At 40.9% G+C, this 104,175-nt stretch overlaps 5 protein-coding genes across 12 annotated transcripts; 1 reads left to right on the top strand and 4 right to left on the bottom strand.

Moving 5' to 3' along the window:
• Positions 1 to 9,697: 9,697 nt before the first annotated feature.
• On the top strand, positions 9,698 to 35,641 carry LOC119725278 (dolichyl-diphosphooligosaccharide--protein glycosyltransferase subunit STT3A). 2 transcript variants are annotated; one of them, XM_038196640.1, is made up of 15 exons: positions 9,698 to 9,825; positions 13,310 to 13,452; positions 13,996 to 14,178; positions 15,474 to 15,619; positions 16,878 to 17,075; positions 17,311 to 17,502; positions 18,167 to 18,323; positions 19,778 to 19,930; positions 21,695 to 21,777; positions 23,618 to 23,785; positions 24,721 to 24,909; positions 29,641 to 29,757; positions 30,626 to 30,728; positions 32,285 to 32,473; positions 34,117 to 35,641. In XM_038196640.1, the coding sequence occupies exons 2-15, from the start codon at positions 13,341 to 13,343 to the stop codon at positions 34,260 to 34,262; spliced, it is 2,136 nt and encodes a 711-aa protein (XP_038052568.1). In that variant the 5' UTR covers positions 9,698 to 9,825; positions 13,310 to 13,340; the 3' UTR covers positions 34,263 to 35,641. The 2 variants fall into 2 exon arrangements, with proteins under 2 accessions (XP_038052568.1, XP_038052569.1); XM_038196641.1 differs by having other exon boundaries at positions 9,743 to 9,825; positions 13,321 to 13,452.
• A 3,141-nt stretch (positions 35,642 to 38,782) lies between these two features.
• On the bottom strand, positions 38,783 to 47,565 carry LOC119725276 (nucleoside diphosphate-linked moiety X motif 19-like). 6 transcript variants are annotated; one of them, XM_038196634.1, is made up of 4 exons: positions 46,084 to 46,267; positions 42,979 to 43,779; positions 42,475 to 42,682; positions 38,783 to 41,738 (listed from the first exon to the last, which is right to left on the bottom strand). In XM_038196634.1, exons 1-4 carry the CDS (start codon positions 46,135 to 46,137, stop codon positions 41,497 to 41,499), a joined length of 1,305 nt encoding a protein of 434 aa, XP_038052562.1. In that variant the 5' UTR covers positions 46,138 to 46,267; the 3' UTR covers positions 38,783 to 41,496. The 6 variants fall into 6 exon arrangements, with proteins under 6 accessions (XP_038052562.1, XP_038052565.1, XP_038052564.1 ...); XM_038196637.1 differs by lacking the exon at positions 46,084 to 46,267 and adding an exon at positions 47,413 to 47,565 and having other exon boundaries at positions 41,497 to 41,738; XM_038196636.1 differs by having other exon boundaries at positions 41,497 to 41,738; positions 46,080 to 46,168.
• A 9,683-nt stretch (positions 47,566 to 57,248) lies between these two features.
• On the bottom strand, positions 57,249 to 58,457 carry LOC119725996 (P2Y purinoceptor 4-like). Its single transcript, XM_038197617.1, has one exon. It carries the CDS (start codon positions 58,455 to 58,457, stop codon positions 57,249 to 57,251), a length of 1,209 nt encoding a protein of 402 aa, XP_038053545.1.
• Positions 58,458 to 65,610: 7,153 nt separating this feature from the next.
• Positions 65,611 to 66,189, bottom strand: LOC119725995 (kiSS-1 receptor-like). Its single transcript, XM_038197616.1, has one exon. The coding sequence runs from the start codon at positions 66,187 to 66,189 to the stop codon at positions 65,611 to 65,613; it is 579 nt and encodes a 192-aa protein (XP_038053544.1).
• Positions 66,190 to 79,893: 13,704 nt separating this feature from the next.
• LOC119725275 (cytochrome P450 3A29-like) lies at positions 79,894 to 98,715 on the bottom strand. Of its 2 annotated transcripts, XM_038196632.1 has the most exons (15): positions 98,576 to 98,715; positions 96,384 to 96,617; positions 94,402 to 94,498; positions 93,730 to 93,782; positions 91,422 to 91,518; positions 90,725 to 90,841; positions 90,109 to 90,197; positions 88,842 to 88,990; positions 88,392 to 88,537; positions 87,668 to 87,820; positions 85,823 to 86,043; positions 84,061 to 84,198; positions 83,456 to 83,555; positions 83,142 to 83,204; positions 79,894 to 82,461 (listed from the first exon to the last, which is right to left on the bottom strand). In XM_038196632.1, the coding sequence occupies exons 2-15, from the start codon at positions 96,494 to 96,496 to the stop codon at positions 82,360 to 82,362; spliced, it is 1,638 nt and encodes a 545-aa protein (XP_038052560.1). In that variant the 5' UTR covers positions 96,497 to 96,617; positions 98,576 to 98,715; the 3' UTR covers positions 79,894 to 82,359. The 2 variants fall into 2 exon arrangements, with proteins under 2 accessions (XP_038052560.1, XP_038052561.1); XM_038196633.1 differs by lacking the exon at positions 98,576 to 98,715 and having other exon boundaries at positions 96,384 to 96,709.
• Between the last annotated feature and the right edge of the window lie 5,460 nt (positions 98,716 to 104,175).

Genomic DNA, 104,175 nt, shown 5'->3' with positions numbered 1-104,175 from the left:
ACAAAGAAAAACGTTTGTATGACGGCATTGTTGGAACGAAAGCACGATCACTAAGGGGGATCAACGCATTGCGGCATTGTTGGAAGGAAAGCACGATCATGGGGGATCAACACATCGCGGCATTGTTGGAATAAAAATACGGTCACAATGTCTGGAGAGTTGAGCCTCGGTTGACCGCATTATTGATTGCGGCATTGAAAGAATTCTTCACACAAAGACCGTCACTTTGAACTCAAGCGACACCAGATAAGGCGCACCTGTAGATAAGGCGCAGCGATGTTTTTGTGGTCTAGAAAGTCAGATAAGACGCGTCTTATCCGCAGGAAATTACGGTACATGTATGTTGATAGGCTGTTGGTTGACTGGTCCCATGTTATATATTTTTAGCTGTTTCGGTGTACACACCGAAACAGCTCTTGTTTCTGTTATTTCTTTTTTAGCTGTTTCGGTGTACACACCGAAACAGCTCTTGTTTCTGTTATTTTTTTTTTTCTCTTTTATTTTTCAGACTTTTTTCTCATAGGATAACACGTGTTTTCGTTCTACAAGTCACTTTTGCCTTTTTTTCAAATCCGATCGACTTCAAACCTGGCACACACCTAGACCACCATCTGAAGATGTGTGCTGAAACTTTTCGTCATGCTGACGTCATCACGTGATTTATTATAGATTTTTGAATATTTAATTTTTCCCATAGACTTTGTACACAAAATTTTTTAAAAAAATGTCAATTTTCAGAGGGCATTTTCGACACTTTGCCAGTAATTCATTTACACCAATCTTTGTCCAAGCAATGACCCTAATTCAAACAACATTGTGTAATGATGACGTCATGATGACGTCATCCGGTGTTTATTTATAGGCAATTAAATTGTGACACTTTTAATATTTAAAAATGCATAAGAAATCAACCGTACGCGTCCGCAGCATTCTGTTGCCGGCAAGTGGTAGAGTAGGTTGAGGTCTTTATTTCATTCAGTGTGCGTAAAATCACGTGACCCTTGCTTCCGGTCGAAAAAGGCCAAAACCGGAAGTGGCTTATTATTTAAAAGTGGTAATAGATATGAACTTGCTTTTAACGGTGTTAGTCTCTTGGCTGATAGTATTCTTCAAATCATCTACAGATGACGTCATGCAATCTTCGAGCGCCCTCTAGCGACAGGTTGAAAATTTTCAAAAATGTATTTTGAATAGATGTCTGTGGCGAAGTTTGTCGGAATCGCCTAAATATTGGTGTATATGATGACCTTGACCCACTTAATACGTGTGCGGAGTTTAAGGTGTATGACGTCATCAGACCGGAAGTTATAATAAAAAGACCCTTTTTCCATAGAAAATTCCTGAAAAATCAACCATGGCAGTTTTTATACTAGTTTTTACTTTAATTGTCTATTTAAGGGTAGGTCTAAAATATTTCAAAGCTTCGAGGCAATAAGCTAACTCGTACATGCCCTGCGCACGCTTAAAACTTCAGGTTGACAATAACTCTGCTTTAAAATATGCACAGTATCCAGGACGTCCACATTGTACATGTACATGCACGTACGTTTTACATATCTTATGTCAGTCAGCCCGCGCTCAGCGCACGTGTTGCTGAGGTCAAATCCTGTCCACAGTGACCATTTTAGCCGATTTCCGGGTAACTTTGACAGATTTTATGTTCATGCATAGTCAGGGACGTATTATTGATAAAAACAAATCATAATGTGGAAAAGCCCTATCTTCTGTTGCAAACAGAATTTTTGCAAAATTTCGTAGGATAGACACTTTTTGTATAGAAAACGCATGTACATGTTCATTCGACCTGGATGAAACTCCTTTACGGCAGTCGTTAATAAAACGGTCGAAACAGCTCAGTGTTTGTCCACAAACACATTTCTAGTTTCTCTTTTGTTTTTCAGACTTTTTTCTCATAGGATAACACGTGTTTTCGTTCTACAAGTCACTTTTGGCTTTTTTTCAAATCCGATCGACTTCAAACCTGGCACACACTTAGACCACCATCTGAAGATGTGCGCTGAAACTTTTCGTCATGCTGACGTCATCACGTGATTTATTATAGAATTTTGAATATTTAATTTTTCCCATAGACTTTGTACACAGAAATTTAAAAAAAAATGTCAATTTTCAGAGGGCATTTTCGACACTTTGCCAGTAATTCATTTACACCAATCTTTGTCCAAGCAATGACCCTAATTCAAACAACATTGTGTAATGATGACGTCATGATGACGTCATCCGGTGTTTATTTATAGGCAATTAAATTGTGACAATTTTAATATTTAAAAATGCATAAGAAATCAACCGTACGCGTCCGCAGCATTCTGTTGCCGGCAAGTGGTAGAGTAGGTTGAGGTCTTTATTTCATTCAGTGTGCGTAAAATCACGTGACCCTTGCTTCCGGTCGAAAAAGGCCAAAACCAGAAGTGGCTTATTATTTAAAAGTGGTAATAGATATGAACTTGCTTTTAACTGTGTTAGTCTCTTGGCTGATAGTATTCTTCAAATCATCTACCGATGACGTCATGCAATCTTCGAGCGCCCTCTAGCGACAGGTTGAAATTTTCAGAAATGTATTTTGAATAGATGTCTGTTGCGAAGTTTGTCGGAATCGCCTAAATATTGGTGTATATGATGACCTTGACCCACTTAAGACGTGTGCGAAGTTTAAGGTGTATGACGTCATCAGACCGGAAGTTATAATGAAAGACTCTTTTTCCTTAAAAAAATCCTGAAAAATCAACCATGGCAGTTTTTATATTAGTTTTTACTTTAATTGTCTATTTAAGGGTAGGTCTAAAATATTTCAAAGCTTCGAGGCAATAAGCAAACTCGGACATGCCCTGCGCACGCTTAAAACTTCAGGTTGACAATAACTCTGCTTTAAAACATGCACAGTCCACAATGTACATGTACATGCACGTACGTTGTACATATCGTATGTCAGTCAGCCCGCGCGCAGCGCACGTGTTGCTGAGGTCAAATCCTGTCCACAGTGACCGTTTTAGCCGATTTCCGGCTAACTTTGACAGATTTTATGTTCATGCATAGTCAGGGACGTAGGATAGACACTTTTTGTATAGAATACGCATGTACATGTTCATTCGACCTGGATGAAACTCCTTCTACGGCAGTCATTAATAAAACGGTCGAAACAGCTCAGTGTTTGTCCACAAACACATTTCTAGTTATTTAAGTGATGTCATCATTATTTACTCAGAAAGTTTTGTCTGGGGGTGAGTATTCAAACCTTTCTTTTTCATTGGCTGAAAAAAATACTAGGTAATATGTACATTATTACTAGGTAATACATTAATTACAGGTACTGGATTCCACAATCTGAAATCAGTTCCTGATATCGGTCGGGTACTTGGGTACCTGGTTCTGATGCACAGCCCTAGTCGTGTCATGACATGCAACGATATGTCAGTTCTTAATACAGTTGTTTAAAAGAAAAGCTGTCTTTGGTTTTTTTGGGAAAGGATGCAATTTGTGAAAGTTATTCACGAACTTGACCTTGCCATTATAGGTAACTACTAGTTTGGTGTATTATACAGGAAAATAGGTTTTTATACCAATTACAAAAATCTTAAGAAAAAAGATGGGAGACATTGTTGCACTGCCAAGTTATTCTGGCTTGAAAGTTGAAACACATTCAGTGTTTTTGTTCCACAGTACAGTCATCGAGGAAGGAATGGGGACCTCTTTTAGACACAGTAATTAGTAACAAATTAGGTAACACACTGAGTATACAAACAAAAAGTGTTTAAACGTCAGTGAAGGGCAAAACCTATAATTTGATTTATCACCCCGACGCAAAAATTCCATCTTATAATAGTTTATGCGGTACCTGCTGCTATGTACATCAGATTCAAACCAGCCAACCGATCCCGTTAGCTCGGTGGTCAAGTGGTAAGACATCTGCACTAGCAAGCAGGAGGTCGTGGGTTTGAGTCCCACCCAAGTGATATTTTCCAACTTTCACTCTGGAGGTAACACACTGAGTATACAGTGTTTAAACGTCGGTGAAGGGCAAAACCTATAATTTGATTAATCACCCCGACGCAAAAAAATTCCATATCTTATAACAGCAATTAGTAGTTGTTAATATTTAGATATTATGTAAACTGAATGTTCCTATGCACTGGAATATATTGGAGATTTGTTTTAACAATTTGGGGTTAAACAGTTGATTTGAATTTATAAAAGTGGTTGGGCACTTTTCACTTTCATTTTTAATTTGTTGCAACCAAATACCACAGAATCACACTATAAATAGCACAAAACTAAACCAAAGAAAAAAACAAGACAAGAGCAGAAGATAAGAAACTATGGAATGCTGCATCTGCCATTGCAGTCGTTTTGGGGTCTTTAAATCAGTTTGAGCATTTTGTCATTTTAAGTTATTTTTCCAGTTTGTCATTCATTAGAACAAATTTTGTCATTTTTATTGTATTGAGAGGGATATCATTTTAATGTTTTTCTGTCAATGAATGAAGTGTGTGTTACTCTTACCATTCCTTGGGTTCTCCGGTGGTGTTGCAGTCTTACCAAACAACGAAATGTGTCATTTTTCATTCTCTGGATAAGTCGTTATGACGGATCATATAATTGTGCTTTTTGTGCGTTACACATCGTCAACTTTACCACCCTTGAGATTTGGTATTTTTGTTGTTGGCAGAGTTCAAAAGGCTCCCCAGGATACTCATTAATATCCTTAGTGTATATGTTTCAATGAGATTTTCATTTTCACCCCAAAAAATAATCGTACCCAAATCAACACGAAATCTTGTGTATTGTTGAATCAACTCTTTTTGATCACGATTTAGTTATGTACTTTCTGCAGTTATACCCACAGTACTACTTTGTATGTTCCTTCAAGCTGATTTGTACTGTAGAGCGTAGAATGACATCAGTTTTGTTTGGCAGCTTGATCACATCAATATGATGTTGTATTTTTTAACTAGGGGGCCTAATGTATATTTTATTTGTACTATGTGCATGTGACAGTTTTTCTTATTATTTTGGGTGAATTTGCTTGACATTATAAAGCTTTGAAGTGAGTCAGTATATACATTGGATAAAAAAAACGTGAACAAAGCATATCGGATCGTTTGTGTCACTTTTTGTCCACCGACCGACCGGCTGACAGATCGACCGACCGAAGCTGACTGACTGAGGTAGCTTTTGACCATTTTTACCTCCACCGGAGTCGGCTCGTACATGTATTACTGTCATCCTCCCATGCAATACCTTGCCAATTAGTTAATCTACTCAATTAACGCAGTAGGAGGGTGCTAAAATTGTTAACAATTTTAATGTCAAACGCTCGGTGATTCTAGGCGCAGTGTATGTATTTGGTCTCGGTCAGAATGTTCAGAACAGACATTCATTTGGATGGTTCTGCGGTGTTATTAGCATCGATGATCACAGACAGACAACGTGGATATTTCTTTTGCTACTGTAGTCATTTGCTGATCTGGGGTCATGAGGTATTGCTGAGCCACTCCCATCCAGGCTCCGGCACCCCTAGATTAGGCGATATTAAAAAAAAAGGCCCATTTATGGCAAGAAGAGGGATTTCCGAGTAGAAGTTTGTAACGCCTATATTTTACCAAATTCGGAGGTGCTGAATCCGAAAATGATGGTTACCCTGCTGGAATTTTAGTGGAAATATGCCTACTTGCATAAATATTTAATACCTGTCGTGTTTCCCCATTGAGATGAGATCACGGGGTGTAGACGATATATTATAGAGGAATCCGAGCCAACTCCCATCGACAATGCGCGTTTACAGCAAACTTAAAAATAACACAACCGCCGAAGAGTTTTTTTGGAAGAACGGGAAAAAGACTGTCCTTTTTTTTGTTTTTACGTACGAAACCTCTAAAGGAACATTCAAAAATCACCAAAATTTCTCTCGTGTGCACGAGATAAGACTTTTAAATGTCCTTCTAGCGGCTTTGTGCTTTTTATTAGATTTTATATAATTTTGATGTTGGACATTCAACATCAAAATAATCGTCGGTGGTACAACGGTTGTGTTTCGTAAACTCTGTCACGAATCTTGAAACTCGCATTAGTTGATGAGGGCCTAAAATACATGTATACCGAAATATAACAGAAACGAAATACCGAAACGTGCCCACCAATTTTGTGGAGTGGAAACAAAGCGAACGAAAATGTAAAGCCTGTACAAAGACGTCATTCAAATACGGTAATTAAGGCTGCTGAATGGCTTCATTATGCCACAGGTAGAACTAGTAGTAGTAGCGAATTGCGAAGGAAGGTGTCCACAATGTTCATCAATGCCGCGGCAATGTCGGAGAAGTTGGTTTTCAATGCATACCCAGCATCGTCGCCAGCTAGCTACGGGCATGGGGGGCCGGGGGGGGGGGGGCGTTCGCTCGTACCCCCCGCCCTGCAAACAGGACGCTGGGATACTCTGATCAGCTTCACAGAATCTTGTGAAGGAAATGGCCTATGACCTATGTATAAAACATTTGACTGCAGCTGTACCAATGCGCTCAAATGCTATCCGAAACTTCCCATAGAATTACGCACATTCCATACCGGATGTGATTTCTGTTTCATTGCGGACCATGTGGACAAAATTTTAAGCGTCGCATAATGCAATCCGACCGCTCGTGACTAGAAACGGAGCCTGAGCGAGTGACGGGAATTGTAAATTTACAACACAGATAAGTTTTACAGAATTTCCTACATTATTACGCTTTTTTCAACGAGAAAAAAAACATCTCTATACTGGAATAAAAGAGTAATGAATCAGTCTTAACGGCCGTTTCAAACCATGCAGAATCATGACCTTGATGACGCGCAGGTCACTGGTCACGCAAAATCCAACCAACCAGAGCGTAAATTCATCAGAGTATCCCAGCGTCCTGTTTGCAGGGCGGGGGGTACGAGCGAAGGGGGGGGGGGGGCACAGTGCAATCTAGGGGGCGCGCCACAAGAAAAAACACATATATATAAATTTTCACTTATGGTTTTTGCCGATGGGGGGGGGGGGGGGGTGCAGGTGCTCGTCAGGGCCGGCCCGGTTCCCATTGCAACGCGCTTGTGCATACTCCTGGATCATATCCGGCAACGGTCTATACTAATTCCACGGATGCTTTGACACGGTCACCGCTTTTGCTTGAATAAAAATGACACAATCCAGTGAGGCAACCGACTTTAATTAATTTGTTTTTCACCGATTGCTATTTTCCTAACAAAAGTATAAAAGTTATTCACTTTTGAAAGAGATATAGGACGAAAAAATCCACCGACCTTTAGTTATGGTTATTTCTATACAAAATTGGACTTATTGGCTGCCAGATAAATTCATGTATACATTTATGCGTACTATTTACTCCCTTACGGAAGACGGATAGTGCCACTCAATAAGTCTGAATATTTTTTTTTTTTCGTGTGAAAATATTTTTTTGTACAGCGGCCGCCACTTATTATGTGGCGGCCGCCACATAATAAGTGGCGGCCGCTGTACAATTTTTTTTTTCACACGTACAAAAAAATATATTCAGACTTATTGAGTGGCACTATCCGTCTTCCGTACTCCCTCCCTGTTTTAATTCTTGTTTTACCTTGTTGACATCTAACATTCATGTACAATGTATATAATACTCGAAGTAGCGCTAGGAGAAATTTGTTTGTCCGATTTAACAGAACGTCAATGTCTTAAAATAGTGTTGTTCATCGATTCATCTGATACTGAAATAGTTTAGATGAATCTCTTAAATGATTACCCTCACTGTCTGTCTTTGTGAAAAAAATAAAAAAAAACTCAGTTCCTCGAATCATAATCATAAATTAAGGTGTTGTTTTGTGAACTGATAATTAGGCTTTGTCTCACGTTGTGTTTTGTTTGTCATATATGTCCATGTTACGGTATCTTGGTTGTTTTTCCGCCATAGGTGTAGGGCACAAAATCGTATTGCTTGCCTTATACCTAAATATGTTGTCATTTAATTTGCTACTTAAATATTAATCACTGTGTACATATAAAATATCATATTATTGTCCTCCTTATGTTATTGATATGTACATACTGTAATGGCATCATAAAAATAAATGTAACAAAAAAAAACTAACATTGAATTGAATTCGGCACATGTGAGCAAAAGTCATTTCCGAGGGTTGCAGACACCCCAAATCGGAAAAATGCAGTTTAACTTTTTTCGTTTAATGCAAATTGAAAATTCGTTAGAACCCCCAAACCCCCAGCCATGTTGAAGAACACGTACGGGGTATGCAACATTTAATTACGAGTTTTTAGGAATGTTGTGGATGAGAGGAGCATCACTCGATGCCGCATTCAGTGATTTGCTATACACTCTAAACACAATTTAGTCAAAATATTGACTGGTTTTCCTAGTTATTGAAAATTGACTATAGGTAGTTGAACATGCAATGTTTTATACTGTGACTAGAGAAAAAATAGTTGGATTTTACTCAAATTTTAGTTATTTGCATAACTGTTTTTCAATACTGACTGGAAAAATCTAGTCAGATTGACTGATTTTCAGTTGCACTAGCTGACCCATGGCTAATCAAATTTAACTGGTTTAATTCTAGTCAAATCTGACTAATGTGTTATTAGAGTGTGATATGCTGACCTTTTCGCTCAACGTACATGTATTAACATGCAGGGATCATAGAGAAGGGGATTAACCAAGGGCCGGATTATATTTTGACCATCTCTCAGCCGGGGGGGGGGGGGGGGGGGGCTCTAAGATCTCGGGACATGCATAGAGCAACTCATCATGAACATACCCAAGACATTTTATGACTATAGGTCAAAGGGTTGTGGAATTATGGTTAATTAATTATTCATATATGTGCGAATGGGAATTGTGCTCTGTGTACACAACGTATACATACATGTACAGTACTAGCGCCGAAAATTGTTTTTGAAAAGATTTTGTGTTTGGTATCAAAAAATGCGCAAGGCTCGAGGCTAAACAAAATATAACAGCTTTTTTTTCAAGGCTATCGCGGAAAACGTAGTTGGGGGGGGGGGGGGGCGGATTCCGCCCCGGCCCTTTTGGTTAAGGGGGTGTTGGTGTTTGTTGTTTCGCCGGGGCATGAAAATGTGACTTGGCCTTTCTTACTAACCTTCATTTTGTATTCCGTGCCGTATGGTTGCGTTTACTGTCAAAGTGCTTTTGAGGGGCAGTTTTCCATCGAGAAGTCATGATCATGAGTCGCGAGAAGTTTTGATGGCCAATTTTCCATCTCGAGACTGACACAATTTTATTAATGCGAGAGGGGAATTTGTACTTTCGAGGGGTAGTCTTCCATCTCGAGAAGGTGCACATTGCAATCTTGTTAATGCGAGAGGGCCGCGCCCGGGTACTTATAATTTTTGGCAGTTTTACATGGCAAGCCTTGCCGAGAGGAGATAATTTTATTTGTAGCGCATGTAGCGGGATCATACGTGTGCGCGTTTGAGGGGCAGTTTCTGTTTTCATCTCGAGGGGGCACATACATTCTATAACCGCGAAAGGAGCACTTGTTTGCCTGGGGACGGAATTCTGGGGGAAAGTGCCCCCTATTCCCCATGCAGTTCCGCCGCCCCTGTTTGTTTTTGAGTGTAAAAATCCAGGGTACCGTCACCCGCGCCGCTAGCACGATGTCAAATGTCACGTAGATAGATTAACGCCCTCTGTTGTTCCGCCGGTTTTCCGTTGGTGACCGTCGACGCGGCCGCTGAAATTAGCATCAACGCTGCGCCGTTAACGTTGTACAGGTACCAGTGACGGTTCTCTTTAGATTTGTCCACGTTTACAACTCTACATCCAACAGGTGAAATCAAAACTAAAACACAATTATCTTACTGAATTAGCGTATGATTAATCTTAAAGATCTAGATTTTACTTCTTTGTAGGATACTTATGCTATTTTTGGCCTTTGAGTCGTTATTGGAAGTATTCTTTAAGTTAAATCGGCGGCGGCTGTTCCGCTGTTGTGATATTGTCTGATTGTTGATAATGTCCTCGAATCCTCCAAGGCTCCATATAACAATAATCTGCGCAGGTAACACTTCCAACGCGCGTTGTCACACACAAATTGAGGTAATCCTTACTTTTAGGACACCTCTATTTTTTACGAGTTCTGTTCAAAACTGACTTTTGCAGATGACTGTCCAGTACCAAAGTGACTTTTGCAGGCTAAAGCAGTCTTTTTTCTTCATATAATTAAACTCATGTTAGTTGTAATTTTGAAAGCACTTTCAAAGAAAATGTGACTTTCCTACCTTTTTTGCAGTCAGGCGTGCATGTGTAGTTCTCACAACACGAGTGAAAGCGCTACATAATGAAAGCCCGATGCTGATTGGCTGCTGAAAAAAAATAAACAAGATGTTTATTTTTATCAGCCAATCAGCATCAAACTTTCATTTGCAATAAAATTACATCGAGCTCACGTTTGCCATCTTGGTTTTTGAGTTTGTTTTCTGGTTGTCATCGTCGTCTTTTTTACCCCGCAATTTCCCTCTAAAATCAAAGCCCTCTTTCCACAAAATTAAACCTACTGTACTGATATTTAAGAAGGTGTCATTGCCAATTGTTCAGATGTGTCAAGAAATATCAGAATGTCAATTTTGAGTGTCATTTACTAAAAATTTAGTCAACTGTTTTGGTGAGTCTTTCCCTTCCTATATAGGAACGGGGTCCTAAAAGTAAGGATTACTCAAATTGATGGCGAGTGCGTAGAAATAGGACCGCGTAGCTTTGGGGGGTCTGACAATACCCTAACGTGGCGGGGCCCCTTAACATGGCACACTTTGGAGCAACTATAGAATGCAGGGCCACGCCGGAGCAAGTTTTTTTTCTGCTTTTGGAGGCGTGGATTGAGGCCGGCGCTGTGAGGATAGGATTAGGAGTAATAGGCTGACAATATCATAATCTGCAAACCTGCAAAAACAACTGAAAAAAGTGCTAAGTACAGCGAATGCACTTGTCTTCTCATCAAGGATCGGAAGGGAGGGCATGCTTGTAAATGTGTAGGGGCCGGGCGCGGAGTCGCAGAGGCGTGGAGTCGCGGAGTCGCAGAGACGCGCGCTGATAGAGGGCGCAATTTTTTTGAGAACGAAGCATCCATATCCATTTTTAATTTCCTCGCAAAGGAAGGGAGGAGGGCGACGGGGCACTGGAGTCGTGGAGTCGCGGAGTCGCAGAGACGCGCGCCGATAGAGGGCGCAATTCTCGGAGGTAGGTCGACTGCGGCTCCACGCAGCCGTACGGAGGCGCGGATGTAGAGTGAAGTGGCCCTGCATTCTATAGTTGTACCCGCGTAAATGCGTAAACCTCCTTCTAAGTCTGGTGATTCCCTTTGATGTTACTGTCGCCAGATCATGTCTGAATATTAGAAAGGCGATAAGTAAGGTCAAACTTACTAAATACTTGAACTAGTACCCGCTACAAAGTTCCAGAGAAAGTCGTGATTTTCTGATTTTATTTTGAAGTGCACAATGACCCCTTTTAAAATTGCAAGTGTATATTCAGCCGGCTAGTTTAGCGGGCTTTCTTTCAGTAAACGATATTTTGCCTGCTAGATTGTACAGCGCATTATAAAAGCTATTAAAGAGGTTGTGGAATGCTCGATGACATTTCCGTCATTTTTCGGGTATATGTAGCCTAAGGTGTGATGAAATAAAAACGACTATTGTTTCTGTCATAAAATGAGTACAAAAGGTATTTTTGAGAGCTGTTTTTCAAGTCCTGTCATGCCTGTTTCGACCCGAACGTGCACTTTGTGTAAAAGTCGTCGTTGCGGGCAGCAAACAAAAAACAATAAATCGTGACGTAATAAACAGGACTCCCGATGCAGAGTAGCATACACGAGTCCTGTTTATTACGTCACGATTTACTGTGTTTTGTTTGCTGCCCCCAACGACGACTTTTACACAAATTGCACGTTCGGGTCGAAACAGGACCTGAAAAATAGCTCTCAAAAGTACCCTTTATACTCATTTCATGACAGAAACAATAGTCGTTTTTATTTCATCACACCTTAGGCTACATATACCCAAAAAATGACGGAAATGTCTTCGAGCATTCCACAACCTCTTTAAATTACCTCCACTGTTTGCATTGTGCAGCACCTGGTGGCCTAGTGGATAAGGGCATGAGAGATCCCTGGTTCAAATCCCGGCCCTGCTAGCGTCTTTTCAATTTGTTTTCTTCCCAAAAAATAAAGGATATTGTTCTTTTCTTATTTAAATTGACTCCAACATTCAATTACAGAGTAGTCCCCTATAACATTTACAGGGCGTCGTGATCCGTTCTGCTCTTGCATGCTCATGATGCTGTGCTTCACTCCCGTTGAATTTGCACAACGATCTTTTCAGTACTCAAAACATTGATCCGAAACTATACACATTGTCGTATTTCCTAAACTCATCATTGGAATATCATGAAAGTTTCTGAAATCAATCTCAAATGTCTATTTTTGCTTGCTATTGGCTTGGATGCACAACCTCGTTTGTCTGTATTTTCATCACAATTTGTATTTTGACATTGTGTAAATTGACAAACATGACAAAATGGCCAATAGATGTGGATCTCAAACACGAAGTTTATCAGAGAATGAAAAGAAGTTCATGCGGTAGGTTTTTCACCCATCAGAATGCACGGAAACAGGGAAAAAGGTTGTCGGTATAACTACTCTCCGCACGAGTTGGGCCGAAATCAGGCCGAAGTACGATGACCGGATGTACGATGGCATTGCGTCACATATTTAGTGACATCTTCAGAACTCGTCTGATTTCATTGATTTGTTAGTGGTACAAAATGTATAACCTGAAGATATCAGTGTTATGACAGGGAAATTTCATTTTTGTAACCTGTATAATTTTCAAGTAAAAAAATGATTTTATAAAGTTGGCCGTCATGTCTAGGTCCGTTGTTTTTGTCCACGGGGAAAAGTCACATGATGAAAGGGCCTCATTGTACAACATGCCTGCCTGAGGTTGTCATGCCTGTGGCTGTGTCACTGTCAGTGTGTGTGTTGCAAGCCAGGTCGAGGTCACGTAGGACTATTAAGAAAGAGTATAAAACTAAGCCGGTTTAGACAGTAATTCTGTCAATTCAAAGTGTTAAGAACAATAAAACACACAAAATAAATCACTGGCCGACTGGTCTAGATCGGTCATAGAAAGCAGTAGACCTCCATGTACATCATGAACTTCGATCAGTGGTCCAGTAGATATTTCAAGCCCTGTATTTAATAATAACACCTACATTAATTCTGAATCAATATTCATGTTGTACATTAATTCATTTTTCAGGTTGTACTAGTGTGTAGCCTGATAGCTCATCATGAAGTCTACTAGTAGTAACTACAAGATGCCTTCCTGGCTGGGACGTATGTCCATTGAGAAGCAGGAGACACTACTCAAGCTATGTATCCTGGCATTCTGCATGATCCTGTGTAAGGCCAATCTACCCCATTCAACTATATTTACAATCTTAGTTTAGTCCATATTTCAGGGCCCTTTGATTAGTGGTAATATGAATGTCCATATGCATGAGCAAAACCTTGATGTCATCTTAGGCAGAAGCTTAAGCATTACAGCTGCTGAAGCATTTACAAGTTACCAGAATTTGGGGGTTTTGCTGCATGACCATTGACCAACTTTTAGAACATAATGACAGCTAAAGATTCATACTTTGTACAGAAAAATTCCTTAACTGTACAATGTAGAGTGTGCAGCAGATGTGACATAATAGCAGCAGCACACTCAGTTGTCAAGAACAGAGTGGGACATTTTAAGTGGGAATTCAAACCAAAAAGGGGTAACTCTTTTTTCATTCAATTCAGAGGAATGGAGATTTGCACAAAATACGTTTCAGCATAAAGTTCATGCAATAGCTGCTTTTAATGCTTTGGTTTTCTGTCTGAAACCTTGACTGTTTACTGGCCTTTGTCAAGACTCAATTAAGCTTCATTGCATCTATTCCTTTATCCTTGCAGCGTTCTCCACTCGTCTCTTCTCTGTGTTACGTTTTGAGAGTGTTATCCACGAGTTTGATCCTTACTTCAACTACCGGACAACCAGGTATTTGGCCGAGGAAGGCTTCTATCGCTTCCATAACTGGTTTGATGATCGCGCCTGGTACCCTCTGGGTCGTATCATTGGAGGAACTATCTACCCAGGTCTGTATGCTGATATCAAATGTCATTTAGGGCTTAGAAATTGATAGGTTTCGCCTTCGGATTAGTCTTCGTCTGCAGCCCAAAGGAAATACACCGACCATTGTTTTCCTTGTGAGACAGAATTCAGTGTACATATGTACATGTATTATGAGCCGAAAATGGACCAATAGTGGAGTCTCTCAATTCATGGAAATACAAGCATGATGATGTTGCCGGAAGCTACAGATGGAGAAGAAGCTAAGAATTCCTCAACCCCTATTGTGCTCTGTTTTTAGGCTTTCCACACTTTTTTTTTTATCAATTTCTTTGCATTGAGCCCCCAAGTCTGTAATGGGTGGCACTGCCTGATTTTTGCAAAGAAAGATCCTTGTATCTTTTTATTCTACTTTAGCTCTCAGAATACTCATAAATTATTCCACTATTGGATCTTGAGGTTTTCCCACAATACAACGAGAGTGAAAATGTTAACAGAATATGTGAAATATGACGGAAATGTGGGAGTGTGGTCTTATGATTATCAGTGTTTTGACCAGCTATCCATGTTTATATTTAAAATAGTTATTGATCATGAAATCTGTAAAAAGTTCAAGAGAGATGAAGCTGTAATAACAATTTAGTGTTTGATAATGTGTTGATGATTCAAATTGTATTGATTAACCCTGACTCCACAGGCATTTTTTTTCTGGGATGCAACCTCAATCCTTCAAAATCTTCCAACTGTCTCAATTGCATACAGCTTCAATCCTGCAAAATCCCCTGTTATTTCTTGACTGTGGTCCTTAGAGGGGTGCCTCAAATCTGCAAACTCTTCTAGCTATCACTGTCAAATTGTGGAGGCAGAGCCAGTGACTTCCTGGAGTAGTGCGGAGGATTTCAAGTATAATCTAGGCCTAAATTTTTGCACAGCTGAGCATAAACGACACAAGGTCCGGCCAAAGACCTTGACACAGTGCATCCTCCAAAATCAGCCACACATTTTGCCACATAGCCTCAATCCTGCAAAATCCTCCATTTTGCAAAGAGGATTTTGGAGGATTTGGGAAGGTGAGGGTTAAAGAAGCCACCTAAGCTGGCATGTTCAGTGCTTGAGTTGCTCAGCTTGAGTAGCTAGTAAGAAGGTCATGGGTTGCAATTCCCACTGAGCAAGCTTGTGAATTTTCTCACAAGAACCACTAAGTTGACAGTACTTGCAGAGTGAAGTCGGTAGAAGGTGAACAATCTTATTTTCAATGTTTCTTTTTAGTCAAATCAGTTGAATTTATTTGTCTGTTGTGTTTTGCCTTTTTGCTGAGCAGGTCTGATGATAACCTCAGCCATCATCTATCATGTGATGAACTTCCTTCATCTTTCCATCGACGTCAGGAATGTCTGTGTCTTCTTGGCCCCTCTCTTCTCCTCCTTGACGACGCTGGTCACCTATCATCTGGCTAAGCAGCTTAAGGTAACCATGGGTTCATCCAATCAGCTTCCATACATATAACTACCCTCTGACAGTAACACAAAATGTGAAACTTATTGTAAATAGTTGCCGCTTCAGCTTTATGTTGGATTGCGTTTTATTCTCATACAAACTTGGGTTAATAGTGCACTATACAAATGAAGGCATTTGGGTTTGTAAATTACATGTATATTTGTATTGCATGCATCTTGTATGCTTTCCATACATAAGAGTGGACCTGAAATCCGGTCAATGCCAGCATCATAGACATTAAATATTCAGACCTTTTTAACCCTAAATGCGTAGTGCCAGACAATTTTTTCGCTCCCCGGCAACCCCCGTGGTCTGATTTTTATGTTTTTGGTCTCAAAAGATGGGCAAGGCTCGAGGCTAAAAAGTCATAACAGCTCGGGTCATGAAAATTTTTTTTTTTCAAGGCTATCGCGGAAAAAGTTGTGGTGGGGGGGGGCGGATTCCCCTCCCCGGGCCCTTTTAGGGTTAAAAGAAATGTTTCATGTTCATGACAGAGCCAATTAACCATGATATCTAATTAATGATTCAGAGAAATGATCCAAAACTCCTAGTCTGTAATCTCCTTGACCATGACTAGATGATGGTTTAAGATTTGAAAAGTACATATTCAGGTTTATTCACCAAGCTTCTCAGGTACAAAAAATTGTCTGATTTGTAATGTCCATGAAACTGAAATTACCCCACTCACATAAAACAGTGTAACCCTAACCCTGCCAGACACAGCACAGTGCGTCAGGTGGAAAAGTCCGGTGCACTTTGATGCATTTAATGATCAACACCAGTGCATAAACGGCCAGTTTTGAAACAATTAGAGCTAATTCAATTGAACAATGCCACAGTTGTATCCTGCTGCATTTGGTGACCACAGACTCTGAGGCAGTTTGGCCTTGAGACTTTTGACCTGATGGATCTTGCTACACTTGGCAGGCTTGTCATTTAGATAAGTGTTGCATGTTGCTGTGTTTGGCAGGGTTTCTAGCCAAAAAACTCTGGAGGGTTAGGGTTAAGTGCCTTTACATAAAGTAACCCCAAGAAATGTTTAACCCCAGCCGTTCTGCATCCACCGATATCCAACGGTGCACAATGTCTGATGAGGTTTGTTGATCCGAGCTGATGACTGAGAACCTTTGTAAGAAGGTACAACTTCCTTTGAACAACACAAATACAGCATGTTTTTGAGCTTTTAATGCACGTCGTCGGCTGATGTTATATGCCTTGTATTTTGTAGGACACCGGAGCAGGTCTAGTAGCCGCCGCTATGATCTCTATCGTACCTGGTTACATCTCCCGATCTGTAGCTGGTTCCTATGACAACGAGGGGATCGCTATCTTCTGCATGTTGCTGACCTATACGCTGTGGATCAAGTCAGTCAAGACTGGTTCCATGTTCTGGGCCGCGCTCTGTGCTCTGGCTTACTTCTACATGGTCAGTTGTTTATGTTTGCATTTCCCTGGTACACATGTTAGAATCACTGTTAAAAAATAGTAATAAGGTTATTTAAAGATAAATGTGTTTATGTGCTAACACTCATGGTATTCTACATGTATGTACCTTTGGAATGGTCACATGTACATGTAGAACATACATGCTCATTGATTACATGTGCATTAATATGATGTGATTGAAGCATACTTATTGTCAGTGTTGTCTTATGTTTCAGGTATCATCATGGGGTGGTTATGTCTTCTTGATCAACCTGATCCCAATGCATGTCCTAGCATTGATGGTAACCGGTCGATTCAGTCATCGCATCTATGTGGTCTATAACACCGTCTACTGCCTAGGCACAATCCTATCCATGCAGATCTCATTTGTTGGATTCCAACCAGTCCAGTCTAGTGAGCACATGGCTGTAAGTATGGCAGCACAAGTTTATTACGTATATTCAATATTGGTTTTGCCCTTCACTGCCATATTTTCATAAACGCTGCAGACTCAAAAATGCCCAATGGCTTGTGTAGAAAATCTCACAACACACTGAGGTGGGGCTCGAACCCATGACCTCCTGCTTACCAGTGCAGATTTCTTACCACTGGACCATTTAGTTTGTTTGGGTCAGCTGGTAAAGTGTCTGCACATGCAAGGAGGAGGACATAGCAATAATGCCACAAGATATATATGTATGAATGGAAATGTCCCTATCATTCATGCAAATTGATGTTCATTTATTGTAGTTCAGCCTGTATCCTTGCGTAGCTTGTCAGCGCAGATGTCCCTTTATTGGTAGTTCAAAACTTCCAACCCAGTTTGGTTCCCAGACTACTAGTCTTGCTGAGGCATCTGCCAAGTAATCATTGACCAGACTTATTACTTAAGTGTATTTATTATACCTAAGTGTTTCTTGTATGCACCACACATAAGGACAGCCAAGTACGTGTGCACCATCATTGTAGACACTTGTTTAAACTTGTTTCTTTGCGCTTTGATCAAAGGATGAAGTAAAGAGTTCCTTATAAGGAACACAATGTTTAGATTCTTTTGAGATATGAATGTACATTTGTACTTGTTTCTGTCAGGCTTTGGGTGTGTTTGGACTGTGTCAGATCTACACCTTTGTAGAGTACGTCCGATCTCGTCTCAGCCAGCATTACTTTGATGTCTTGTTCCGTAGCGTGGTCCTCATTGTAGGTGTGACTGTCGGAGCAGTAGGAGCTGTGCTCATGGCAACTGGAAGTATCCTTGAGTATATTGACTTAGCAGAAGAAACATTTTACATATATGTCCCACTTAGTTTTAAGGTATTCCTAAGAATTATAACTGACAGCATCTCTATCTTGTTTTTGGGGTAAAACCATTTTTGTAGACGGGGTGATAGTGAATGAACTTTTTTGATAATATAACATTAAAGTTGCCAGTGGTTGCTGAGTCCAACGGTGTTAAGTATAGAGTAATGAGTTCAACAGGAGCTATAATAAAAAGCTTCAAAGTTACTGCTCATACGTGTTACTGCTCATACTGTATGAACAAAATCCAGCAACAAGAAAAATGACTGCTGAATCTTGTTTTAATCCAGATAAGGGTTAATGCTCTTGTAATTCAGTGTATCGCTAGTGCAAAAATGCACATTGCAGCAGGCCTTTTTGCTATTTCTTCATTGACTCCATGCAATTACTGTAGATGTTTATTTGGGGCCTTCTAGTGAGAGCCAAGTAAGGATTAATCCTATGTGTGTTTTGGTTTGCGCGTGTGGATAGCATGAAGTGTGTATGTCCAGTTGTAAAATTAATGTTAGAGTCCATAGCAACCTCGTAATAAAGAAATATGCCTGAGCTTAAGCATGCAGCAGAAATTGTGCCAACATGTCACTGACATTTTGAAAACTGCAATAACTGAGGGCATTGGTATCGCGGTGTCTGCAATATGTTTATTTAGAAATAAGCGTGTAGGAAATGAAGTGCAAGAAATTGCTGTAATGTGGACTTTAGCAACTTGACCCCAACCCTGCTAAATGCAACAAAAAACAACACTGGTAAAAAGTTGTTGCATCTTGTTAAATCAAGCATGGTAACTGCTCATAGTGCCAAGGCGATACAAGAGTGTCCACTGTTGAAGTTTGTTGCATTTAGCAGGGTAACTGCTCATAGTGCCAAGGCGATACAAGAGTATCCACTGTTGCATCTTGTTGCATTTAGCAGGGTAACTGCTTGGTGCCAAGGCTGGTATGCACTAGCTTCACTGCACAATGCAACAGAATTCACTGTTGCAGTTTGTTGCATTTAGCAGGGTTCTCATTTGAGTTGAGTTGGATATTGTTGCATTTAGCAGGGTAACTGCTTGGTGCCAAGACTGGTATGCACTGGGTTCACTGCACAATGCAACAGAATTCACTGTTGCAGTTCGTTGCATTTAGCAGGGTTCTCATTTGAGTTGAGTTGGATATTGTTGCATTTAGCAGGGTAACTGCTTGGTGCCAAGACTGGTATGCACTGGGTTCACTGCACAATGCAACAGAATTCACTGTTGCAATTTGTTGCATTTAGCAGGGTTCTCATTTAAGTTGAGTTGGATATTGTTGCATTTAGCAGGGTACCTGAAGAATACCCGATGGGGGTTAGGGTCAATGTGAACTTAAGCAACTTTAGCGTTTAGATTGATCCTGGTCTTTTCCTGAGCCATTGATCCCACAGAGATCTCACCATGGACCGGTCGTTTCTACTCTCTGTTGGATCCTTCCTACGCTAAGAACAACATCCCTATCATTGCATCAGTCTCTGAGCACCAGCCCACTACGTGGAGCTCATTCTACTTTGATCTCCAGATGCATGTATTCATGTTCCCGGGTAGGTACCATATATATCCCACAATAACACCAATCTTCAGTGAAATATCATCATTGAAAGAAAGATTTGTCCATATAAAAAGTAAAGTAAAAAAAAGTAAAGTCTGTCGCGAGCCAATGTGGCTCATCAGGCCGGTGTTTATCTCCGGTTTCCTTGGCATGAAACGACTGAGAATATTTCTACTCCCCCTGAATGGGATGCCAGTCCATCGCAGGATTACTCCCCAGCTAATGCCGGTACCCATTTATACTCCTGGGTGGAGAGGGGCAAGTGGGGGTGAAGTGCCTTGCCCAAGGACACAATATATGGCCGGCGGCTGGATTCGAACCCCGGACCATATAAAAGTACATTGTTAATGGGTGCTGCGCATGTGTTCGCGTATGGAATCACCAGATTGGAACAAAAGCAAAGCTAAAGTTGCAAAACAGACTCTTTTTGTGTCATACAATGTTTGTTGCTAAGCTATAACATGCAAATGAATTCATTAAGTAAGAAGCAATTCAGGTGCAAGTGGACCTTAACCACTTGCCGTCAGGATTATTTTTGGCAAAGAAAACCCCACAGTTTTGAAGAAGGCAAGATATATTGGCCAAATTTTAAAATGAAGTCAAACACCACAAATACTCACTCTTGAGAGTCATTTGGACACTATTTGTACGATACTTCTCACCGTAACTTCATATTTTGCAACACTCTGAGGCCCCGCCACAGAGTGATACTTGCTACAATGACAGGCTGTACAACGGCCAAGTTCAAGTTCAAAACACAGTGTGTACAAAACCACGGTGTACCGTACATATGACATGTTTACATGTCCACCGCCAGAGACTCGTGGAAAGTTTGATAAATTTACCCGTCACCCACCCCTTCAGAATATACATTGCCAGATCCGTCGGTAATTGGTTAAGAATTCACTGGTTGAAAGCTATTTCTTCTGTGATGATCTTTAATCCTCTAGTGCCTGATATATTCTAAATTATATAACTGACATACAGATCCTAGTCATTTGATTGGTGGAACTCACATCACATGACATTCGTTATTGCTCCCATTCACGCCGCGGCTCAAAAAGTACTATCCGCCCATGGGGACTGGGAAATACTATTCAACAGTTAGGATCATGACGAGGTATTTGTGTGCAAATGAATGCTGGTGTGCGCGTTCAGCGTTGCGCGTAGCGCGTATTGTTCCAAGAGCCGGCGCTACAGCGTTAGGTTCAAACATTTTCGTGATGGGGTGGTTTTGAAGAGAGAAATAGCTTTTCCTTCAGTTTTGTATTGAAAAAAAAAATTCAAATATATCAATTGACAAGGATCTTTATGTCAGTTATATAAAACAAATATTGAGTGGCTTTAAATTGTGAAATGGGAGGAATATTATCGCTCGGTAAAATCTGGACTTTTCAAGTTCACTCGGCTTCGCCTCGTGAAATGGAAAAGTCCAGATTTTACCTCGCGATAATATTCCTCCCATTCCACGCTGAGCCACTCAATATTTGTATAATATTGACCTCCAGATCCTACTTGAGTACACAGTCCTCATTGCTTAGAATATTAGGACTGAAAGTGTATTCAGCTTTGACTGCAGTCAAATTTGGATAAGTCTATTAACGCCACAAATGACTCTTGGGTCTTTAGTTAGTCATGTTAGTGTTTGATTTTGTAATTAATTGCCAATATTTATCATGGGTGCTGCCATTTAGATGCTAAATATGTGATATACATGTAATAATTCCAATAATAAATGTTTATTTGTCCGATTTAGTTGGCATGTATTATTGCTTCTCCAAGCTGACTGATGCTAACATCTTCATCATCCTGTATGGAATCACCAGCCTCTACTTCTCGGTAAGAACCTCACCCCACCCTCAAAAAAGAGCCATTTGCAGTGTTGCATACATTTCTCTACATGCACTAATACCATACTGAATGCTCAGCCGCTGGATGTCGGGATCCTTTTGATTTCAATGATGTATCCATAGATATAGCTAACTTGGCATACCAGGGGTTCTAGATTCTAGGATGTCTTGTGTACGGGACTGATCTGGATGAAGAGTATAAGTGACAATGCAGTGACACAGTTAATACACTGAGAGCGATATTCACTAGTGGTTTTATTATTAGAAATAATTATGTGCTTGGGAGGTTTTAAACACTCTGTTTAAGACCGGTTGGAGTCTGGATGCTGATAATTACCCAAGCCGAAGGCGAGGGTAATTATCACCCATCCAGACTCCAACCTGTCTTAAAGGGAAAATACAACATTTGCAAACATCAAAAAATAAAACTACCAAATCATTTTGAAATACCTTGCTGGACTGTAAGTGAATGACAGTGTAAAGCATCCTGTAAAATCATGGCACCTGGTTTACTGTCATTTTCAAGAAAAGTGGTATTTTTGTATCAATTTCCAATGCTGATCGGCTGATCAGCGTTGGAAAAAACTGGCTTTTTTTCAAATACTGGCCCCAGTTGACCATCGCACTTGTTTGCAATCGATTACACACCTATGAACGGGTACAAGCCAGCTAGACTGGTTCCCTGACCTTACAATTCCCCAATGTATGTAAACTGCTCTGTTTCTTCTTTTATGGAGTCAGGGAACCAGACTACAGGAAAATGATTGTTTTTCTTGGTTTTTATAGCATTTTCGAACCCAAAACCTCAAAAAAGTCAGTGTAACTATATTTGCTAGATATTTCCAACCCCCCAATTCCATCCATTTCTGAAAATTACAGCAAAAGCAAATGATGTATATTCCCTTCAAACAGAGTGATTAATACTGACCAAGCACATATTTATTTTCATTCATAAATACCTTTTTGGGCAAAAAAACAAATTTTTCGGTCCAATGGGCAAAACAAGTGTAAAATAAAAAATTTCCAACGATTTGGTTCGACAATTTCACTTCATGTGTTTCGAAATACCCCTCTAGCTAAATAATAGAGTGTCCAGCTCGCGAGTAAGTCGTAAACAACTCCTTTTATGGAGATTGGTGCGCGCGTTGAACGTACTGTGCGATGTCGCGCAGAATGGAGCTGTGGCGGTGTGGTGTTAATTTAGGACTATGAAATACTGCCTCACTGGTAGTATTGCGCATGCGTACGTGAGGATTGTGAACGTTCAGCCAATAAAACCAATAAAACGTTAAAAGGCACTGGATTTCATAAGAGTCAAAATTTCATGTGACCCTGGAAAAGTGTTAAAATGAGCCAGCCGGTCTTTATCATCCTTTTTAGACTAAGAATGGGTAAACTGTCTTAGGTATTTATGAGTATGCATTTAAACCTGATTCTCGCAGACACAACAGGTTGCAATGGGTGTAAAGTCTGTGGGATCTTGTTGCATAAATGGCCAACTCTAAGATGATGAGAGCTAGTCCCATTGAACAATGTCATAGTTGTATCCTGCAGCAGTTGGTGACCATAGACTCTAAAGGCAGTTTTTTTACCCATTTGATTTGGTTACACTGAACAGGCTTGTCATTTAGACAGATCGTTTATCTGTTGTATTAAGCATGATTTTTAGCCAAAAAACCTTGGAGGATTGGGATTAGTTTCATGATCTGTCAGGATGACTGCAGTGATATAGGAATGAGAAGTATCCATTATTATTTACATTACATTGGTCAAGAGTAGAATGAGATGTATGAATCATTCATATACTTTGTCTTTTAATTGCATCACAGGGTGTGATGGTGCGTTTGATGCTGGTCTTAGCTCCAGTCATGTGCATCTTATCCGGTATTGGTGTCTCCTCTGTCTTGACTACTTACGTCCGTAACTTGGACATCAACAAACCAGAGAAGAAATCCAAGAAGGCCGAGTCATCCTCCAACTATCCCATCAAGAACGAGGTCAGTAGTTGGCAGTTTTGTAGTCAAGTCCATGACAAGGCTGGGAAGAAGTAAACCACAAGTCCTTACACAAGTCTGCTCTCAAGAAACATGACTTGTGATGGACTTGTGAGGAGATGTGAGGACTTGTGATGGACTTGACTACAGCATAGGTATAAGGGTGATTGGTGTGGCCTGACACCCTACTAGGACTTGCATGATGATGATGGGTCAAATCCTCCACTGTGATATTTGGTTGCATCACGGATGATCCTCTACACAAGGATAAACAACTTTTCCAAATTCTGGATATATGCGTGATACGGCCTTCTTCTTTCTTCTTCACAATGGAAGACTACGGCCCTTGTGCGTTGTGCGTAAGCGTGCTTGCGCTCGATGTGCACACACGACTGCAATGAGATTTCACGTAGGGATGTCGGGCGCTCTCGCGTGCGCATTGTTCTACATCTATGCGTTGTTCTATGCGCAAAAGTGGCATATGACGCATGTAGACAATCTGTTCCGTACATTTTTGTACACAAACTCAAAATGAGTTGTTTAATCCTGTGGTTGCATAGACAGAACAGGTTGAGTAGTATCATTTGCCTTCCAGAATACTGGGAATGCAACAATAAAAGTATTACTTAACTTTAAACTTAGCTATAGCACTAATGCTCTCATAGTAAACCACATGTATACAAGAGAAATCAAAGCTACCAGACAAGTTCTTTTTAATAACCAAACACAAATGAAGGTAATGTCATACCAAACCAATGCTCATTACTATTGGGCTTGTTTATACTTGTAAGTTTGTGCAGAGTTTGAGGAGTCAAGACTCATGTTTCAGGTTATTTTATCTTTCAAGTGTGGTGTGATGAAATTTTAACGCATCAGTTCGTATGAATCTATACATGGATAACGACTCACCACGTGTCACCTGATGTATCACATGACAGGTTGCCTCTGCGGTAGTCGTCCTCATGACCTTGTTCTTGATCACCTACACCTTCCATTGTACCTGGGTCACATCAGAAGCCTACTCCTCTCCTTCTATTGTCCTGTCTGCTCGCGCTGGAGACGGTAGCAGGATCATCTTTGATGATTTCCGTGAGGCATACTACTGGCTGCGACACAATACTGAAGAGGTAGGGTCAATAGTACTTGACAAAATGTTCAATGTTGCAACCAGACTTATTAAATGATTCTTAGTGAGCAGAAAGGACCATTTGGATATTAGGCAATTTTGGGCGCAGTGTTTCTCTGCTTCATTTTGCAGTGGATACTGAATGTGTCATACACTGAGAGTTAAGTTCAATGCAGGATTTAAGGCGGATTTACACATATGCCACTTTGTCGCACGTTTTTACGCACAAATCATTGAGTGTGTTTTACGCAATTAAGTCGTACGTCTTATCACTCATTCATTAGTGCGTATTTATAAAAATGTGCGACACGGTTGCGCGACGGTGTCACATATGTGTAAATTGGCCTTTAGTCGTGAATCGCAAAATTCAATTTCATTGATGGATTATAGAAATCTGAAGTACACTGTTTTTTTTTTTTCATTTGTCATGTGATTGTTGAATTCCACACTGCTGGTTGGGATACATGTACAGACCTACATGCTGCTTGTTCATTATTTCTGACCACTTAAGTTTCTTCAAGTATTCCAAGGCTCTCTCAATAAGTTGGCAGATTATTGGGAGTCATTGTGCAAGTGCTTTAAAACGCCGGTGACTGATACATACTGTACTCCCAATGTAATGACATTAATGGAAACATGCAGTGGAAATTCAGCTCATCTTGTTTTCATGCACATTACTATGTGTTGCAACAATATATACAAGATGTTAATATTTGTTTTCATTGGAAGTGACAAGAAAGTGGTAGTTTTTCAATTATAAGCAAATCCTTTCATCATTACATGTAAGAGGGCGCTATTTTGCTTTTGTCACACAAGGTACTCCTTGTCAAAAGTGTACTAAGTGTATATGAACAGTACAAAAGTTAGTCTTTCAAAATACCCACAAAAAAAACAGTTTTGAAGAAATATTGGCCACTACTATTGTCCAAACAAGCTGTTTAACATGATAAACAAGTAAAAAGTGATACTCCAAGAAAATGAAGAATAGTTTGATATGTATTTGTACACAAATATATATCAAACTATGGAGACACTACTGTTCTGCCTTGAATGACATCACGCTTTGGCTCATGAATATGGAAATTTCATTAGCATAAAAACTAAAATTGATATGTAAGTTTCATTGTGTTTTGTTTTGTTCCTTCTTTTGATCATTTTATACCATGTACTAATCAAACTGTTCTCTCCACTCTACAGGTACCCACAATTTTGTTTTGTTTTGCTCTGTCCCTTCAAAAGGCATGAGCAACTCCATTTGACTTGTACTTTTTGTCTTCGTGTTCCTCCACTGATTTATTGTATTAACCATTTATTCTCTCCCTTTCTACAGATATGAGTGACACCATTTGCACTTTCCAACAGCTCAGAAAGGCAAAGGAAAAGGCCTTACGCTTTTCCTACCATCAGGATAACTACAGTTTGTACTCCCTCTCTCGATTTATCCCCAAAGGTTTGCAACTGTCTCACACTCCCTGCTTAGGAAACCTCCCACCACACCTTCAAAGGAGATGGAATCAAGTTATGCATGGTGCCTCTATTAAACTCATCAATATTCTCTCTCAGCAGTGTCAATTTACACGTGAGGACCTCCGTCAGAACATTTCCCACCTTGACTCCCAACTCAAATCCAGTTGTTCTGATTCCACGTACAGGAATTTCCATGATGAGATTGAAAGGGGTTTGTCTAACCTTGACTCTGTCCTACTCAACAGGAGAAACAAGAAGATTGGTGGCTTGCTTGCCAAGCAACAACAACGCAGACACAGATGTTTCAGACGTCCTAGGTCCCCATCTACCACGCCACCACCAGAACCCCCTGTCAACACTGTAGTTAATCTTTCTTCCTCATCAATATCTGACGCAGAGCACAAACTTCTCTCCAAGGGTCTCAATTTTTGTCCCGCTCCCCGTTCTGTGAACCAGGTTCAGCTCAGCCAAGATCTCACGGAATACTACCGTAGAATCCGTCTGCGTGAGTTTTTCCTGGACAGTGAACCGTGTGAGCCAGAGCCTTTTCGAGTCAAGAGTTCATGGGTACCCCCCAAGAATCGTGTGCCAGCCATAGAGACATACGTTCAAGTTATAAATTCCCAAGTCACTAACCCGGACAACTTCCCCCACAGGACTCATGATAATCTCCCCAGAGAGGAGCGCCTGGCTCTCAACTCCTTGCGCTCTCGCACCGACATCATCATCAAGCCAGCAGATAAAGGTTCAGCTGTGGTCATCATGGATCGTCAGCAGTACATTGATGAGGCCACCCGTCAGTTGGATAATCGCACTAACTATACCCGCCTTGACTCTGACCCCACAGGCACTTTCTGTCGAGATATACAACAGGTACTTGACGATATGCGATCACGTGACCAGTTGTCCAAGAAAGCTCACAAATTTCTTTCTCCCTCTGATTGTAGGACTGCCAGATTTTACCTTCTACCCAAGATTCACAAGGCTGGCAACCCCGGTAGACCCATCATCTCCGGTAATGGCTCACCCACGGAACGCATCTCCCTGTTCATTGACAGTTTTCTCAAACCCCTTGTCCCACAGATTTCGTCATACATTCACGACACCCCAGACTTCCTACGCAAGCTTGAAGGAATCAAGGACCAGATTCCCAGCACGGCCATCATTGGGACTTTCGACGTCTCATCTCTGTACACCAACATCCCCCATGAGGAGGGTGTTCGTGCTTGCTCCTTGGCTCTGGCCAAGGCAGGACACACGACTCCTCCCATCAGTGATGTTGGCACCCTCATGAGACTTATACTAACGAAAAACAATTTTTCATTCCTTGGTGAACACTATCTACAGGTACACGGCACTGCAATGGGCACTCGCATGGCCCCATCCATGGCTTGCCTCTTCATGGGTGACCTCGAAGAACGCATTCTTGCCTCGGCCCCATGTCGCCCTTGGATCTGGTGGAGATATATTGATGATGTTTTTTTCATCTGGACCAGCGATGAGGACAGTCTCTTGACCTTCACTAACCACATCAATTCCTTCCACAGAACCATCAAATTCACATCGGAGTTCTCGGCTCACCAAACCCACTTTCTGGATGTCACCGTCCGCAAGCAAGGCAACTCACTAACCACTGACCTGTATTCCAAACCCACAGACACCCACCAGTACCTCCACTCCTCCAGCTGTCACCCCAGGCACTGCAAAACTGGCATAGCGTTTAGCCAGGCACTCAGACTCAGAAGAATCTGTTCTAATGATTCCGATTTCTCCCGCCATACACAGATACTGAGGAACAACTTGGTGGCCAGGGGTCACAGCTCTCGCCAAGTTCATCGTGCCATTGCCAGAGCTAAAGCTATCCCCAGAAATCTAGCTCTCACGGGAAAGGCCCCTGATGCCATGGCCAAACCCATGATTCCCTTGGTTACCACGTTTCACCCCAATCTCCCTCCCCTTCGCAAAATCACTAATGACAATCATCATATCCTCCATACTTCAGATCGCCTTGCCCGCGCCATCCCCAACGGCCCCACATTGGCTTACAGGCGTCCTCGAAATCTACGGGACTTGATTGTTCGAGCTGAAGTCCCATCCTTAGATGCATCCCCTCCCACCCAGCATGGTACTTTCAAGTGCAGTTCCAGATGTGTTGTCTGCCAGATTCATATCCAGGAGTCTGACTCCTTTTCTGGCCACTCTTCTGTCACTACCCACAGAACCATTGGTAACATCACTTGTAACACCCCTAATGTCATATATCTTATTTCTTGCAGGGTCTGTGGAGTGCAGTATGTAGGTGAGACTAAGAATACGCTCAAGAAGCGTTTCTATGCCCACCGGTCAACGGTCAACACCAAGAAACTAGACACCCCTGTTGGTCATCACTTCAACCTGCCTAACCACTCCATTTCTGATATGATTTTGCAGGGCATTGAATCTCTTGGCCATCGCAAGGACTCAGTTCGCCTCAGCAGAGAGAAAGTGTGGATGAATCGTCTTCGAACTATTCAACCACATGGTCTCAACATCCAACTTGGAAATGATTAATATTTTTCTTCCTCCATTGTCTTCTGTTACAGATAATCCACCTGGTCTTCATTGTTTGTGTTTCCCCATCTTTCCCCATCTTTCATCCCTTTCCACCTCCATACTGTTCCCCCCCCCCATAATCCCCCTTCTCTCCCACACTCTTTTGTCCGTTCCCACTCCCTGTGACCTTTGATCCTTCCCCTTTCTGGTCCCTCCCCTGTTCATACCAGACCCCTTGTGGTTTGCCATCTCCCTTTGTTTCTTTGTTCTCTCATCCACCCTCCCCTGCATCTTTCCACACCTTTCCCACCTAATCCTCCTTTTGTGTTTCTTCTTTCATCCCTGCATGTTTGTGTGCACCCCCATGTTAATGTATGTACCTCTGTCATTTCTGTTTTAGCCTCTGAAGAAGAACTTGCTAAGTTCGCAACGTCAGGCCACATTAATTTTTAGATTTATATATTTCAGGTCCACCCAGTCAGTAAGCAGTTTGCAGCAGTCTTACTTTTTTCATGTAAAAACTAAAATATTAAAATTTCTCCCTTTTACTGCTACAAAGGAGGTGGAAAGTCATAGTTACATGGCAAGAAAGCTGTTTTAAATGTATTTAAGTCATACAAATCCTTTTACATGTTCCCTTTAATTACCAAATATCTTAGGATCTTTTGTATTTGAGGTTATGCCTATCTTCTACACTGAAATTTATTGTTGGCTTTCTGTGTATTTTGAACAGGATGCCAAAGTGATGTCATGGTGGGATTACGGCTATCAGATAACGGCTATGGCTAACAGGACCATCCTAGTGGATAACAATACCTGGAATAACACTCACATATCACGTGTGGGACAGGTGAGTCATATCTCATGTGTTAGGTCTCTGGTGAGATTATGGCTATCAGATAAGGGCTATGGCTAACAGGACCATCCTAGTGGATAACAATACCTGGGGCCAATTTCATAGAGCTGCTTAAGCACAAAATTTGCTTAAGCAAAAAACGTCTTGCTTAATAAAATCAGGTTACCGGCCAAAACTCCATGCGATTGTAATGCTAAGTAAACAACAGCTAAATACCAGTCACAAGCAATGTACATCACATGGAGTTTTGGCCGGTAACCTAATTTTACTCAGCAATGTTTTTTCGTGCTTAAGCAAATTTTCTGCTTGAGCAGCTCTATGAAATTGGGCCCTGGAATAACACTCACATATCAAGTGTGAGACAGGTGAGTCATATCTCATGTGCCATGTCCGTCACTGGCTTACTCCATGTTATTCTTGTCTTGTGACGGTGGAGCAGTGTATAGCAGCTACCAGAATATTGGAGTAGTGGTTGCTTGGAGGTGTATTATTAATGAGTTCTACCAGTAAACTTTGTCAGTGTTAAATTTATTTCAAGATAATGATAATTTACTCTTTATACTTAATGAAAATCCTTTGAATGTGTGCAGCCTAACCCTGGTTTTAGATATATTTGTTGAATAAATGGAACATTGAAAAAAAATATTGGATTCAATTTTATTCACGCACAACATGCACCTTGTGTTTTTGAGTCGTCAAATCTATAATTTGTGGCTAGTAAGTAGCAGTTAAGTTGTACAGTTTTTCTTATTTTGTTAAACTGAAATACCTGAAGATATCAAACTGGGATGTTGGTCTGACAACCAGGAAATTCTTTGGACAAGTTCACTGACAAAATGTTCTCTTTATAATTGTGTTGAAGGCCATGGCATCTACAGAGGATAAAGCCTATGAGATCATGAGAGAACTGGACGTGAACTACGTGTTGGTTATATTTGGAGGGCTGACAGGCTACTCCTCTGACGGTAAGTTAGTAAATATTGGGAGTCGTCTCAAAAATAATCTCAGAAAAGTTGCTGAGGAATTGTCCCCAATGGAATAACTGTTTTGTGGTCAGTGATATGCGAGACATTTGTGCAATGACTTCTGCTCAGGCAAGTGATGTCCATTCTAAAGTTTGCCTCACCAGATGCCTTGGAGTTATGATGGGTTTTATCGGGCAAAATTAGGTCTGTAACAGAAATTAATTTTTGTAATATTTTTTGGATTATTATCAAGATGAGTTTTAACCCTTGCTCCCTAGGCACTTTCGCTAGGATACAACCTCAATCCTGGAAAATCCTCCAACTTCCTTCATGTAAAAATTGCATACAGCCTCAATCCTCCAAAAGTTTCTGTTATTTCTTGACTGTGGTCCTTGGAGGGGTGACCACTGCCTCAATCCTGCAAAATCCTCCGGCAATCATTGTCAATATGTTAAGGCAGAGCCAGTGACATCTGGAGCAGTGTGGAGGATTTCAAGTATAATCTAGGCCTAAATTTATGCACGGCTGAGCACAAACAATACAAGGTTCGGCCTAAGACTTTGACACAGTGCATCCTCCAAATCAGCCACACATTTTTGCCATATTGCCTCAATCCTGCAAAAGCCTCCATTTTGCAAAGAGTATTTTGGAGGATTTGGGAAGGTTAGGGTTAACTGACTATATTCCAACACTTGCCTCACATTGGTTTGTGTTAAGTCTTTTAAGATTAACTGAAGTGTAGTAGAAGTTGTTCTTTCACTTGATTGCAGTTTTCTCCACCAGTACTCATGAGAGTGAGAAACTTGCACTCTGCTGTTACTGTGGATTACATGGAATAAGCTGAACTGTACCCATGTTTAAGCAGCCTACTGAACAAAACCATGCCAAACAGATTAAACCTAAGATGTTTTGGTCTCTGAAGCGATATTCAGGATTCCATGAAATGCCAAATGTTACACGTAATCTTAACTCTTTCAGTGCCCGCGAAATTTGAAAAGTTTAACCCTAAAGTGCCCAACTTCGAGCGTTTTTGTTAATTGTTCGAAATTCTGTAAACAAAAAAAGTAAATAAGTTTTACTCACTAAATTTGTTGTTGTTGCTCTCTGGTATATCCTTGATATATTGGAAAGTCAAAAGTAGTCACAAACATAGTGATACACCCTGAAACACTGGCCTGAACACAGGGGAAATCCGCACTTTTTGCAGAAAATACGAGATTTAGTGCTGCGCCCTCTCGCAAGAACTCAAATGAAAAAAGAAATACAGGTCGTACATGCATGAAAATGGTACCATTAGAAAGAGCGAGAGCGCCCTCTTTTGATAACATATTTACTCTACCTCGTACATGTATGAGGTTTGGCAATTTTAAGTACGAACATTTACGAACATTACCTCGTACATGTACAAGGTTGGCGCTTTTGTACTAACAAATATACCTTGTACATGTACGAGTTTGGCACTGAAAGAGTTAATTTGGCCCAAGCAATGTCAGTAGGGATAAATACCTGCGTTAGTCTGCATTGTACTAACGTATTGACGGATGGGTTTCTTACAGATATTAACAAGTTCTTGTGGATGGTGAGGATTGGAGGTAGTACAGATACCGGGAGACACATCAAGGAGACTGACTATTACACACCGCAGGGAGAGTTCCGTGTGGATAGGGAAGGCTCACCAGTGCTACTCAACTGTCTCATGTACAAAATGTGCTACTATCGATTTGGCAAAGTCTACACAGAATCAGGTAGGATGAAGACAATAATGACTGAATGGAGTGTTGTAGTGCAGTAGTTCGGGTACCAAGTACACTGGAATATTGAGCTGGACTTGTGGGAACAAAGCGGGAAAATAGACGGTCTACATGAAATACTCCAGTTTTCTGTTACGCCATAAATGCACATTAACCCTAACCCTCCAGGGTATTTTAGCTAGAAACCCTGCCGCACTCAGCAACATTTGGCCATCAGGCCAAAGGTCTCAAGGCCAAACTGCCTCAGAGTCTGTGGTCCCTGAATGGGGCCAGAATGGGGCAGGATACAACTGTGGCGATGTTCAATGGGACTAGCTCTCATTGTCTCAGAGGCTGGCCGTTTATACACTGTGATAGCTGAATGCATCACAAGTGCACCAGACTTTTCCACCTGATGCACTGTCTTGGGTCTGGCAGGGTTAGGGTTAAGTATCACAAGTGTGCAAAATAAAAGCATTAGGACAAATGCCTTAGAAAAAGTACTAATCTGATTTGGACTCTTTTTTTGACTACTTTGTCTAATCACATTGTTGTAACTTGGTATAATACAAAAGCATGAGTGATAAAACATTAGCAGAGTCCAAAGACTTCTTTATACATGTAATTACAAAAGTTGGGGACATGTTAAATGTTATAGGCTTCAATGCCATTGCATGTACAAAATTGTACATCTGCATGACACCCTTGCTGGATTCAAACCTATACACTGATGACTAATGTGTAACTCGGTCAGTGTAACATGTAAACTACATGCCAGGGATATTATTAAGCTTCCATGAATGCGAGTAACACTCCAATCCAATAGTGCACAATCTGTGCAGCAGTGACCTGGGTTGATTTTACATCTCGCAACATTAAGCTTTTCAATCTGGTCATAGTCTGGTTCCATGTATTTGGTACCATTTGACAGGACTGATACACGGAGTTGTGCTACAATTACGAAGCATGCTTATACTATTATGTTAGGATTAGGAGGTCAACAGAGTAAGTTTAATAGGCTTAATGTTAGTTACTTGTTACTCATTGCAAGAACACACTTTGCATTTGACATGATCATGTGTGCAGGTACATTGCACTCTGTGCCAGCCAAATCATGTTGAAACGGACATACTTAAGTAACAATTGTAATTAATAACATTCAATGAAGAAACGGAAATGTTCTCAGAAGACTTTGATTTCTTTCTCTTCCAAGCTGCCAAGTGAATTACAAGGACAAATTTCATTTATGAAAACTATGACTTAAAAACCCCAACTTATTGTGTAGATGGTCAACAATCACAAATCGTTCTCGATTAAACTTGTATTACATGGCTGTTGCATCGACTTGGGCACTGGACAAAGTCTGCGTCAGGCTGCATGTCCAACTGCTGCAATTCCTAATCATTCCAAAAAACTACGTAGATCAACATAGCCTTGGTCCTTACACTTAATTCCAACAATACCATCTTACATTTCAGTGTGCACTGAGAAAACTTCGAAAAGTATTCCATCCCTGCTGAAGACATGTGTGGTCATGCGTGAATTTGTGCTGTTACGGTTTCACCTGTATTTAATTGAATAATATAATGTCATTGCGCTGTCCTTACAAATGTAGAAGATGTGGTGTCATTATTTCTGATTCTGGTTCTGTATTGCAGGTAAGCCAACCGGCTATGACCGTGTGCGCAACGCTGAGATTGGCAACAAAGACTTTGAGTTGGACGCACTAGAGGAAGCCTATACCACGGAGCACTGGCTGGTCCGAATCTATAAGGTCAAAGCACTACAGAACCGTGGTGCTTAGAGTAGTGCAAATGTTGCAGTAGCTTCAGAAAGTAGATCAAATTGAAAATCTGTTGCTTGCTACTTAAAGGTCTTTGGTTCATTGTTTTTTTTTGGGGGGGGGGGAAGGAAGATGAGTGGCTACCAAAATGTTGTCAACTTTTAGGTACCAAACACAACTATATGTGCTTCAGGAATTGTTACTGATAGATTTGATATATGTACTTTGCTGGTGGACTTACATGTGGCTACGATACTCCAAAGGATAAGCAGTGAAACGTTGCTATAACGAACATTGCAGGATCCACAGATATTGATTGTCATAGCGATCGTTCAGTATAACGATTTTAAGCTGCTGGTGCTCCGGTACTCACTTTCAACAAATAGCACCCTTAAGAACTTCATCCTACATGCGTGGTAGTTACTGAAAGACGACTGAATTATGTTATTACACAGTTTTTGAGCTTACTATCTTCAGCAAATGGTGGCTTTCCCCTTCTATTCCTTTAGGAAATAATAGCCACTTGTTACTTCTATGTTGACAATTTTCAACCGCAATGTTCGGTACATTTTGCACACAAAAATCGGGATCCAAGGACGATGTTCGGTATAGCCGAATGTTCGGTATAGCGACGTTCCACTGTATGTATGGTTAAGTCCAAATCTCCTGTCGAGCTACTGTCTAGGTCTTACTGAAGTGTTTGACAGTAGACATAGCCTTTGGAGGCCTATTTCAAACTGTGTGTAAACTTGGTCTATAATTGAATGGTATAGAACTGTGTACAGTACGATAGCCATGGAGTGTCATGCTCCTAGACCATTCCTGCACAGTGTGGTCTGTTGAAAGACACCATTCAAAAGTAAACTTGTTAAATGACAAACTGCAGCAAACTTACCTATTCAAAACAAAATGATTTGGAGAACAACATTGATGTAAAATGTTTTCAGAAACATTTCATGTGTTGAGAACTTGCAAAAGCATGTCAGTAAAAGGATGTTCCTGTCAGAAATTATACTGCTGGCTGTATATTTCATTGTTTATTACAACATTTTTCATCAGTGAGACTTTAAAATAACCATCATTAAAAAATATTCTTATTAAATTGCTTGATTTTGGGAGTCAAACTTTACAATGTGCATTTGTGTGTAATATAGGTTTGATATAAACATGATGCAACAGTAGCATAACCTCTGACATGGCTGCAGCAAATATGTTTACTGTGCATTTGTGAGGCCCAAAGCCCTTTAGATATTGATTACAGCAGTTTGTCCTATTTTAAAAGTTGAAGTAATCTTTATATCATAAAAAGGCTTTTATGCAAACACATACACAATTCTTGCGTGTCCAACTAGACCAGTGTGCATAAGGGCATCTTTGTGTCTGCTGGTAGTTGTAAAGGGGAAAAAAAAAAAAACAAGAAAAAGAAAATCTGATAAGAACAATTTGGTAGTACTGACCATGCTGCTTATCTGCCAGCAGTGTGCACCATGATTGTTGCTGTTAATAATTAAGCAGGCGACTTTATGATGTGCATAAGGGTTTCAAAAGAGTTATTTTGTAATTGTAGTTTGTATCTTTTGACAAAACTAAGATTGCAGGCTCGGAAGTTGAAAATACTGGTGGTCAGAAAAGAACGGCACGTCAGCAATGTAAATGTCACAGGCAAACATGGCACATATCTTATTGTCAGCACTTTGTTGCGATTATTTTTGGTTTGGATTTTGTTTGGATTTTAATTGGTGAAGGTACACAATTACGTGTAAGTTTAGTTTATGTAGCATTTCAACATTTATTTCTTTAAACTTCTAAAGTAATGAATATTCTTGAAAGGCATATGATTGTTATGGGATTTTCTAATCATGCCTTAAATAAAGGGAATATACAACATTTGCAAACATCGAAAAATAAAACTACCAAGTTTTTGCGAAATACCTTAATAGGACGTTGGTAAATGACAGTCTAAAGCATCCTGTAAAATTATGGCACCTGGTATACTGTCATTTTCAAGAAAAGTGGTATTTTTGTATCAATTTCCAACGCTGATCGGCCGATCAGCGTTGGAAACAACTGGCTTTTTTTCAAATACTGGCCCCAATTGACTATTGCACTTGTTTGCAATCGATTACAAACCTATGAACGGGTACAAGCCAGCTAGACTGGTTCCCTGACCTTACAATTCCCCAATGTATGTAAACTGCTCTGTTTCTTCTTATATGGAGTCAGGGAACCAGACTACAGGTAAATGATCGTTTTTCTTGGTTTTTATAGCATTTTCGAACCCAAAACCTCCAAAAAGTCAGTGTAACTATATTTGCTTTATATTTCCAATCCCCCAATTCCATCCATTTCTGAAAATTACAGCAAAAGCAAATGATGTATATTCCCTTTAAATAAATGTTCACATATAGTTTCAAATGTTTGGACCCACGGCCTATGTCGCATTTCCTTCAGTGCAGCTTGTCAACCTAAGTGCTACATTTACTAAGTTGAACCAAGTCTTCATTTTTTATTTAACCCTTGATGAAAGTATGTTTACTTAGTAAATTCTGTAGCTTTTGTACAGAATTTAGTCAGGCTTTTAACTTGCCAACATTTTAATCACAGTATAGACTTTCAAAAGCCTACTGATTTAAACCAGTAAACTTCCTTTCTCTGTGTTTGTTACAGATAGCACTATGTAAACATTCTATTTGTCTGCGTTGGGCATGCTTGGTATACGATAAGCCTGCTGTATCCTGCACTGTGCTGCAACCTGATGCATCATGACTTAGTAGTTTTTTTGCTGTTAATTTCTGTTTCTATATTTTCCCAATAAGCAATGTTTCATTGAAAGCTTGAATAAAAAAGTGGGCCAAAGTTATTTTGTGTGTGTAAATACTTTTTCTCATTGCTAAACATCATTTGTGAGTTTCTGTTCATTTCATAATGTGGAACTTTGCGTTAGTGTTGGTAATAATGTTAACCAAGCGATGTGTAAATGAAAGGGAGGATCAATAGTGCGGGACCATCACGCATCAAGTAGCATCTACATTTGTACATGTACTTCACTGAAGGATCGTCCATGCTATATTACAATGGATATTAACCTCGAAAAGCTCAGGATCCAATGTGTATGGTACCTTTTTCCTGTCTATGGCTTTTCCATCATGCAGTTTAGTGATACTTTCTAGGATTGTTCAACTTGTTATTTGGTACATGCCTTGGGATTATTTGTGTTAAATTGTGGTAAATTAACAATACTGTGGCATACATGTATTGTTTTAATGAGATTTATGTTACCTGTACAATCTGCTGGCCAAAATCTCCTCTTGATTGACCAAGTCATGATTGACCTGTTGGACACCGTCAATTGGATTTTATTTACACTCTTGACCCTCATATAAAGCTGATTTCTGGGCTGAAGCGTTCTTGCTAGGATTTGCATATTAGTAAATTTTGGCATTTGAAAGTAATCCACAACTTCTTGACTTGTCATTCCCCATTCCCAGTTTAAGTTGTCTGCAAGTAAGATGTTATGATGCAATGAAACGTCCTGGGAATAATTCTTACCATGGATGATGGAGTGGTGATTTCTCCTCAACATTGGGATTGGTGGGTAGGGTGGGGGGGGGGGGGGGGGACACCATAGTCTGAGCATTACCCGTTCTCCACGCAGCCCATCTCCGGTAGAACGTCTGATATATCTAAGCACGCGTGACGTCATTTCATTCTGAAATCGGGACTAAGATTGTGATTGGTTAATTTTGTAAGGCGCTTGCTGATTGGTCAGTTTCTGGAGGTCATACTTGGTGTAGTTGCATAATTAATTGCCAAATCTGTTTACGTATCATAGACCATGGTCGGCCTCATCAGGGCCAGGGCCTATTACATTGACTAGGGGAACCACTGAACTAACAGGGAATTTTGAAGGGGGGGGGGGGGGGGTCGCCGGAAGTTATCAGGCTGAAAGGGTGGCCTATGGTTTCTTGGAGCTCTGTGGTACACCATTTAAAGAAAATACAGTGCAAATTTGTGTACATTCTATTAATAAACTATATATGCACTGGGATAAATTATTAGAGGAACCTAATTCCCCCAACCCAAATTATTGTACAGATGCCCCCCCCCCCCCTCTCGGATTACCACGCGTGTTCTCACCCCAAGATAAATAAAATCCAATTCATCTTTCCGGCACACTGTGTGTTCAGGCCATAAATGAGATCACGGAATATTACTACTCCTCCAAGCTTGGCATCCAGAGTGGGCAGGATGTTGTCCAAATATGTGTAAGATCGGAATATTACTCATGAAATGAATTTTGTAACAATGTGCAAATATCGATTGCTCTTAACTGTATGAAAATATAAAGCCCCCCCCCCCTTTTTTAAAGTTCACATTTTACAAATTAACAATGTACTGTCCTGACAACTTGTGGCACAGTTGCTGTGAGGTCAGTATGAACAGACAATGAAGCATCCTGGACATAATTCTGCATAAGGTCAACTGGCTGCTATTTACTAAACCAACAAACATAAAAAAATGACAACAGCAAAAAACCCAAATTGTGGCATTTAATAATATCACTGTTTTACTTGGATCTTGTCATTGCATTAATTTGCGTAAAAAAGCTTTTAACGTTAAAATATCACAATACATGTAATCAAAGACTAAAAATTAATTTATATTTATTTATTAGGCATACAGCTGCATTTCAAGGATCCTATTTATAGTTGAACTTATATTACATAACGGCTGAAACACGGTGCAATATGCATTGTAGTTTAATTTTATAAAAGTTTCTGCTAAAAAGCACACATAGGAGGAGTTGATAGCTGAATCACAATGACTGTGTCCATCAGGGTGACCGTAACTTAAGGTAATGGCAAAATTCTGCTACATGTACAGATGTACATGTAGATGCACTTCAAAAATCTGCTAGATTGAACAGAAATCTGCCAAATACATTATAAACACTTATACTCACATGCCAAATGTTATAAAATTCCTTTAACAAAAAATAAAATCACAACATTTCCTTAAAAAAAAAAAATTTAATTTGTTTGCAGTGCACGTTCAAGCTTGCAATGGTCTACAGTACTTTACTGTGTTACGACAGGGAACCTCAAATTGAAGCTTTTTCAAAACTAATCAGCTATATTTTTCAATTCTGCCATATTTTTCTGTCAAACCACATATATTACAGAATTCTGCAAGAAATCTGCTAAAAAATTCATTTTGCTAAGTTTTCTGTCAAACTCGTCTTTTTTTTTTCAAAAAAATCTGTCAAATTCGGCTAAAACGGTCACCGTGGTGTCCATATTAGGAAAGGTGGTACGTAAGTCTCACAGACTGAGCCCGCAAACTGGGTCACCAAACATGACATGTTTGCTAGCAACGTACACACAGGGATGTTGCTGGCTTTTCCTCTAGAGAAAGGAGCAATGTCATTAAAGGAAATACTAGAGTCTGGTTCCCTGACCCTACTTCAGATCAAACAGAGCAATTTATAGACGTCAGGGAATTGCTGGGTCAGGGAACCAGACAAGCTGGGTTGCACCCATTCACAGATGTGTAGCCGATTGCAAACAAAATGTGCATTAACTAAATTTGCTAAAGTGGGGGCAGGTTATACATTAAAAATTCTCCATTTTTTTTCCAACGATGGTTGTCTGATACAAAAATTCCACTTTTCTTGAAAATGACAGCACACCAGGTGCCATGATTTCACAGGGTGCTTGAGACTATTATTCACTTTACAGTCAAGTAAGGTATTTCATAATAATTGGGTACTTTTGGTTTTTCATGTTTGCAAATGTTATAGATTTCCTTTAAATGGACAGAGATGTCAGATGGAATGCTATCATAATGCAACCGCATCTGGCTGAAAGGTGAAAAGGACTTTCAATTTGGAAACAGGTGATGAAAACCAAAATTAGTATTGTCCAAGATTACTATAACTGGTAGTGAATTATGACACTACAAATGGATGTTTGAATGTTTTGATTATAATAAGTTAATAATAGTGCATAAAGATATAAATTCCTTTTTACAGAAAGATTGAAAAATACAGGCTTGAATATAATTCTAAACATTGTTTCCAACAGGTTATTAATTAGTGTTTCAATTCAATACATAGCCATAATTGTTACGTAAGTCAATCTGAGGTTACTAGCCAGTTACCATGACATTAATGCTCTTCATTAAACTTATCTGCCATTATTGTCTGGTTGATTTGTGTGGTACAATGAGACCTACAATTTCAATTCTGCTTTATTTTACTTTAGAAGAAATAAATAAAATCAGACTTTGCCAAGTAAGGGTCTGCCTTGATTCCTTGTTATCTGACTATGAATTGAGGCACTAAAACAAATATAAATACTAAATTCAGAATTAAATATTCCAGGTTTGAATAATCCTTGACAGCTTGCAACTCACCACTTCTCACAATGTCTGTCGGGTGTTTAGAGCTATTTATTTTCAATATCAAATGTGCAACATTTCCGAGTGTGAATTTCTCAAGAGAGAGACATCTGTTTGACCTTCATTCGTGCACAATGTGGTTGATGTCAATTTCAATATATGAAGAGTTCATTTCCAAAATGCCACATACCCATTTGTAAAAAGTGAAAAGTTTGCATGGTTATTGTTTCGTTAAGTACTCTCTTGGAGAGTACTTTAAGTCTGAGATCAATAAATGATATAACTTACTGATTGACACAGAGACAGTTCTTTAGATACTGTCTGGAGTGGTGAAAGTTTTTGGTTTTCATGTTGCATTGGATACTATTAAGAATGAAAACGATATAACGGCTGCCTCTAGACTTCATATATTTCTTTATTGCATTATTAAATTGTGCTCAGCTATATACATGTACATGTACATGTAACAGCCATCGAAACTGACTTTAGGTAGCAAGGAGAAACTTTCACGTTTTTGAAATAACTCTTCAAATGAAACTATCACAAGTTGTTAATTATGTTGTGAATTAACAACTGTCTTTGAGAAAAAAACCCATTGTTTCTGAAGATTCGTATCGATTTAAAGTTTACAAAACTGAATAGTTTGTTTGAAGTTTCTGCATGGCAATTAATGAGTTTCATCTGATTGTTGTTGAAACAGGAAATCCTACAAATCTATAGGATAATCAATTTCCTTGCTCTACGGCTGAGCAAAGACATTGACTGCCTAGCACGTTTAAATTTAAACCTTTCCAGTCAATTCCTTTGTCCTCCTATTCAAACAGGAAATCTCTGTTCTATGGTCACGTAACACAACCTAGAGCTTGGAGCTCTGGCTATGTAAGTCCACACATTCCTGATATGGTAGCGGTGCACAATGACCATAAGGTAATGTGAAGCTACACATTGCTTGGCACATTGGTACAGTACTCAATGCAAACATCTGACGATGAAGTGGCTTGCTAGTGTCTGTATTCTCCTCAATAGTTCCCTCAATCTGTGGAATGAGTTCATCTTGTATGGTTTGCAGTATGAGCGGGTCAGGATACAAATGATCCCCTAAAGACAAGAAACAAAACATGGTCAATGATACTGTTGTACACAGTGTATATAGTCAACAAATGGATCAGCATACATGTATCTGATCGGGTCAATATTGAGCGTATTAGTAAACTATCAGATCAGCCAAAAAACACTATGGTTGCAAACGCACGTTCTAATGTTAACCGTTTTGTTTGCCTAGATCGCTGCAATGTGAAAGTTTCAAGTGGTTTTGATTTTCAGTTCAGAACATCACCAAACGTTGTCCCACCATTGTACATGCCTTTGGTTCCTCACTTCAGCTCGGTAAATACCACATGATACAGCCAGCAATACCACGATAGGACTACAAACTAATCCACACTTCATGTGACTTTCAGTGCAAATGAATTCCTTAGGGTAACAGCGAACATTACATGTACAATGAAGCTCCAGTGGTTGATGTGATGAATTTGAACCGGTGTGGTGTGAAGTTTGGACTCTATGAAATTTGCATTCACTGCTTGTGTTGCGCATGCCTACATGTATCAAAGTGGAGTTAAATAGGACAGTGAAAGGTCACGTGCGAGAGTTACCGTCCATATAAGGTATGAGGGACCAGATTTCATAGGAGTTCAAATTTCATATGGCACCGGCCTTACACGTACATGTATATATGTCATCATCTTCGGTGCCCCCAAAACATTGAATGGAAATGCTATTAAATGGATAAATGCAGTGCCAGTGATAAGCATGTGACTGCACATCTACCAACCTGGCAATGTCGTTATCACCCCGTTGGAGCAATTCATCCTGACAGGAAGGTAACGCTGGCATCCCAACAGTGCCCTCTGTTGGCTAAAGTTGAACAAGGCAGACAGCTTTGGGAAGCGACAGAGACGTTGGAATTCATACACCTGGGGAGGAGGCAGGAAGAATTCCCCCTCGGAATACTGGGCCAGTGACTGGCTTGGAGTCACCCACTGTGGATAATAAAAGGTTTAATATCAAATAGAAATAAATCTAAAAAGAAACTCAACAATTTTTTGTACAAGTACATGTACATGATGTACACTCCAGTTACAGATACCGTAGGCATGAAGCTCATAGAGTAGCCATTGTGTAAAAACAAATTGGTATAAATTACGAGTGGTAGGCCTCCAACCTCTCAGAAGATTTTTAATGACATGCAGAAACTTTACAGGATGTTAATGGCCAGCTAAAGACAGTCAGATAAAGAGCAGATAGCCACCAACCAGCCACATACATCAATACATACCTGTAACTGAATGGTTTCTTTATCATCGTGCAAAGCAGAAGGCTGTGTGTCCATACAGCACAGGTAGAACATTGTGTCATAGCGTTTTCTCCTCATATCAGATGGTGTTAGCCAGTCAGACCACTCTGCCAACGACCACACATCTGGAAGACTTCTCAATTCTCGGCACATCTCAAGAAATTCAGCTGCATTGTTATGGACACGATGTCTCCATTCTTTGGATGTCTCAACACTGATATCTGGAGTGCTAGATGAATTGTTCTGTTGAACTGATGGCATGCTATCAGTGGCCGGGTGACAATGACTGAACTGTTTGAGCAGCAAAACCCCAGATTCCTCAAATGTCTCCCGGATGGCACAGATCCGGAAGGCTATATCGCTAGGTACTGGAGAGCCTCTATCAGCTGCTATCATGGGTGGCCTTTCGTGCTGTTTGCTGACCATCGGTCCAAAATCCTGCGGGATACGGATACCAACTTCAGCAAAGAGCTCCATCCATTTGGGTGAATAATCGGCTTCGTCTATCCCACCACCAGGGAAGACCTGAGCTCCTGCAAAGAATGAGCTATGATGGGTTCGTTGAAGCATCAGAACCTTGTAATCAAAACATGCATTCACCAAGCCAGTTGTGGTGCTATGTTCCTGTTCTGTAGGCTTTCTACTTGCAGCCGATGGTGCAGGGTGGCAGATAGACCCAGGGTTTCTAAATCTAGCAGCAAGGATAACAGTGGCAGCTTCTTTCCAGTACTTCATGGTGGAGGTTTGTGTCTTGAGAAAGTTGTCTCCTGAAGATAACTGATACTGCAATAGAAACGAGAGGGAAACATATACTGCCAATCTTTCATAAAGTTCAAGATAATTCGTCACCGTCCACCGACACCATGAACTGACACTCAGTTGTGTGTAAGTGCCCGGCACGCAAGCGTACTTTACAGAACTGCATTATTTTGGTTTTAACGAACTGACACCTGGTACTACACGTGCGCACTCCATACAGTTTCATATTCACGAACTTACACCAGGTCTTAATTTCACCATTAGGCCAAATAAAACAAAAAATATTTGTAGCGTCCTGCCTTTTAAAAAAGGGAAGGAGGAGGCCTTTTTCCCCCTCAAAAATGGCCGTCCGACCGGGCTATTTTTCAGGACAATCCGACGATCCAACCACTTGCTATTAACAAGTTCTAGCTGGATGGCATGTATACACGCAAAGGTTTAGGTATTCAGAACGGATGACGGATAAACACGTAGGGAACGAGGCCGGAAATATCTGTCAGCGACCCGTTTGCAGCGAGCAAAGCCGGAAATGTGAGTGTGCTGCCAGAGGGTGATGGCTTCAACCCGCTTGGCTTGAGGTCGAGTGAAAAGTAATCCTGCGCCTCGTTCTGTTCTTGTAAAAATAATCCTGGCGCGAACTGGTTAAGCATAAACCTTGGGTCTGAGAAACTCCAGCTCCAATGCTTATCAGGAATTTGACATGTAGAGTGAATGATTCACGAAGCAAAGAATCGACTTAAAACAGAACAAAACTAACTATTTAAAATAAAAAAAAAAGATTATTTGGCGGCTGTGTTGAGACCAAATGTTAAAAAAGGCGATTCGTAGAGTCCTAGTTACTCGGACTAATGTCACCGCATGTTTCCACCTCGTCGGTTGAGGCTGTCAACATGCAGTGACATGTAAACATTCACTAATTTGGCCACACATCATGAACATTCGCCTACACATCTCTCTTAAAGACTTTGGAAAAAATGTTGCAACCTGTTGCTACTTTATTTCTTCACACAGGTTTATCAAATTTTCCATAGACTTTGTACACAATCGCGGAAGTGGTGTCAGGTTGCAACATTTTTTCCAAGACTTTTTCAACATATTCCTTACAGTTCTCACATGAAAGTATAGGCCTACTCTCTGAGGTACAAGGTAAGCAAAAAAATTGTTCTGTTTCGAAAGTGGCGTCAGGTTGCAACACTTTTTCCAAAGTTTGTGCTGATCTGAGCAAAAGTTTGTGCTGCGTAATAGCTTGAGTAACTCCAGCTTGATAACAACCTCATAAGGAATTCACATGTGAATTCTGATCCTGATGAGCTTGTTAAGCTGGAGTTTAATAATAAGCCTACTCTAGCTGCGTTAAAACCAAACAAATGAAAAAGCGGTAATCCTTACTTTTAGGACCCCTTTCCTATATAAGGTTAAAAGACTCACCAAAACAGCTGACTAAATGACACTCAAAAGTGACATTCTGATATTTATTGACACATTTGAACATTTGGCAATGACACCTCTTGAATATGCAGGTTTGATTTTGTAGAAAGAGGGCAGGGTTTTGATTTATGAGGGGTTAAAGACGATGATGACAAACAGAAAATAAATTTAAAAAGCAAGATGGCGAACTGCAAAAAAAGGTAGGAAAGTCACATTTTCTTTGAAAGTGCTTTCAAAATTATAATTAACATGAGTTTGTCTGAAGAAAAAAGACTTCTTTAGCCTGCAAAAGTCACTTTGATACTGGGGTAATCCTTACTTTTAGGACCCCATTCCTATATAAAGTTAACAGACTCACCAAAAGAGCTGACTAAATGACACTAAAAAGTGACATTCTGATATTTCTTGTCATATATCTGAACAGTATGACACCTTCTTGAATGTCAGCAGGTTTGATTTTAGAGGGAAATTAAGGGAGAAAGACGACGATGACGAACAGAAACTGACTTAAAAACCAAGATGGCAAACTGCAAAAAAGGGTAGGAAAGTCACATTTTCTTTGAAAGTGCTTTCAAAATTACAACTAACAATAACATGAATTTATCTGAAGAAAAAAGACTGCTTTAGTTTAGCCTGCAAAAGTCACTTTGGTACTGGCATGACTGGACAGTCATCTGCAAAAGTCAGTTTTGAACAGAACTGGTAAAAAATAGAGGTGTCCTAAAGATAAGGATTACCGGTACTGGAGAGTCATCTGCCAAAGTCAGTTTTGAACAGAACTCGTACAAAATAGAGGTGTCATAAAAGTAAGGATTACCGAAAAAGCACTACACTGCACTGCAGCGTGCGTTAAATATTTACGGTACAGGCGGTAGGCCTAAGCTTCTTAATCTTACTCACTACAGTTCGCTCAAAGTTCCTCGAAACTAAGTTGATGTTGTGAGCACTGCACATTCGAAATTGTAGCTGTGATTTTCAATTTTTAAGAGAGTTACTAATTAGCTAACTAAAGTCCAAACATTTTACAAGTAAATTTTACAAGTTACATGCTTGGAACAGCGCCCTCTTGTTTTACAGCCTCGCACTTTTGTTTTCATACAGCTAGAGGGCGCTATGTTAATTTAGCAAACGATTGAAAAAAAATGCAAGCCGCATGGTTTTCTCATGTGAACCACAATACTTTGCGAAACCACATGAACCTTATATAAGAACCTTTCTATAAACAGTGGAGTAGCCAGCTGGGGGGGGGGGGGGATTACGGGTCCCAGTCTGAGTTTGACTAGGGTTGATGCTCATGGGCGTCGCCAGGATTTTTTCTAGAGGGGGCAAAACATTTTTTTGCCAAAAAATGCTTGTATTTTTCAACACATTCTCGATTTATCAGTTTTAGACGGGGGCAGGGACATTTTGCCCCCCCCCCCAACTCATTAAATTTACACCACTTTGTCTTCGCGCCTCTTTTTCTTTTTTTTTTTTTCTTTTTTTTTTCTTCCTTTTTTTTTTTTTTTTTTTTTTTGCTTTTCCAGGGGGGGGGGGGGGGGGCAAGTGCCCCCCCTTGCCCCCCCCTCGCGACGCCCATGTTGATGCTACATGCATGCTGCCAACATAATAAGTCCATGCATGATCATGTCATAATGATTATGGTCAACTTAGATCTGCACTCCACTAGGCTGCAAATTTTCCTTACGGTGGTCGAATACTCCCCCTTTCACCGCTATTTACTAACGATAGGATATCCACTATGACCACGAGACTTGAGAGTTCGTGTTAAAAAGTTAGGAACCATGCTTCCACCAATTAAGCCTATGGAACGTGGTCGTTGATGATTTGATGTATGCCTATAGGCCTACTTCAAATCAGCAATGACCACGTTCCATCAAAAAATGTTTACCACCAGATTCAACCAGCCATGGATTATCAGACAACTCAAACTTTAATATTTTTCAGGAAGTCAACTACGTGAAAGCCAGAAGATCCAAGAAGAATGATTGGCTATGGAAGAAAACCGGTTATGTAGAGAGGTACCGTCGTAAAACTTACGGTGGTGAAATGGCCGCCAATCCCAAGATATTTTGATCGTTTATAAAAAGCAAGCGCTGACGTGCTGGTGTTGCACATCGCTCCTGAAAGATGGTATAATCCAGAGCAGCCATATGCAACAGCAAGGTCCACCGAATGACCAGTTTGTTTCAGTACAGGCCCGGTGAAGATTCTTCTAGCTTGCCGTACCTTTTGATCCCAGTCCTAGTCATCAAGCTGTTCCCATGTTTCTCATCAAGTTGTGCAGGTGTTCATGCAGAAAATTCTTCAAGCATCAAACCTCACTCAACACCTTTCTGCATATCGTTTGAAAGTGTAGGAGCTGCTGATGTGATACCGGTCCGTACCCTTCTTTTCGAGGCTGTACGTACCCTCCATCAAGGCAAAATTCATCATGCCTGGAAATAAGCTGATGTTACAACTATTTAAAAAAACAAACCCACACCTATGTCTTAAAAAAGGGGCAACCAAGCCTTCCAATTACTGTCCCATATCCCTGACATATAGCCTGCCAGCTCATACAGCATAATACACAGTCAAACCATAAACATCTTGGAAGCTCATCTGCTGATTGTAAAACGGTTTGGCTTAAGGAAGAGACAATATAGCTTTTATGAGTCGCAACTATTACTTGTGCTTTGTGCATCCATGCCATGCCCAGGGCTTCGTGACAAGGAACAAATAGATGTCATATCCTCTTAGACTTCTCCTAAGCCTTGGGTGCCTGCTGAAGCTTCATTTCTTAGGCGTTTGTGGTCAACTCTTATCCTGGATTCGTGATTTCTCTTTTATTCAACGACCTCCCAGACCATATGTCATTAGATATAGTACTACTCGCTGACGATTTCATGGTGGGGGGGGGGGGGGGGGGGGGGGAGACAGCCCCCCTATGAAACCTTGTCGCCCCCAGTCGCCCCCCCCCCCCCACTTATCGAGATTTTGAGTTTCTTAACAAATTATCATTGATCCGTACATGACGCCCCCCAGCGCCCCCCACTGAAAAATTCCTGTCTACGCCACTGCCTTTAACCCGGCCCAAGTTGAACTTATAATGGTCATGCACCAATGCAAAAACATATTTGAAGCCATTACTGATTACTCAATCAGTGGGACCCTCATTCGCACTATTAAAAATGCCAACATCACACTCCGTAGGAATCCGAGGAAATGCCCGGCTAAAATCAAAGAGGTCGACAGCCTACAAAATTCGTCCGGCCAACTACAGAGTATGTCTCATCAGTATGGGACCCTCAATCCAAAGATCTGGTGTCCCAAATTGATACAGTCCGACTACCATTCAATACACAGCGTGACTGCTTGTGGAAATACAATGGCAGACTGTGAGTGAACGTGTTCTCAGCAGATCGAGTCATGATGCCTTTCAGTATTGTCCATGGACTTGTAGCCATCCCATAAACGGCCCACCATATCTTATCCCAGCTCTGGCTTTAACAGAGTCCACTCTCAACAGTTCAGACAACACCACCGTAGAGGTCTTCCAGGGCGCCCCATCACTGGAGGTCTTCCGTGCACCCCACCACTGGAGGTCTTCCGGGCGCCCCATCACTGGAGGTCGAGCTCTCCATCACTGGAGGCCTTCTGGTGGACTTCTGCAGGGGCGCCCCATCACTGGTGGCCTTCCAGGGCGCCCATCACTGGTGGTCTTCTCGGGCGTCACTGGTAGTCGTCTGGGCACCCAATCTGCACTGGTGGTCTTCTGCCCGGGGCCGGGGGGGGGGGGGGGGCGCCCAACCCTGGTGGTCTTCTGGGGCGTCACTGATAGTCGTCTGGGCGCCCAATCACTGGTGGTTTTCAGCTAGGGAGGGGGGGGGGGCATCACTGGTGGTCTTCTGGGCGCCCCATTATTGGTGGTCCTCTGGGGCGCCTCATCGCTGGAGGTCGAGCTCTGCATCACTGGAGGTCTTCTGGTGGACTTCTGGGGCGCCCCGGCCATGTGGTCTTCCGGGGCGCGCAATCACATGGTCTTCTGGCAGGCCCCATACACTTGTGATCTTCTGGGCGCCCCATCACTCGTGGTCTTCGAGGGCACCCATCAATGGCAGTCTTCGTGGGCGTCAGTGGTGGTCTTGTGTGAGTGAAAGTCGTGTCCGCAGTAGAGTCATGATGTCTTTCAGTATTGTCCATGGACTTGTATAGCCATCCCATATACGGCCCAACATATCTTCTCCCAGCTCTGGCTTTAACGGAGTCCACTCTCAACAGTTTAGACAACACCACCGTAGAATCCAATCGTATATCAACTGTTATGTCTCCATCCAGGGCGCATGGGCGTCGCGAGGGGGGGCACTTGGCCCCCCCCGGAAAAGCAAAAAAACCCCAAAAACAAAAGGGAAGAAAAAAATGGAAAAAAAAGAAAAGAAGAAGAGGCGCGAAGACAAAGTGGTGTAAATTTAATGAGTGGGGGGGGGGGGGGGGGGGGCAAAATGTCTCTGCCCCCCTCTAAAACTGATAAATCGAGAATGTGTTGAGAAATACAAGCATTTTCCCCCTCTAGAAAAAATCCTGGCGACGCCCATGCGTGGGCGCCCCATCACGGGAGGTCTTCCGGGCGCCCCATCACTGGAGGTCTTCCGGGCGCCCAATCACTGGGGGTCGAGCTCTCCATCACTGGAGGTCTTTTTGGGCGCCCCATCACTAGAGGTGTTCCAGGGCGCCCATCACTGGAGGTCTTCTGGAGCGCCCCATCACTGGTGGTCTTCGGGGGGGGGGGGGGCACCATCACTGGTGGTTTTCCGGGGCGCACCATCACATGGTCTTCTGGTGCACCCAATGCACTTGTGATCTTCTGGGGTGCCCCAGATCACTGGTGGTCATCTGGGGCGCCCCATCACTGGTGGTCTTCTGGGGTGCCCTATCACTGGTGGCCTCTGGGGCGCCCATCATTGGCCGTCTTCTGGGGCGCCCCATCAATGGAGATCTTCTGGGGCGCCCCATCACTGGCGGCCTTCAGGGGCGACAAGAATGCCGGCCAATAGGTGTTATTTATTTTGCTTACGTGACGCTTTTCTATAATTGCATGTCTTCTCAACTAAATCCCCCATTTACATTTAACTACCCACATTTTCAACCTCAACACAAATACGCCCTACCCGATCTATGATCGGGTAAATCAGCTTGTCGTTATAAAGAGTGTAAGTGACATTGCGTGCATGTATGTGACATTGAAATTCTGTACCGTTAATTTGATAAGCGTACTCTCATGTCCCTTCCATTTTCTTCCTTTATTAATAACCATTTGTAGGTTTTTGTTAAATCAATTTCGTTTTTCTTTTCTTCGCCGCTCTCATTTCTTATATTCTTAACCCCATCATCTTAGTTTCGTGGCGAAAAAGTTTCGTTGAAAAGTTTTAATCCCTCTTGCAGGTTTGATCCTTTCTTTAATTTTTTTCCCCTCCTCCCCTCCTTTTCTTCTAATTGCAGCGATAGTTGTTTAAAAAGCCCTCTGCGCAATTGCTTTCTCCTTTGATTTCATCATCCATTTTGCTTGCGCTTAACGATTGTTTGCATGGCCTTATTTACATACTTCAGTGAGTCAACAGAAATCCATTATTTCACTTCTTCTTGATCATCCACTTCGTTTTGAAAAATAGGTCCAATATTTTGAAAGTATCAATTAGCGAACCTTGACCTCAAAAGCTATAAGCTCGTACATTCGCACTGATGTTTATCTAGACTTCCGCCCATTAGATGAAAAACGGCGAGTTGGCGACGTATTAAAGTAACGTTCTAATTTGAGGTACTCGTTTTCAGGAGGGAGCATTTTGGTCTTCTCCAAATTCTGAGGCCGGGTACGGGAAACGGACCTGCAAATCGTACAAACCCAAAGAGAACAAACTGAAATACCAAAAGGTAAGAATCATACAACGGACAACAATCTCGTTCGCATGCTATCGAGCAGTACGCTCCCACCACTAACTGGTCTCTTATCCTGGTATTGGACATTTGCGTATCCAAAAATTGTGGGTATCGTAGGCAAATAAGTGTGCACATATTTAGAGTAAAATGCCATACGCCATTGTACCCAAAGTATAATAGACCCCTACAAGTGTTTAAGTCTTCATTTTGTCACGATGACGCAGCGACTGAGGAACAATACTCCTTTAATAAACACTATAAAGGAACCGTTGCGACTGGAATCACGACTAACTGCTCGATAGATCAGAGTCAAATATTTTCGGCGCTTTCCAGGATGCGTTGCTCTTTAAAAGACCCTATTTTGCGCGATTTCCCTCGGGCCGGGACAGCATTAAAAGGATATTACCCCAAATTGGGCTACAAAATGCGTTTAATAATGGTTCGAAATGATGTTAATTGGAAAGAGCATTTAAACTAGGATATTAACGCCCTTTTAAAAACTGGGCGTTTTTGTGTTATTCTTGCGCGAAACATGCGAGAACGAATTTCGGGGGTCAAAATTTTGACTCTTAAAAATCGAGCTGTTGAGAGCTAGTTGTGAATCCTGCCGCACTGTGCATCGCATTCTGCGGACGTGCGAGAAACATTATTTGTGTATTGGTGCACACACCAGTACAGCGTTCATTGAATGGACAAGGTGGGAATTACGTATGCGTATGCAGTCTTGATCCAAGACTACATTTGATGTCTCCCCTCAATGCAGCCGGTTCCGATCCCTGACAAATGCACCCTTCTCACGATTATTTATTTAGGGGGAGACCGTTCGCATGTACGTCACATTCTTACATTTTGCTAGTGCAATTTTTTATGGAATTTTTTGGGGGGCTAGACAATTTTTTTTGGAGGGGGGGGGGGGGGGCAGCACCCCCCGTAGATAGAACCGCTATGTATATGATAGTCACTACTAGGTGTACACACGTATGCACGTTTGAAAATTAAAATATATGGACATATTTGAGCACAGGAAATGCATGCTCTACAGTTGGACTACTATATGTAGTACATAAAGTCTACAACTTTTAAGTTTCACATATAATTCGCTTCCGTCTCCAATAACTTAAACGAACTTCAGCTCTGCGCTGCATGAAACTTATAGAGACAGCGGCGGCGGAACGCTGTTCAAACTGAGGGGGGGGGGGATCACCAAAAAGGGGGAGTTGCTCAGAAAAAAGGCACCTTCCGTCGGTGTGAAAGAGGAGACAATTGTGAAACTATTTTCGTTCACATTGCAAGGAATACATGTTACCCCGAACAAAATTTGATAAATACACTTTTAAAATGTTTGCGTAAAGTTTTTTCAAGAAAATTTTCATTACCTTACTCAAAAAATTACAGTGTATAATTATTCCTAAAATAGTCTCAATATAGTCGTATTGTTCTCGAATAAGATATTTTTCACTTGAGAGAGCCCTTCGGCCTCCGGAACACCCCTGGCAGTAATTAATCTCTCTGGGTCCGCCCTTGAATTTGAATAGTTATGCATAGGGACCTTTTTTTATCGTGAGAGGGGCACTGTAGCTTTTGATGGCCATGCAGTTTAGTTACCATTTTATTCGCGTGAGGAGCACTATTCTTTCTTTACAGGTCAGTTTTCCATTCTGAGAGGGGCACAGTTTTAATGTTGCGAGCAGGGCACTAATTGTGCTTTTGAGGGGCAGTTCTCCATCTCGATAAGTTATCGCGAGAGGAGCACTGTTGTTTTTGATGGCCAATTCCCCATCTCGAGAGCGGCACAATTTAATTATTGCAGGAGGGGTGTTTGTTCCTTCGGGGGAAAGTTTTCTATCTCGAGAAGGTTCACAATTTTGTAAATGCGCGAGGGGTATTTGTGTTTTTGAGGGCCACTTTTGCACAAGAGAGGAGACAATTTTTAAGCTCGATCATAATGCTTTCATGTGTGCGTTTGAGGGGCGGTTTTGTTTTCAGCTTGAGGGGCACATTATGACCGCGAGAGGGGCACTTTTGTTGGCCTGGGAAAAGCTGGGGGGGGGGGAGCAGCCCGCCGGTTCCTCCGTCCCTGAATATGGAAACCAATCTGTTTGTTTACATCATGCTGAATTGATTAGCTGAAAAATCAAACAGTAGGAGGGGCATCCCCAAAGCCCATCATATATGCCTCTGGACGTGGACCCTGCAGTACTTTGAGCCATTATTCAGGAATCGAGGAAAAGAAGTTAAGACCATGAACTTATTTATGGCTAGTTTGATGAACAATGAATGGATAATATCTTTTCCAAGCTCGAAAGCATGCACTTGCAAGAAAAGAAGTATTGAAGTTATGCCAAAATGAAAATGATGAGACGACATTTTGTTGTGACCGGAGCGTAACAAAATAATGACATCATAATGGTGCATTTTGGCAAAACAGCATTTTTACAAAATTTGGAAAAATCTGCAGCAAAATCCTCTGAATTAATGTTCGATGTTGTAGATTGTTTAAAAAAATATAAAATCTTCAAAAAGATGTAGTCAATGTTTGCCGCATTAAAATGACTGATCTTTAAACACATCTTGATTATAATGTGCGTGTTTATGGTGTTAATTTGAGGACACACACGTGCAACATCATCAACATCATCGACAGCAACAAAAGCGAGGACGACATCGATTAGAAAATGTGTACAAATTCAATGAGAGCTGTTGCAAAAAAGTTGGAGTATAAACAAAGGAAAAGGAAATAGAAAACAATAGAGAATCCTCGATTTACACCATAAACAAACCTGGGTGTACATGTGGTGTTTACATTGTAGGTGATTTTTCCTCATGATGTACCTTTTGTTGTACGTGTCTCCAAGTCGGTCACTGGCCCTGTATTCAGAAGATTGATTCTTCCTTCCTCCTCCCCAGGTGTACGAGTTCCAACGTTTGTGTCACTTCCCAAAGCTGTCTGCCTTGTTCAACTTTAGCTGGCAGAGGGCGCTATTACGGTGCCAGTTAGCATGACAGCGTGATTACAACTTCGCCAGGGCGCAGATGCAGGGACTTCGCTAGAGTAGGAGGGGGGGGGGGGGGGGGCCGGGGAGAGTGGGTTCCACGACCCATGATTTTTCGTTTTTATCGGCAAAATCGTGTACCTGTACGCTGTCGGCAAATCTGTGGGTCGTAGTCTGTGCGTCCTTTTATAAAGCTACCTGATGGAGTGAACGTGTGACCTTTCCTTAAAACTAACAAAGGACACAGATATGAACGACACGCGATTTTTAGGGTTTCGAGCCTTTGTAGGCTTGTAGGCTAGACTTGATTTCAAGTTTAGACTTGATTTCAAGTCTAGCATGCATTAATATTACTGATCAATCTACAATGCGTTGCTTGAGTTGGCTCATAATCCCAAACTCCGACTCTTGATAGGCTTCAACTGATATGTTACGCTGTTAAGTCTTCATGTTTAAAAGTTAAATGGATACGTTTGTCAATCACTGGTTATTCTTGTTCACCAGCTTGGATTTCATTGAAAACAACATATGCTTTCTTTAATAAATATGACGTGAATACAGGCGTCCGAAAATGTAAAATTAGAAGCAACAAACTGCCTTGATATAATGAGGTTACTGTATTGGTTGTTATAAATGGACAGAAAATAGTCCTACATTTATAAGACGTGTTTTGCAGCCTGTGTATTATAATAGAAAAAAAACCTGTTTTCTTTCTCTTTTTTTTTATTCTTCTTTAAGGAATTATTTGGACCCTTACCCGCCAATATTGGACGGCATACCATTTGAGATTGGCTCCAAAGTTAGAGGGAACTATTTGGTGAGAATACAGACAGAAGCAAGCCGCTTCGCCGTTTGTTCTATACACCCTGTGAATGTCGATCATTATGTAGCTTAATGTTGCCACTTGGTTATTGTACACCATTACCGTTCAAAAATGTGGTGATATACACCAATACAAACCCAAGCCATGAGTCTTGTCCGTAACTAACGGTTGTCTAATACAGAAATCAGACGAAATTCATGCAATTCCATTGTATCAACAATCTCAAAGCGCTTTACAATTCATGGAATTCCCATTTACGTCTTTGAAATCAAGCCCACTATTCTTTAAAGGAGATTGTGTGTGAAGTCTCTCAAATTAAAGTTATTTCTGTGAGATTCGAATATGTTTTGTTTTTAAGCAAATATTGCTGGATCAATTCAAGGAAAGTTCACCGTTATCAGTTGGCACTTGGAAAACGTTATCAATGCCAAGCCCCATTCGTCACATTTTTCCCATACGGCGTTCATGAAGTTTAATGATTGCGTCAAATACCAGATCATGTGTAGTTGTTCGTTTGATTGTGTGTTGGCGTATTATGTTCTTGAACACACTTTTGAACAAAAATAATTAATCAATTAACTTTAAAATTTAAGCCTTAAATGATAAATGACAGTGAATCTGATAACTGTGCACCGATCCCTCAGAAATAAAGATTGTGAAGGTTTATAGAATGTCATCAAAAACTGGTATCGCATTTTTACCAACGAGACAATGACACGTTTTGTTGAATAGGACACATCGTCGTCTTACATGGAATTGTTAATACTGCCATGTAGGCGCAGGATTGTATCTTATTATTACATGACGTATCGCAAGTTACACATTGTCTTGTTAAAACTATCCATTGTTGAAAATGCTATGGAGTACAGGGGGTACTTAATCACGATCACTGACAGAGGCAAGGAAACGTATATTTCAGTTACTCTAAATGACGCAGTGGGAACAGAGGATATGGCAAAAATGTTTGCCTTAGGGCGAAGTATCATACAGCAACGAACAAATTTAACAACTAAGAACATTACTTATTGTATCTGACACACAGTTATTCTGGATTTCAAATAACTCTTTAAACGGACATTGTAAGTGTGACTACATCATTGCTGTGATCAAGCTAAATGCGTGGCCCTAGAGATATTGATATACATGTATATATCGATCTAAAATGCTAATTACTCATACAAGTTACGCTCTTTATCTCTTATTAAACATTTTGCTGTGTATTTACAATCCGTGGTCAAAAAGATAGAGATTCTGCGTGTTTTAAATCTGGGCAATGAGGAAAAACTAAAGAAACAGAAGATGGCGTATCCCATTGAAGCGGATGTATACGTGTTTATATGACTTCATTAAAATAGATCACACTGAAACGTGTGGATTCGGTTCGAAAATGCGTAATAAAATAAATTCACATCTGGGTCGTCACTAGGGGGAGGAAACCAGACAGATAGGCCCATCTACACAAATATATCCTGTATACATTGTTATACACAAAATTGCGTCGCACAACAAACAACTACATGTAGATACTACATTATTATTGTCTCAATCTTGCCGTGTGCGAAAAATTGAGTTGTGTCACTAAAATGTCCGATTAAGACTCGTTCCATGGAAAATGCACACGATACTATTTAATTATAAACAACTTATAGGGCCTATATACCGTGCAATGATAATTTGTTCTGTTCTAAGACCACGTAAAAAAAAAAATCGGTTAAAAAAAGTAAAAAATAATATACTGTCTTGTTCAGTCTGTGTTATCTGATATGAACTGCTAGATTACATTCCTGCATGATAAAACTAATCATGAAAACTAACACTCACATTATTACCACCGTCAAAAACGTTTTAATTTGAATAAGGGTGATTTTTTTCTACACATTACGCTGTAATATACATGTGCATGGCCAAGTATAGGTACAGTCTGTTCGGTTAGTGGATGATACATTGAATGCGAACATAACGATGACGTACATAATGTTACCCGTCCTTTTTCACAATCAGAAGCAGATAAAGATGAGGTGTACGTTGTATATTAAAGTATTCGTCTATTTTAATACTAAGACTGCATGAGGTAAAGATGTATCCAATAAAAGGAGTTTTTGCTTTGGATGCTTACGCAAACGTCTACTTTATTTAGTCACTAAATTGCTATTCTGAAACTTTATTTTCCATGTTTATCCAGACTAGGAGATAGGCTTAGGTTAGTTTAAGTCCTCGTGTTTCAAGAAATAGACATAAAAAAGAGAGGACTGTTGTTTTCGTACAATGGTCTTTAGCTTGATTGAACTTGCAAAATAATACAGTTAACACGACAATAAGAGAGAAAAATTCCTTTACTTATTTTCTGAGACATCTTCTATCTTTGATGATGTTGTACCAAGTCTTCGCTGATCAACGGTTGATAGCTGAGAGGTTTGCTGTCCGCCTTTGCCATCGCGCCGAGAGCAGAGACACGTCGTGAAGGCCTGGCAAAACGCCTGCCGATAGCGGGGGTTGCTGGCGTTGTAGATGATGGGGTTGACTGCTGAGTTGATCAGGGTACAGGCAATAGCCGTCTGGATCATTGTAGTAATGACCTCTTCAGGGACTATCGATGTCCCGACAAATAGAGCAGAGATTACACAGATGTGCAAGACGGTGCTCGGGATGTTGCAAATGAAGAACACCGTATTGTTGACGAGCAGCATTCTGGTGACATGGAGACGAGCCCGTTCCGCTTGACTCTTTGGAAGGGGCCTCTTACCAAGCGCCGCGACGATCTTGATGCACATGATGGTACACAGGATGAATGGTATGCCGAAAGTAAGCGCTTTACAGCCACGTATGATGATTGGAAAGATGGTGAAACGCTTCGGAATGAGAGACCCAGTACACCATCCTACCACCTTCGGTAAGTCAGCGAAACGTTCCTCGTCAGGCCAGTTGATGCAGATCTTCTCCACATACATGTACGGCATGGTGTACAGAAACCCAACAGCCAGGGAGATCAGCCAGGCACCAACTGCTAGCTTGACGGTACGTCTGCGACGGTTGAGAGCCAGGCTCTTTATCGGATAGCAGATGCCAAAGAATCGCTCCATCGTGACTAGTGTGATGAATGCCAAGGAGGCTACGTAGAACAATGTTTGCAAGACTAGTATCACGCACGAGATGTCGCCATCTTGTACTGCGTTGCGTGACACGGTGCCTGACACTATGTAAGAACGTATCGCGTAGGATGTAGATAGAAGATACAACCCGTCACACACGGCTAAGTTAGCTAAGTAGAAGTTGGTAGTAGTTTGCATTGACTGAATGCTGGCCACAACGTACAAGAAACCGCCGTTAAGAAGACAGCCCAGGCAGATCGCAATCGGCATCAGAATAGTAGTCAGGACTACATCAACAGAGGAGTAGAGGTACTTGTGGACAAATTCTGCTGGTATGGTGAGGACTGGACAGGAATCATTCCAAATATTGACTTCAGAATTGAGGCCAAAAGTAGTCTCACTTTCAGTGATGCTGTACAGTTCAGGCAGTGGGGTTGTTGTGACAATCTCCATTTTTTGGCCACTTATACGCGTACACTACAAACTTCTTTTCACAATTATCTTAGAAAAGTAGCTCTTAAAAATTCACAATGGGGAATTGAAATTGTAACCCGTTGTAGGTTCGTGCCTCAGATCTGTGCGTCTGTAACTAACACGGACTGTTTTATAAGCAGCACTAGTCTTGCATCAGTCACTGTCTCGTGACCATCCCAAGTTGTCTTATCACGTCCAGCCAATAAAAATTGCTCAGACGTTTCCTGATCAGTCACCATTAACCAATCAAAATAGATCCACGGAAGAGATGAACAAAATCAAACAATTAAAAGCAAGGGCCAACATATAAGAATAAAATATCAAGCACAACCTCCAAATCACCAACCACCCACGTCACCGGTGCTAATATGGCAACTGTAGACATGGGGTCTTTTTTTAAAACCAAACTTTGAGTATTCCCACTTTTGCTGATAACAATGTCATGGGAACGTCTGTATAGTTGACAAGGCTATATCTTTGTAATTCGACATCTGACTAAAAAGAAGAGGTAACGCACAAGAAGGAATTGCTTATTTCACAATTTAAGTTTTAGTGGGCTTTTATTTGTTTTAGTGGGTATTGTTTCTAGTGTACTCCCAACATTTTTTTTTTAATTGTTAATGTTCTTGAACCTATTTCTAGTAACATGCTTCCATGTTCGGTAATCCAAAGCTTGCTTAGTGTGTGACTGATCATGAAGGTGTTTTCTTGGCTTCCTGTTAGTCTGTCTGTTTCTTTGTTGCTGTGTCTGTCTGTTTGTTTGATTGTCTTTCCTGTTTTGGTCGTTTGTCCTTTGCTGGTTGTTTGTTTGTAGGGTTGTTGGGGTTGTTTGTTTATTTGTTTGTTATTTATTTTATTGTTCGTTTGTTCGTCCTTGTTGAACTTTGTACGGTTGGTGCCGGTGTAGCATGAATTTAGGTTTTATGAAATACGGACTCATTGGTGATATTGCACATGCTCATGCATAGATAATTAGGAGAGGGACCCATCACGTGAGAGGGTTTATCCAATAAAAGGGAAAAAGAGTCCGGTTTTCATACGAGTCCGATTTTCATATGACACCGGCTTGTCATGTTCTTTTTTTTACCCGGCGTAAATGAAGTACATGTACATGTTTTTAAAATGATTTTGATTGTATACAATAATAACTTATTTTGATAGTTTTGACGGTCAAGATTCCATTTAATCTTGTAATATAACTGGTCATATTTAAATATTAATTATTTACACACTTCAGTGAGTCAACAGAAATCCATTATTTCACTTCTTCTTGATCATCCAGTTCGTTTTGAAAAATAGGTCAAATATTTTGAAAGCATCAATTAGCGAACCTTGACCTCAAAAGCTAAGCTCGCACATTCGCATTGATGTTTATCTAGACTTCCGCCCATTAGATGAAAAACGGCGAGTTGACGACGTATTAAAGTAACGTTCTAATTTGAGGTACTCGTTTTCAGGAGGGAGCATTTTGGTCTTCTCCAAATTCTGAGGCTGGGTACGGGAAACGGCCCTGCAAATCATACAAACCCAAAGAGAACAAACTGAAATACCAAAAGGCTAGAATCATTCAACGGACAACAACCTCGTTCCCATGCTATCGAGCAGTACGCTCCCACCACTACCTGGTCTTTTACCCTGGTATTGGATCATTTGCGTATATCCAGACATTTTGGGCATCGTAGGCAAATAAGTGTGCAGATATTTAGAGTAAAACGCCATACGCCATTGTACCCAAAGTATAGTAGACCCCTACAAGCGTCCAAGTCTTCATTTTGTCACGATGACGCAGCGACTGAGGAACAATACTCCTTTAATCAACGCTATAAAGATATCGTTGCGACTGGAATCACGAATATCTGCTCGATAGATCAGAGTCAAATATTTTCGGCGCTTTCCAGGATGCGTTGCTCTTTTAGACCCTATTTTGCGCGATTTCCCTCGGGCCGGGCCAGCATTAACAGGATATTACCCCAAATTGGGCTACAAAATGCGTTTAATAATGGTTCGAAATGATATTAATTGGAAAGAGCATTTAAAACTAGGATATTAACGCCCTTTTAAAAACTGGGCGTTTTTGTGTTATTCTTGCGCGAAACATGCGAGAACGAATTTCGGGGGTCAAAATTTTGACTCTTAAAAATCGAGCTGTTGAGAGCTAGTTGTGAATCCTGCCGCACTGTGCATCGCATTCTGCGGACGTGCGAGAAACATTATTTGTGTATTGGTGGACACACAAGTACAGCGTACATTGAATGGACACGGTTGGAATTACGTATGTCTTGATCCAAGACTACATTTGATGTCCCCCCTCAATGCAGCCGGTTCCGATCCCTGACAAACGCGGTCAGGTCGCCGCGGCGCTAGAAAGACATACCTACACGATTAATAAGTCTGAGACCAAGACTATATAATCAGGCGCGGTTCTAGAGCCAATATTTGGGGGGGGGGGGGGGGGCTAAAGCCTCTCAGCACCCTCGTAGATAGAACCGCCACTGTATATAATAGTCACTACTAGGTGTACACACGTATGCACGTTTGAAAAGGAAAATATTTGGACATATTTGAGCACGGGACATGTATGCTCTACAGTTGGACTATAATATGTAGTACAAAAAGTCAACAACTTTCAAGTTTCACATAATTTTATAATTCGCTTCCGTCTCCAATAATGAACGAACTTCAGCTCTGCGCTTCATGAAACTAATAGGGACAGCGGCGGCGGAAAACGCTGTTCAAACTGAGGGGGGGGGGGGGGGCATCACCAAAAAGGGGCAATTGCTCAGAAAAAAAGGCACCTTCCGTCCGTGTCAAAGAGGAGACAATATTGTGGGACTATTTTTGTTCACATTGCAAGGAATACATGTTACCCCGAACAACATATGATAAATACACTTTTAAAAATTTTTGCGTAAATGTTTTTTAAGAAAATCTTCATTACCTTACTCAAACAATTACAGTGTATAATTATTCCTAAAATACTCTCAATATAGTCGTATTGTTCTCAAGTAAGATATTTTTCACTTGAGAGAGAGAGAGAGAGCCCTTCGGCCTCCGGCACACCCCCGGCAGTAGCCTCTCTGGGTCCACCGTAGAATTTGACTAGTTATGCATAGGGACCTTTTTTAATCCTGAGAGGGGGCACTGTTGCTTCTGATGGCCATGCAGTTTAGTAAGCATTTTATTCGCGTGAGGAGCACTTTTGTTTTTGATGGTCAATTTCCCATCTCGAGAGGAGCACAATTTAATTATTGCGAGAGGGGTGTTTGTTCCTTCGGGGGAAAGTTTTCTATCTCGAGAAGGTTCACAATCTTGTAAATGCGGGAGGGGTATTTGTGTTTTTGAGGGCCACTTTCGCACAAGAGAGGAGACAAATTTTCATGTGTGCGTTTGAGGGGCAGTTTTGTTTTCATCTTGAGGGGCACATTATGACCGCGAGAGAGGCACTTTTGTTGGCCTGGGAAAATCTGGGTGGGGGGGGGGGGGGGGGACAGCCCGCCGGTTCCGCCGTTGAGCCATTATTCAGGAATCGAGGAAAAGAAGTTGACACCATGAACTTATTCATGGCTAGTTTGATGAACAATGAATGGATAATATCTTTTCCAAGTTCGGAAGCATGCACTTGCAAGAAAAGAAGTATTGAAGTTATGCCAAAAATGAAAATGATGAGACGAAATTTTGTGGTGACCGGAACGTAACAAAATAATGACATCATAAGGCCAAAAAAAAAAAGTCTCCGGTTTTTGGTATGGAGCTTGCCCAAAAAGTGGTGCGGCAACGCGGCTTTTTTTTTTTTTACCTGATTGTTTAGCTTCAAATGTCGGCTGATGACTGCAAATGGTGCCCGACTAAACTTAGTGGAAATATATGCGAGTCCAGAGAGGCCACATAAAGCTTATTCTCGACCATAACCCCATCTAAAAACACGTTAAAATTGTGCAGCAGCAGGATTCCAGTCAAACCAGTGCGTTTGGCGGTTTTGAGACATCATCTTTCATTGAAAAAAAAAAAAAATTGTGCTTCGCAGTGGGCATGATATACTGTAACGAATAGCGCCGCCCGTTGTCCGAAAGTGTCCAGTCTCATCCGCTTTGAACAGCGCCCCCTTTGGTCAAACAGTGTCCTTCCACTTGTTGATCAACAACACACCAAGATGTGCTTGTAAATCGGAAGTCAAATTTATAATAAGGATTTAAACTCAAAACTTTATAAACTTCCTACCTCATATAAAGCTACCTGATTCAGTGAACGTGTGACCTTTCCTTAAATCTAACAAAGGACACAGATATGAACGACATGCGATTGTTAGGGTTTCGAGCCTTTGTAGGCTTGTAGGCTAGACTTGATTTCAAGTCTAGCATGCATTAATATTACTGATCAATCTACAATGCGTTGCTTGATTTGGCTCATAATTCCACACTCCGACTCATGATAGGGTTTCAACTGATATGTTACGCTGTTAAGTCTTGAAGTTTAAAAGTTAAATGGATACGTTTGTCAAACACTGGTTATTCTTGTTCACCAGCTTGGATTTAATTGAAAACAACAATGCTTTCTTTAATAAATATGACGTGAATACAGGTGTCCGAAAATGTAAAATTAGAAGCAACAAACTGCCTTGATATAATGAGGTTACTGTATTGGTTGTTATAATCGGACAGAAAAATGGTCCTACATTTATAAGACGTGTTTTGCAGCCTGTGTATTATAATAGAAAAAAACCCGTTTTCTTTCTCTTTTTTTTTTATCCTTCTTTAAGGAATTATTTGGACCCTGACCCGCCGATATTGGACGGCATACCATTTGAGATTGGCTCCAAAGTTAGAGGGAACTATTGGGGGAGAATACAGACAGAAGCAAGCCACTTCACCGTTTGTTCTATACACCCTGTGGATGTCGATCATTATGTAGCTTAATGTTGCCACATGGCTATTGTAAACCGTTACCGTTTGAAAAATGTGATGATATACACCAATAAAGACCCAAGCCATAAGTCTTGTCCGTAACTAACGGTTGTCTTATACAGAAATCAGACGAAATTCATGCAATTCCCATTTAAACAAAAAAGATGTTATGCTGATATAGCGCTTTCCATCGTATCAACAATCTCAAAGCGCTTTACAATTCATGGAATTCCCATCTTTGAAATCAAGCCCACTATTCTTATCAAAAAGGAGATTGTGTGAAGTCTCTCAAATTAAAGTTATTTCTGTGAGATTCGAATATGTTTTGTTTTTAAGCAAATATTGCTGGATCAATTCAAGGAAAGTTCACCGTTATCAGTTGGCACTTGGAAAACGTTATCAATGCCAAGCCCCATTCGTCACATTTTTCCCATACGGCGTCAAATACCAGATCATGTGTAGTTGTTCGTTTGATTGTGTGTTGGCGTATTATGTTCTTGAACACACGTTTGAAAACAACTAAAAACGAAATAATGATGGATTTTAAATTAACTTTAAAATTTAAGCCTTTAATGATAAATGACAGTGAATCTGATAACTGTGCACCGACTCCTTAGAAATAAAAATTGTAAAGGTTTATAGAATGTCATCAAAAACTGGTATCGTATTTTTACCAACGAGACAATGACACATTTTGTTGAATAGGACACATCGTCGTCTCACATGGGATTGTATTACTGCAATGTAGGCGCAGGATTGTATCTTATTGTTACATGACGTATCGCAAGTTACACATTTTCTTGTTAAAACTATCCATTGTTGAAAATGCTATGGAGAACCGGGGGTACTTAATCACGATCACTGACAGAGGCAAGGAAACGTATATTTTAGTCACTCTAAATGACACAGTGGGAACAGAGGATATGGCAAAAATGTTTGCCTTAGGGCGAAGTATCATACAGCAAAGAACAAATTTAACAATTAAGAACATCACTTATTGTATCTGACACACAGTTATTGTGGATTTCAAATAACTCTATAAACGGACATTGTAAGTGTGACTACATCATTGCTGTGATCAAGCTGAATGCGTGGCCCTAGAGATATTGATATACATGTATATATCGATTTAAAATGTTAATTTATCATAAAAGTTACGCTATTTATCTCTTATTAAACATTTTGCTGTGTATTTACAATCCGTGGTCAAAAAGATAGAGACTCTGCGTGTTTTAAATCTGGGCAATGAGGAAATACTAAAGAAAGAAACAGAAGATGGCGTATCCCATTGAAGCGGATGTATACGTGTTTTATATGACCTCATTAAAATAGATCACACTGAAACGTGTGGATTCGGTTCGAAAATGCATAATAAAATAAATTCACATCTGGGTCGTCACTTGGGGGATGAAACCAGACAGATAGGCCTATCTACACAAATATATCCTGTATACATTGTTATACACAACATTGCGCCGCACAACAAACAACTAGATACTACATTATTATTGTCTCAATCTTGGCGTGTGCGAACAATTGGGTTGTGTCACTAAAATGTCCGATTAAGACTCGTTCCATGGAAAATGCACACGATACTATTTAATTATAAACAACTTATAAGGCCTATATACCGTGCAATGATGTTTTGTTCTCTTCTAAGACCACGTAAAAAAAATCGGTTACAAAAAGTAAAAAATAAAACAATGTCTTGTTCAGTCTGTGTTATCTGATATGAACTGCTAGATTACATTCCTGCATGATAAAACTAATCATGAAAACTAACACTAACATTATTACCACCGTCAAAAACGTTTTAATTTGAATGAGGGTGATTTTGTTCTACACATTACGCTGTAATATACATGTGCATGACCAAGTATTGGTGCAGTCTGCTCGGTTAGTGGATGATACATTGAATGCGAACATAACGATGACGTACATAATGTTACCCGTCCTTTTTCACAATCCGAAGCAGATATAGATGAGGTGTACGTTGTACATTAAAGTATTCGTCTATTTCAATACTAAGACTGCATAAAGTAATGATGTATCTAATAAAAGGAGTTTTTGCTTTGGATGCTTACGCAAACGTCTACTTTATTTAGTCACTAAATTGCTATACCGAAACTTTGTTTATCCAGACTAGGAGATAGGCTAAGGTTAGTTTAAGTCCTCGTGTTTCAAGAAATAGACATAAAAAAGAGAGAACTGTTGTTTTCGTACAATGGTCTTTAGCTTGATTGAACTTGCAAAATAATACAGGCACCCACTGCTAGCTTGACGGTACGTCTGCGGCGGTTGAGAGCCAGGCTCTTTATCGGATAGCAGATGCCAAAGAATCGCTCCATCGTGACTAGTGTGATGAATGCCAAGGAGGCTACGTAGAACAATGTTTGCAAGACTAGTATCACGCACGAGATGTCGCCATCTTGTACTGCGTTGCGTGACACGGTGCCTGACACTATGTAAGAACGTATCTCGTAGGATGTAGATAGAAGATACAACCCGTCACACACGGCTAAGTTAGCTAAGTAGAAGTTGGTAGTAGTTTGCATTGACTGAATGCTGGCCACTACGTACAAGAAACTGCCGTTAAGAAGACAGCCCAGGCAGATCGCAATTGGCATCAGAATAGTAGTCAGGACTACATCAACAGAGGAGTAGAGGTACTTGTGGACAAATTCTGCTGGTATGGTGAGGACTGGACAGGAATCATTCCAAATGTTGACTTCAGAATTGAGACCAAAAATATTCTCACTTTCAGTGATGCTGTTCAGTTCAGGCAGTGGGGTTGTTGTGACAATCTCCATATTTTTTCTGCCACTTATACGCGTACACTACAGACTTCTTTTCACCAGTATCTTAGAAAAGTAGCTCTTAAAAATTCACAATGGGGAATTGAAATGGTAACCCGTTGTAGGTTCGTGCCTTTGGATATCTGTACGTCTGTAACTAACACGGACTGTTTTATAAGCAGCACTAGTCTTGCATCAGTCACTGTCTCGTGAACATCCCAAGTTGTCTTATCACGTCCAGCCAACAACAATTGCTCTGACGTTTCCTGATCAGTCACCATTAACCAATCAAAATAGGTCCACGGAAGAGATGAACAAAATCAAACAATTAAAAGCAAGGGCCAACATATAAGAATAAAATATCAAGCACAACCTCCAAATCACCAACCACCCACGTCACCGGTGCTAATATGGCAACTGTAGACATGGGGCCTTATTTAAAACCAAACTTTGAGTATTCCCACTTTTGCTGATAACAATGTCATGGGTACGTCCGTAACAAGTTGACAAGGCTATATCTTTGTAATTCGACATCTGACTAAAGAGAAGAGATAACGCACAAGAAGGAATTGCTTATTTCACAAGTTTGAGTGGGCTTTTATTTGTTTTAGTGGGTATTGTTTCCAGTGTACTCCCAACATTTTTTTTAATTGTAAATGTTCTTGAACCTATTTCTAGTAACATGATTCCATGTTCGGTAATCCAAGCTTGCTTAGTGTGTGACTGATCATGAAGGTGTTTTGTTGTCTTCCTGTTAGTCTGTCTGTTTCTTTGTTGCTGTGTCTGTCTGTTTGTTTGATTGTCTTTCCTGTTTTGGTCGTTTGTCCTTTGCTGGTTGTTTGTTTGTAGGGTTGTTGGGGTTGTTTGTTTATTTGTTTGTTATTTATTTTATTGTTCGTTTGTTCGTCCTTGTTGAACTTTGTACGGTTGGTGCTTGTCGCGTTGTTTTTCTACCCGGCGTAAATGAAGTACATGTACATGTTTTTAAAATGATTTTGATTGTATACTATAATAACTTATTTTATAGTTTTGACGGTCAAGAATCCATTTAATCTTGTAATATAACTGCTCATATTTAAATATTAGTGTTTATTTGTACCAACCTTAGTTTCAGATTAAGTTAATATTGTTTTTGTTGTTTAAAAGTTGATATGCATCACTTTTAGATGTTGTAATTTATAACAAATCCAACCCTTTAATGGTTGTCAATAAAATGATCCTTACCTTACCTCCCTGGTTAGAAGTCGAGGTTAACCTGCAAATCAATCTCATCATTCTGAAAATTTACAGGAAAAGCCCCCCCCCCCCCCCTCGCGACGCCCATGGGAAAGGCCTTTGTCCAAACTGCGGTGTGCCATAAATGCGAACGGAGTCCGTGAAATACGACACCGGTACTCAGTCATAAAATGCAAATCATTTTTAAAGGGGGAACATCGTCCTAAAATTGCCGAAATGTTATGTATTAGATTATTTACTTATCTTATTTCGAAGGTCTAGTTGAGAGGAGACTAACATAGTGTCTCACTGCTCCTGAGAGAGAAATTTAGGGCTTGTACGGAAACAAACACTAGGTGTTCGAGTATGGGATTGTTTATGTTCAAATTCGCCCGTGGAACGTAACTCCTACCTCATTTTAAAGTTGGTGTGTACGTGCTTACTGGGTTTGGCACCTTAACAAATAGATTTTTAAATTGAATTGATAATTTTGTATCATTACATCAGTTATGAGTTTTCCAATAAGACATCGCATGAAATAATTGGCCAAACGACTAGCAATCAATTAATTAATTTCACCTTTTGAATTAAGAGCGGGACGCTCTTAATTCTTTCTGAATACTGTGCACAATTTCTGAGCTGGAGCGCGCCATTTAAACCACTTTTTAAAGTTGCATAAAGACCTGCCAAAAAGAAAAAAAAAATGCTTATTTATTTGTAACAGGACATTATATTCCTTTAAATCTTGTTTGGAAAAGAAAATCGAAATTTTGAAAAAGCACATAGTCTACATGTATGTACAAACTTTAACTATTAGGCCAAACGATGTTGATAAAAGTTATATTTACACATTAACTTCCAGTTTGGTGACGATAGCTTTCTTTCTTAAATGAAACCAAGGATTCCTCAAAAGTGCCCTAGGCACTGTAGCTCGCAAGCCTGAAGGAACCTATAAAGAGAAGACAATTAGAAGAATGACAGTTTTAGAGGTGGGAGGAAAACCCCAGAAGAATATTCTGGGGGAAACGCACGGAATCAGGTAGGGACTGAAAACCCAATCCACATATTGACCAGGACAGGAATCGAACCCGGGTCATAGCGGTGGAAGGCGAGGACAGTAACCACTGCGCCAACCTGACTCCCTAACCAATCTAACCATTTAGCGTGTGAACGAATTCAGCATAGATTTGATTTACACATACACGCTCTTTCCGGTTTGATGACGTCATCACTCATAATGTAAAACATCAAAATTGTTTTAATTCAGAGATACATGAAACACGTGACCTAGTATGACTATATGACACGCAAATGTACGTTACATTTATTGAAATAACGCTGAACTTCCGGTTTGATAACGTCACAGCATTTGACTCCCAAGATCAACATTGAACCTGATATCATTATCTGTCAAAATGATGGATTTAAATAAAAACAAAACAAAAAACCTCACCATTTTTGATTTCTCCCTACAATCTTTCAGTCTGAAGACTTCATGATTCTGAAACTTTGCAAGGCCATTTACGATTGTTAAAAAATATTGACAACTTTGAGGAAAAGTTTTTAAATTCGAAAAAGTTCAATGTCTTTGCTTTGCCGCTAGAGGGCGCTTTTTCGTACGATGACATCATCCTACTGTTTCTTGTGTTTGGCGTTCTTCACTAAGCACGTCCATAATGTTTAGTAAAATGCTTCCGTTTTCAACTTCTATTCAATTATCATTGCGCTTCGGATAACACCCGAAGTAAAGGTTAAACGGCTTTGTACCTCGGCATCCAAAATATTGCCCAAGGCAATGTCTAATTGATCACAAACAATGTGAACGGTTCTGCAGTCATTCGAACAATTAAAGTTTAAAGTAATAAGTTACACAAACTGTAACCATATTGCTTGTAACTTAATACCTGATGACGTCATATTGACGTCCCATTGTTTGTTTTACATCTTCGGATGGGTTTGAAGTTTATACTAGGCTTTATCATAATCCCGTAAATCGTTTGGAAGAAATTTGATTGGTTTTCATTTGGCGGCTTCTGTCTGCATATTAAATTCACCGAACTTTGACCTTCCGATAGACCTGGAGTTCATGTGCACAAAAGAAAATGTATAATGGTCTATCTGATCACAAAGTATGAATATGATGGATCATTAAGTCGTACAAGAGTTATAAGTGAGGGAAATTGGTCACCTTTTCAACAAAAATCGCTTGTCATTTGATACCTGATAACGTCATCTTGACGTAAGAGTGATATTCACCACTGGGGATCAGGGTTAGACTTGGCCAAGTCTGGGTTGCGCGCGGTCTGTATCTAAAATGTGCGCATACACGCCGTACCATATTGCGCCCTCATGCGTCAAATCCAGACCAACATGTTAAAACGAACTTTATTTTTATGTGCTGCAGCAACATACAGTGTGTGCGCATTGTTATACGGTGTTATATGAAAATCCGACTCCTATGATAATCGGACCCCTTTTCCCAATCATTGATTAATCCCCCGCACGCGACAGGTCACTCTCCCATATGATTCTAAAAATTAATAGCATATTATCGTACTTACGCATGCGCAATACTACCAATGAGTCCACATTTCATGGAGTCGGACATTCATGCTACAACGGCACTAAAGTGGAACGCGTGCTGAAGTGTTACTTGTCGTTCTTCTGGAAAGAAGTTTAAACCTAAGATATTTTGTGATACCGACTTAAAGCAATGCCGACTTGAGTCAAGTTTAGATCAGGGTCGTTTATGTTCAAAGATACAGGTTTACAGCATGTACCGTTTAGGAGAAAACCCAAAATTTAAATTATCGACCAGAAAAAAAGAAAGAAAATCCCAACGATTTCAAAAACATTATTTGTTAGGGCTTTGCCCGAACACTCCCAAAAATCGGTTGTTTACTTTTGATGCTGCGGACATTTTGTGGCATACGCATGCGTATTTCCAGCCGTAAATAGGAGTCCATCTTGGATGACGTGCTTGCCACCAACTTGAGTGTTCATGATGTCGGACCATACCTTGCTCTGTGATCGGACGATTCACTGTACGGTACACGTCCTGTATCTACTAGCACCAATAGAACCCTCTCATAGACAGCAGTGTCGGAGTCAAGACCTCAAAGTCCGAGACCGAGACCAAGACCGAGACTTCCCCATCCGAGACCGAGACCGAGACCGAGACCTCATAGTCCGAGACCGAGACCAAGACCGGGACTTTCCCATCCGAGACCGAGACCGAGATCGCGACCTCAAAGTTGTCGAGACCTGAAAAAAAAAGGTCTCAAGACTAGTCTCGAGACCAAGACTTTGGTCGAGACCTCCAACACTGATAGACAGCCATCTTCGTAGGAAGATTACAACTGTGTTTTAACGCCATCAGGTGCGTGTGCGCGCAGTGTGCTTCTTTTGTACAAAACATGATAACTAAAGGCCCTGTCACACTGTCTGCGATCTTATATGCTCTCTCACTGCGTCCTTGAAAAATAGCTAGGGCGCAAAAACAACTACTACATCGCAGCGACTACTACATAGGTCGCCAGATGGGCGCCAGAGGGTCTTTATGGTCTCCGATGAGCGCCAAGGTCTTTGAACATGCTCAAAACAATCGCAACACCTCTGCGCCCTGGCCAGGACGCCGTAATGACGCATCTCGGGCGCTGTGCGAGCGTGAATCGTGCGACATTGAAGTGGCATTGAGGCAGCCTAGGCGCAAGGCAGTCGATGTAGTCTCCATGAGAAAGTAACTCGACTGCGATGAACTTGTAGAATAATTTTTTTAAACTGGACTTTGTATTGACCGTTTTGTCGTGGTATTTATACAGTGCAAGTGACGTCACATTAGCGTATTTTGGTCGAGCTTGAGCTTCTTTGAGACAGAAAGTTGTAATTTTATTGCGTCCTCGCTGCGATTGTTAAATTTATGAAATATTTTTGGTCGCCGTAAGGTCTCCTATGAAATCGCATATAATGTGACAGGCCCTTTAAGCAACCAAATGAGATCTTATATCAAGTCTGTAAGTTGGTTGCATTGTGGGAAGAATGGCTTACCATTGCAGCCACAATGCAATCACAAGGCCATATGGAACAGTACATGTATGCTTCTATATTACAACGAATTACTCGTCTCTGAGATGCGTCTTGCATTTTCACTAACGTTATTAACTTTCCATCAAACTCAAAATGTCATTTCCATTTTTAACCCAATTTATGGGCAGATGTGCATTTGACAGTGAAATTATGTAGCATGAATTTGATAAAAGCGTACTCCCATGTCCCTTCCATTTTCGTCCTTCCTTGATCACCGATTTTGCTTTTTTAATCAAATTTGGTTTTTCTTTTCTTCGCCGCTCTCATTTTTATATATTTTTAAAATCCCATCATCTTCGTTTCGTGGAGATTAATTTCGTTGGGAACTTCTAATCCCTCCTGCAGGTTTGATCTTTTCTTAAAATTTCCCTCCCTTTTTTTCTCTCCATTTCGTCCAATTGCAGCGATATTTGTTTAAAAATTCTCCGCACAATTTTGTTTCTCTTTGCTCGTTTTGTATCATCCATCCTTTGCTATCGCTTAACGATTGTTTGCATGGCCTTACATGCTTCACAATTGAGTCAACAATGCTAAATTGCTACCTAACTTTTATTTAATCGAGTCAACAGAAATCCATTATTTCACTTCTTCTTGATCATCCAGGTCGTTTTGAAAACTTGGTCCAGTGTTTTGAAAGTAATCAATTTGCTCAGTAACCTTTGCATTGATGTTTATCTAGATTTCTGCCCATTAGATGAGAGCGGCGAGTCGGAGACGTATTAAAGTGACGTTTCTAATTTGAGGTCCTCGTTCTCAGGAGGGAGCATTTTGTTTTTGGTCTTCTCCAAATTCCAAGGCGGGATACCGGGAAACGGACCAACAAATCATACAGACCCAAAGAGAACAAACTGGAATGTCAAAAGGTAAGAACCATACAGCAGACAACAACCTCGTTCCCATGCTGTTAAGCGGTACGCTCCCACCACTACCTGCTCTCTCACCCTGGTATTGAATCATTTGCGCACCCATTGTTTTTAATATCGTAGGCAAATTGGAAGAAACATCGTACGCCCATGTACCCGAAACATTAATAGAGGCGTTCAAGGCTTTATTTTGTCACCATGACGCGGCGACTTGGGAACAATGCCTCTAATAATAGTTTTTAAAGGAACATTTGCAACTGGAATCACGAGTAGCCGCTAGATGTTTGAGAGTCAAACTTGTTGGACGAAGTGCTCTCCAAAGGACCATTCTTTTGCGCGATTCCCCTCGGGGCCGGGCTATGACGTCCTGGTGGTATGCGCCGAACTGGGCAACCAAAATTCGTTTAAATCAAAAAGACGTTAATTGGAAAGAGCACTTAAAAGTAGCATATAAACGTCCACGCAACCAGCGTTTTTGTGTTATTCTTGCGAGAACCAAGCGAGAACGAATTTCGGGGTGACTCTTAAAGATCGAGCTGTTGAATGATAGAGAATCCTGAATCCCTAACGCACAGTGCATCACACTCTGCGGACGTGCAAGAAACAACATTTGCGTATTGGTGCTGTGTTATGTGACAGTGACACACCCACACACATAGTGCAGCGTACATTGAATGGACACGGCTGGAAATACGTATGCGTATGCCACAAAATGTCCGCCGCGTGCAATGAAACAACCGCCCCCCGTTATTTCTCGGGAACGGTAAGGCGTTAGGTTAGTCTCCCTTCAACCAGACCTTTGATATAGGATAAGTAAACAATCCTAGCATAAATAGTTTTGGGATTTCAGGCCGTAATACTCCTTTAATTGTCGTTGATTTTATTCGAAGCTATACGCTGTACGGGTTTGTACCACTGACTGTACCCAGTTATTTTAACATTTCTATCACACAGATTCCCTAGAACTATTCTTTAATTTCGTCCCCGAACATCGTCAAGCTCAATACCCGATTTTAATTTTAAAAAAATCACCAATAGATTTCATTTCAGCTAGGTGCAGTATAATTAAAATTTGTTTCAAAAAAGTTTCAAAAGGGGGGGGGGGGACATGAATCGTAACAGGCAGCAAATGGTGAAGGCAAGTTATGGCGCCTTAACCGAAAGCCAAGGTGGGGGGGGGGGTGGACATAATGTGATTAGAAGTAAATACGACCGCGTAGCGCGAAGCACTTACGGCGTGGGCTGCGGCGAAATTTTTCTCCCAAACGACATCTGCAGAATGGGTGTACGCTATGGCGTTTGGGACGAAACTTTTCTAAAAACATGAGAAGAAAATATATAATTAGAAAAAAAGAAATGAATTCGAACATAATGAAATTAGGACTTTATTTCCCTTTAAAAAAATCCTCCGAAGCCTTAGGTTAGGAAAGAAAAGAAAAACCAATTCGGGTACAAAACGGTGATTCGAACCCGCAACCTCGCGGTGCAAAATCACGACCCAGTATCGACAGAGATATCGCACTGCCCGCCAAAACGGGGGGGGGGGGAATATACATGTATACCTGCGTATATTATCATTGCGTGTAGCAAACTAGTATCGCTAAACGACCATGTATGTGGATGTAGTTTTGGAAACGAAAATTGCGTCCGAGACCTACTTAAGGGCCACAGAATATTTTGGATTCTATATGCTCTGTGGTGCGATCCTGAGCTATTAAATCAAACTTTAGGCTGCAATAGTTTATTCGGGGACGAAAAAAGTGGGGGCGGGGGACAAACGAGGCGGGGGGGGGGGGAGTGGCGTCCCCCACCAATTGACTTCCATCTATAGAGGTGTGGGTGCATTTTCCTGTATACAATTTGTGCAGCATAGGTGTCGATCTCCTCTCGCTCATCGCTCCCCTTCTTGTCTCGTCGCGCGCGTTGTCTCGTCGCAGTTCTTGGTCGCGTCGTTTTTTAAAATTTAGTAAAAGTATGACAGACCCCCCATAATAATTGTTGTCTTCAGGCCAAAAAAAAAAGTCTCCGGTTTCTGGTATGGAGCTTGCCCAAAAAGTGGTGCGGCGACGCGGCTTTTTTTTTTTTTTTTACCTGTTTTTTTTGCTTCAAATGTCGGCTGAGGACTGCAATTGGTGCCCGACTAAACTTAGTGAAAATATATGGGAGTCCAGAGAGGCCACATAACGCTTATTCTCGATCATAACCCCATCTAAAAACACGTTAAAATTGTGCAGCAGCAGGATTCCAGTCAAACCAGTGAGTTTGGCGGTTTTGAGACATCATCTTTTATTGAAAAAAAAAAACTTTTTCATTTTGCCGACGCGCATGGCTACGGCGACGCGCGCGCATACCAGAAACCGGAGACTTATTTTTTTTGGGCCTAATGTGACACTAATCCTGCCTGATTAATGTTGTCTCTCCTTCCCCTTTCTTCTCTTTTTGAGGATGGAGAAGAAAACTCCCGATGCCGTAGACAAAAACAGAAAAAGCTCATTTTCAGAAAAACAAAATAATATTTGTTATAATGATGAGCTCGTTATATTTGCCGTCATTACGGTGACTGGACTAAACGACCCCGTGTCTTGGTTCGAAATTTGACATTGAACGTAAAGCTTCTGCACTGGGAAACAATATTTCTGGGGACACAATAGGAGAACTGTCTGGAGACACAATATCCTAGCAAACCCATGGGACGAAATATGCTGTGAAAAGAATCAACCGTGACTATCGAATCGTAACGTACGCTTCCTTTTTTTCGCTTGAAATGGAAATAATTTTTTTTTAATCGTGAAATAAAGTTTTTCTTTTTAATGCAAGTAAAATATTTTTCCATTTACTTCCGATTTATGGCAGCGGCGGGATTTTTTTAAGGGAGGTTTTAATGCGATGAATCTTTCTACAACTTCCTAGGCCTACTACGGAAGCGTATATGACCATCGAGTAACTGCGTTACTCAGATAAAATATCTTGGACTCCTCTTAAATGTATGAAAACTATTTGACATCGCTTTTTGGTTAATTTGATTGAAAAGTGTGTGAGAGCACGGCGAGGACGAAGAGGGGCAATAAAACGTGTATAACTTGAACAGCTGATAAAACGGCACGAACGAGGTACGTAATTCCTGCCGTGTACCTCCGTGCTTCAAAGTATCTCGTTCGTGCCGCTTAATCACCTGTGCAAGTTACATACTATATCGCCCCTCCTCGATCCCTCCGTGCTCTCATCTGTCATGGCTGTAAGTAATTGCTGGATGACTTAGACCCATCCATAATTTGTTTCAAATGACGCATTCATACATGATCCAACGAACCCGTGTTACTGAAGCCTTTCAAACTACAATCGATCTCATTTTCAGCTCTCACCCGGAGCTCATAAAGACTGCGGTATCGTTCAGGTTTTAATAAGTGACCACAATCTTGTTTAATAATGCTTTACATGTACGTACAGGATGAGTAAAAAAAAGCGGAACCCAAACCCAAAAAATTATATTTCATATTTAAAAAAATGTGAAGCACCAAACATAATGACTGGAAAGCCAATTTCATAAGCTACTTTTTGATAAATACTGAAATTGCTCAGTCCGTTCAAAGGATATCACCATTTAAACGCAATTACCCTAAAACCTCTTTCGTCCAAAAATGCGATTTCAAGAATCGTCATCACAACAGGTATTCTGTGTCATTTTCTTTGTTGTTAGAATACAACAATAAACTGGTGTTTTTTATTTTTTTACGAAACTGGTTTTTAGGGTCATTGCGTTTAAATGGTGATATTCTTTAAACGGATTGAGCAATTTCAGTAATTTGTTTATGTAATTGTTTTTTGAATCATTATTATGTTAGGTGCTACATATTTTTTGAAATATAAAATATATTTTGGGGGGTTTGGGTTCCGGTGTTTTTTTAATCACCCTGTAGTTGGAAAAGGGCGTTTAATTAATTTTCGAAGTTTTAAAGATATAGGCCCTAGACAAAGTACATTGGCAATGCTATTTAATGTACCTTGGCAACATGTCCTACTTACTACTGTTGTGATGTTTACGAAGCGTGGTCTATCTGGCACTCATTATTATTAACTTCCATACACGCACCAGTTAAAACTAAACGTATAATTCGAGGTACCTCCGATTGGTTTGACGGCGACTCATGCGGCAGCGTGATCGCGCACGCATAATCGCTAAACGCTCAGGCTCACAAATCCATTGGGATTCTTACAAAAAGCTGCGGAACACAATAACTAATGAAATCTGCACGAGAAAATAATGAATATTTCACATCAGCCACAGAGGAAAGCAATTCGTCTATGCTATGGAAAAAAAAAGCTAAAGGAGGTTCTTTTGAAGAATCAAAAAAGTATTCCAAATTCTATCCTTTCCCCAAATGGGGAAAATATTGAAGATCCTGCTGACATTGCTGATACATTAAATGAACATTTTGTCTACAATCAGAAAACGTCTGGCAGGCAATATGGCCCTCCGTGCGAGCCTTAAAAATACGACAGTACTAACGCCCCTATCTAGTTATCTTTGATTCTCCCGATGATGAATGCGTAGTACCTAATACATGTATTACAAAAGAGTTCGTTCAAAAGCAAGTATCATCATTCAGGATGTCATAAGTGTTAAAATGATTAAAATAGCTTCTCCGCATATAGGCTAAATAATTTTTTTTTTTTACATGTTTAGCGTCCCCGCCCGTTTCCTTTTTGGAGGTCGCCTCCATTTTTTAACGAAATAAATGATAATTTTTAAAAAGTGACATCATTTTGGCCTCTTTGTCTGTTGCATGTAACCCATATAAAGCTGGTTTGTCATTTCCCCAGTCCAAGGGGCGGCCATCTTGAAAAATAGCCCGGTCGGGAGGCCATTTTGGACCCCCCCCCCCTCAAAAAGGGCCTCCTCCTTCCTTTTTTCATAAAGGTAGGACGCTAAACACTTTCTTTTTCATTTGGCCGTACCAACAAATTTAACTCGTATCTTTAACCGGGTTCGGGGGCGATATGGTTGGTCGTGATAACGCCCTCTCGTGGCAGCGGGTTAAAGCGGCCGCGGGTTATCAACACTGATCTCTATACAGGGTGTATCAAAAAAAAGTATACACTTAGAGAAATGTATCTAAAAAGGATGTTTTATAATTTTTCAAAAATTTTTCACTAAATATTGATGGAACAAGGTCTCACGCTTTAATTGCCACCATGTCAATCTTCAGCTGTTCCGCATGAGTGAACACTAGCTATTTACTTTCACCAGATTTCAATTGGCTTGCGCACAAAAGTGAAATGGTTAAAACATAATCAAACACCGTGGTAGGGAAGTTAAGGCATGTGCTTTGTTGCTCACAAATTTTCAAGAAAATTGGATTAACCCTTAGTCCTCCAAAGAAATGGTGGCCACGTCGAAGACTGAATCGTGCATGCATGAAGTGCAAACGTTGCATTCCCTCATGACGAGTACCATTAGGCCTAATCATTGACTTGTAAGGTCATGCTGTTGTTAATGTTTTGAGGAAGGCGCAACTTGAGTCCAAACTTGGTGGGCCTGTGGAGGACTAAGGGTTAATCCAATTTTCATGAAAGTTTGTGAGCAACAAAGCACATGCCTAAACTTCCCTACCACGGTGTTTGATTATGTTTTAACCATTTCACTTTTGTGCGCAAGCCAATTGAAATCTGGTGAAAGTAAATAGCTAGTGTTCACTCATGCAGAACAGCTGAAGATTGACATGGTGGCAAATGAAGCGTAAGACCTTGGTCCATCAGTATTTAGTGACATATTTTTGAAAAATTATAAAACATTCTTTTTTGATACATTTCTCTAAGTGTATACTTTTTTTTGATACACCCTGTATAAAGACTGGATAGCTAATAAAGAGCCGCACAATGAACGAATTTGACGCCATATTGGTGAGACCGGCTGGTGATCTACAAAGGACAAGTTGCCGTTTTTATAGACAGCATGATTTCTTTTGTAACGTCGCGGTTCACTTGACTTATATTTTGACCACCACCACTGACCAAGGTTAACTACAATTTTTTAACGTCGTGGTTACTAAAATGCCGCAAATATCACTTTTTCGGCGTTTTGAAATAATAATTACTACGGAAATGTGTCCCTTTTAGAACATCATAATATGTGTACGTGACCAAAATGCGCTTCAACTGTTGATACAACGCGCACGTATTTACGCGTAGAACATTCGTATTATACGCGGCCATCTTCGTGAGACCGGGGGCGAATTGGTCAATATGCAAAGTCTACTGTGTGAATGTTGTATGCATATCCGCTATCCAGTCTTTATATAGAGATCAGTGGTTATCAAGTATTAACCAATCAACTTGAACGTTAGCCTTGGTCAAGGAGCTCGTCGTTATTCATTTGTACGCGAAAACGATCGGCGGCATATCCTTGCTCTAAGGGTGCACACCGGTAAATAGGCCTCCATCCGCCGAACTCATGAATAAAAGTTATACCCTCAAAATATTATATATTAGAGAGTTCTGAGAGCCATAACATTGGGGAATTGAAGAGATATGGCAATGAACCTCTAGCCCGGACTTGGGGCTTCCAATTCTGAGCATTTTGGATGCAATTGGGCTCGAAAGTGGCGCTATTTTGCCATGTTGTTGAGGGATCGTTTTTCAAGATGGCTACCGTTCCGCTTTGGGGAAAATAGGGGTCGTCTTCGAAGCTTCTTTGGGCGAGAATTTCTCGAAAAGTCAATGGTCAACCCACCAAAAAATTGAAAAGAAAATGAAAGATGACAGTCATGCCATTTCTGTGCAGCTTAAATATCTGTGAGAGTTCGAATAATTGTAAAAGAATTTTGAAGCATGGGCATTTAGCACTAGTGTCTATGAGAATTTTAATGCAGGAGTGCACCCCTAAGCATGCAATGCATTAAAAATACAGCGCGAACAGCGACCTCATGCGGCCACTTTTTTAATGCAAATCAGTTGGACCTGATCGAGCGCCTTGGTTCAATCGTCGGCAAAAGCTGATATTTTTTCCCCTTTATTTTGCACTAGATTTCTAGCGCAGACCTCGTACGCGAATACAGATGAGTATAGGCGGGGCTAATATGTGGAGTGTCCAATCACACCTTGGTAAATCCGTCGTCATCAAATTTTTTGCAGCTAATCGCCTTTTGCGGACGTGTCAGAAACCACATTTGTTTGTGCATTGGTGACGTGTGTACTGAGACACACAACGTGTGTATAATGTATATTAATGTACATGTACAGTACATCGCTATGAACTTTCACCGCTCTGCAAGTTTCCTCGCAACCGATCGACCAATAAGAAAACGACTTTAAAGGTCAGCTTAGGCTATTAGCATAATGAGCACCACCCCCAAAACCTCACATGGACGATTGAACCAAGGCGTTCGATCAGGCCCAACTGATTTGTTCGCTGTTCGCGCTGTATTTTTAATGCACTGCATGCAAAGCGAGGATATGCCGCCGATCGTTTACCGCGTAGGCTAGACTAGTTGACTGGTCCATAAGCTGGCTAATTTCAACATACGTCAGTCATTGATACAATCCAGAATTGTTTGATATTGCATTTAAAATACATTGTATTCGTTTTTTTAATGCAACATGATACAAAGCAAAACTGCAAAACTCAATATCAAGTTTCAACATCCAACCTAAAGGAATAGTATTAATAAGGTTCCCACTATTAAAAGTTGTAAATTCAAAATACAATTGTAACAAATAATAGAAAACAAATTCTACACAATTTCCTTTTAAGATATATAATTGATGAATTTTACATGACGTCAGTCGGTGGTCACCGACCCGCCCGCCATATTGGACGTATACGGAGTAAATAAACTGCCATAGACCCCAGTAATGAATAAGCCCGCTTTCAAAATTCATGAAAACCACTCACAACTCTCAGCTAGAGCGTCCAAAATGGCGGATTTTCACCAAAATTAAGCAAACAGTTTTTGATGTTGCAAATGCATTTTTCTAATATAAAACTTTGAAAATGAAAGTACACTGTACATTTATCAGAATTATTGGCTTTTGTAATTATATTATATTTCTTAGGACTGTTTACGTTACATAATTTGGCATGATATACAGAACTGGCCCTACGTTTTGACCATATTTACTTTCTACCAAGCACTGTAAATTAAATATTTTTTGGTGTAATAAAAGAACATTCTAATAAATGTATTCAAATCGCCGCACGATCGGTTTTCATTCCTTTATCATTTCCAAGTTGGAAATTCCATCAGTATGAATCTATAACGATAAATTGTAGCAATTAAAAATGTACATGAAAATATTACAGAGAAACTTAACAAGTTATTTCAGTTCAGATCTAACCAAAAAAATCGAAAACGTCATGGATAAAAGCTATGATATAATTAAATTACATGTAGAATAAAACTCATTGACCGATATAATGATCCAAATCAGCCATTTGATAGTTTTTTAATGAAGTGATCTATACAAGTTTAACTGGTCCATAAATTTCAGTGCTAAATGATTAGAAAAGAGAATGGAGGCTGGAATTGTATTGGTCATAATTTAAGTGCACTTGCAAAATACTTTTGCAACTGAACTCAAAGGCAGAAATCATTTGAAACTATAGCATCAAAATGTCTCGCCCTGTTTTACAATATTAAGTACAATTCAGAAAAGTAAGCAGTTAGCAGCAGCACCAAGGTTTTAAAAAGTTACATGAGGAAAGGCATCCAGCATGAAAATGACAACTAACAAAACTTACAAATTGATAGGCGAAGGACATCAGTGAGACCCCTTTTTGAACAGGACTGCAAACAGCTTGTTTAAAGAAACCCCGTTTCTTTAGAAGTTTCCAATTTTTCAAGGTGGGCGTAGAGTTTAAGGTAGTTGTCATGTGAGGGGAAAATTGCACAGGAAATTCTACAAAATTCCAGCCCACTCTTTTGACTGCTGCCTTGGTTTGTAGATTTTTTTTAGCTATAAACCTGGGTAGTGACTAATGCCTGTGAAAAAAAAATATATTGGGGTTTTTCAAGGGAACAGGTTTGAAAGACACGAACAGTTTTGAGAAACCAAGAGTACATAGAGCTATAATAACTATGTTTCGTCCTGTACATGCTAATATGTTCATTAAGCCATGTAGGGAAAAACTTAAATCAGTTCATAATAGATTTCACAGCTTGTTTTGTCAGGTCCACTAAATGATCAAACATGCTCATCAGCAGACGATTTCACAAACTTTGCGCAGTGGCATAACTCCCCTTGAGCCACACTTTATTATGCAAGTTGCAAGACATTCGTGTTGCACAACATTTCAGTTATGACACATTTAACAAAAGTTGCACAATTGACTTACGCAACAAATTATTGTGTGATTTATGCTGTCATATTAGGTGGTGTAAGTTGTTTAACAGTGAAGCACTGTTAAACCTGTTATTGTTGAGCTTATAATTTCCAAAATGGTGGGTGGAAATGATTCAAATACTGTTTCATGATTGAACAGAAATAATACACAACCAGTGTTGAAAAAGCCATTGTCTTCATCCATAATTTTTGAATAATTTAAAACGCTGCGCAGCTACATGTGCCAAGTTTCATGAAATCGATTGTAAGTTTATTGCGCAGCTATGCAACAAATTTGTCACGTTATTTCTACACATGGCGTAATCAGCTGATAGAAATGTTATAATACCAACTAGATTTGGATTCCATCACTTCACTACACAAGCATCATTTTCAGAATCGTGTATAACAATTTCACACTCGTTACTTTGAAAGTTGGCATGCTGAAATGGAATTCACATAAAATACACAGAACACAATGTGTTAAAAATCCCATTAACCAATTATTTTGGCAAGCGTATTATGTAGGTATGTATAATAGCTCACAAAAAGCACATTAACGTGTAATTATATTGCGATACCATCATTGGTTACATGACATCATTGGCTACATTAACTTGTAACTAGACATTTGATCATGTTCATCATGTGTCAAGATGGAACTTCACTTTGTCCTCAGGAGGGCATTTCTGCAAAACTGACTTTATTCTGAAGTGGTCGTTTCTCCATGTGATCGTGGAACGACTGAAAGAATCACTCCATTGGGAGGCGTTATGAAACCCATCTTTCCAAGTTTTGGAGGAATCTGAGAAAAATACATAGGAAATTGTATTAAATTGTATCGTAAAACAATTAGCAATCTATAACTTTTTTTCAGATTATGTCACAAATTTGGTTTCCATATTAAGTCTTGATAATTCATTATTAGGTTTTGCCCTTCATCCGACGTAAAAAACACTGTATACTCGGTGCGTTACCTCCCGAGCGAATGTTGGAAAAATCACTTGGGAGGGACTCGAACCCATGACCTTCTCAGTGCTTTCTAGTGCAGACGTCTTAACCCTTAACCACCGAGCTTGCGGGATCAGTTGGCAGGTTCAAATCTGATGTACATGTAGCAGCGGGTACCGCAATGAAACTATTCACAAGATGGAATTTGCGTCAGGGTGATGTAAATCAATATTAGGTTTTGCCCTTCATCCGATGTATAAACGCTGTATACTCAGTGTGTATTGACACTGTATACTCATCTTATGAAAACTTTTGATAAATTTCTGAAACACTCAAGTACTCATAAAGATGTATACCTTTGTGTTGCAGATGTTGTAAAGGACATTCTTTATTATTTTAATATAATACCAATGAATGTAAGTTTTACTCGTGACTATCTTAGCTACACAAAACCACTGATCTCTGACTCTGCCTTACTGCATAAGGTCTATCCGTCATTTTCTCTAAACCCCTTAAGCAATAAACCTGTTTTACCTCAGTTTCTGCGCATGTCTCCAAGCGGTAGTTTTGCAGCATACGAATCAATGCTATCTTGACCTAGATAGAAACAATTTACAGTCTGTGAATTAGATATCTTCTAGGAGGTGGTGAAAAGAACTTGTTCATGAAAAATTGACATTATTGCAATGCTTTGTAAATGATTTTTGCCTTGAGTGCATTTTGGGTACAATTTATATCTTGTTAATTTTTCATTTTGTCAGGCTAATGTATAAATGAAGCGTCAACCGTTTCAAACATGAAAATGAATGTGAGCTACCGAGGCTTGCTACAATGAATACTGCCCTCACCTGAAGAAGAGCAAAACGCATTGCTACACAATTACGCGGGCCAAATCCGAATGGGAGCCACGCACATGGATGGCGTCTCTCACGCTCTTCCTTTGTGAACCTGCAGAAATATTGTAAGAAATAAAGCTGGGATGAAGTCAGAACTACAGGCGTTGTGGGTATACCGTTCAAATATCGGTCCATTGCTACGATCCTCAGCATCTAGATACACCCACACGAACACAAATAAGCCCCACGCTTGCTTTATGATCAACAGTAATGTTTGTCACTTGCCGGGAAATTCCACAAGCAGTGGTCATGTGCAAGTTACATTTGATTTAATCATTATAATAACTCATGTGTACATTTCTCAGACTGCCACCATTTCGCTCTCTTTAACCCATCAAACATAATTAATTAAGATATAGATTCTGCAAGAGCTGACATCATGGAAGCATGGGACAGGATTGGAATTCCTATTCCCTATCTGGTATTGAGACCTGATGGTAATTTTTTGAGACCTAGATGACTAGGTGTCAAAGACAGAGTCTTTGAGGAGTTGAGATCAGACTGACTGACACTGAGATGGGCAGAGGTCTCAAGACAGAGGCCCTTCAGACTTTCACCTTTCAGGGATGAATTTATCTGGCTCCGTCCACAGCTCAGGATCATGATGAATGGACAAAACATCGAATGCAATCTCAGTGAGTGGAGGCAGTGTAATGCCCTTATATGTGTACTTGCTTGCACAGAATCGAGTAGTCCTGCAGCAAAAAAAAACAGAGATGCATGTTATGCTCCATTGTTTTATTGTGTCCCGGATAGGGTAATATCATTGGTCTGGAGCCATCATTGTGTGAAGCTTTTTAAAACAAAATGTGATAATCATAACATTTACTTCACTAAGATGGTGTCGGGTGCAGCATTTGCATCAATAACTCCCAGCACATCAGATGTGTTCAGACACCCTGTGAAAGATCCTTTCATTTCATGAGTGTGACTCAGTATTTTAAGGTTACATTAATCCATCGGTGCACAGATTATTTGGATTAGATGCACAGATTATTACGTTTCTTGGACAGTCACTATAGTGGCCACCCTATTCCTCAAAGGCTTCAGGAAGTACAGGGTGAACCAAAAAACTTTGCCTTCTCCATAAAAAAAAGATCAGTGGCTTTTATGTTTTGGTTATTAGATAAAAAACTGAGAGCTTTTTCTTTTAAATACTTAAACAATCATGAAAATAACACTCTGGGTTGCTGAGAAAGTGCCAATTACGTGAAAGTAGTCATTTTTTTTCATCCTGTTCACAAAAAGTACCACAATAAAGGGATTTTCACTCCACCTATTTGAGCCTGTCCTAATCCTTACAAACAACACGGCACATACATATGACAAGAGTGCAACTGAATTTAATGGAAATACCTTTTGAACAGGTATCTCATCCTTTTGAGTTCTCTTTTAACCCTAAAGGGGCCGGGTTATTTTGACCATCTCTCAGCCGGGGGGGGGGGGGGCGGATTCCGAAAAAATTTGAAACTCGGCACATGCATAGAGCAACTCTTCCTTAACATACCCAAGAAATTTCATGACTATAGGTCAAAGGGTTTTGGAATTATGGCTAATTAATTATTCATATGTACGAATGGCAATTCTGCTCTGTGTACACGACGAATATGCGAAAATTCAGTTTTCACGGCGCGTAGCGCCGGAAAATTTTTCGCTACGCGACAACCCGTGGTCCTATTTTATGTTTTTGGTATCAAAAGATGCGCAAAGCTCGAGGCTAAAAAGTCATGACAGCTCGGGTCGCGAAAATTTTTTTTTAAGAGGCTATCACGGAAAATGTTTAGGGGGGGGGGGGGGCGGATTCCGCCCCCCGTTAGGGTTAAACCATTTCAGCATCATAAGTACATGTATGTTAAGATATTAAAGATGTTGCACAAATAAAGGATAATTGCACAGTAGGCTTACAGTAACATAAAGGCTTTGAAGTATTTGTGCATGGTATGAAAAATTACCACTTTTACATACATGTAATCGGCATTTTCTCTGCAACCCAAAGTACTATATTCGTGATTTTTTTAGTATTTGAAAGAAACATTTCTCAGCTTGAATCTGATACCCAAAACATACAAATGCACCGATCCTTTTTTAAAGGCAAATGTTTCAGGGTTACATTTTTTTTGGTCAACCTGTACTTCACAATACCAGGAGGAGGAACGGTCCCTGGGCCAGCTTGCCCATCTCTCACTGAAACTCTGTGGCAAGAAAATTCACGTCTAAAACTTCATTGATCAGGTTGAAAGGGTCTTTTCAATTGCTCCTGGATGTTTATTTTCAGCTCCATGATGTTGGCTTGAAGGGTATATGAAAAGAGCCACCTACACCATATTGGGAGGGTAGAAACGCAACGTCTCGCAGACCACCATATCCAGATAGGCCATCTTGAAAACGATGTCATAGGTCACATCATCCCTAGTGGGTGCCATGCTATCTACCTCAGCAATCAGTTTATCTTGGATGTCTGGGTTTGTGGCTAGCAGGTATGACGCCATGCTCAGCGTGGTGCTGGTGGTTTCATAACCGCCCAGGAAAAACAGCATCGCCTGCAACATGGAAGCACAGAGAATACGTAGTTAAAGGACTACGAGACCAGATGGGCAATGGGGACAGTTACTGAGGTGGATAGCCTGGTACCCATGATGTAACCTACAACATCGTAATCAAGGGGGGGGGGGAGAGAGTGGGAAAAAGTCATCACCTCACATTCGCTACTAGTAGTTTAACTATCATTACGAACAAAAACAAATTGAATATGCTCTGCTTTGAACATGTTATGAAGAACACCTATATAGTCAAAATTTGCAGAGGCAAGGTGACTGGAAAACAATTCCCGGCTACCTACATGTGTAAGCTTCCAGTATGGCGTGGTTGTTGGATCGGCAAATTTTATCCCAAACCGTGATTTTGCCCCTTCTCTAGAAAAAAAAATGATCCTGGTGATGCCCATGAACTACGGTACAATACGGTGGCTGGCCAGAGGCAGGCAATTACCTCTGCTAAGGAGGCTATGTTTTCATTGGCGTTGGTTTGTTTGTCTGTTTGTCTGTTAACAAGATAACTCAAAAAGTTATAGATGGATTTTCATTAATTTCTTTTTTTTAGGGGTGGTCCTCAGTACAATGCGAATTGATTAGATTTTGAAAATGATCCGGATCTGAGTCTGGATGCATATTTTTTTTGTAAAGGATTCTGTTGAAGCCTGTTGACATTTTAAATGTGCAATAAAATGTGAAGTCCAGTGGTTATGCAAGGATTTCTTTTGGGTGTACTGACAATATGGCGGGGAATATTTTCCAGCCTTGGCGGAGGTTTGCGCTCTTTGACATTATGACGTCACTATGACATTATGATGAGGTAGAGGATAGTCAACAGCCTCAGGCACAACACAGATGGAACTTTCTTAGGAAGTACGTTTCAAGGAAGAGTTGGGGTGGGATGGGGTCATATCTGAGGTAGTTCTTAAGGTAGGAAGAAGAGAATTCTACCCAATAATTAAGCCGGTTTGGAGCTTATCAGAGTTTGCCGGTTTTGATCACGATACAAACAGGAGATTTGTCAAAAAAAGGGGCTAGGGGATCGATAGCAACCAAACAATCAAATTATATTTTCATGCAATCAAAATAAGATGAAAATACTGTTTTGAAAACAGGGCCCCCCAAAAATAAAAAAATAAATGTTGCAGTCCAACTTTATTCGTTATTTGAATGCAGAGGCAGAATGTTTATCGAATCTTGTGGTTCACCCTTTCTAATTTTGCATGCGCACGATATATTATTTATCCCAAAGAAATAAAATAATGAATTCTTCCTGTGCGCAAGTGCAGTTGGACCATTGGAGTTTACTGCATGTGAGTATTGCATTACCTGGACTCCTGGAGTGCTGTGGCCGCGTGGTTAAGGGCACTGGATTCGTGGTCTGCGGGTAAAGCTGCAGGTTGTGGGTTCGAGTCCAGCCTGGGGTCATGGTGTGTGTGCCTTTGGGCAAGGCACTTTGTCATTCAATGCTTCTCTGGCTACATCGAGCTGTATACTCCCCAGGGAGCTGAGATGGTATTTGGGATGTTTAATTGGCCCGATTATCAGGGGTAATAATAATAACGTAAAGCGCTTTGATCTTAATTAAAAGCGCTATATAAGAACCCGTTATTATTATTATCATTATTATTACCTGAGCCTTGATCTCCTCCATGGTGAGTTTCTTCTCACTCATACTCTGTCTGTACTTGGCTTCTTCCTTCTCTTCTTGTGTAGCCTCCTCCGCAGCCTCATCGGTTGTTGTTTCTTTGTGCACATTCAGCATCAACTGAAGAAAGTCTACTCTCTGTCAAAACCATGGATTAGACTTTGATTACACAATACCTACATGTAAAACAGAAATTGGCATTGGTCAATTTCTTAGGGCCAGCTGACCAGTAAGCATCTCTTACAATTACATTAGAAATTGATAACCACAGGAAATATAATTTAATTAAAATGATTCAAATTTGGGCGAGTCTGAATTCGGAAAAACTGATTTTTTTCTTGTATATCCTACTGATATACGTAGCTATATGTACATGTAACTAAATAGATGTAAACCTGTGGTTTCGTAAATTCATTTTTTCAGTATTTTTTGTCCTTCAATAAAGAGCATAAGAGATTAAAGATGTATTGTCTTTAAAAATTTAATAATGTGGTTTAAATGATCTTTTGGATCTGCCAGTAAAAAAAATCTGCATCAGTTAAGTACAATACGTACATTTATAAAATGTTAAGCAAATTCTAACTAAGAAGGATGATATTGCGTGTCTTTACATTTTGCCTATGATTACATTTTTTTACAAAATATTGAGGGACGAAAAAGTCAAAAACAAAATTAAAAACAAAATCTCCAGACGTCTTCTCTTGTTTACCTTATTTTCAGCTGTTTCTTGTGCTTCAGACTGATGCCTCAGATGAACTGACTCATCCACGACTTTATCAAAGAAGTCAATTGCCTTGTAGTCATATGCAGAGACATTCAACTTGTTGAGAATGAATGTGAATCCGGGGAAGAAAACTGTGGAGAAAAGAAAGAATACACCTTATTCCCGAGGAAGCCATTTTTGATCGTATTCCCTTAATCTATTTTATTAATCTTAATTGTAAACTGCTGAATGGGATGGTACCAGACTTTTTTATAATAGGAGTGCGTGCCAAGCCTCACTTTAAATATATTTTTTAATGTGGCTCAAAACATCAGGCTCTCCTGAGTTTTCCTCAACATCTAAAACTGTCATCTCTTCACCTTGTCTTCCCTTTACTGGGCCCCACAGGAGACCAGTGGATTCCAATGAATGGGCTAGCCAATTAAAGTAACTTACGCAGGATGACAACAGCAAAATTCATGAAGCTGAAGTCGAATATTTTCTTGGAGTTTTCCAGGAAGGGATTGTTAGGATCGTCTTGGCAATTCACTTCCATACCAAAAGCGCAATTTCCAATGGTATCAAGCGTAAGAGAGCCATACAAGCTGGTGATGGGAATTGGAAACAAAAGGATCAGGATTTTGATATACGGGTCTCTTTCCAACCATTTCACTAAGGTTAGCCTAGGAATAGCTTAAGTAACTTTTAAAGGGCACTGGGTCATCACAGAACAGTATTACATGTACATCACTGAACAGTCTCGTGCGGACGTACTGCTGTGTAAAAGTTATGATTACGTGAGTTCAGTGTGGGTCACTTATACTGACCTCCGTAATTCACATGAGAAGGCTTACATGCATGTATGGTTCGTGAGTTTTTCCACAACCAGCCGTTGTTGGGTTAAACAGTTAATAGCAGGGCGCCCTCACAAGAATCTGAGAAAGCAGGATACGGTTAAACAAATGACTTTCCACAGGCCAAATTTAATCGAAGTGCGGACGCTCAGTAGAAACAACAATGACATGTTAAAGATGCCTTCCCAATGCAATTATGTCTGTGAACTTCAGTTGAACTCCATCGGCGCGGCTGGTATTAGACTAGTACGTAATCGGCCGGGTTGTGACAAATCTAGCGACTTGACGATTACGTTCTCGCACCGTTATTCGTATATAAAATGGTGAACCGCAATCATTCGTTCTGTTACATGGGGAGTTCTTCTCAATACGTCAGGGGCATGTTTGCAGATCTGGCGATGTTTTAACGACCAATACACTCAGCTTGGTCAATTGTGTATAGAAATAAAATGGAGCATTGTGAAATACTTGATTTATTTGAGTGTATGCCCTATAATTAATTTTGTTGTTACACGACATGAAGTACAAACCTTCGGAGTATTGAGAATGATCTTCCATGGCGGCCTAGAAATCACTACGGAATCTGAACCAATCAGAGTGCTCGCATAGAATTCGCTAGCGATTCAAAATACTCCCATATGTTGTGTACTCAATTGAAAACGTATTGGCCAAGTTGGTGATTTATCATCAATATGTAGTCAGCATCATTTGACCTGGGATCAAGACTACGCACGTTGCAGCGATATTTTGCTTGCGTGGAGTAAGTAATCGGTACCGTATGCAAAACAAATACCGACTTGGCACCAAGTCTACTGCATGTACCAATTTATCCTTGGAAAGTTCATATTTAAACGTAGTTTGCAACTTACTCCTTGCATTGGATGTTTTTGCCCTCTCCGTGAAGTTTTGCAACAATCTTAATAGTGGGATCCAAACACTTGTTGATGATAGGTGCCATCTGTGAGGCAAAACGAAAGTACTCAGTACATTGTCCAAAGAGCGGTTATATGGCTGCTTAGCAGACTGGCAATGAAGTCAGTCACAAGTCAAATCACACGTTGTGTCACATAACTGAGAATCAACAATTAATGGCACAGGAATTCCTTTGTCATAGTTCATTTGGATCGACTGTAACTTGACTTGAGACTGGGTGACTTGTGATAAGTTGTGATGACTGGTGACGACTGGTGATGACTTGTGATGACTTGTGATGACTTGTGATTGACTGAGCTGACTGGAAGTGATCGAAACAGAGTTCCGCAGAGCCCAAAATTAAAGATCAAGCCTCAAGACGAGGCTGGCTATGGTTCTGGCTTACCCTAAAATTTGTCCTGAGATTAATCAGCACAGATTGACGGCATAGATAAAACACTGCTTACCTTAGATAATTAGTGCGAATCAGCAATGTTGACATTTAGTTCAACTACGTATTATCATCCTTGGATAAATCATTGTGTGTAGAGGCTAATTAGTTGTGGGACCTACCAGTTTCATTTTGGAGGCACTGAAGGTTGGACTGATGACAGAACGCACTCCCTTCCAGTGTTTATCTCTCAGGCTGAGCAGAGATTTGTCAAAGGGTCTGCTCTCAAAACCCCTTGGCTATGAAAAAAACAAACAACACAAGAAGATTGATTTACAACATATTCTGAAAAGAGGGTGTAATAAGTTGAATCCAAAATCCTGGGAGATTTTACGGGAATACAGTACATCTGGGCACCATGTAAATGACCTAGGACACGTGCATGCACATTCTCTATTTTGGATTTAGGCTCGTCCAGTCAAGGGCAATAAATAGACTCTATGAAAGGACAGAAATTATTACAATTTGCAACATACTGAAAATATTGCGAATTGATGACTACAGTGTATAATAAAAAAACAGATGTTTACCCATCAACTTTCAATTTAATTGGTCATGCAGATAACATACAAATGGGTAAATTCTAACACAGGAGTCTGTGACTAGACTAGTCAGTATGTGGTACATACCAAGACATTCACATGAAAAGTGAATTGGTGAGAATTATATTTCTATAATAATAACTTGGAATTTAACAAAGGGGAGTATACTCTAGGTTTTTATCACGGCAGTGTTCAAGCAAGTGGAAAACATCAGAAAACAGAAATCGTTTGGGGTTTTTAGTCTTGGAAACCAAACTACTTTAATTCTAGCATGTACCTTTCTATTTGTGAAGATGGCAAAGTCTTTCACACATATCTGCTGCACCCTGTCAACATCTGATATCATGATCAATGGTCTACGTCCAATATACATCCTAGCGATCAAAACCAAGAAAACGGCTGTCAATTCGTATCATACATTAATATTGTCATCAAATATTAGAAAATGGTCACAAAGTTTCCCCTTTATACTCGATGAATATTTTAACGTAACTGTTCATGTGTGTGATTAATCCATTGCAGCTGATATTTTGTTGATCTGTAGTCTGAAATTATTATTTTGCCAAAAATCTAAATTGCTAAGGCCAAACAAATCATGCTCTGTTTCCGACTGTCAGCTCTGTAAACCCGACTGACCGTTACAATTTGGGTATGCAAAAGGTCGGAGTTTTTACCAGTTTGCGTTGGAGGACATGACATACATGTAAGGCCAAAAAATAAAATAAAAAAATACTCGGTCTCTGGTCAGCGCGCGCGTCGATTTTAATCATGCGCGTCAAACTTTTTTTTCTTCAAATTAACACGGAAGCTACAACAGCGCCCTCTATTGCCACACCCCCTCAAATGTGTGTACAAAGGAGCACCAAGGAATGGGTAAATTGCAACAAGGCAAATGATAAAGGGCACCAAGGCAAATTTTGGAGGACACCGATGTATAATGAGGACACAAAAAAGCAAAATAGTACCCCTTGTCTGTACAATTCAAGCTTGACAAAAAAAACCCAGCATCAATTCCGGAACTTCGGTCTGACCAGAGACCGATTTTTTTTTTTTTTGGCCTAACAAGCACTGGCTGTTTTTAACACAGGCACGACTGACGCGTTAAAACATCAATATTGCCTCGACTCGCCTCCCGGTGACATCTAAACACGCTAACCCCGCGTATGTTTTGTACACACACAAAGTCTGTGAAGTCTGTGGAGGCAGACCGTGTGCTGATCTTGAATTGGCTGATGGGCACAGCCTATTGTTCTACAGTTCACGCTACAGTGCATACCTGGAGTGTTGAACATACATGTACATGTATAAGGTTTCAGCAAGAAATATCGTGCAAATACTGTTGAAACGACTCTTGTGAATCTGTATTTGTGGCGTTTGGTTGTATATCAGAAGTTGGCCGAAAAAAATTTGAAAAATCAAAATTTTCGGCAAAAAATAATCCCTGCAAGTGGTGGTAAAAATTTCTTTATTGTTGATCTTTAAATTCTTTTTATTAATACATGTGCAATTTTTATTAAGGGAATAACAGTGTGAGGAGCCGGTCTTCACTGCGTGATAATGACCGGTATCTTTATTGCATATGACCACTGAGGTCCAGGGTATGAACTTCTGCTGCCGTAGTGAAACAAATTACAACAATTTTTTTCATATTTTTACCTGATGGAGGAAGCTGAAATCTCGTTTACACATTCCTTGTGTCCGGAATTACAAAGATGCTTGGTTTAGGAAAGGTAAATATGTCGGTGGGTGAAGTGTTCAAAGAAAATAAATCGTAGATCTACGCTTTCGTCGTAAACATCCTCAGTATATACTGCACTGCTGTACGCTGTCGTTTCAAAACTTCCTTACGCGCGCGCATGCACGCATCCCTAGCAACTGTGTTGCGTACGCGCGCGTCAGTCTCACGCGATGGGGGTTGAGCGCATGTACAGTGCTCAATTGTTAAAAGCTACCGCAGGACTGTTACTACATTTTGACCAATCATTAGCTTGCATGGGGCTGAACGGGGCTTGATCAATGCTGGTTCAGGGGCCATTTATTCGCTTGATCTTTGAAGCCGGTCCATTATCACCGTTAATGACCGGCCACGTGATCGAGTCTCGACCAATCAGAAACCATCAACTCTCCAAGGTATTTATTAATCAGTGATAAAAATACCCCAAACATGTCAAGTGCAAGTCCAAAATACTTGTCAGTATGCCGTAGAAGTACAATTGTACCTTCTTTAACTCCATGTACACTTTGTATGTCTGCTTGCCCAGTTGTCCTTCAATGTAATGTGTGTATACGTACATGTGTACGTTAAAAACTACTATTCATAAATACCTGTCACGTGGCCGGTCTTAAACGGATGATAAAGACATGGCTGGCTGGTCTTTTCTGACACTCTTCCAGTGTCACATGAAATTTGGACTCAGAGTTATCTGGACGGTTGAATTTCTCACCGCTGGCGCATGGCCGTTGGCAGCCATGTTTAAGCATGGCCTCATGGGATACATGGGAAGTAATCGAACGCACTAATAATATAGGGTACCTTGTTGGATTATGAAGGTATCTGAATGGCAGCATGTTACAAAATGACTTACCCGTAAACCTTGCCAAACTTCTTTCTGCAGTCTTTCGACATAGTTTGAAAGTCCTGTAAAAAAGTGCACTTCATAGGCTCAAATTCCAAATGAAATAAACTGAACTAATTAAAACAATGCCCAATTGCCATCCATTTCTCAACCTCAGTTCCTAATTAAAAGAGTGCATATCAACATCAAATCTTTCACAATTTACATTGTAATTCCTCGCAGTTCTAATGACTGTATCTTCCTTAGCATTGTTTTGTTTTTCTATTAACAAATCACAATTTTTAAGATTTTAAAATTTTAAACCCTGTAAACAGTGGCATATCATCAAATTTGTTTTAAGAGAGATGTGCAATAAGGTCCCCCTCCCCCAACAAAAAATACTTCTGCTTCCGTTTATATGACATTTGAATTAGGGTACATGTAGGTATAGGTAGGGATTTTTTTTTGCCAAATTGTTTGTACATGTATACGATCATATGTAGGTGTCCACGTGCAGTCAACATGGTCAAGGATAAAAGGTACATGTAGTAATTGATGGTTTTTCCTCATTTTTCCAAAAAAAAAGGGTAGGGGCTGTCAAAATACGGTAGGTAGGGTAACCGGAAGCAGAAGTATTGGCCTAAATAAATTATACAGGTGGAATTCAGAGCAATTCACAACCCACCATAAATATACACTTACATGCCTCATCAGCCATAACATATTTCCGAGGATGGGAAGAGGAGTAGGTGACTGAATGCCATATCGTGATAAGAACTGATGACACCAATAGTCATACCTACATGAGGCATAGACATAAACATCTAGTTTTCACATTAGTATTTAGCAAGATGGCAAACAGACTGTTGTTTCACAATAATGGAGCTCACTGCATTTGCAGGCACCCTTCAATGTACCATCTACTGTCAAGGGCGGATCTAGAACACAATTTTCGGGGGGCCAAAAAAAAATTTGGTCCCCCCAAAAAGTGGGTCCAAAAAATTACGGCGTGGGGTTCAGGGCCTCTTAAGGGCCCCGAAATATTTTTGGATTCTAGATGCTCTGTGGTGCGATCTGAGGCGATTTCTGACCACTTTTACCAATGTTTTTTGGAGGAAAAGATGGTGGGGTAACTCATTACCTGCCTTTATTGCGATGTCACATAAAAAAAAAGGTTTCCTTGGGGGGGGGGGGGGAGCATGGCCCCCTTTGGCCCCCCCCCCTGGATCCGCCCTTGTCTATAGTACAGAAATGTACCAGCTGTTGTATAAAGTAAATGCCCCACGACGGATAACCTGAACGAAAACTGCCACAATGCTTTTGCAATGGAAGGAGTCCCCCATATCTGTGTACGGGCGTGTTCATACACATGTATCTCCCTTTCTCTTAATTTCCCCCTTTTATAATAACAAGTCTAGATAAAAGAATTTTGATAAATTTGGTGAACTTTTCCGTTTACCTTTGGTGTTGCGATCTCAGTGAACAGTACTCACTTGGAAAACTCTAGAAGTACATGTAATAGTTATATGATTGAACTAGAAAATATTGTAGGCCCATATTGCATATTTCCCATTCAATTCTGAATACATTTCAGGGGGGGGGGGGCGGGGGGGGGGGGGGGCGGGGGGGGGGGGGGCGGGGGGGGGGGGGGGGGGGCACCGCCCCCCCCCATGAAACCTTGTCGCCCCCCAATTCGCCCCCCCCCCCACTGAGATTTTGAGTTTCTAGAAAAATTTTCATTGATCTACATGACGCCATGGGCCCTATTATGTACTATAATGTATCTTTTGCTTAGAAAATATTGGTTAAAGTGGTCAGAAATTGCCTCAGATAGCACCACAGAGCATTTAGAATCCAACATTTTTCGGGGCCCTTAAGCGGGCCCCGAACCCCACGCCAGTAGCTCAGAATACCGATAACTGATTCAATGTTTCCAACCTCGAAAACGATGTTCAAATAATTATCTTTTGCCAAGAAAATATTAGTTAAAGCATGGAGGAAAGTCGTAAGAAATTGCTTCAAATCACACCACAGAACATCTAGAATCCAATTTTTTTCGGGGCCCTTAAGCGGGCCCCGAACCCCACGCCGTAAGGGCTTCGCCCTTGCATCAGTTATGACCAAGGTATGTCCCCCCCCCCACTTTTGAGAAGCAATTGACGCCCCTGCTTGACGCCTCCCCATGAAATGTTCCAGCCCCCAGCGCCCCCCACTGAAAAATTCCTGGCTACGCCACCGTATATGTACAATGTATGTACTTGTTTATACCTTAAAGGTACAACCTCAAAAGGGATTCTCTGAAAAAACTGAAATGAGAAATCCTGACAAAAAGTCCTGATGAACTCAAGAAAAATCCTGACAACTCTCACGCCCTAGTACATTTACATGTATATGATCATCTGTCATGATGTTCTAGTACATGTATGCACATGATGATTATCGATATGGAGCTACATGTACATGTATTCGGACTAGATTCTGCTAGTGGGATGTACATACGAACAGACTACTCTTGGGGTTATAACTTATAAGCAAAAAGTGGTAACATGAAAAATGCATGAAGCTTAAATTATATAAAAATTGGTGTTTTATGATCCCTTGGGTCAGGAGGCCCTATGGTGTTTGCAGGTAAGGGTTTTTATTTTGCGTGGGGAGAGTAACAAAAGCATCTCTATCTGACTTACATGAGACCCAGAAGACCAGCTGAAAGCAGTAGGAGCCAAGTGGATGTTGACAGCCAACCAGCCTCTGACACATCTGACTCCATTGCTTGTGATGCAGGGGCTTCTGTCTCCATTATACGCTACTGAGCTACACAAACGGTGAAATGTTACCCTGGGACTGTGATGTGGACAAAATAGCAAGACCAGTGCTCTCCAAAGGCTTCACATTGCCTGGCTGTAAGTCATCCAGTCCTTCTTTTATACACAGCATGCACAGGAAATAAAATAAAAAAGATTTCAAGTGATTGCATCATTCTGAAAAAATTCTTTGCATTGGCAGTCTGAGTAAACAACCACTCAGACTATACACCGGATCAGTAGGCCCTGCAAATACAATAGGGCATACCGATACCGTACATGGTACATAAAACCATGTACTTGACCTTTGAACACTGCTATCAAAGGCTGTGTATTCTTAGCTGCCCAGTCATGGTTTCCAGACCAAGGTCTGGTGTTGAATCATACCAGGCAGTGGAGTAGCCAGGAATTTTTTCAGTGGGGGGGGGGGGGGGGGGGGGGGGGGGGGGGGGGGGGGGGGCGTCATGTAGATCAATGATAATTTATTTAGAAACTCAAAATCTCTGGGGGGGGGGGAGACTGGGGGGCGACAAGGTTTCATGGGGGGGGGGCTGTCCCCCCCCCCCCCCCACGGCCACGGCTAGCATATAGCATCATTCCTGCAAATTCCTCTATTATTTCTTGAATATGGTCCGAATTCTGCAAAATCCTGCGGCAGTGACTGGCAATATGTTGGCTTGGCCAGTGACATCCTAGAGCAGTACGGAGGATTTTAAGCATAATGCAGGCTTTATTTATGCATGGCTGAGCAAAAACAACACAAGGTCCGGCCAAAGACCTTGACAAAGTGCATCCTACGATATTAGTAACGCACTTTTGCCATGTAACATCGATCCTTAAAATTCCTCCACCTTGGCAAAGAGGATTTTGAAGGATTCAGGGCGGTTAGGGTTAAAAATGCAATTAGTCAGCATGTATGTTTCAGGATATCATCATAAATGATGACCTGGGAATAGATCAGCAACGCTTCATATTTGGGTCTGTCAACACTAAATGAAAAGAAGTAGGCGACCAAAACTGGTGATGGGCTGGTAACAGGTTTTTATTATTGACTCCGGTAATGGGTAGTGTGGCACTATGTGTGTGCTGTGTGGTACGTGTGCTAGGAGTATGTGTGTGTGGTTCTAAAGGGTAGAATAAATACAAAGGGGAACTTAATTATAGTCGTGTTCCCTATACGTGGCGCACTTCGAAGCTTACCCAACTTTCCTCGTGTAGTGTTGCCAAACCTCTTTGTTGATAAACCTCAAATTCCTGCAGTGAAATACTGGTACTTTTACCTTTTTAATGCTTGCTATTGAACCTCTGTGAACAATTTCGGTTTCATAAAATTTAATCCGAAATGCAAAAAACGGTCGCGTCCGGAAATTGGGCACAAATTGGCGGAGTGTTCCCTAACGTGGCGCACTTGAATAAATCTCAGAAAATTCCTAATTAACATTTCAGAATTTCTGTAAACTTGATAAATTCTGATATATCATTATTATCTTTACTTACAAACCCAGCCAGATGTTTGTCAGAAAATTATTTTCTTATTTTTCGGGGCATTTTCAAAGGGTTCACTTTGCACGCCAAAATAATTTTTTCTTTTAATTTTGTAACTGGTAAATAAACTCGCGATTTATGAGCGGGAGTGTTTAGAACTTGATGAAATTTCACTTTCTGTGAAATTTCAGTTAAAACTTTTGCTCTAGCTAGGCGCTACAGGCGAAAAATAAAAGTGCGCCACGTTAGGGGCCGCGCCACGTTAGGGTACATCAACAATACTATGTGCACAGGCCTGAGTAACCCTAATCATATAATAAACATTAACAATATACATGTAAACACGTGTGTGCCCATAATTAGACTGACAATAACATGTACATGTACATAACATGTCTAACATGACCACAAATATGGAGGAAAATGGCCCAAAATACTTATTTACAACCCCAAACATTGGTATATAGCACGCGTTTGGCATGTAAATTCCATTATGTGTAAGTACAGCGTAAATTGCAACCCAAAATAGACAATAAACATGAAGTAAATCCCCCAAATATCATATCTTAATCAACCAAAATGGTACTCACTTTCTGTAATTCACGCACAGAGGGTATTTATAGTGAACCTGGTAATTGGGTAATTAAGGCAATTGATGATCAGGAGTCAGAAACGGGGATTTTACGGAGCAAGAATCAACGGTAAACAACGTGATTCGATAGGGATTGGATGATTATAACAGCTTATCACAAGAGGGCGCTGTTGTGCGCTCTAGTGGCAGAGACGCTTTCGCACAGCCGCCCCAAAATTTCATTACTGGACCAAGCCCAGTCTAATGTGGCTTTCGCGAACCCGGGGTTCCCGGGTTTGTATTCATGAGCCCCCTACTAAGATAATGGCTATTTAATCAGTTGACGACCATAAATATGTTCGCACATACTAATAAAACAGGTGGGAGTGCAGTGGTTTGTCCTTGATAAACAGTCAGGCTATTCCAAATGTATGTGCGTCTGTTGTCTAGAGCCAGCCTGCCTCCCATCAGAATTTGAGTGACGAGTGATGAGCCAGTTAAGTGCTGGAAAGCTACCTACAGCTAAGAAAGCCACATTAGACTGGGCTTGGTCCAGTAATGTTTTGGCACAAAATGTATGGAACAGAAAGCATCGGAGCCACTACAGTTCTCACTCAGAGTCCATTAAAGGGTGGAACCTCGTTTTCTTGGTCATCCTGGACTGATTCATCGCTGACTACTGGGAGTTGTATCAGGCGGGCAACAGGGCGAGTGCAGGTCTTCTTCCGAACTCTCACGCTGGCGGTACGCACACGACCATCTGGACCAGGGAAGGTGATGACGACTCTTCCGATGGGCCACTGGGCTCTACTGAGAGCAGGATCCACGATCATGACAACATCATCGGTCTTCACCACTGTGCCATCTCGTCGCCACTTCTGTCGTACCTGCAGGGAAGGTACATCCCGATGAAGCGAGACCAAAAGTGATCCGCCAACACTTGGCTATGCTTCAAGTGTCTTCGGCTGAGTAGGTCCCTTGCTGGGTAGACAACTTGTGGCAGCGATGGGTCATGTCTTACCATCAGCAGGAGGTTCGGGGTAACTGGATCCGGATCGGCGAGGTCGGAGGAAACATAACCCAGCGGTGTGGAGTTAAGTATCCCCTCGATTTCGATCAGCACGGTGCTCAGGACAGGTTCGGGTACGGACTGACTGAGGACGACTCTCAGGCTAGCTTTAATTGACGGGCTTTATCTCCCTCTCCCACACGCCACCAAAGTGTGGGGCCTTTGGCGGGTTGAAGACAAACTTCACTTGGTGTTTGGCAAGCTCTTCTTGCAGGCTGGGCTCCATGGCAGAAAATGCCTCCTTTAACTCAGCAGCACCACCTTTAAAGTTGGTGCCACAGTCGGACAGCATCTCGAAGGGCTTTCCTCGTCTGGACACAAACCTTCTGAAGGCTATTAGGAAGGCATCAGTGTTGAGACTTTCCAACAGGTCAAGGTGTACTGCTCTGGTTGTGAGACATTTAAAGATAATGCCCCAGCGTTTCTCGGTGCGTCGCCCTCAGTGTCTTGATTGTCTTAGGCCCGAAACAGTCGACGCCAGTGGAGCAGAATGGCGGCTTGTACAGACGCAGGCGTGCTTGTGGCAGATCACCCATCTTTGGTACGTCAGGATTGGCTCGCCATCGTTGACATCCGAGGCATTGGCGCTGATGCTTGCGAATTGCCTCTCGTCCTTGCAGAACCCAAAACTTGCGTCGCATCTCAAGAACACGCTCCGGTCCGCAATGGAGTAGCTTCTCATCATACTCTTGGATCAAAAGCTTGGTGACGATGGGATGACGGGAATAGTTGGGAATGTCTTCTGCATGCCGTAGCGCCCATCGACGTGGATGAGACCAGTGGAATTATCGTACTCAGCTCAAGGAAGATCCCTTCCAGCCTTAAGAGCAGCTAAGTCATCAGGGAAACTGCCTTGCTGAGCACGGCGGTGAAGGCGCAGCTCGATGTTGGCTCTGTCTTCAGCACTCAACTCAGGTGGGTCGCTATCGTCGGCCGCCCCATCAAGAGACTTCTTGGTAGCCATGATAATTAAGGTGTTCCCACTTGTCATACTTGGAAAGGTCGGGAGGATCTGCAGGATCCACAGCCACAGCACCACAGAAGGTTGTGAAGCCGGGTGGTCAGGAGATAACAAGAGGAACGGGGTCCATCTCGCCATCTGGATTCTTGGGCAAGCGGCAGGATTCGGACTTCAGCCAGGTGAGGACAGTTGTTGAGTCGCTCCACAGAACAACATCCTTCACAGGTAGACTCAACTCCTTCTGAAGTAGCTGGCACAGCTGAGCACCCGCCAAAGCAGCGGATAGCTCCAAGCGTGGCATGGAAAACTGTCGTTTAAGGGCAACTCTGGACCATTACTGGACCAAGCCCAGTCTAATGTGGCTTTTTTAGCTGTAGGTAGCTTTCCAGCACTTAACTGGCTCGTCACTCGATCGTCACTCAAATTCTGATGGGAGGCAGGCTGGCTCTAAACAACAGACGCACATACATTGGGGATAGCCTGACTGTTTATCAAGGACAAACCGCTGCACTCCCACCTGTTTTATTAGTATGTGCGAACATATTTATAGTCGTCAACTGATTAAATAGCCATTATCTTAGTAGGGGGCTCATGAATACGAACCCAGGAATCCCGGGTTAGCGAAAGCCACAATAGACTGGGCTTGGTCCAGTAATGCTAGCCATGACGAAGCTCACCTGGATGTGATGTTGTTTATCTTCTACTCAAAGGTAGGCTACAGCACCATAAACCCACTCTGATGCATCACTAAAGATGTGGAGTTGGTAGCTCGCTGCCTCAACATCAACAGTAGGGGTGTGTAGCATCCATCCAACCGGATGTCGGACAGTGCTGGTAACTCCATTTCCCAGGCTTGCCATTGGTCTCTGATTACTCCAGGCTCCAGAACGTCGTCCCAGTTCCTCTTGGTTTTCCACAGGTGTTGGACGATCACTCTAGCTCGGGTAGTGAATGGGGTGAGATAGCCGATGGGGTCATACTGGCTTGCCAGTATTTTGTACATGTTCCTCATGTTAAGGGACTCGTAGTTGACTGGTCGGTGGCGGTAATGCAGTTTGTCTGTGCTGCAATCCCACTGAAGTCCAAGAGTGGCCTCAAGAAAGTCAGTGTCGCCGTAGGTCAACCAAAGCTCGCAACCATTAGAGCGAGCAGAGCGAGCATCTGGGGGAAGATCCTCTACTACTGTAGGGTCATTACTGGCCCACTGACGTATCTCGAACCCGGCGTCTGCCAGTACGTCTCTCATCTGGTGGACCAGGTGCTTGGCTTCTATGGATGAGGGTAGGCTGTCCAAGCAGTTGTCAACATAGAATGACTTGTCGACAGATGCCGCCACCTCTGGATACTGCTCCTTGTGATCGCTGACATGCTTCCTGAAAGCGTAGGTGGCACAGCACGGGCTACATGTTGACCCGAAGGGAAGGACCTGCCATTCGTATATCTGTGGTTCGGCTTCGACCTTCATGTTTCGCCACAGAAAGCGAAGGAGGGGCTTGTCTTCTGGTAGAAGTCGCACTTGGTGGAACATCGCTGTGATGTCTCCGGAAATGGCTATAGCTTGTTGCCGGAAGCGTAGAAGCACGCCAATGAGGGAGGCACCCAGAGGTGGTCCAGGCAAATGATGATCAGGAGTCAGAAACGGGGATTTTACGGAGCAAGAATTAACGGTAAACAACGTGATTCGATAAGGATTGGATGATTATAACAGCTAATCACAAAAGGGCGCTGTCGTGCGCTCTGGTGGCAGAGACGCTTTCGCACACTATGTTACAACTGTGTGACATTCAAAAGCAATTTCCAACTGTAAACGTTTTCCCTTGTTTTTTGCTTGCACATATCTTCCCTCTATAAACTTGTTAGTTCGGAAAGATCAAGATAACTTCAAGAGCAATATTTAAGAAGTTATCAATGTTTAATCTTTAAGATGTAAATGTTTGTCACATGGACAGACACTTTTCTTTCACTAACCATAACTTAAAGCAAGATGACCAAATTCAGTAAAAGTGTATGCATGCGGGCGCACTTCAGACCAATACTGAATGACAGGCAACAACCTTACTGATGCACTTTGTCAAAATTTGACGCAAGCTAGTGAGGGCACAATTATCACAACCCATGACGTCATCAGCACAACGCTTTCGTGAACAATGGCAGCAGAAATTTGTCCGAATTCAACCCGATATTACAAGATAACTAGACCTCTGAGGGTAATGAATTCAAAATTTTTTGTGCTGACAAAATAATTGTGATTTCAATTTGATTTTTTTGCTCCCCTAGCAATGGGACCATCCATGCCCAGCCCGGTTCTTATGAGGGAAAAAAAATCCACTTTAACATTATTAAACCGACCAAACTAGTTGGCGACATTCTCAATGAACAGTTACATGTATGTCATAGATAGAGGGCAGGGTTTTGATTTTTTGAGGGAAATTTTGGGGTCAAATGACGATGACGACAACACGCAACCCCAAAAATAAAGATGGTGATCACCGCACGAAGTACCGTGAGCACGCACGGCGCGCTGTATCGCAAGGCACAAACCGCGTAGGAAAGTCGTAATTTTTACCCCAAGAAACTGTTCAAAAATTTCCAAAAAGGTGTCAAAACATTGAGAGAAGTCTGTTTTAGCTTGACAATGTCATTTTTTGGAAAACAATTATTGGTTCTAATTTGATCGAAACAAAACAGGGGCCCTACACTACACGATAGCCCAGCCTATAATCCTTTATGTTCAGGCAGCAACTATTTGTCAACCAGGCACTAGTCGGTTTTGCCTGGTACCAAGGTTATATTTTTGTTCATAGGTTACGGCCCAAACGTGGCATTAAATAGTCTGGCAACTTGTTGGCCAAAGATGGTATATCTATACCATGTTAATTACATAATCAGATGACACGATGGTCGCAACGAAAAAGATTTTGTGCACTCTGGGATTTGCACTAAAAAAACCTTTTTTCGGGTTCAACATGATTGTATAATAAGAGAGGATCCTTTGCTGCACAAAGGATTAGCCTATAGGCTGTGATAAGTGAGTTTTTGCTTGTAATTTTAACGGACATGGAAAATATCGGCCAAAAACGTGACTATCACCTGATCTGCATTCTAAGTATGGTTATACGTAGTTCCAGCTTTCCTGGCGAATCTCCCCATGTCATGAGCCTAGAAAGATGGAAATTTCAAGCTAGGCGAACTTAGAGCCTGAAAAATCAGTTTCAAAATGGCACTTTATGTATACATGTGCAAAGGGTTGCATATTTTGTTTGATGAGAAATAATGATTAATGAATAATTTAATAATGAAAAAAAAAACACACCAAAATTTGGCTGACGAGAAACTAGTACTTTCATGCATTCATCCATTCATTCATTCATTCATTCATTCATTCATTCTTTCTTTTCCACGTAATTGGTGTCTACACAATATCCGGTTCGCTAGTAAAAATGTCATACACGTTAGCGCACCATTGATTACCTTGAGTTGCGTTGACTTTCAGCTCCATTCGTGCTATGCTACACCGCCGTGTGAAGTACGCATGGTTGAATTGAGATGACGTCACACTAACGAACTGGATATACGAAAAGAAAAGTAA

This window comes from Patiria miniata, unplaced genomic scaffold (assembly GCF_015706575.1).
Source record: "Patiria miniata isolate m_02_andy unplaced genomic scaffold, ASM1570657v1 HiC_scaffold_19, whole genome shotgun sequence".
NCBI lineage: Eukaryota > Metazoa > Echinodermata > Asteroidea > Valvatida > Asterinidae > Patiria > Patiria miniata.
Note: the sequence above shows the minus strand (reverse complement) of the source record. Positions and strands in the feature narration are given on the sequence as shown.

Bases quoted from the DNA above. Each gene is read 5' to 3' on its own strand.
- LOC119725275 (XM_038196632.1), bottom strand. From the start codon at position 96,496: ATGGAGACAGAAGCCCCTGCATCACAAGCAATGGAGTCAGATGTGTCA. The intron at 87,821-88,391 runs GTAAACAAGAGA...TGGTTTTGACAG, and splicing joins AAGAAACAGCTGAAAATAAG to AGAGTAGACTTTCTTCAGTT. The intron at 83,556-84,060 runs GTGAAAGTCTGA...ATATTTCTGCAG, and splicing joins GATAAATTCATCCCTGAAAG to GTTCACAAAGGAAGAGCGTG.
- LOC119725276 (XM_038196634.1), bottom strand. From the start codon at position 46,137: ATGTGCAGTGCTCACAACATCAACTTAGTTTCGAGGAACTTTGAGCGA. The intron at 43,780-46,083 runs GTGAGTAAGATT...TTTCTATTGCAG, and splicing joins GGAACTTTGAGCGAACTGTA to TATCAGTTATCTTCAGGAGA. The intron at 42,683-42,978 runs GTATGTATTGAT...TATTATCCACAG, and splicing joins AAGAAACCATTCAGTTACAG to TGGGTGACTCCAAGCCAGTC.
- LOC119725278 (XM_038196640.1), top strand. From the start codon at position 13,341: ATGAAGTCTACTAGTAGTAACTACAAGATGCCTTCCTGGCTGGGACGT. The intron at 15,620-16,877 runs GTAACCATGGGT...TGTATTTTGTAG, and splicing joins ATCTGGCTAAGCAGCTTAAG to GACACCGGAGCAGGTCTAGT. The intron at 19,931-21,694 runs GTAGGTACCATA...TGTCCGATTTAG, and splicing joins GCATGTATTCATGTTCCCGG to TTGGCATGTATTATTGCTTC.
- LOC119725996 (XM_038197617.1), bottom strand. From the start codon at position 58,457: ATGGAGATTGTCACAACAACCCCACTGCCTGAACTGTACAGCATCACT.
- LOC119725995 (XM_038197616.1), bottom strand. From the start codon at position 66,189: ATGGAGATTGTCACAACAACCCCACTGCCTGAACTGAACAGCATCACT.